At 44.0% G+C, this 144,179-nt stretch overlaps 2 protein-coding genes and 1 pseudogene across 20 annotated transcripts in view; all 3 read left to right on the plus strand.

The window, feature by feature from the left end:
* The first annotated feature begins 22,997 nt into the window (after positions 1-22,997).
* Positions 22,998-92,910, plus strand: IL15 (interleukin 15). 14 transcript variants are annotated; one of them, XM_084856141.1, is made up of 10 exons: positions 22,998-23,073; positions 29,292-29,347; positions 29,992-30,100; positions 31,447-31,540; positions 33,570-33,716; positions 62,946-63,051; positions 64,449-64,536; positions 66,219-66,257; positions 75,325-75,471; positions 89,195-92,910. In XM_084856141.1, the coding sequence occupies exons 6-10, from the start codon at positions 62,981-62,983 to the stop codon at positions 89,312-89,314; spliced, it is 465 nt and encodes a 154-aa protein (XP_084712267.1). In that variant the 5' UTR covers positions 22,998-23,073; positions 29,292-29,347; positions 29,992-30,100; positions 31,447-31,540; positions 33,570-33,716; positions 62,946-62,980; the 3' UTR covers positions 89,315-92,910. The 14 variants fall into 14 exon arrangements, 13 of the variants coding, with proteins under 13 accessions (XP_084712267.1, XP_084712268.1, XP_084712272.1 ...); XM_084856142.1 differs by lacking the exon at positions 29,992-30,100 and adding an exon at positions 35,350-35,461; XM_084856146.1 differs by lacking the exons at positions 31,447-31,540; positions 33,570-33,716.
* On the plus strand, positions 66,268-73,274 carry LOC146343920 (uncharacterized; annotated as a pseudogene). Its single transcript, XR_014792087.1, has one exon. The product of XR_014792087.1 is annotated as an uncharacterized LOC146343920 (transcript).
* A 50,827-nt stretch (positions 92,911-143,737) lies between the features above and the next one.
* The window catches only part of LOC146343921 (uncharacterized), an 8,081-nt gene continuing 7,639 nt past the window's right edge, over positions 143,738-144,179 (plus strand). For 3 of the 5 annotated variants that reach the window (XM_084856156.1, XM_084856155.1, XM_084856157.1), the window contains exon 1: positions 143,762-144,179. This exon is cut by the window's right edge and continues 149 nt beyond it. The gene's annotated coding sequence lies outside the window, so the exon portion shown is untranslated. The other 2 variants (XM_084856154.1, XM_084856158.1) reach the window with 2 other exon arrangements.

The raw sequence follows: 144,179 nt of genomic DNA on the forward strand, positions 1-144,179 counted from the left end.
TCACATCATGTGGAATAAAGGGGATTCAATTCTTCCCTCTCCATCTGCAACACCCCGAAACTCAGGACCCTCTGTATAGCAGGTGGGGATAGACATTAACCTCCCATTGCTGCCAGTGGGAGGTGTGTGTGTGTTTTCACTATCCCTAACTGCTGCATTGTGTGTGCATGGGTTCTTACCTTTGAGTAACAAAAAAACACAGAAATACCTACATGTGTCATATTAAAAGTAACGTGTAGTTAGTCCTAAGACATCCAGCACTCCTGATTTAGGAGGTGAGCAGACAACAGTTACAGGTTCAGAATATTCTTCAACTGCAGCCTCATTTAGATCTGTAAATTAAACTGCATCAGTAACTTAGCACTCATCTTTATAAATATAATCTGAATTTGAATTTAGAATTCAAATTCATACACCTGCATGAAACAACTGAGTTTCCAATATGGTTTCAACTATAAGTGTAATATATAATTAGTAAAATTAGGGTACCCCCATTGAAATCAATGGAACTTCAGCTAGTCATTACTAACTTATGGCCCACTGATATCAATCGGTCTATTCTAAATAAGAGTAACAACTAAGGCTATTTCTACATGAGGCATTTATCGTGTGCTCATGATTAGACAATCATGGAGGTTTTCAGGTCCTATACATGACATCGTCATCCTCCAGGGCACCTCCTGCTCTTTGCAAACTTTATTTCGTTTTTTTCATGATGATGAAAATCTGTCATTTCCTCTCCTCCAGCTATTTAGCCTGGTGTAGAAATGCTCTAAGACTGGATCCAATCCCACATGTTTTGTCCTACAATATCAGATTCCGAGAGAATCTAATGCTTCCATGTACTTCTGTCATTATTTTAGTTGAGTTTTGCTCCTGATTTGCTGGACATATGTCATTCCTTTAGTCCTGTGTAATATTTTCCCACTATTTTTCTTTTTTTCAGGATCTACTTGACATAGTAAACATGTATAAGCAAGGGGTTGGTCCTCTGTAAGAGTTCTGAGTTTAGTTCTGGTGACCACTTTTCAAATGCTCTTGTACACATTCTAACATGGATTCAGTCAGTTCATATAAGATGAAAAGTCCTAGGTATACCGTATATTAAACCAGTAAGACATAGAGAAAAATGGTTAAGGCACCCACCCATGCATAGAGTCTGAAATGTGGGGGAAAGAGTTCCAAAAATCCACTCAGTGTTTGAAGTGAGGACTGCAGTGCATGGAAAATTAGGCTGTGAGCATGTATGGTGAGTCTGGGTTCGAAAGGGGTAGGGCTGTGGTTCTAAAAAGTTGCAAGGGTTGGATCTAGGCAGCTTGGGAGCCCTAAAGCTATGTGGGAGAAAAAAAGAAAAAAGATCTGGGCATAGGATTTTTGCAAGTTTTTTGGGGGGGGGGGAGTTTCCAGAGGTTTCTCTCTGCCCTCAGGCAACACATCAAGGCAAATCTTTGTGCACTGTCCCCATGGCAAGAGAAAAGGGTAGGAATGATTGGGTAGCTATTTTAAAATGCAGTCACACAAATTTCCAGGCACCTTGTGTGCAACCCACTTCCTCCAGCTTCCACTGTTACACTGAATTTCTACACACTCACACAAACATACAATAGAAAAAGGGTACAGAAGTGGAGACTGTGGTCATCTCTGTTGTTGTTCAGTCGTTCAGTCGTGTCCGACTCTTCGTGACCCCATGGACCATAACACGCCAGGCCTTCCTGTCCTGCGCTCTCTCCCGGAGCGTGCTCAAGTTCATATTCATTGCATCCATGATGCTATCTAGCCATCTCATCCTCTGCCGTCCCCTTCTCCTTTTGCCTTCAGTCTTTCCCAGCATCAGGGTCTTTTCCAGGGAGTTTTCTCTTCGCATTAGGTGGCCAAAATATTGGAGCTTCAGCTTCATTATCTATCCTTCCAATGAGCACTCAGGGTTGATTTCCTTTAGGATGGACTGATTTGAACTCCTTGCAGTCCAGGGCACTCGTAAGAGTCTTCTCCAGCACCACAGTTCGAAAGCATCAATTCTTCGTCACTCAGCCTTCCTTATAGTCCAGCTCTCACAGCCATACATTACTACTGGGAAAACCATAGCTTTGATTAGACGGACCTTTGTCGGCAAGGTGATGTCTCTGCTTCTTACTATGCTGTCTAGGTTGGCCATAGCTTTCCTCCCAAGGAGCAAGCGTCTTTTAATTTCATGGATACAGTCACCGTCTGCGGTGATCTTGGAGCCCAAGAAAGTAAAATCTGTCACTGCTTCCATTTCTTCCCCTTCTATATGCCAGGAAGTGATGGGGCCAGATGCCATGATCTTCGTTTTTTTAATGTTGAGTTTCAAACCAGCTTTTGCACTCTCCACTTTCACCCTCAACAAGAGGCTCTTTAGATCCTCTTCGCTTTCTGCCATTAGGGTGGTATCGTCTGCATATCGGAGGTTGTTGATAATTCTCCCAGCAATCTTAATTCCGACCTCTGATTCATCCAACCCGGCATTTCTCATGATGTACTCTGCATATAAGTTAAATAAGCAGGGTGACAATATGCAGCCTTGTCGTACTCCTTTCCCAATTTTGAACCAATCGGTTGTTCCATGTCTGGTTCTTACTGTTGCTTCTTGACCCTCGTACAGGTTTCTCAGGAGACAGGTAAGGTGGTCTGGTACTCCCATCACTTTAAGAATTTGCCACAGTTTGTTGTGATCCACACAATCAAAGGCTTTAGCGTAGTCAATGAAGCAGAAATAGACGTTTTTCTGGAATTCTCTTGCTTTCTCCATGATGCAGCGAATGTTGACGATTTGATCTCTAGTTCCTCTGCCTCTTCGAAACCCAGCTTGTACTTCCGGTAGTTCTCGGTTCGCATACTGCTGAAGCCTAGCTTGTAGGATTTTGAGCATCACCTTGCTGGCATGTGAAATGAGTGCAATTGTGTGGTAGTTTGAACACTCTTTGGCGTTGCCCTTCTTTGGAATTGGAATGTAAACTGACCTTTTCCAGTCTTGTGGCCACTGTTGAGTGTTCCAGATTTGTTGGCATATTGAATGCAGCACTTTAACAGCATCATCTTTTAGGATTTTAAATAGCTCGGCTGGAATACTGTCATCTCCGCTAGCTTTGTTGTTACTAATGCTTCCTAAGGCCCACTTGACTTCACTCTCTAGGATGTCCAGCTGAAGTTCAGTGACCGCACTATCATGGCTATCAGGGACATTCAGATCTTTCCTGTATAGTTCTTCTGTGTATTCTTGCCACCTCTTCTTAATCTCCTCTGCTTCTGTTAGGTCCCTGCCTTCTTTGTCCTTTATCATGCCTGTCTTTGCACAAAACGTTCCCTTGAGATCTCCAATTTTCTTGAAGAGATCTCTAGTCTTTCCCATTCTGCTGTTTTCCTCGATTTCTTTGCATTGTTCATTTAAGAAGGCCTTCTTGTCTCTCCTTGCTATTCTCTGGAACTCTGCATTCAGTTGGGTATATCTTCCCCTTTCTCCCTTGCTTTTCGCTTCCCTTCTTTCGTGAGCTACTTGTAAAGCCTCATCAGACAGCCACTTGGCTTTCTTGCATTTCTTTTTCTTTGGGATGGATTGAGTTGCTGCCTCCTGAACAATGTTACGGACCTCCGTCCATAGTTCCTCAGGCACTCTGTCTATCAGGTCTAATCCCTGAAATCTATTCCTCACCTCCACTGTATATTCATCAGGGATATGATTTAGGTCATACCTGAACGGTTTAGTGGTTTTCCCGACGTTCTTCAATTTAAGCCGAAATTTTGCAAGAAGCAGCTCATGATCTGAGCCACAGTCAGCTCCAGGTCTTGTTTTTACTGACTGTATGGAGCTTCTCCATCTTTGGCTGCAAAGGACATAATCAATCTGATTTCGATATTGACCATCTGGTGATGTCCATGTGTAGAGTCGCCTCTTGTGCTGTTGGAAAAGAGTGTTTGCTATGAGCAGCATGTTCTCTTGGCAAAACTCTATTAGCTTTTGTCCTGCTTCATTTTGTACACCAAGGCCATGCCTGCCTGTTATCCCGGTGATTTCTTGACTTCCTACTTTAGCATTCCAATCCCCTATGATGAAGAGGACATCTTTTTTTGGTGTTAGTTCTAGAAGGTGTTGTAGGTCTTCATAGAACCGATCAACCTCAGCTTCTTCGGCCTCAGTGGTTGGGGCATAGACTTGAATTACTGTGATGTTGAATGGTTTGCCTTGGATTCGTACTGAGATCATTCTATCATTTTTAAGATTGTACCCCAGTACTGCTTTTCCCACCCTTTTGTTGACTATGAGTGCTACTCCATTTCTTCTAAGGGATTCTTGCCCACAATAGTAGATATGATAGTCACCTGAATTAAATTCGCCCATGCCTGTCCATTTTAGTTCACTGATTCCCAAGATGTCGATGTTCAGTCTTGCCATCTCATGTTTGACCACCTCCAGCTTACCTTGATTCATTGATCTGACATTCCAGGTTCCTAAACAATATTGTTCTTTACAGCATCGGATTTTCTTTTCACCACCAGACACATCCACAGCTGAGTGTCCTTTCAGGTTTGGCCCAGCCGCTTCACTCTTTCTGGCGCTACTTGGAAATACCCTCTGCTCTTCCCCAGTAGCATATTGGACACCTTCCGACCTGAGGGGCTCATCTTCCGGCGTCATCTCTTTTAGCCTTGTGATACATTCCATGGGGTTTTCTTGGCAAGAATACTGGAGTGGGTTGCCATTTCCTTCTCCAGTGGACCACCTTTTGTCAGAACTCTCTGCCATGACCTGTCCGTCTTGGGTGGCCCTGCACGGCATAGCTTATGGCTTCACTGAGTTACGCAAGCCCCTTCGCCACAACAAGGCAGTGATCCATGAAGGGGAGGTCATCTCTACACCAGCCTAAAATCCCGCATTTAAAATGGGGCTTTCTGCTTCTGTTTTAAATGCAGGATCATGACAGACTCCCTTTACATGTGCTTCCTTTCCCCCCTTCTGAGTCTTCCATATGTTTCATTGGTCATATGAATGACTAGCTCCCCTTATTGCGAGTTTTCCTCTTTTCACAAGGGAACTCAAGTGGAACTCAAGCTCTGTAATTTGATAGCTCATTATCTCCGATCTTTTAAAAAGTGGAATAAAGATCATTTAGTTCAGGAGGTGCCTTGGAAGTTGACGATGTCATCTAAAGGACTGGCAAACTATGAGTAACCAATCTCAATAGCAGGATAAAAGCCCCGTGTGAAGAAGCCCTGTTGAAGAGCCATCTCTTAACCCAAGCCTTCCCTAAATGATTGTGCTGTCTTGTTAATTTTCTTAGTAATTGTGATTTCAGCTATGGTTTTAAATATTTTAAACATTTTAACTGGCAATTTATTTAATCTATTCCTGTAAACTGCTTAGAGATATCTTTTGATATGTTATGTGGTATATACATTGAGATAGATGATAGATAGATAGATAGATAGATAGATAGATAGATAGATAGATAATTTTGATATCAGGCATCCGGGTGAACTTCTTAAAGCAACAGTGTCAAGTCATACCAAATCCTGGGGTAAAATGGCTCCTCTCCTCTGTGCCCAGCAGCTTACCAGCTACCGACATTAGAAAGGAAGCCTAGCTTCTTTCTCCAACTGAAGACCCATACCAAAAGAAGACATGTTTATAGGACCTTTCCTGCAAAACTGATGCAGTGGCATGATTTGCTTTAGCAGCGTGCTATGGAATTCACTACCACAAGATGTAGCGATGGCCACTGTCAAGCAGGGTTAATAGTAGGCTGACCATACGTACTGTTTTAAATGGGACAGTACCGTTTTTTTCCATATTTCCCAACCGTCCCGTCATTTTAATATAAATGTCAATTTTGTCCCGTTTTTAATTTTTTGTAAAAAACTGAGCACATGTATCATAAGGCTGTATGCTAATCAATGCGTGCAGTAAAACTACTAGTGTGACGAAGGAGGAAGTTCTGTTTACTTTATCCATTCAGGGCCAGGCTTCTTGAGCTAGTGACGATCAGACGCCGCCCCCTTGCTTGTCTGCAGTGGCGGGGAATTCAAGAGGCGGTCGCTAAGCCCCATTCAGCATGTGGGAGCCAGGAAGGTGAGTCTTACTGTTATTTCTACCATCATTCTGCTCACAGAGATTCTTTCTGCCCTACATTCAGTTTGATTTGGACTTTTCAGACTCATATTTTGGTTCAACAGGCTGTTAGCTATTTTTTTATTACAGCGGAATATTACATAACCCCGTCCCGTTTTTGTCATCCCAATATCCCGTTTTTGTCTCAAGGAAATATGGTCAGCCTAGTTAATAGGGTAGGAGCCATGAGGGCCGCTGGGGCAGCCATGTATGAGGCCACCTGGAGGTTGTTTGTTTTTTGGCCATTTCTCAGCCCAGCAGCTCAAGGCCATGGTTTGCTCTGGCTAATTGGGAAAATTGTAACAGCCGTGCCTGGTGGAAAGATGCAACCTCTTTGGAGGGTGGAGTGGGGTTTCCTGGGACTGGGCTTGGATTGGGTGTTTCAAATTGGCCTTGGGTTGGTAGGGCTGGGCAATAAAAGGAGGGCTAAAGAAGGGTGGGTGTCTCTTCTTGGCCCTGACGGTACTAGGGTGTGCTGCTGGTCCATGGCTATCCTGGGAGGCCCATACATTGGTATGTATGGGATAGACTAGCTAGCTTTATTGTTTTGCTCTTGGGAGTGTGTGCCTTGGTGTTTGGCGTTTCTGCTTTTGTTTAGTTTTGAACCTTGCTTGTAATTTCCTGTACAACCTACCACCTCTCCCCTGTTCCTTCCTCTTTGCCCTTTAATAAACTTTTATCCAACCTTCAGTTGGTGTGGTCTTCCTGAATAACTTCAGTGCTAAATGCAGTGCCTGTTGGCCTGGAAGAGAGCTACTGAGTTAGTTCTGGGGAAATCTGTGGCCAAGTTGGGCCTGGCCTACCTTGCAGGGTTGTTGGGGTGAAACCAGCAATCCTTCAAAGCCACCAACTTGGATGGCTTTTTAACCGGGGATTAGACAAACTCATGGAGGCTACCAATGGTTACTAATCAAGACAGCTATATATTCATCCAGTATCAGAGGCAGTATGCCTTGTATACCAGTGGCTGGGAACATGAACAGGAGAATGCTGTTGCATTCATTTCCTGCTTGTGGGCTTCCCAAGGGCATCTGGTTGGTTACTGTGGGAAAAGAATGTTGTACTACATAGGCCTTTGGTCTGATACAGCAAGGGCTCTTATGTTCTTATGACATCCTGTTAAAATTGTATCAGGTTCTGCATCTATAGTAGTCTAGTTCTTGGATAATTAATCACAGTGGGATTCTAGGTATTGCTTATATAAGGGAAGAATATTTATCTTTTGCAAAAACTCAAAAAGCTATAATGTATGATTCATTACTACCATAATTCTTTCAGCTATGAAAAATCAGCAATGAACCTGGCTCATAGCTGGCTCCTCTGATCTAGTTCTCAGCTATAAATAGGGGAAACACTCAACACCCACTTGAATTCAATTCACCATTAACATTCTGAGCTGAAACACTCCTGTGTATTACTACATTCTCCTAATGCACTGACATACTTCTGTTTGTCCAATTCAGTCACAGTGAGTTAGCCTAGTTTACATTTTCATTTGAATTTTATCCTCTTCACAATAACTTGAAAGAAGGAAACTTAGTGGAAAGGACATAGGGGTTAAAAAAATAGCCCAATATACAGCAATGCACATCAGAAGGAAAATGAGTAAGATTATGCATTGTACTACAATAGACTCTGAGCTCTGGATATCAGAATGCCTTAGAGATATTCACTGAATAAAGCAATTCTTTCAACTCATGCAATTTTAGCGTGAAATATAGGAATACATATTTTCTTTTTGGAAGTCAACCCTGGATCTCATAAAGGCAGTTAAGCCCAAACATAATTGCTCACAAATATACATGACTTCAGATATGAATTAGGTGGCAATCCTAAATGCATTTACTGGGGCATAAACTCCACTGAACACAGTATGATATATGTATTCTATGTAAACATGCATAGGATTGTGCTGTTAATCATGTGAGTCTTTTGAAATTACAGATGTCTAGAACCTGCAAGAAGAAATATCAGCTATGTAACTGGGGTATATTTTTCAGGTTTGTAACTGAAGGAAATTGAGGTTCACAATTCACATTTATAAGACGTGTACAAAAGTGAGTGTGGTCTGAATAGTTGAAGGTCCCTATATTTTTCCTCCAGTGAGAAGTTTTGGGTGAGGTGGGGGCAATTTAGTTTAGGGAACCTGCACGGGGGAAATGGTTTAACATCCCTGCCATAACATTGCTTCTCCAATCAAGTTAGCAAGCTTCTAAGGCTCCTTTGAAGAATTATAGAAAAAGAAGTTGAGAGAGGCATGTGTCATGTCTATTCTGGCCCTATGTTATCAGAAACTGAAAACACTGACAATATGAAGAATAAGCAACCTATGAAATAGAAATATATGGGGAAATATTAAGCAGGTGAAAAATATTTAGAAAGGCTTTACAGGTGCAGCACGCTAACCAAGGTCTTATAAGCTAAGGCTTTGTTGCTTGCAACACAAGCAGTACCAGACCTGTAAAACCATGCAGCATTTGAAAGTGTTGATGACACAATGCATTCCTAAGCAGTGTGGAATCTTTGGCTTTAACCGTAAATGGAGCAGCTTAACTTCTCCAAGAGCCAAAGCACATTTTGCCTCTTTAGTCCAGAGTGCCTACAGCTTTCAGCATTGCACAACTTCACAGCAGCATATCAAAGACTCCCTGTACTATGGGTTCATATCATATCATATCATCCTTTTGTTGAGCATAATCCTCTGATAGTTTTACCTAGATTGGAACTGTTAACTTGTCTTCTAACAATGAACCCTTCTACATTTTCTCAGAGAACACACACAGCCTGAAAGGCTGTATTCTCCATGTTCACTATTTTTAACGTACGTTGCCTATATAGCTACTGCATTTTCCAAATGAATATGGAGGTTTGAAGTACTGCTGATCCCTATCCTTACCTTAAATCCAGCCTTAGGCTGGTGCACACAACTGCACCAGTTTCCCGCTGCTAAATGCTTGGACCCTAGGCACTGATCAGGCGAATAGCTGTTGAGCTTCAACACCATAGCAGCATCATGTCATTCCCTGATCTTGAATTAGCTAAGGAACACATTACTTTAAAGAAGTAGCTAGCATGCTACTAAAGAAGTCTTTACTCTAGAACAAGCACAGGGTATCAATCCAGAATGAGATCCTAGCAAGGGAAATGTGGTGTGTGTGTGTACTGATTTGGACTGGAACCACAACAGGGCAAAAAAGACTAAAGGCCTTCTTACCCTCCACCTCTTCAAGGTACAAATCTAGATTGGGGTCCTGCACTTACTCTACAGTAAAAAAGAAAAACAACATAGCTGCTTGCTAGGTCTTTAAAGTAACATGTGCTTTGGGTGATGTTTCAATAGCTAAGAAGAGCCAAGTTCATTATAAGCATTCTGTAGCAAGTGCAGGAACTTTTCAGTGTCCTCAACATGGGCCCATGCCAAATGGTATGATTAAAAGAAGAGTCATGATATCTCTGCATCTGCCCTTTTCTTCAGTCATTTCAACATCATCTGCATTTTTTCAGTCATGTTGGCATTTTTTCCCTTCAGTCTGTATACATATTTGCATATATTAGTTTTGACCTTTCATAGGAGTTTTGTCTTTCCATAAAATTATATGAATTAAGTGAGATCTCCTACCTTTTGAGGTAACTGGATTAATTGGGATATTTTCAATGCCTACTTCAAGACAGTACAAATGGTCTGACATCAAATGGGGTTAAAAAGTCCCCTATAAACTACAACTGCTGTTATGAAATTTAATTAAGATAGAACAGCAGGCAGTTTAAATGGGAAAGCATGGTGCAAAAAAGATAGCAGCATGGAAAAATAGCTCTGATGTTATCATTAAAGCTAATTGGAAGTAGGGGGATTTAAATGAAGATGTAATTAACAGGCCAATGAATAGCATAGTAAGATTGTTATGAACAATGAAATTTGAAATATACATATAGAACTAGTTAAGGTTATCTTATCATTACAGCCATTACAAAGTACAATTCTTCACATTATGCAGCATTATTCTTCACATTATTTTATCAGCTGATAATCCAAGACAAGAACTGAGCAGGAGTAATCTTCTGCTCTTTCGCCCTTTCACTTAGAGCAAATTACATGATAATTGCCATATATTAGTTGTGTGCTCAGGTAAACTGCCCATTCTAATATTTTAGGACAGCCTGCCTAAGAAGTATTATATAGAAGTAACATTAGAATTGGAAGGAAGGAAGAATCACACGATTACATTTCCATGCTACAAACATAGGCCCTGGGCGATTTTCAAATGTTACAGTGTAGGTCCATGCTATAGGGAATTGCCAATTGGCTGTGATTCCTGTAGCATATATCTATATAAGATATTGCTTGTTTTCCCTCATATAACACCTAGTGGTTCTAATAAGCTGCTCAGCTAATGATTTTTGTAGCACATAGGCTCTGGTAACAACTACTGCTAAACAAATGTTCCATATGGTTGAGCAGGAAATATCTTTACTGAAAGAAATTCAACCTACTTAGATGCAAACCCCCCCATTAAAAAAAATTCAGACAGAAATTACCCAGTCCCAAGTGGTAGGTTGGAGGCTGATTATTTTTCTAGGGCCTCCTACTAGGTAACAGATGGAGCTCCATTGGCTCTAATTTTTGAGGAAATAAATCTTTGTCTGGCAGTTTGCCATTGTTCTAGCACCTAGAATAAGCTTTTGAGATGGTGAAAGATGGCTGAAATTTCAAAAAGGAAAATTCCTACATGCATGGACATGCATTTCCTAAGTAGATACTTATTTATTAGATTACTTTAAAAACACCTAATGATGGATCACAGATCTGATGTGTCACAATGATTCAGATAATTACAGAGCAGTGTTTGCAAACAGAGTTTCAATAATTCTTGGATCTACAACTACTTGAAATATTCTGGCACTAACTATGACTATATAGTGGGGCGGTTTCTTCCATTATTCTATTACTAAGTCAACTGCATCTTTATGCAGCCATCTTCATGGATTAATGGTTACAAACATTTGAACTAGTACTGAATGTTCTCTTTATGCAGGAAATAACAGTCATAGAAAGGGAGCAGCTTACCTTTTCACCTGCTAGGAATGCAAGTCAATATCCAAGTCAAAAATCTACTTCATATACTCTTAATATTATTCCCTTGACAATTTGTTCAAGTCTAGTAAAGAGGTTCAGCTATTAATCAGTTACAGCATATAGGAGCATTTATTGTGTGCTTGTGATTCCTCACTGATGGCAGTTTGCGGGTTCTTTACTTCTCCATTCTTTGCAACCATTATAGCGTGTGTGTTTTTCCTAACAAGGAAAGTCTGGTATTCCTGTGACTTAATTGTCCAATTCTGCTATGCCACAGTGCCACCTAGTAGTGGTGTAATGTAACATATAGAAAGGCAGAGAAAGACACCCTCCCCCCACCATGTATAAAGGAGGTGATCTTAATCCCACAAAGAATCCAGAAGCCTCTTTAAAGTGGCAGGTTAAAAGCCTCATGTAGAAAAACCCCTGCTTGAAGTTAAATACATTACCCTTAAAATACTAAATCACAGCACTTCTTATAAAACACATCCTTCCCCTGAATTTGAAACAATTCTCTTCTATTCCTTTTCATGTCTTTGTTTGGCCCTTTTGTAACTTCGCAATAACGCTCAGACCTTTTTCCAGGAATGCCACATGATTTCATTTGGGTTCGTGTCAAAAGTCCAATAAAAACCAATTAGTAGTGACTTTTGAATGCAGATCTGAACTTCGAGGCTATCCAGTGCAGGGCAGACAGAGCTCACAGGGGATCCTCTCCTCCGCACTCCAGCTATCCTGCATTTGTGATTAGACAGCCAATTTGGCTGTCTAGCTGGGGGTCTTGAAGTGGTAGGGGGGGAGGAATCTTGGCTCTGAGCTCAGTTCCCAAAACCCGAAAAATCCTATGGCCGTCTAGACACTGTCTAGACGGCCATAGGATTGCTCTCCCCATATTTAAAGATATAACCTGCACATCTACTAACTTGCCCAGATAATACAGATGGGGGTAATCTGCTCATAATGCTCCCTGATGCCCCTTTCAGGATACATGAGTCCCCACCCCGATAACATCATCTTTGAAAGCTCAAGCTAAAAGCCTTACACATTTATTTTTTTCTCATCTTAATGGTCTCATTTTAAAAATGCTTTCATCTTCCTACACTGCAATGACAGCAATTGCTGGACAATGATACACATGCCATTTACAGTTTCAGAAGGGTTAGACATCCTTCTGAACAAAACTGAGGAATGGGGTAAAAAGATGGGTACCCACATATCAACTAGAAAAGAATCTCCATTGAAACTACAGAACAAGTTAATCACAATAAACTTAAGTACCATTGCTTTCAATGGAGATGAGTAATTATTTAATATAGCTAGATAAGGACATTTGAATAAATGGGATACAAACGTAATAACATTAAGCTAAGCTACAATAGAATGGAGAATGGTGCACTATATGTATAGTTCATATTCACTTGCTATTGATATCAGTATAGATAGAAGTCCCCATCTCTCCCAATTACCGTAAAGTCAAGAATTGGTTCCATATCCTTTCATTTCTTACCATCTGTTAGGCTGCAATCCTCACATACACTTATCTGGGAGTAAGTTCCATTGAACTCAATGGGACTTACATCTGATTAGACATGCATAGGATTGACTGCTAGAGTCTTATCTGCTTATTAAAAGATTTCTCCACACAGCCTCTGCTCAGCTGTTGAGTGGTTCCACATCATTCTCCATATTATGGAGTGGTTCCACATCATTCTTCTAGAAAACCATCAGCAGAAATGCTGATTCACTCTTCTTTCTTTCATTTGCACTGATTTCTTTTAAATCACCAAGTGTTTTCCATTTCTTATTTTATATTTTCTCTGTCAAATCTGATGCATACCTTAACATATTCATACTGAACTGTTTCAGTAACTGCTTTTATATATCTTTCTATCACTTTCTTTGCAATAATTATTTTTCATAGAATAGTTTCATCAACTGATGCCTTTTACATTCTTTGTTTCTAAATACCTCTCCCTATAATTTGCTCCATGAAAAAGCCAAAGCCAACTAATGGGAATAGGATAGGACACCACTGATGGAAAAGGGAAAACTTGCTCATTTTGCCTGGACCATAGTCCCTCTGTCCTGGCACTTTTCTCCCAACCGTGTCTCCAGTCTGGAGTGACCCTCACACTGGCTGAGAGAAAAAGGCTTTTGAATAGGGTTATGGAGAGGCAAATCTGAATTGTGTTTCGCTGGGTTCAGAAGAGAGCCAGCGTTACAGTTGTGCCTAAAACTGTGGGAGCCCCTTCTGAGGGAGGCCTGCCTTGCTGCTGCCTCGTAAATACTTTTCTTTTTTAGCAGATATTTGCCTTGGCATACTATTTAAAACTATGTTTTAAACTACCTGGCTTTGGGTTTTTATCTACTATCTCCTGAGCCCTTTTAAAAATCTTTCATCTTGTTGTTTATGTTGTTTCTTATTTCAGTTGTTGTTGCTCATCATTGTGGGCATCTTAATATTAAGGCATGGTATAAATGTTTCAAATAAATCAGTCAGTCCTAGGCTGAGGGAGGTTTCATGTCCTCTGACTCTCACTCTCCATTGGCTTTCAAAACCAGACCCGACATCCATTTCTTTCTAGTTATGACTGGGACAGTGCCACCATCATATTGTGCACCATATAAATACCCAAACCCTTGAATCAGTTTCAGAGGTTCTACTCTTGGTCCCACTTCTACTGGTTATACAATTGGCAGGTACCAGATGCAGGGCCTTTTAGTGGTGGCAATCCACTTGTGGAATTCCCTCCCTGGGGTGATCCAGCAGACACTCTCTTTGCCTAACTTTAGGTGGGGTTGTTAAGGCAATTTTATTTAAACAGGCATGGAGAACTTAAAATTTGTCTTCCCTTATTGTTCTATTTTAGATTTTTTTAAATCAATCAACTTTTAAAAATCATCTTATCCATTTTAATTGTACTCTTCTTTGAATGTACATCTGTAGAATTGTATGTCTTCTTGATGTAAGCCTCTGTGAGCAGAAGAGTGGGGTATAAAAATGTGAAATAACTCCAATGTTGGCCCTTAGTCACAATTAACTTTAGCTGGATCATGGTCAAAGATTGTAGAGCATGGGAATATTATCTAGATTTTTAGCAACCCTAATATTTCATATATGACTTCATGCCAATGTGAATTATATACTAAATATAAACTTGTATATAACACATTATATGTTTAATGTGTCTGTTTGATTTCATATAAAGGCATAGCTGGCCTGTCATTGCTTTGCTCTCTATCGTATGTAATTCATTGACAAAGAGGGCAGAGGCCTGCTTTCAGCACACACACTATGGGCTGTGGTGCTGCATATGTTGGGTTTGGATGGGAACGTTAGGGCTTGTAGCCTACAAGTGCTGGCAAGATAACAGTATAGGAAGCCAAGTGCTGGTTTCAACAAAGCAAGCAGGGAGGGTCACGGCAGGAAGCAGCCAAACCAGGAGGTAGGAAGCAGATCATTTAGGCTGAAAACAACTTGGTCTACTCCAGAGAAGCAAGTTGCTCAGACTGAGGAGCAGCCAGAAACTCAGAGTTTATCCAAGTAAACCACATTGTCCAAATTTACCCAAGGCGTTGAGCCGACAACCACTTGGGACTCGACAAGTTTCCATTGTTATTGTGCCACTAGTTTTTAGTTTATCAGCTGCAGTTTTGCTACTGTGCCTGTGAATGAGGAGAAAGGTGTGTCTGTTTTTGTTGTTGCCCAAGTGCTGTTCTAACTCAATTGACTGATAAAACTTGATATTGACTGTGGTAGAAATGCAAGCACTCCCTTGGGATACACATAACAAATAATCAGTTTCTTAATGTGTATCCACTTTGCAAGTTAACTGAAATAGCCTTAAATAGTTGCAAACTGGGTGACATTGCCTTAATGTTCTATTTTAATATAATATGACCACATTGTATTTAACAATTGTGTTGGTAAATTCAGGTTAGTGTTAAATTCAGGTTAGTGTTTGTCTATTGTAAACTATTCACTTTGTTTGTCATTGCACTTAATTCAGTTGCTCATTAGTGATGGTAATTGTCCATATCTTGCCAAATAGCCTGCACCTACTAGAAATGAGACCTGCATATATTAGAAAGGGCTATTTTGTGGATGGCGAGTGCATCGGAATAATGTATGCTATAAATAAGCACCTTGCTATGGTCAGTAGTGTTTTGATGGCTATTAAGTGTCCCTTGGGTAATTAGGAAGCACATTTTTGTGTCATTAAGAAAATGAATGTGAATGTAATGTAGAGGGATTGCAGGCGGTACTGCAGGCATGCCTTAGCATAATATTGTCTGACATCTGCATTACTTTTGGATTCTTCAAGCAGCTGTGTATGCATGATCTTGTTCTATAATTAAAGAGCAAGTGTATTTTAACCTCTTAAGTGCTAACCTCAGAAGGAAGTTTGTTTTCCTACCAATAACTTTCAGTCAGCGACACCCGAGTCATTTCTATTTCTTCTGGCTCTTTACAACATTGAGTTTTGTCAATTGATTTTTCAGTTCTCAGTCTTCTGTTTTGTCTTCTCATCCTTTCGCCGTTGTGACATATCTCTGTGCAGTCAAATATCTCACTCATGATAAATGCCGGGTCACACACATTTGCACAACCTTTTCAATATAGTACATTGCAGACTGGTGGGTATGAAACAAAGACACTTGGCATGGACTACAGTGTGTGTGTATGAAAGCTAATATTGAATTAATGGCCTTGACAAGATTATTTTTCACCCAAAATTTGATGACATTGATATTCTTATACAGACTATAAGTTGTATCCAACACTGGCTATCCACCAGTGTAACAGAAACTGGTGGATAGCAGAAGACATTTCCCTTCCCCCTTGCAGCTCCCTGTTCACCCCCAGGGCTGGGGAACTCTCTGGAGCAGATCTGGGGTGCATGTGTTGGGCTGCGGGGTGGGGGGAGAGGAGGAAAGAAGAGAGCATGAGGAAGTCCCATTGTGTGAGCAGATGTCTGTTCATGTGACATTGGATTTAACCCCACAAAACTATATAAAACCAGAGTGAGGCACAGTCAGTTACTAGAGGAGCTTCATTTTTTTTCTCCTTTAAGTCACAATGTAGAATTTTGACTGGGTGGGAGGGACTTTTATAAGTCAACATATTAATCATAATAATGTGTTGTTTAGCAGTTTCCCAGAATGAGGATAAAAATAAAACATTTTCAGTATATCACAAAACATTGTAAAAGTTTAAGTTGTCAACATGCTGGTTTTGAACAATTTACTCAGCCTTGTCAAACTGGCAGGATATACTAGCTTTCACACAACATATGTGGCTGTGTGCCCTTGTGTGTTTGCTTTTATGGGTGTCTATGTGTGTGTGTGTGATCTTTTCATTTTGCCTCCTGTGGCCCATTTGGCCTTGATTCCCCCCCTTTACTGGCTGTTTTGAGGCAGAGATGAGAAGCAGCACTACCAGTCACATGCTTGCTTACTTTATACCTTCTACATATACCCAAAAATTCTATGTACCTTTTGCAACTCCCCCTCCCTCATGTGAAATAGACAAAAAACCAATAAAACAACCAATTAAATCAAGCAACGCAAAAGCATCTTAGTTGCAGTAGGGGAACAACAATTAATAGCATTTAATGGGGTAAACAAGACATTGAAAAACTTCTTACTTAGAAACTTTGGAATATAAAATCTTTTTCTTTAAAAATCACAGGCTAATACTAGTATCCTTAGGCAATGACTTCAAGAGTCACAGTTGCAAAACATCTGTCCTGGATCCCCATCAATTTTACTTCTCTGAATGAAAGGATCCTAAACAAGGCCCCTCTGCAGGTCTTAATGTTCGTATAGGTAGAGCAGGGATGGGGGAATCTTTCTCAGTCTAAGAGTTGACTGAAAGTAAGCCTTTGGTGTCTGTATGCCACAGATGGGCATGGCTAAAGACAAAAGTTGGTGTGGTCAAAGCTGACATCCAACCAAAGGAACATTATCTCCCCTTCTCTTTCCTCCTCCTCTTGTTCTCTCTCTCCTTCTTTCTCCGTTTATCTCTGTCTAACCCTTCTCTCTTTCTCTCACTCTGGCTTCCCTTCTTCTCTCTCTTTCTATCCCCTCGCCTCTCAGTGCAATTTCTCCTTGTGCAATGAGAAAGGGGCGGCCCTTTCTTAAAGCACAGAGGATTGATCTCCTCCTGCATCACCAGATCACTGCCTAAAAGGGACAAGTGAAGGAGCATGGCTGGGAAGAGGCTTGAGACAATAATGGGATGCATGGGGAGGCCTAGAAGGTCAGATCCAGCCCACAGGCCAGAGGTTCCCCACTGTTGGGGTAGAAGTACCCTTTGAGAAACACCAGACCCAAGAAGAATAGGAATTTATAGGTTAGAACCATCACCTTGAAATGGGCTTGGAAACCAAGCAGCTTTTCTCTGTGCTGCTTAGGCGTTCAGCGGCTTAATTTTGTACCAACTGTAGCTTCTATGCTATCTTCAGTGGCAGTCCAACTGTGCATTGCCATAAATGAACTGAGATGTTACAAAAGCATGGGTAATAAGTGCTAGATCTCTCTGAGCCAGAAAAGGATGCTGACTAAGAAATTGATACTCAGGGCCACTGCTGCGATCTGTGTCTCCAGCAGAAAGACCGAGTCCAGAAACAACCACAGGAGGACCATTGGTAGAGTAAGCCAATGGGTGCAGCACCTCACTTGGAGCACTGATATCCCCCACCTAAAAAAGTATTCTTAAATCTTAATTTGTGACATTTCTTGTGACACATGAAAGTTTCTTTTCAGAACCAGATGGAGTCAATGGCTGCTAGTATCCCCCAAAAGTGGTTGTGCTTCAAACTTCATGCATGTGACACACCCAGCTCTATCCAACCAAGATGCTACTGATAGATTTTTCAAGATTATTATCATCCTTATAGTTAAGTGATCTTGAAAATAAATTACCATTTAGCCACTATATTTGTGAGCATGACAGGGTACTTAATGGGTGTAAGGGGTAACTAAAGAAAGTTATTATTCATTTAAACAGAAAAGAAATTAGTTCTGGTTTTCTTCATATTATGTATGTTTGTTTTAAAATAAAATAAATTTAAAATAGTTATTTAAAGAAGGGGTTCATTATATGCAGGCAAAAGCTTATGAACTTAAAAACAACTGTTCTTATTCAATTTATGCTTGACCCTAAAAATTCGTAGACAGTGAAACACACACAAACATTTGGCTTGGAAAGATGAGAAACCCAATGATTTTTTTCATTCATTTCTTGGAAGCCCCAATTTGTGGGTAAATGCTGTGGCCCTGGTTTCCAGCCTGAGTTTTGCTGTCAAGAGAAGGAAATGCTTAGTGATCAAGGGGAGGCAGTGGCCGCTCCTACCTGGAAGTAGAGGGTGGGAAGGGGAGGGACCCCTGAGAAGAAGTTCCCTGGAAACTTCCCTGTAATACCTCCCTCCTTTGATTTCTGCTATTTCTGGAAAGGAGTGCAGGGAAACATGCAAGCAAGAAAAGGCAGTGCCTGCTCCTATCTCCTCTTTCTTGCTCACCTTACCTAGGCACTCCAGTGGGGAGGATCTTTGTGCTACCTAGAGAGAATATGGAAGCAGCCAGTTCTGCCCATTTCCTAGCCCCCTCTCTCTGGGTGGTGCAGCGTAACTTATACTCTTTCTTTCTGGGTGGCATGAGGGTGGGGACAGGAGTCAATGAGCCTCATCCTCTCCATCACCAAACCACCCACTGAAAGAAGGTGAAAGGAAGAGTTCACTTGGCAGCAAGCACGCTGGGCAAGAGATGTTTGCTGCTGCCCCTCATTGTCCTATCCCCACCTTACTCTTTCGGGGATGTAGTAGGAAGGAAAGATTGGGCTTTGTGGAGCCATCCAGAGGGGTGAGCAAGCAAGCAAGCAAAAGGAAGACGTGGCTGCTGCTTTGAGGAGCAGCCACCATCTCTGCTTGCTCAAACACCTTTTCTCACTGGGTAGTATGGCGGTAGGGATGGGCAAACTCACCCGTCCATGCTGCACGCCGGATCTCCACCAGCTGCTCAACTCTGCTCACCCCATGCAGCAAGCTGCTGGCAGTCTGCGGGTGCACGATGAGCAGTGTCCTGCGCCTTCTCTGACCCACCATTCTGCACAAAATGGCAGCTTGGCCTTTTCTGTAAAGGCCGATTTTGCATAAATGGCAGCCATAAAGAGCACCATTAACACAACTTTACAGGTGCAAATGGTCTAAAGAGACCATTCATGCCTGTAATGTTGTGTAAACGGGCCTCTTTACAGCCACCATTTATGTAAAATCAGTTTTTATGGAAAAGGCTGGGCTGCCATTTTGCACAGAATGGTGGCTTGGCAGAGCCCGCCATGCTTGCCCAACTCAGCATGCACTGAGTAATCCGCCGAGCTCAAGCCTCCAACGGGATTCTGTCGCCATTCCTATGTGCTGGGGACCGGGCACAATCCTCCACATAACAGTGCCACCCAGAGGGTGAGCACAAGTGAACAAATGAGAGGTGACTGTTCCTTCCATTACCACCCTCTGTGCTGCACCACCTAGAGAGAGATGGCAAGAGAGTGGACAGAGGTGGCAGCTTGAGGTTTTCTCTCTATGTAGCATCATGGAGCCAATCCTCCCTGCCTAGAGAGGGTGAGCAAGGGTGCTTCCAGATGGGACAGCTCCTAGCTCTACCAGTCAAAAGGCATTATGCAGCTATTCTGTCTTTCCCTCTTTAATGGATTTTCTTGGTACTTCCAGATTAGGCCTTTATTCATAATTGCCCTGCCTCAAACACAGAATTTAACCGGGGAAGTTCAGGTGTTGTTATCTTCCATTTGTAACTCTCCTGTATTTTCCCACTGCTTCTTCTGACTTTGTTCTCACCAGAAATAATTAGTTATGGAGGAAAAGAAACATGTCCACTAGGGCTTGCCCAAGATATTTTGCTGCCTGAGGCAGAGCTGCAAATACCGCCCCCTTCCCCTGGTCAAGATGCATAGTTATTTTGCCACCTGAAGCAGAAAATCACACAAGTACCCCTTTCCCTACCTGGTGGTAAAAAGTACGATAATAAATTAAATAACCAACAATTGCTGTTCTTCCATAATATTCCATATCATATGCCTGAGGCAGCCACATCACTTTGCCTAATGGTAGGGCTGGCTCTGAGGTGCACACATCTCTTCGACTGGTAGTGCAGTGCTAGGAACCCTCCGTCTGGAAGCACTGCTCTGGTAAGAAAATAGAGGTGGGAAAACATGGGAGGGTTACAAATGGAAGACAATGATGTCTGAACCCTGCCTCATTGAATTCCAGGAATGCTAGGGCACTTGCACAATAAAAACTTTGTCTGCAATTATCCCAAGTGAGAGAAGCTAGGAGCAGCTGCTCTCTCCTCTTGCTTGCAGTTTTCCCTGCTCTCCCCATAAACAACAAAACTCAGTGGAGAAGGCATGAAGAAAGAATGTTTAGTGGGCTGGGCTTCCTGGCTGGGGCATCCTGTTCTGCTGCTCTTTTTCAGCTTCTGCTACAGGGGAAGGGAGGAGATAGATTGCTATTTATTTTATTGCTTAATGTTTTATTGCTTCTCCTTACCAGCAACAGCTGCTGGTGGTGGTGTTAAGCATGCTTTTCAAAAGCACACTTAACATCACCTGTCATTAGGCCCTAACAATTTTATTGTGGCATAAGCTTAAAAAATGCCTCCCCTCCCTTGACTTTCTGAACTGGTGCTCTTTGGGGCCACCACATTCCCACACAAGAAAAGTGTGGTCTGTCACATCATTCTGTGTCATAATATCGCTTCTAGTGCAGCCTTTCCTAACCTGCTGCTCACAGGTAGTGCTGCTGGTAGTGTTGGACTACCACCATGGCCAATAATTCAGCATGGCCAACCAGTTGTTGAACTACAACTACTATCACTCCCAACCAGCATGGCCAATGACCATACTGGCTGGGAAAGATGGGGGTTGTAGTGCAACACATCTCGCAAGCACTAGGTTGGGGAAGGCTGTTCTATGAATCTTTAAACCAGTGTGGTGTAGTGGTTAGAGTGTTTGGCTTGGACTTGGGAGATCCGAGTTCTAGTCCCCAGTTAGTCATGAAGTTCACTGGGTGAGTTTGGGCCAGTCACTGACTCTCAGCCTAATCTACCTCACAGAGTTGCTGTGAGGATAAAATGGAGAGGAAGAAGACCATGAAAGCTGTCTTGAGTTCCTTGCAAGGGGGGGGAAAGGCAGGATATAAATGTAATAATAAATAGCCCTCTTAAGTGTTGCCCCTATACCTGTGTAGAAGAGGTTTCTGACAGAGCATCACTTTCAAAACTGCCTCCACTGCTGGTGACAGAAAACCCACCAAAACATGTCATAAGAACATAAGAAGAGCCCTGCTGGATCAGACCAAGGGTCCATCTAGTCCAGCATTCTGTTCACACAGAAACCCACAAGCAGGACATGAGTGCAACAGCGCCCCACCACCCATGTTCCCCAGCAACTAGTGTACATACTTCATACATAGACATACTGTCTCTGATATTGGAGACAGCAAATAACCATCAGGACTAGTAGCCATTCATTGCCTTGTCCTCCATGAATTTGTCCAATCCCCCTTTAAAGCCGTCCAAGTCAGTGGCCACCATGACAACTTGTGGTAGCGAATTCCATAGCTTAGCTATGTGCTGTGTGAAGTAGTCCTTCCTTTTATCTGTCCCGAACCTCCCACCAATGAACTTAATGTGATTACCCCTTTGGGTTGTATTATGAGAAAGGGAGAAACATGTCTCTGTCCACTTTTTCCACACCATGCATAATTTTGTACGCCTCTGCCATTTCCCCCCTCACTCGCCCTTCTCTAAGCCAGGGGTGTTGCTAGGGCCTTAAAAGATCCAGGGCACAGGCCCATAACACAAAATTGCGCATATATATACACACACACACACACACACAAGTCTAAGCGCACATCTAATATATGTGTGTGTGGTGTGTGCATACAGTGTGCGTGCGTGTGTGTATAGCTTACATACATACATAAGAAGTATGCACTGACTCCCCCACCCCACTTCAACTCAGACCCCTCTATGGGGGCTGGCAGGTCCCCAAATTCCATGCAGATATGTGGAAGAACCAAAAAATATATAGCTCTTTGCTATGACAGATTTTCTTGAAAATAGCAAATTTTACCTGTGGCTATCACAAAAGCCACTGGACCTAACTGCCTGAAATTTAGCAGATCCCATCAGTTCCATGGGGGCTACCAAGCCTCCACATGTCATGTATTTATCATTCAAACTAAAAAAGCTATGTCCGTTTTTGTTTTCCAATGCAAGTCAATGGGAAAATGTTAACGAAAGGGCAATTCGGACTGCTCAAAGACCCGGGGGCCCTGCCCAGGTGGGCCCGCAGCGAACGACGCCCCTGCTGTAAGCCAAACGGTCCCAGCTGTTGTAACCTTTCCTCAGGGGCAGCTGCTCCCGTCCGTGGATGCCTTGAGGTGCCCTTTTCTCCCCTTTCCAAGTCAGCCATCTCCGCTTTTTAGGTGCGGACCCGGAACCGTCCGCGGCGTTGCCAGCGCGGCCGCCAGGCGCCCGGCCTCGGCCCGACGCCTCCGCGCCCCGCGCCCTCGTTCTTCGCTCGCTCGCCTTCGTCGCCTTCGCTCGCCGCAGCCGCCCCTCTCCCCGCCGCGCCCCGAGAGGGACCCCCGCCGGCTACCTGCGGCGCGGCTCCGCTCAGCCCCGTCGCTGGCTCCGCAGCCAGGGCGGGCGCGAGGAGGGGGCCGGCCGCTTCTCGCCGCCCCCCCCCGCCCGTCCTCCCCTTCCCGTTTCTGTATCGCCTCATCCGCAAGCGCCTCGGGACAGGACGCGTTTCGCGGGACTCCCAGCCAGAGGCTGCGGCGGCTGCTTCGAGGTACCCGCTTGGCTTCTCCCCGCCCCCCTGTCCCCCCCCGGCTGAGCCCCCCCCCGGCTGCGGTCTTGCGGGTCGCCCTGTCTCCCCCTCGCGACGCAGTTGCTGGACTTTGGATACAAACGAAAGTAAAAGCGGGCGGCGGGCAGGTGGGGCAGGAGGCGACCGGGAGGGCGTCGCTTGCCGCGTCGGGGGAACGAGCGGACGAGCGAGCGAACTCCGCACGGGGCGGCTTTCGGCGGCGCCTGCGCGCCCTCCTAGCGCAGCCCTCTGGAATCTGCTTGACGCGGCGCCCGCTCCGGGGCTGCCTTTGTTTGCTCTGCGATGACAGGCAAACAATCTTCCGCTGGCTTCTGAAGGAGGCTGAAGCGCCTCTATGACTTTTTTCTTTCGGGACTACTTGATTTCACAGCGGACCTGGTTGTTACTGGTTTAGAAGCGGGAACTGCAACAAAACGTTGCGGGGTGTCTGGCACTATGCCAGCCAGCCAGCCGTCCCGTACTCCAGGCCCCTCCATTCCAGCTTGGTGGATCTGCACTAATGCTTTTTATCGGTATTGAAGTGCACCGATAACTGTTGGGGCGCATTACGCCGTTCATATGCCGCTTTTCTAGCATGATTCCCAGCGTTTTATTCCGCATTAGCCAAAATATTGCATCAGATATCATTGTGTGTGAGGTATAAATATGCAGTAGAGACATTACCTCACCATGATGGGATCTCTCAGCATCTGCCCTGAGGGGGGCTGTCTGCCACTACCTGCGGTTTGACACAGTTGAGCCCTGTCCCTCCGCAGCCAGAGAGAAGAGACTGGCCGGGGGATGCTGGGAGCTGTAGTTTGGAAAGCACCTGGTGGGCGAAGCCTGCTCCATTCCATGCCCTCTGCCACCTATTTTTTTTCTGCCTCAACACAGGCAGCTTTCCTGAGCATGCGCAGGCCACATTAGGTTGGTTTTGGGGTTCTCTCCCCCTTAGGATTTTGTTTCCAATTTTTTTTGTACTTCTAAAAGCCTTGGGGATTCTCCCATGCCTGCTGATCCCTCTCTTGTGTGCATCAGAGATCCCTCTCTTGACTGCATCAGCAACTACGCTCATGTCTGAGCAGTGGAAATAAGAGGAAATGGTTACATTTGTATCTCATCCTTCCTCTAAGACAGCCTTCCCTACTCTGGTGCCCTCCAGATGTTTTGGATTACAACTCCCATCTGGCCCAGCCAGCATGGCCAATTATCAGGAATGCCAAGTGTTGTATTCCAAAACATCTGGAGGGACTTGGATAGGGAAGCCTGCTCTAAGAGGCTCAGAGTGACATAAATGGTTATCGATCCCCCCCTTTGTAATTCTCACAACAACGCTGTGAAGTAGATTAGGTTAAAAGAGAGTGACTGGCCCAGGATCACCAGTGAGCTTCATGCTTGATTGTAGATTTGAATTTGGGTCTTCAAAACCCAACATTCTAACTCCAATACCACAGTGGTTTTCAATTTGTTATATAATGCTGCAGCTCACACACACTCAGGGACATTGGAGTTTTGCTCCTTAATAAATATGTGAAGCGTGGTGCTTGAGTTGCAACTGTTGTGTGATGAAGACAACCAGATCTGTTGTACATAGGATTTTATTTTATTAATTATAAATTTATATGCTGCATTTCCATCAAAATGATCCACAAGGTGGATTACATCAATTAAAAAGTAAGAGCACATGCAAATAAGAAAAATAAAATTTGAGGCCTCAGTTTCCATAGACATGGGGGAGAATATTGAAATGTATATGAAGGCATCTCCAGACATTTGAAAACTAGCAGTTTCGTGAGGTCCAGTCCACATGTCCAGGCCATGACATGGGTGGATTTTATTTAGCCTTTTCCTCCTACTATTGTCCCAATTTCTCCTACTCTTGCCCCACACTATATACATGCAAATGATATGCAGATCATAGCTGGGGTGGCAGCAGCATTTTCATTGGAAAAATGACACAAGGGAAAATGTTAGCTTCCTTCCTCCTGTGCAGTGGTCCTAATACAAATCACCTCCTTCCTCCCTGTGCTGCTATTTACAAAAGTTTAAAATGGGTAGGCAAAACGTCAGGCTTGCAAGACTTGCTTTGTTTTTTTACAAGAGCCCTGATATCCACCAAACAGAGCCTAGTGAAAAAGATTTGTGCTTAGTATTGAAACATGCTGAGTCCAGGAATTTGTTGTGAGTATCAGAACTAATTGCAACTCACAGCACTTCCACACAAAACCCATTCCTGGTTATCCCAAAGTTTCTTCATTTCAGAAGTATAATTGAGGGCAGTGGGGTGGGGTAGGGGAGTCATTTTGTTGCTGCTATTGTTAAACAGCTGGGAGCCAGAAATCCTTGCGCATCTACTGCAAATCACCCAGCAATCTACCAGTAGATCCAGATCTACCTTCTGCCCATCCCTGGTTTAAAGAGACTGGAGATTATTTGTGCATTTCCATTGTCATGTCTAAAAATTTGTGTCATGGCTTGCTGGGAATGATGGTTGTTGTGGACTTTTTTCTGTCTAAACATCCATAGGATTGTGCCCTAAAATACTAATAGTATTCTGGGGGAATGGGGTGGGATGGGGGAATAATGAAAGATTTGGGGTTTGGGGATCAAATGTCAAGATCTATTTGCATACTTCATTACAATTTCCCAGTTCCGTCAATAGGGCAATTCAAGTAGAAGTTCAGTCTCATTTAAATGGCAACATCACTCTTTCTGCCTTAAGAGTCTCAAAGTAAGGCCAGAGAGTAATCCAGAACCAGTTCACAGCCAGTACTTTATCATTTTGACTTTGGGTATGTGTGTGTGTGTGTTTGGTATTTTAAATTGTAAACTGACTTGAAAGAGGCAGTATACTGTATAAATACAGTAAAGAATACTTCTACATGTAATGAAACGAACAATCCCAAATTATATTCAGGAATAGTTATCTGAAGTAGCATCAGATATTTATCTATACCAGTAGATTCTACAGCAGGGGCGAGCAACCTTTTTTCTGTCAAGGGTGGCATTCCCTCGTGGGTCAGGGGCCACACATCAATGGTGGGCAGGACCAAAGCCAGTAATGGGCAGAGCCAGGACCAAAAATGGGTGGGTCACCCTTTTTCTCTTTCTGCCACCTCCTTTTCTCTCTCACTCTCCCTTTTCTTCCTGCCCAGAGAGCTGGCAGAAAAGGGACAAATTTGTCTTGCTAGAGGTCTGAATTGCAATTAGGCCAAGGGTCTCAGGTTGCCCACCCCTATTTTACAGGATCCTTTGATCCTTTGATGAGCAGGCTCACATGATGTTTCTCCATGTAAGCATGGGCACATGTATGGCTCAGGAAGGGTTGGAATTGCTCACATGTATGCAGAAACAAAGCACTGTGTGAACCTAGGGTATGCCCTGAATGGTATAACCCTGGGTATAACTCTAGGGTATAACCCTGCCCCATACCACAGTAAATGTGCCATTGTCTTGGTGTCAGTGAATACTATTACGTTTCTTTCTATCTTTGTGTAATCACAACAATTTATTTTGATCATCAGCCAATGTAAACGTCTCATTTTTTGTAGCTGCATTCCAGACTAGTGAAATCAACACAGATTCACACCTTTCTAATGCTCCCAGTTATACCGACTTAATTTTTTTTAACTCTTAATTTTAACAGCTTCTCTACACCAGCCTAAAATCCCACATTTAAAATGGGGCTTTCTGATTCTGTTTTAAATGCAGGATCATGTCAGACTCCCTTGACATGCACATTCTTCCCCTCCCTTTCCCCCTTATCTGAGTCTTGCACATGTTTCATTATACAGCCGCTACGTGGCGCTGTGGTCTTGCTGCTTTTCCTTTTTCACGTATGAAACTCAAGCGCTGTAATTTGATAGCTCATTATCTCCGAACTTTAAAAAAAATGGAATAAAGGTCATTTAGTGTGGGAAACACCCTGGACGTTAATCATCTAAAGGACCTGCAAACATCCGTGAGTAACCAATCTCAGTAGCAGGATAAAACCTCCATGTGAAGAAGCCCTAATGCTGTGAGATTGGCCTGGAAACTGCAGCTACTGCAAAATTCTAGGCTGCTGTGCCTCCTGGGAACATATTACACCAGTTCTGAAGGAGTTGCATTGCCTGCCAATAAGCTATCAAGCCAAGTTCAGGATGCTTGTGCTAACCTACACAGTTTAGGACCTGGATACCTGATGGAGTGGATTTTCCCTCATGTGCCTGCCTGAATTTTACGATCTATGGGGATGCCTTCTTAATGGTGCTGTATTTGCCTGGGGTTTGATATGTGGCAACCTGAGAGAGAGAACATTCTTGATAAAGGCACCAGATTGTGGAACTCTCTCCTCACCTCCTCGTATAGGGTTGGTTCTGAATTGTACAAGCTTTCAGTGTTAACTAAAGACCTTAATTGTTCACCCACACTTTTGGTTGAATTAGTGTTGCTGGATCTTGTAAACTGTTAGTATTTATCCGTGTTAGTGTTATTATTTCCTGTTTTACTGTTGTGTTGGTCAATGCTTGTGTGATTTTACTGTTTTATTGGTTTTGTACCCCATTTTGGGATTATTTTGTCATGAAAAGTGGCTAATAAATTGCATAAATAAATACAATAAATAAAAAAAAGAGTTGTATGGTGCCTTAAAAACTAATCTGGCTACCCCTCTGGAAAATACACATTTTAGTTTCATACAGCACTTCAGCCATGAGTTGAATTTAGGCATAATCTTACTGTTAGGATCCCCACTGGTCATTCATTAGGAATTTGGCTTGGGCATGCTGGGAATTGTAGGACTGTTTTCTGTGTAAACATGCATAGGTTTGCACCTAAGCATGGCATGCTCTTTACAGAGTGCAGAAGATCTTTTGGAGTAGAGGCCCATTCATGCTTGTATTTATGGTGTGGTCACTTCTTTATTCAATAATAGATTGGGTCTAGTGAACTCACTTGGATAAATGGCTTACGACTATCCTTTGATAAAATCGGGTGTGTATTTGTATTTATATATGTGGCTATACAGAACTAGAGAAGAAACACTCTTAAGTATAAACTACTTCTTCTATTGTTCCTTAGAGTTTTCTTACAGTTCAGCTTGTTAACACTTATTCCTCATCAGTGGAAAAAAGCTAGTCATTTTCATTGCTAGTCATTTTCCAGCATAGGCACTGTAGATAATTGTTAAAACTATTAAACTGTAGGTTGTGATTTATAATGTCCATAATGGCAACAATCTCTAAGTGATCACTCTATGCTGTCATTAGAAATGTACCCTAATCTCTTGCAGCATAAAATACAGTACAATGGTTTGTAATGGCACACATATCTTATTACCTGCTGATAATAAGCTATCAACAAGGATGACAGTTTAATTATATAGTACATCTCCTGCTGGCAAATGACTGACTCCCAAATATTTCTGCTGCTCTTCACCAATTTCTTAAGAGAACGTAACCACAAAACTCTTGGTGCCCTAAACTGAATTTCTACTTTATTTAATTTGCTGAAGATGGGCAACACCAGCTTCCAAGCATTTCACTGGTGTATTTTACAAAAGTGTTCATATAACAGAGGCAGCAGTTTTCCCATTTATCTTTTGTCTACAGAACATAAAGTAATAGGTTTAAATTACAGGAAGGGTTTTGTTTAGTGATGGAAGAAAGTCTCATGGATGTCTAAAAATGTGGGGATTTTCATGAAAAGGCTAAGATTTTGCCCTTGTTCCTTTCCCCTACTGGGAATGAGGACCTTGGAGGGGATGGAAAGACTGTGTCACTGACAGAAGCACAATCCCCTTCTTCTGATCCAAAGTGTCCCTTAAAGCATCTGGTCAGTTGGCACCTGCTGGACAACTGAATAGTTTTATCTAGCTTTCTTTGTACTCCAAAATGCAAACAAAACCGTAATCTCTTTTCTAGAATGGCTGACTGGTTCCAGCCACCTTGGGGTTTTGGAGATATAAAGTACAGTTGTTAAGAAGGTGGGTCCAAACACTAGGTAATTTTCTGATTTGCCAGCTAGACCACTGACATCAGAAATGGAGGCTATCACATTACTGGACAGATCAACCATCAGTCTCTGCAGAGGGGCTGGGTTTTACTGAGTGGATATCCCCATAAAAAGATTCCCTCAGTCCTTTTAGTGTTTTCCTGCATACCATGTAACTGGAAGCCAGATGTGACCTCTCTCTCTCTCTCTCTCTCTCTCTCTCTCAGAACATCCTCTCTGCAATAAACTCAGCATATACTCTAAGACCCAAGACTGTACTCAAGTAGGTAATGTGACTAGATACGTTAGACTGACTTTTTCATTTTTATTCGGAATTCTGTGTATGTGTGTGATTGTCACCTTCCCTAGTTCCTCCTCCCCCCATTTGTCTTTCCTCCCCTAAATAATCTTTTTATACTGGACATTTGGCTGTGTTGTTTTAAAAGGGATTTCTCATTGAACTCTTCGTCACATAAAAGACTGTATGTTTACAAAGCTACCACTTGCATTTTCGGATTTTTAGAAGGGTTTTGGAAAGTTCTGTTTCTAGGCTATGGGAAGGAAAGTCCAAAGTCCCTATTGTTTTTCTTTTTCCCTAGAGCTGGGCTGGAAAAAGGGGACCTTGGCAACAGGACTCAAAAACTCCCCAAGCAACTGGACAGACTAGGGTGCGTTAGGAACTTCATCCTGATTGGTGGCAGCCTATCAGAGATTCTTTTCCTGGGGAACCCATGTAAAGAAGGGGTTCACCAGGAGGAAAAGTTATCCCCCCTCCCAGTCTTGTAACAGATGCAAATGATATATTTGGCTAATGTACCATTTAATCTTAATTATATTGCTTATGAATGCTCATGCATTACAGGAGTGAAGCCTTTTAAAAATAAAATGTCCACTGTAGCCAATGTAGGTTTTTCTTTCTAATTCTAGATACATGAAATTCTGCCCCCCCCCCCCCCCCCGGAATACCCATCAGGATCAAATTAAGTATCACTGGTGAATATGGCCTATGTTGGAAGAGGAGGTCTCTTGTGATGAAGTAAATACGCATATTGCAATAATTCAAAACTTGAAATTACTGATTAACAATTGAATCAGGATATACATGATCAAAAATATACATGTTTATTCAGAAATAAGCCTAATTATGGTTAGTAGATGGGGTTCAGGCCCACTTAAGTGTGCACACAATTACAGCCATGGAGGAAGTACCGTTGAATTTAGTTGGGCTTAGAACTAAGGGAGGGGGACATCCTCCATCCACAAGAAGACCAAGGAGCAGTCGTAAGTGGGTCTCTTTACAAGGCACACTTTTATTGGCTCCCTTAGTTATGTCAATAGGAGTAGCTCTTTAAACAGACACACCTCCTATGATCATCCTCACAGCTGCTCCCTGGTTGCCCCACCCAAGCAGACTGTCTCCCCCTCTGAGGGAATGGCCTCTGAGCACTCTTTTGCCACTGAGAGTATCTAGCCTGCCTTTTCAATTCATAAATGTGCTACAGCGCTGTTTGTGCCACTCACAATCGCACAGTTGTTGCTCCCCCACACACACATTCACTCTTGGGCCACTGGGAGTACCTAACCTGCCTTTTCAATTCATAAATGTGCTACAGTGCTGTGGGTGCCATTCACAATTGCGCAGTTGTTGCACCCTCCCCCCCATTCACTTTTTCTCTACGGGGAGTACCTAGCCGGCCTTTTCAGTTCATACATTTTTAATTTAATTTGCCCCAGATTATTTTTTTCCCGAGGGCACTGGGCTTGGAATAGGGATGTATGAAAGTCACTTACCTTTCGCAGATTATGTTGATGGCGGTGGTGGGGAGGCGCTCTGTTCCTCCCCCCCAGAATCCTCCACGGCCGGTTGTGCTCCGCGGCAGCTCCGCGGAGCAGCTGGCCAGGCCCAGCCAGGCCAGAGCCGTCCGCAGCCGGATTTCTGGCCGTGGAGGGCTCTGGGGAAAAAACAAAAATAAACCCGCGTATGCAAATGGCGGCGGCTATGGCCGCCGCCATTTTCGTTCCTTATTTTTGCCGTCTTAATCTACGTAAATATTTACGTAGACTAAGACTGCGAAAATAAGGTGAACGCAAATAGCGTAGCGGACGCTATTTGCATTCCCCGTATTTTCGCCGTCTTAGTCTACGTAAATATTTACGTAGTCTAAGACGGCCCAAAATGAGGAACGCAAATGGCGGCGGCCGTAGCCGCTGCCATTTGCATGCACGGTTTTGTTTTTGTTTTTTAAACCCACCCAGCCATGATAGGCTACATAAAGATTTACATAGCCTATCACGTCGTGTTTTTTTTTTTTTTAAACCCAGCCATGACAGGCTACGTAAATCTTTATGTAGCCTATCACGTCTTTTTTTTTTTTTAACAAGACTGGAAGTGGCGGCGGCGGCCAGTCAGAGGACCAACTGACGCCACCGCCGCAGTCGCTGCCGGAGCCGCCGCCACCCAGAAGATCCTCCCCAGGTAAGTCTCGTCCCGGGGGGGATCTGCAGGGGGGCGGGGGGGTGGCAGGCCCTTCCGCCATGGAGTTCGGGGGGCTGAATGCACTGGCATTCGGCCTCACCGAGATCTGTGGCGTAATTCTCTACCATCCCTAGTTTGGAATCGAATTTGCTAGAAGGGTGCTGTGGGTGCCACACTGGGGAAGTAACTGGTTGTCTCCTTTTGTATATTACCGAGCATGGAAAGGGAGGCTGTGGAGGGAAGCGAGCCTCTTGTTCTCAATGGGCCTGCGTTTGTCATTCATGAAAGTACTACAGTGTTGCTTTGGGGCTTCAGAATTGCATATTTGTTGCTTTTACCTGTCAGAGTATCTAGCCTTTATCTTCCCATTCATAAAAGTGTGGGCAGGAGGGGGAGGCTTAGTTTGTGGTTGGGAAGGAGAGGCAGCAACAGCAGCAGCCCTTCTGCTGATTCCAGAGCGTTTAGGGAAAATGACCACATTATTCTTCCATGAAACTTCCCTGAGCAGAGGAGCAGGAAGAGGGGCAGGGAGCAAGCCTCTCTCATTGGCTGAGCAGCATCTTTGGGGTTGATGATGTTCAATTGTACTAGTGGGACTCTGCCCACCCATCCCAAAGTAAGGCGATTTCAACTGCAGTTTGATCTTTGAAAAGCAGGTTTTTAGGTACTGTTTACTCACCTTTTCTTGCTTCGTGTGCCGCTGATGGACCAAAGCCAATTTCATGAAAATCCGGATAATACCCCAACACGCTTCTCATTCTGTTTTTGTGTAGATCTCTCCCCCCCACTCGCCCCAGTTCTAAATGCAGAGACTAAGGGGCAATATGGCAATACAATGCCCAGCTGGGGCAGAATAACCTGGGCAAGATTTATCTAATTGTCAATTGCAGCTGCTGCAGTTGGGTTACCCCTGGAGAGGTTTTCCATGGTGACTTCATAGGTGACTAAGCTGACCTATATACGGGTAGTTCCTTTAAGGAATAAAATGGGAGAGTAAACATTTAATAGCCTGAATACAAGTTCATGAGGTTTGAATTTTAGAGCTTCCATAACTGGCCCAAAACAGTTCTGTTGGTGTGGCGCCACAGCTGTACCCTCAGAGCCACGTCCAGATTTGAGGATGCCCTCAGCAAAGTAAATGCATGGGAGGGGGGTTATACATATGTTTGTGTCATTGGTTGGGTGTGGCTGCTTCCTTTCCCACATAGCAGCCTTCTCTGCTTCCAGTACAGCAGATCTCTGAACGGACATTGCATTTACTGAGTTAGGACATTCGTCTTTTTGAACAGATAAGATTAAACTATCCAGTCAAGCTAATAATAACCACCTGTTTTCTTGTAAGTAGGAAATATAAATATTAACAAAATATGGCAATCGTGAAATATTAACTGACAGCCGTTTTAAAGAATTACCTTGATTTTATTGATAAGCTTAGATTTAATTTGCTTGTTTTTAAATTGTGGAGTACTAATGATTAATGATCCTTAAGCAAAAAGAACCAGAAGATAAATCAGTTCCTTGTGTGGGAGCTTGAATCTATTGGAGCATTTTTTTTATTCTGCCAAGGTCCATTTGCTGGCAAAGCAAAATGCCATACTATGATTTATGCACAGCTTATTTTGTGAACTTTTTTTGCCTTGGGAATCTTGTGGTTTTTAATAACAACTTTATTTGAAACCATGTAGATTGAACAAAATCAGAGAATTGTAATTACTGGTTTGGATGCAGCTTTAGACGCATGTAACTGGGCTGGGAGAAGTGGACTTCTCTGCTCCCTTTTCATGAGGCTCCTCCAGCCCCACCCATCCAAATGCTATCAAGGTCAGGGGATTCTGCTGAATGGAATAGTCTGTGGGATGGGGGAAAAGGTGGACCCCTGAAAATCAGTTGGAGGCACCTTCTGTTTAACACATCTTACCAGGCTGGAGAAGTCTAATGGGGCAGGGGTGGGGAGGGGAAAACAAGTGTATATAGAGAAATATTGAGGCAGAAAATCACAGCTTTGTCTTTATCTGTTCTGATACTAAAGAACAGTGAACACTAAAAAGCTTTGGGCTGAGAAGAAAATGTCTCTTTAGATGGCGATCTTAACCTCACTGATGTGGAGGTTTGTCTGCCTTCTACAGTGAAGAATGGAGCATACCCTGAAATTTCGGAGGTCTCCAGAATTACTGCAGTGAGTTCCATCACATTAATTGGTTAAGGCTTGCTGTGAACTGATTTCATTGTTGAATCTTCAAAGTTGTACCATAATTGTGAGCATAGGAATCAGATTTCTAGTTTGGCCGAGAATCAAAAATTGAAATCCCTAGGTGCGTAGAGCACATTATATTCTTCCACGCATTAAGTAAAATTATTTAAGAGGTTACCCTGTGATTTCAGATGACTTCTCAGATTTTCCCTCCTTTCTCTTTCTCTTCCCTACTGTGTCAGCTGTCTTTTTAGAATGTACGTTTTCCAACAGTCTTTTTAGAATGAAAACTGACTGTTGACATTTTTGTTGTTGTGTTCGCTTCATTTTAGGAGCTTTATAAGAAAAATATAATCTTGTTTGAGCTCCAAGCAAACAAGACTCTAGACTGCGTTAATTAGTAAATTTCAGAGCAATCAATCCTAAACCCCAGACCCACTGGGTGGATGGGGTGGAGAGGAACTCTGCTGGTAGGGACCATGTGTGCACCAGAGGCCCTAATTACTCACATAGAAAGCTTGGTGGGTGTGTTTGGGGCAGTGGGCCCCAAAATCTGGTTTTGTGGGTTGGGTGTACATCAGAGGAGCCTTAGATCCGAAGTCCCTTTGTTTCTTTGATACTTTAGGATCAGGCCCTTCAACTATGCCAGCCTTGGGCAGGCATACTTATCCCCCCCACGAAACCAATGGGGAGGGATTTTTTAAAAAGGAAGCACTGGGAGGGAAAAAAAGAAAGAAATACACACACACATGAGTCAGGATAGCTCGTGTGTGTGTGTATTTTCTGCACAATGTCAAGGATTGTACAAGGCTGTTTTCTGTACAATGTCAAGGATAAGATGGAACTTTTCTGCAATATAGAATCTTTTCATTTTCTGGATATTTAGAATGATTAGTGCAAGAATTGGGTATTTAGAATTCTGGGTATGTAGAATGATTAGAGATGCATGGGCAGTATCCAGTACTTCTGCTGTGCCTCCTCTGGTTATGTTGTGCTCATGGGGCCCACCGTGAGTGCAACAGGAGCTAGTGCTTCCCTGCAAACACTTGTTTCCGGAACAAGACAGTTAAGTGGTGCTCCCTTCTGCAAGCTCTGCTGACCTGCACTGTTATGGAAACTAGCATTTCTGTTCATTTCCCATTGCTTCGGAACTACCAAGTTCCCATTGTTCTAGTAGTAGGTGCAGCTAGTGTGTGGGCAGGACTGGATACTACCCATGATATATACATTGGATTCCTGCATTGAGCAGGGGGTTGGACTCGATGGCCTTGTAGGCCCCTTCCAACCCTACTATTCTATGATTCTATGATTAGTATGTATATATAATTTCAAAAGGCGATTTATTCATTCCCCTTTGATGTACAGTGTTTAATTTAAATTTGGGATATTCGGTTTATGGAAAATTGACCCACCAAAGGTTAGTAAATTTAGGCAAGCAAGTGTAAGTGAGAGGCATTCACAGGAATTTGTTTACAGATCTTACTCATGTGGATAAACCAGTCCAAATTCTCATGTTATGGAGCATCCAAATATCGTTTGTTTTTATTGATCACTGAAATTTTTATAATTGTTGTTGTTATTAGGCTGACTACATCTCTTTCAATTATCTTCTATGCAGAAAATGTTGATGTTGGATTCCTCAGTTTGGTAAAACTCAGGAGTTACAGTGCAATTCTATATATATTTGCTTGGAAGTAAATCCCATTGAATTGACTAGGACTTATTCCAAGGTAAGTGGGTATAGGACTGCACTGTAAATTGCTTTCTTTCTTTTAAAATTATTATTGTTTTATTATGTTGGGTAAAATTGTATTGTGGATTTTATTCTGGATTTTGAATTTTTTGCTTTATTTTGGTTGTTTTTATGTATTCCCTGCTAAAACTATAATGATTAAAGTGTGTGTGGAGAATAAACAAATTCATGGGTGATAGATCCATCAACAGCTATTAGCTGTAAATGGAGCCTCCTTGTTCAGAGGCAGTATCCTTTTGAATACCACCTATGGGCGGAGGGAGCCCACAGTAGGAGTTGGGTTTCCCAGAAACATCTGGGTAGTCCCTATGGAAAAAAGGATGCTGTAGCAGGGATCATCCCTTGTTCTTATATTCCCATCAACTCCACCCACCCAGCGGGCTCAAGGGACCAACCCTCTGGAGAAGATTTTCAGTGGGCTGCAGGGCAAAAGAGGAATATATAGTATTATTATATAATGTATTGTATTTTATTCAGTATTTAAGAATTACCTTGAAAAATTGTCGATTGACTTAAAATTTTTCAGATATCTTATAAGTAGTCAAATATTGAATTAAATATACACACATCTATTCAAGATTTTCGCTTCCTTGAATCTGCTGGATGGGTGGCTTTGTTGGGAATATAAGAACAAAAGAAGATCTATTTCTCCAGTGACTAGTAGCCAGATGTATTTGGGAAGCCCAAAAGCAGGGCATGAACTTAATCCTACCAGCTCCCTCTCCCAGTAGCTGGTATTCAAAGGCATGCTGCCTTTGGACATGGAGCTCCCCCAGCCTCCGCCCCCACCATCCTCACTCCCCGCTATCTGCGGGTGGATATCCATAGCTAATTAAAGCAAAAGAGCTGTAAGCAAGGAAGGAGGATCCAAAATAAAAAGACCCCCCCCCCAAGTCCTGGAGAAAGAAAAAGAGCAGAGGAGTGGAAAGTAACTAGATTCAAAAGAAAATGAACGCATTTTGACGCATTGAAAAAATAAAACAGCACTGACTAAACAACCAAAAATGCAGGAGCAGAGAGAAGAAGGAAAGTTACCAAAAGTCCCAACTGCCTTCAGAGCTCCAAACCTCTGGACAAATGTTGGGATAGAAATACAAAAAATAAACTAATGAAGGGAACCATGTTAGAGCAGCCTGTAAAATATGGAACAGTTTTACATGTTAGAGCTGGTTAGTAAAAGAAACTGATTTCTTATTGTTAATCTTGCCTGCCTGCCGTTAAGAATGAGACCTCTGTCTCCAAGGTTTTCATGATAGAAATAAGTACTCATATTGCCTGAATAATAAATCACCTGTTAATCAACCCTTCCCTTTTGGCATTTACTTCAGTTGACTTTATAAACATTGATGATAAAGAAATCATTACGTTTCTTTTTTAAGAATAGTTTTAAAGTAGTTTTACCTCATTTTTGCACATTTCATTTTGATTTGTTTCTTTTCTTTTAGCCTTATTTACAGAGCAGTAAAAGTAAATCACAAACTTTTTTCCCTATTTATCTGATCCACCTTAAAGAAAAGTTGCGTATTTATTCTATCTTGCACAGTGTGACTTTTCACTCCACCCCATTTATGTCAACATTTCTAACAGAAGAAAGGAAGAAGTTGGCAGAAGCAAGGAAATGAAGCAAACCTTTGGTCTCCCAGTACAAGGAAACAAATTGCTTCTTCACTGAAAAGTGTGAAGCCAAAGTAACTGATCATTGCAATCCTCTTAATTTGTTCCTGATGGCTGCATCTAGTGCGGTTTGAGCTGGGGATGGCGTTTGAGCTGGGGATGGCATACAAATGCAGGCAGAAAACTGGCATGTGTTTGGCTGGTTTGTCTTTTGAGATGTTCGTACTTGTTAATCTAAAGTAGAAACCAAATGTTGAGCAATCTTGCTATGAATTTTTAATGTATTATGCAGTGAAATGCATGTTTACTCAGAAGTAACTCTGACTGTGTTCTGTGGGGCTTATTCCCAGATAAGTATAGGCTTGCACTGTTAATTACTTATATGAGTTTAAACAGATTTGAACAGAATTGAACAAACACACAAACATAACCAACCTCCTCCAACCCCCCACCCCCAAAACACACACACACAGGAATTTGCATACTTTGCAAACTGAAAACCAGCATTTTCAGAGTGTTTGCTCAGGAGATAAGTTAGCTCAGTAGATATTTCAAACTCATCGAACTCTTGCTTGGAAGAGTGCTTTTGCGTTCAAGCCCTGCTTGTGGGTTTCTGGTCGACAGCTGGTTGGCCACTGTGTGAACAGAATGTTGGACTAGATGGACTCTTGGTCTGACCCAGCAGGGCTCTTCTTATGTTCTTACTCTTCCCCCAATGCTCCCATTTAGGAAATCTCAACTAATTTTTTTGTGTTTGCAAGCAATTAGCTAAACAAAATATGGTCACCCAGCAGCCACAATAATATAAAAAAACTAATAATCAGTAATAAATATGACTTATTCCACAATTAAGTATATTAGTCACTCTTTCCCCATAGAGACAAACAGGTTTTCAACCACTTTTTGTCAGGATCAGTATACTGTTTCTCTGAACAGGCAGCAGCCTGAGGGTGTGTGTGCATGCATGCACGCATTTATATATTAGCCTTCCCCAACCTGGTCCCCTCCAGAAGTGTTGAACTACAACTCCCATCATCCGTAGCCAAAAAGGCCATTGACTGGGGATGATCGGAGTTGCAACCTGACTCATCCAGAGGGCAGCAGTTTGGGGAAAGCTGGTCTATATGTATATGTGTGTGTGTTTGTGCATGTGCGTGCACACGTGTGCGTATAGAGCAGGCTCCTGTTCTAAATTTTAAGCCTTCATGTTTAATAAAGCAACTCCATAACCCTTTTACATATAGAGTGACAAAGGAAGAAGTACAGGCAGCAAAAAAAATTGCTACTGGATCATGCTGTTTGTTGGCCAGTTACCATTGAGAGAACTGACAAACACTTGGACACTTTTGTTTTAATGTGATAAAAATTAATAACTCACAAATTTAAATTTAATATTGATACATTGGACTACTCATATTTAAATTAATCCTTTTTTGCACTGTCTTAGGATGTCCGCAAGGGCAGTGCTAGGGGACAGGCACATAGGACAAAAAAACTGCACAAATTTGGATCTGCTAATTTACATATGCAAATATATGTGTGTAATTAGAAATAATTACTATAATTTAAATTTTATAGAAGGCAAGATAATTAACCTCTTTCTTGCTTTCAGGACAGAACTGTGCAATGTCCCCAATTGTGCTTGCTTACCCTCTATATACCCACACTTTTCCTTGGTCTTTCAGGCCCAAATCCAGATGGGGAGGATGGAGTGCCTGGGACCAGCAAAGAACTGTATGGCACCTACCGATTAATTGCAAACTTAATATGGTGCACTGGCAAGAGAGAGTGTGGGAATGTATTGTAGACTATAATAACCCATGCTCTTAGGCTGCAAACATACACAGTTACTAGGGAGTAACCCCATTAAACATAGTGAGATTTACTTTGGAATAAATCCTCACTCGCTCTTCCCCCTCCCCTATCACAGACAAGGACACCTGACTCAGATGTCACAGAGAAATAGAACAGAGTGTCACCAGCACACCAATGACATCGTGCTCCCAATCTAATGACCTCTTCCAATGGCTTCATTAAAAAGTATTGGGGACAAGATAGTACTCTGCGGCGCTACACAGTGCAAATGCCAGAGGGTTGGCATACAGTCACCCAATGCAATTTGCTGACAGCGGGCCTGCAGGAAGGAATGCTGACTTGCAGAGCTGGTCCAGGAGGATACCATGGTCAATGATATCAAAAGCTGCTGAGAGATCAAAGAGAATTGATAGGGTTGTACTCCCCCTGGCTCTTTTCCGATAAAGGACATACATCAGGGTGACCAGAGCTGCTTCTGTCATCAGACCAGGCCTGAAATCGGATTGGAATGGGTCCAGATAATCTGTGTCCTCCAAGAGTGCCTGGAGCTGAGCTGCCACCAACCCTTGAGCATCTTACCATACTTTCTTACCCAGAAAGGAGGTGTTTGTCACCAGCTGGTAGTTATTACCCTCCTGGCCTTTTCAGGAGCGGATGCACAACTACCTCTTTAAGGGAGGCAGGCACAAATCCCTCATGCAAAGAAGCATTTACCACTCCCTGAATCCACTCAGTCAAGCCCCCTGTCCCCAGCTTGTGACAAAATAAAACTTACTTTAACAAAGGTGAATTTGTGCTGTTGACATGGGTTAGTGCATGGAGGGCAGAGGGTTAAACTAGATATTCTCTAAGTTTAATTAGGCTTGTTCCCAAATAAGTGTGCATAGGCTTGCAATCTTAGCTAAATAGGGCTGGCCCAAGGGCCTGTTTCCATGGGCGATTTACTCCGAACTGGCTGCGTGTGGCAGTTGTTAGGGATACATGACATCGTGGCCATCCAGCAGCCACTCTGGAGCTTATCATGGAAAAAGCAGATTTCCTGAGACTGCTTAAAGTCCAATTCTTTTCCTCCAGTTGGGATCTCCCTGGTATAGTTGCTGTGTGCCCAACTCCCGCACTGACCTTGGGTATGCTAGCCCTGCCCAGGGGTGTGCCTTTTACCGTGACCCAGGTCAAGGGGTATTTCCTGTGTGGTTCCTGTCCCTGCATAAATTCATTAGTGTTTACTAAGAGGTAATTCCCACTGTGGTCAATGACGCTTGCCCTCTGACTGTCCACACCACTACTTACAGAGATCTCCCTCAATTGAAATGGCACAGTTTAAAGCCCAGTTCCCTAAGTGCAGTTAAGTGTGATCTTGAGGCTGCTATTCTCCGTTGTTTGCTTTATTGCCTTAGGAGGCAGCTAATTCACAGCTTTGTTATAGAGATCCTGCACAGTATCAGTTTGGTTAGAAAGGGGGCTGGTTTCACAGAATAATAGAATAGTAGAGTTGGAAGGGGCCTATAAGACCATCGAGTCCAACCACCTGCTCAATGCAGGAATCCAAGTCAAAGCATCCCTGAGAAGTGGCTGTATAGCTTCATCTTGAATGCCTCCAGTGTGGGAGAACCCACTACCTCCCTAAGTAATTGGTTCCATTGTCCTATTCCCAGTGAGGAAGTTTTTCCTGATGTTCAGCTGGAATCTGGCTTCCTGTTTCCCATCCCTGTGTTCTCCCCCACCCTCTTTCCCATCACAAGCATATGTGTGTCTACTCAGAAGTAACACCCATTATGTTCAATGTGCACAAGGGGAAGTAACTACTTTGCACCTTCTTTACAAAGCCTGGAGGGGGGGGAAGCCTCTCTTATTGGTTGAGCAGCCCCTGCCACTCAGATGACATTCACTCCACCACCCCTACCCAGAAGTAAGGTGTGTGAAGCCACTTAGAATGGTGCAATGTACACCTTCGTGGAGCCCTGCCCGGACCAAAAACAGCTTCTACAAAAATGTGGGTAAGCCGCTCCTTTCTCCTTCTGTTGTCATGGAAATAGGGCCCAAGACATTTTGCTGCCTCAAGCAGAGAAGCAAATGCCAACTCTGCACCAAATTCTGTATATTATCCAAGGCCAGCCAAATCATTATGGTAGCCGAGGCAGAAAATCCCAGAAGTACTGTATCCATGGCAGTAAAAAAATACAACAATAATAAATGGAATAACCAAGAATTTGCTGCCCTTTCATGACAATCAAAATCAGCTCCTGAGACAGCTGCCTCACTCTGCCCAGTGGTACTTTAGTAGCTGATTCCTCATATATGGATGCATGAATCCTAACATAAAAGAGGCTTGTTTGTATTAATAATGTATCCTTGAGAAATGAGTGTCTGAATTGTTGGATAAACTTTGGATACCAGAACTGAAACTAATATCCCTTTTCAGTTTGCCAGAAGGTTTCTATTGACAAATACTGAAATATGAACTTTGCCATTTCATTTCTGTGGAATCTCTGATAGCTATACCACCACATGCTACATCAGTAACAAAATAGCTAAGAAATATACATATTTTATAATGGGAAAGGGACATCTTGAACATACATACAGAGTGAAGTGGTATCGTCTTCCATCTGTGACTGTTCTGTATTTTCCCATTGCTTTTCCCATCTTTTTTTCTGATCACAAATGAACCTGTTAAGGAGGGGAAGACGGAATAGCTGCACAATGCCTTTGGATTGGTAGTGCTAGGAGCCATCTGTCTGGAAGCATGCAATCTGTCTTTCCTGATTACCCTGCTGTCATTTGTAGACTTCTTGTTTAGTCCCTTCATCCATTTGCCAGACCATTGTTAATTTTGTTGAAGAGAAAACTAAATGCCTAAAAAGGCCCCCAAATGCTTTGAATTCCCTGTTCAGCCAAGTGCTGCCTTCCATGGCAGATAAATGCTTACTGCCTATTACAAGTTAACGTATTGTGTGTTTGGATGCTTGCATGATTAAACCACAAGTACAATTGACATCAATGACTTTTAACAATATACTGAGAGTTCCTGTAATGGTCTTATTCATTCATTTTCAGTTTGTACATGACTGACATTATAAGAAGTGGCACATAATCTTGGTGCTTAAAAATGATTGTTGCCAGCATTTATTATTAATTAAACAGTGGCACCTGAATGGAACATAGATTTATGGTTGTGCAGTGCTGATGACTCATGCATATAAGCGATTCCCACCCACCCCTTCATTTTTCATGTATCTGCTTCTTATAACACTTATTTTTTTGGACAGAACGATTGGTTTTTCTGCTCATTCTGAAATGGTGTGGAGGACTGGAATGAGGGAAGGCATGCAACCCACTGACATTTTGCTCACAAACATTGGAAAATGGTTTTCAAGATGCATGAGGTTTTATGGATGTCCTTAGAAAATGATGCATCATTTATCTGACACATAAATATTGTAATTCCTTCATTTCAATGCCCCTATAACTTAGATCATAGTGAGGGCAAACTTTTAGTGTTCAAACTGTACTTTTAAGTACCAGGGATATCCATTCCCATCAATATTTCACAGGTGAGAATTGGAATGCTCGTGTTCATAAATGGGTGGGGCAAGGTTTGAGCGGGCCAGGTGCCCTTTGTGCCTCCCTTAGCTGTATTCATTTTTTCTTTCCCAGTGCTCCACTGAATGCTAGGAATGTGTGTGTGTGTGTATATATACACACACATACACACGCACGCACGCACGCACACACACACACACACACACACAGAGTGGCCCCAAAGTAGGTATACAGTTGTTTAGAATGTTGATGGGAGGGGGAGCGAATGTGTGAGTAAAAGATGTGTGGGTGGAGTCAGAATGACAGTTGGGAAGAGTGAGTGACAGTTAAATCAGTTAAGTGTAGAGAGTGAAGGGAGTGAGGCCCTTAAGTAGGTATACAGTTGTTTAGTTTGTTTGTTTTTTTTTACTGATAATTGTGAATGATGGCAGCAAACTTGAGTCAAGAACAAAGAAAGTGGATTTTAAAGCAGTACTGGAAGACTGAAAATTCTCTCCCCCTCCCATCACCATTCTGAACAACTGTATACCTACTTTTAGGCCACCCTGTGTGTGTGTGTGTGTGTGTGTGTGTGTGTATATATATGTATGTATGTCAGGGACCAGCCAGGGAGCGTAGAGTAGCAACAGGTCTACTCTGTTCCTGGCTGTCAGTCACTGTTGCTATTTTGTCTTTGCTGCTGCCCAGAGACACGCAGGTGGTATATGTCACAGGTGGAGCCTGGAGGCATTTTCAAGAAGACAGAGGATGGTGGTTTGGCCGCAATGCCTGTAACTGCCTTGCACAGAGCTTGTGTCCAACTCTGGACGATTAAAAAAAACACCGGTGTCACGAACCTGGTGTCAGTGTTGGTGTGTGCCTCAGCATTTGCCGGGCCTGGCTAGGCATAGAGTCTAGCAACCCAGTAGCATGACCTGGCAAACAATGATGGGGCCAGCTCAATCCATACTCGAATGTGCCACAAGCTTAAAGCAAGAACTAAACGTGCATGCAAACAGATGCTTCAGAGAACAAAACAGTGAAGCAAGCCACAGACTACAAGGCAAGTCAGATATGTATAATGTGTGTTATACCATTTAGAGGGTATTGGTCCAAATTTACAGAAAAGGAATGCTGAATGAATCAATGGCTGAGAATTCTTAAGCTGAGATAACAGTTAAGTGGTTATATGCACAGTGGTTTTCCTTCACCACTGAGTAACTGCAACCTCATATACTTTGAAGCAGGCTTCCAGAAAACTGCGTATCTTCCACACACATTGAAGTCCCAGCACTTCTCTCTTTAAAAATTAAGCACTGACCCCATCTTTCTTGCCAGCAAGGTAGAGCCATATGAATTCTGCCCCCCTCCATACAATTCAGCCATCAGGGTTTTGTTTTCTTTTTCTTTTTTTAGAATAACCCTGCCTCCCTTTCTTCCTATAGGTCAGCTTTTCATTTTCTTTCCTACCCCCGAATTAATTTGTGTGAAAACTCACTAGGGCTCAGCCCAGGGGTCTGTTTCCAAGGAATCTGAGTCCTGGAATATGGAAAGTACATCTGAGCATGTGGAGAGTGCCTTTCCCTTACTATTCAACAAGTGCATTCTCCCACCTCCCCAAACACATATAATCTAAGCAGGTTCCTGTGAGCACACGCTTAGTCTAAGGCAGCTTTCCCCAACCTGGTGCCCTCCAATGTTTTTGACTTCCAACTCCCATCAGCCCCAGTAAGCATGACCAGTAGTTAGGAAAGTTGGGATAGTTTTCAGCATAAGGGCTGGATCTATAGTCCTTTCCCTCCATTAAAAAAAAAATCTGTCCTCTCTTCCCACCCCATTTTTCCTTCATCTCAATGATTCAATTCACAAATTAAAAATACCTCATTACTAGCACAGTGAAAGCAGATACTGTTTATATTTTAATGTTCATATTGATATAATTTAACAATAAAAGTGGGGGTGGCCAAGTTCCTCATGCCTTCTACCACTTTCTCCCATAACCTTCAGCTGCTGTTGCTGCTGGTTTTTCTCCAGTCTTGGTGATATGGGAGAAGCAGAGAAAACTAGTCAATAGTAAAAGCATCTAATTTGCATGTAACACTGAGTCTTTTGGAAGGAAGGTTCAGAAAATAAGCAACAGGATTTAAAATATGTCTGTTTATTTGCTTGCCTCACACAATCAACTATAATAATATTTGGCATCACCATAATGTAAAAATAATATTAAGATGGCATTTTCTCAGGTAAGTTTGGTAGGCATGTTCTTTGTGATGCCTGAGAAATAGGTACTTCTTTAAAATTGGGATGATTGAAGAGTGGGGCTTTCTGTGGGATAGGGCCCTGAAAGTGGACAGTTGGAGGGCAAATAATATCACATATACTTAGAAATATGTTAGCACTATGCTTAAAAGGGAATGTCAGCTATGTGATATGCTATGTTGGCATTCCATTTGCCCTACATTCCCAGAACATGCTCTGCCTTTCATAGAATACTGTGTGCATAACAACACACTGAGGAAGCAAGGGTGCATTAATGTTTTTTAATTTTTAATTAATTTTTAATTCTGGCTACGTAATATTATGTAGGTCAAACAAACAAAATATTTGTTCAATATCTGACCTTTCAATTTCTACTTTGTACTTAAATATTAGTTAATCAATTACTTTTATGCTCCATAATTCCTTGCCCACAGTTCTTAATTCCTAGGTCACCACTGACACATCAAGTTTCCTTTCCGACATGTTGAGAGGGGAGCCGTGTTCCCTTAGGTCTACACTCTCTAGAGCACTGTGTAAGCTGAAAGAAGTGTATGACCATGTTCTACTGAGTTTACAAATTCAATAATTTTTGCCCATACCCCTTCAAACTTATCTGACTTTAATTGCCCTTGGGCTATTAAGGGTGCATTAATGAAGAAACAGAATACAGAGAACTATGGTAAATGAATCTGAGCTCCGGTGAGTTTGCTGAATCTGACATTAGTTTGCCTCTACCAGCTTGTTGTGAAGAAATGGCATGCTGAAATTCAGAGGTGGCATCTAAGCGGCAAGGGACAGGCTTGAAAGGGCAGCAAAAGTCCATTGAGAGAGTAAAGCAAGGGGAGCAAGGGGAGAGCAAACTATTGTAAAGGGAGGCATGGCTTCTTTGATCAGACATTACCCCGTATCCTACCATAAGGAGGAGGACTCTGACTCATCTCCTGTCTTTATTTGGAATTATATTAGCTGACTCATCTCTCTTCTTTCTACATAAGGAGATACACACACATGACTATGCCTGTTGGCCTTCACCCTAAATATTTCTTTCCTATATGTATGTTAGGCACCTGCATTTATTTATAGCAGGGTTAGTCAACCTGGTGCCCTCTAGATGTTTTGAACTACAACTTCCATGAGCCCCAGCCAGCATGGCCAAAGATCAGAGATTATGGGAGCTGTAGTCCAAACACAAGGTCACCTACTCCTGATTTATAGAGTGCATTCCTAATCCCTATCATCCTTCTTTTGCTAGTCTAAATAGACCGAGCCTAGTCTGTGCATGACTTTCTTTATCCAGCCACGCTCTCTTTAAGCATCTATCTCTACACCAGCTTAAAATCCTGCATTTAAAATGGGGCTTTCTGCTTCCATTTTAAATGCAGGATCACAAAGCATTCCCTTTACACATAGGTCCTTTCCCCCCTCCCCCTTATCTGAGTCCTCCATATGTTTCATTGATCTCGCTCCTCTTATTGCGGCTTTTCCTTTTTCACGGTGGGAACTCAAGCTGAACACAAGTGGGGTAATTTGATTGTCATTATCTCTGATCTATTTAAAAACAGAATAAAGGTCATTTAGTGCAGGAGATGCCCTGGAGGTTCACAACATCATCTAAAGGGCCTGCAAACTTCCGTGAGTGAGCAATCTCAATAGCGGGATAAAAGCTCCGTGTGAAGAAGCCCTTTGATATCCTCCTCCTGAAACGCCGATGATTTACAGTGATTGAAAGTATTCATGATATACCAAAATGAACCAAGTCTTCTTTGTATTTTCAGGCAGGAAGACCTTGCCTTCATTGCTTCTGAATTTTCAAACTCTTTGTGGTGTTCTTTCCAACAGTATTTTTAAAAAGCCCTCCCCCATGCATGAAAATACTGTGAATCAGCAAACGCCTAAACCAGAAAAACTCATGGATGATTTCAAACTGGAATCTTATCATCTACCTACCTATCCACCTACCTGTCATTGCTGCATGCAATTTATTATTGCTAAATTTGTTTTCCTTTTACTGCCATACGGTATTGTGCTTAACTATTTGCTCTTTTCCCCAAACTGTTTCTATACATTTAGCTCAGTTTAACCTCTTCGTTCCCAATTTTCCAGGTCACTATTGTTCTCTAATGGCTATAGTAACCATGCTGAATGGTGTATAGGACTTAACTGTGAATGAAGACATAGCCAGTGGTGACCCCAAGAGCTCACTAGTTATTTTAGGCAGGCAGTAACATGGAGGCACATAATTTCCTAAATAACACAGCAGTGTGAGCTAGAGGCTCAAAGCAGTACAAACCTTATTGATTTTCTTTACAGTGCCTTTACAGGTATATTACAGGAAAGATTGAAAGGTTAAAAATCCAAGTCCATGCTGAGTAAGGATGAGAATGGAAGGAGCTATGCTTCGGTGCAGCTGAGAGAGAGGTTATTACTGACTGTGGTCTGAATGTTAGATGAAAGAAACATGATAAAAGAAAGACACCGAAGAAATGCCCAGGACAAATTATTAAATAGCTGAGGCAATAAGACATTTTCCAGAAATTATCTGCTTTCCCTTCCAGTTTTCTCCTACCTGTTATATTTCTCCCAACAAATCTCATAAAGCCTAGCAATAAAGGAAATGTGTCTAGTTCTTAAGTAGGATATTCGTTTATTCCAACCCTTAAGCCAAGTGATGCTTTCATGTTCTATTAACACTTGGTTTCAAATTATCACAGTCTGAAATTACTAATACCAGACTCCAGCATCTCCCAGACTTTATGGAAGTTTGTAAACTGCCTCCAAAAAAACTACCAAAAATTCCTATAAAGATTTATCTGCCTACAGATAAAAAAAGTTGTCAAAGCTGAGTGTCTATATGTACACGGGGAAACATTAAAGGTGCACAAGTGGTAAAGAGAGAGAGAAAGAGAGAGATATTTCAAACTTAAGAAGAGGATGGGCTGTGTTCAGTTCTGCTTTGTCTAAAAATTTGCCCATTTAGGCTGCAAACACTTTTCTGAGAGTAAGCCCCACTAAACTCAGTGGGGTTTATTTCTGAGAAGACATGTACTGTTAGGACTACATTGTTAAGATCCTAAAAGCTGCAGTCCTAAACACACTTACTAGGAAGTAAACCCCATTGAATTCCGTGGAATTTACGTCTGAACAAGTGTGCATGGGATTCTGCTGAAAGTAATGTTATGAGTTTAGCCAGCGTTATTGGAAATATTGAATAGGTTTTTGTATGTTTTTCTCTTTAACAAATAAATCAATAAATAGCTGATTTCCCCCACGACTTGAAACAAGAGACAGAAGGAAACTTCTCATATTACTATATATATAGTGACTTGTGCAGATGAGGAAAAAAATAGTTCCTGTAATTGTTTGTAGTATTGCAGCACATATTTGCAATTTTTGTGAATCTGGGCATCTTCTGCAGACCACACATACTTTTCTGTGTTACTTGGGAACCCTTAATGTATGGATCAGATATAAGCATAAATCAAGCCCAAATAATTCTCTAAGGCTGCAGTCCTATTCACACTTACTTAGGAGTACATTTCATTTAACTCAGTGGGGCTTACTTCAGAGTAGTCATGTATGGGATTGAACTACACATTAATTAAGTATAAAATACAACTAAATGTGAATTGAATATGAACCTTGGAATTAGGAATATTTTATGTGATTAAGGCTGAAGGGCATTTTTTCTCTTTCACTGCTAGGATAGCAGGGATTCAGTTTTATCTAGTGAATTTAGAGCAGTTTTAAAACCAATTTTCTTTCCTGTACAAATCCTCTCTTCATACATATAAATAATTTCCTAAGCTCATCTGAGGTTCAGGGCACATAACAAATCATTAGGTAGTTTCAGTATAACATCTTTAATGTATTTATTACTCTTATCTTGTTTTCACATTGGTTTTTATATTATATTTTATGTATTTTCCTGTGAACCACATAGAAATCTCAGGATATCAAGTGGTATACAAGTAGTTTAAATAACTAAATAAGTAACGCAATATCCAGTATTGGAGACAGTATGCCTCTATATTTCAGTTGCTATGAATATGAGCAAGAAGGTGCTGTTGCACTCATGTCCTTCTTGCAGGCTTCCCATGGGCATCTGGTTGGCCACTGTGTGAACAGAATGCTGAATTAAATATGCCTTTGGTCTCATCCAGCATGGCTTTTCTTATGTTCTTATGATTGCCCTCCATGGATGGATGGGTTGGATCCAGATTTACACTGGATCAACTGTGCTTATGTAAGTGAATCCCTCCTTCCCATGGCAGCCCCTCCAGCCACCTGAAAATGACACCCAGATATCAGCAGACCCTGCTGAATGGCGTAAGCTGTGGTGTAGGGGGAGGGGATCCCTAAAAATTGGATGGAAGGACCATCAGCGAGCAAAGCCCGTCCTCTTGCAGAAGCTTCCTTCCTCTTACAGAAAGCACATTATGGGGACTTTTTATCCTACCACTCCCACGACTTATAGGGAAACTGCTCCTTCACTGGGCAATACCACCTGTGGGGTTTTTAATTTATAGCAAATACTTATATTTCAGGGCCTAAGGAACTCTCTGGCACTATAACTCAGGGTTGTACAAGCTGACCTTTCTTTGCTGCCACCAATTATGTTAGAATACTTTAAAACCTCTTAGTAGCTTTTATAAGAGGCTTAGATGTGAGATGGGCACCAACGCTAGCCCATCTCACATCTAAGCCTCTTATAAAAGCAATCAATAGACAAGATGAACTATTAAACAAATAATTTATTAAAGGGTTATTTTGTACATAAGAGATCACTCATTCTTTGGGGTTTTCAAAAGACTGCTTAGTGACAATTCTTAAGGATTCATGAGAGACTGTTGTTGCTACAAGCTGCTGAATGACTTCTTTAACTTCAGGCCAAATTCCCTAACAGTGCCCTCGATAACTGGAAGCCCCCGAACTCGGAGGCTTCTGATCATTCAATGCAGAGCAGGAGGAACAGCAGAGGCAATCTTCACCGCCCCTGCTCTCCTGCTCTGTATTTTTTGCCATATGGGCTTTTTTGCACTTCGGAGAGGAAGAGAAGGGACTGGAGAGGCCTCAGGATAGGTTTCCTCCATTCTCTGCCCACCAAAACACCTCCTTTTTCCCATCTCCAAGGTTGCTTTTCCAACCTTGGAGGGCAGCCTGTGTGGTTCTTAATGCGTCGGCTGCAAGGGGGTGGGCGGGTCAGATCTCTGACTCCCCTTCTGAGGTCAGAGTTCTGTCTCCTACCTCGGAGGGGAGAATCCCCAGTATCCTATGGCCTCTCAGACAATGTCTAGGTGCGATAGGATTGCTACCTAAACCTCCGCCCCAGCCAAATACACTATACTTCTGGGCACAGTCTTCCTCTGACACCAAAGTTCCTCCTGTTGTATTTTTGGCTGCTTGGACAGTTTATCTGGGTTTTTACTGCCTGCTTGTATAATCATCTTCTGGCAAGATCTTATGGCAGCCCTCTGGCATAACACAGCCACCTGCTCCCTATTCCTAATCTTCACCAGCCCCATATGGTTATCCTCCAGAGAAGGAATAGTTTAATATCTAGGTCTTAGTTCTTCACTTTCTCCTCAGCTTTCTCCTACTCCTTCTAAAACACGACACACCAATCACCAGACCTCCTCCCTCACCACAGATTGACTAACTCCCCCAATTGTCAACTGTCTCCTTAACTGTCATTTCCCAGGCACTTTTTTCCATGTAGCTCGAATCCCCAGCCAAACAGAATTGAATTTATCTGATCCAGGCCCCATCTAACAATTTGTTGTTCAGTCGTTCAGTCATGTCCGACTCTTCGTGACTCCATGGACCATAGCACGCCAGGCCTTCCTGTCCTGCGCTCTCTCCTGGAGCGTGCTCAAGTCCATATTCATTGCATCGGTGATGCTATCTAGCCATCTCATCCTCTGCTGTCCCCTTCTCCTTTTGCCTTCAGTCTTTCCCAGCATCAGGGTCTTTTCCAGAGAGTTTTCTCTTCACATTAGGTGGCCAAAATATTTGAGCTTCAGCTTCAGTATCTGTCCTTCCAATGAGCACTCAGGGTTGATTTCCTTTAGTATGGACTGGTTTGACCCCCTTGCAGTCCAGGGGACTCGTAAGAGTCTTCTCCAGCACCACAATTCAAAAGCATCAATTCTTCGGTGCTCAGCCTTCCTTATAGTCCAGCTCTCACAGCCATACGTTACTACTGGGAAAACCATAGCTTTGATTATGTGGACTTTTGTCGGCAAGGTGATGTCTCTGCTTCTTACTATGCTGTCTAGGTTTGCCATAGCTTTCCTCCCAAGGAGCAAGTGTCTTTTAATTTCATGGCTACAGTCACCGTCTGCAGTGATCTTGGAGCCCAAGAAAATAAAATCTGTCACTGCTTCCATTTCTTCCCCTTCCATATGCCAGGAAGTGATAGGGCCAGATGCCATGATCTTTGTTTTTTTTAATGTTGAGTTTTAAACCAGCTTTTGTACTCTCCACTTTCACCCTCAACAAGAGGCTCTTTAGATCCTCTTCGCTTTCTGCCATTAGGGTGGTATCGTCTGCATATCGAAGGTTGTTGATAATTCCCCTGGCAATCTTAATTCCGACCTGTGATTCATCCAACCCAGCGTTTCTCATGATGTACTCTGCATATAAGTTAAATAAGCAGGGCGACAATATGCAGCCTTGTCGTACTCCTTTCCCAAATTTGAACCAATCGGTTGTTCCATGTCTGGTTCTTACTGTTGCTTCTTGACCCTCGTACAGGTTTCTCAGGAGACAGGTAAGGTGGTCTGGTACCCCCATCCCTTTCAGAATTTGCCACAGTTTGTTGTGATCCACACAATCAAAGGCTTTAGGGTAGTCAATGAAGAAGAAATAGACGTTTTTCTGGAATTCTCTTGCTTTCTCCATGATCCAGCGAATGTTGGCGATTTGATCTCTAGTTCCTCTGCCTCTTCGAAACCCAGCTTGTACTTCTGGTAGTTCTTGGTTCGCATACTGCTGAAGCCCAGCTTGTAGGATTTTGAGCATAACCTTGCGGGCATGTGAAATGAGCGCAATTGTACGGTAGTTTGAACACTCTTTGGCATTGCCCTTCTTTGGGATTGGAATGTAAACTGACCTTTTCCAGTCTTGTGGCCACTGTTGAGTGTTCCAAATGTGTTGGCATATTGAGTGCAGCACTTTCACAGCATCATCTTTTAGGATTTTAAATAACTCAGCTGGAAGACTGTAATCTGCGCTGGCTTTGTTGTTACTAATGCTTCCTAAGGCCCACTTGACTTCACTCTCTAGGATGTCCGGCTCAAGTTCAGTGACCACACTATCATGGCTATCAGGGACATTCAGATCTTTCCTGTATAGTTCTTCTTTGTACTCTTTCCACCTCTTCTTAATCTCATCTGCTTCTGTTAGGTCCCTGCCTTCTTTGTCCTTTATCATGCCCGTCTTTGCACAAAACGTTCCCTTGAGATCTCCGATTTTCTTGAAAAGATCTCTTGTCTTTCCCATTCTGTTGTTTTCCTCGATTTCTTTGCATTGTTCATTTAAGAAGGCCTTCTTGTCTCTCCTTGCTATTCTCTGGAACTCTGCATTCAGTTGGCTATATCTTCCCCTTTCTCCCTTGCTTTTCGCTTCCCTTCTTTCCTCAGCTACTTGTAAAGCCTCATCAGACAGCCACTTTGCTTTCTTGCATTTCTTTTTCTTTGGGATGGATTGAGTTGCTGCCTCCTGAACAATGTTACGGACTTCCGTCCATAGTTCCTCAGGCACTCTGTCTATCAGGTCTATTCCCTTAAATCTATTCCTCACTTCCACTGTATATTCATAAGGGATATAATTTAGGTCATACCTGAATGATTTAGTGGTTTTCCCTACGTTCACCACTGATGCTGAAGAAGCTGAGGTTGATCGGTTCTATGAAGACCTACAACACCTTCTAGAACTAACACCAAAAAAAGATGTCCTCTTCATCATACGGGATTGGAATGCTAAAGTAGGAAGTCAAGAAATCACCGGGATAACAGGCAAGCATGGCCTTGGTGTACAAAATGAAGCAGGACAAAGGCTAATAGAGTTTTGCCAAGAGAACACGCTGATCATAGCAAACACTCTTTTCCAACAGCACAAGAGGCGACTCTACACATGGACATCACCAGATGGTCAATATTGAAATCAGATTGATTATGTCCTTTGCAGCCAAAGATGGAGAAGCTCTATACAGTCGGTAAAAACAAGACCTGGAGCTGACTGTGGCTCAGATCATGAGCTGCTTCTTGGCTATTATCTGTCTCTCTCTCTCTCTCTCCACTCAGATCATCACTAAGCAACTACTACACAGGCCTTTGACAGTAATAAAACAAGGCCTGAAACCTACTCAGATACATTGTAGCCTCACATTGGCCACACAAAGCAAACATTACTTAACAACAACAGTTATATACAGAGCAACTTCACACAGATCCTGGATCCAACCTATTGGAAGCAAATTTCAATAACCATATGTTGTCCAATCCAACACTCCCACAAAGATTAAAGTAACATTCTAATTTCTGTTAGTACGTAGTCAGCATTAAATATTTGGGCCATATATTGAAGGGATTAGGATGACCTCATTTCTCCTTGCCATGCTTTGGAGCATAAAGTGCCAACAACTTAAATTAGTCAGATGTCATTTCTTGAGATTCTGGGCCAAGCACTTGAACTGCCATCTCCGTGCTTCATTAAATAGAGAAAGAATGCCATGTGATAGGGCTGTTCACAGACCACCTGCTTTACTTCCGATGCCATTTCGGACCTTCCCAATCAGCCCCACTTCGACTTGGACCGATTTGGACCCCCTGCACTTGAACTTGGTTCTGGATCTGAAGTGAAATTCGGATATCCAGACCACTCAGTTTGGATGTTTTCCCATTGATTTGCATGGGAAAACACAAATGGCCATAACTTTTTCAGTTGTCATGATAAATACATGAAACTTGGGGGCCTTTCTGCTAACATGGAGGGGATCCCACCTGCCAAATGTCAGACAGTTTGGCCCAGTACTCTTTGTGCTAGCTGAACTTTGAGTTTTCCCACAAAAATTCTCAAAGCAAAAAGCTGTACCTCTCAGTCCTGTGCTGCCACCCCCCACCTGCTCAGCTGTTTATGGCTGTGTTTCCACGACAATGGAAGGAGAAGCTAATGGAGCAGTACTGGATTTTAATTTAAAAGGAATCAGATTTGCTGCAGTGTGGTGCATGTAGGGCTCCATGAGCAGGTTCTCCACACCAGTAAAAATCGCTTCACAGAACATGCTTCCTGGTGGGGGTTGGACTGAACGTCATCTGACTGGCAGGAGCGGCTCAGCCAATAAGAGAGGCTTCTCGCCCTCTCCCTGCTTTCTCCTTTCTCCTGGAAGTCCCGATGCATCTGCATTTCAGGAGCAAGACTCTTTGCCTACAATGGGAGTTACTTCTGAGTGGACAGACATATGATTGTGCTGGGAAAGAGAGCAGTAAACACAAATGGGTAAATTGAGGATCCATAAAATCAAAAAGGGATCCTCCTGATTTCATATGATTTTTAAAGGGGAGACTGACAAAACCACCATCCAATCACAAAGCACATCTGCCTCCATGGATTGAAGCAGAAAAATCATGGATCCGCCACTCCTACGTGCAGCTGTGGTGGAAAAATTGGATTCAAGGCAGGGATCCTTAGGGATCCTCATGATTTTTACAAGAAAGATACCCCCAAACACCATCACATCACGGAGCACATCTTTGCCCATGGATTGAGTGACAAAAAAAATAGATTTGGGGGCTTCATAGCACCACTGTGGTATAAAGCCATGGATAAGACACCCAATTCAATATGGATCCTCTGAATTTTTACATTGGGTCCCCCCTGCCCAACCCCAACCCCCATCAAAGCACAGAACTCATCTTTGTCCAAGTATGCACACTAAAAATCCCAGATCTGCTACTTCCCAGCAGATCCCAGATCTTCTGCTTCACCTCAAATGGTGTGAAAATTTTTGTATGAAATCAAGAGGATCCGTGCCTCGGATCCCTGTTTTTGTGACATGGCTGTGCCCACAAGTGGCAGATCTGTGATTTCTGCTTCAGTCCATTGAATTTCAGTCCATCATTTCAGTCCATGCTCTGTGATTGGATGGTGGTTTGGAGAGTCTCCCCTTTAAAAATCATATGAAATCACGAGGATCCCTTTTTGATTTCATGGATCTTTGGTTTACTTTCTTCCAACACAAAGATGGAAACTAGCCCCCATTTTAACCCTCAGGAACTCTATAACAAAGGGGCACTGTGCCTTGTCAATTGAGGGGGTAAATTGCTGGTGGAAACACCCCCAAGGACTGCTAGCCATCTCCTGCTCACGAGGAGAAGACAGCTAGCAAGCAGCAGGGATGTGTGCCTCACCACCTCTTCCTGCCTGGGCAATTCACAGTGCTTTTTGCATATAAGTCTGTGTGCACATAGACTTCCAATCGCCATTTTTTTTTAAGAAAATGGCAATTGAGGTGGAGGTGGAGGAACTGGGAAGTGCAGCAGGGGCTGGTGTGGCTTTCTCACTTCTCATATCCCTAAGTAACACCACCAGAATGATCTGTGTCTCTGAAATGCACCTGTTTTTCTCCAGTTATTCAGTCTTTCCCCCTCCTCCACCACTGTCTCTGATTGGAGATTGCTTGGTTACGTTCAGCCCTGATTTGGCAACTAGGGTTTCCATTCACCAAAGCGCCCTCCCTCCTCCTCCTCCTCCACCACCACCACCACTACCACCTTTTGCTGAACTTTCTGAAATTGTAGGGATGTACAAAACTCCCCTTACCTGGCTCCGCTGGGTTCTGCTGGGGGGGAGGCGCTCCGCACCTCCCCACCGGAATCCTGGCTGGCCGGCTCCGCTCCGGGGGATTCCGCAGCAGGACATCTGGCCGCTGGCTAGCAGGGATGTAAATGGCGGCGGCCATAGCCACCGCCATTTGCATCCCTGTAGTCAGACGTGATAGGCTACGTAAAGACTTACATAGCCTATCACGTCTGGCGTAAAAAAAACCCGCGTACGCAAATTTGCGTTCCTTATTTTTGGTCGTCTTAGTCTACGTAAATATTTACATAGACTAAGACAGTGAAAATAAGGGGGAACGCAAATAGCGTCCGCTACGCTATTTGCGTTCCCCATATTTTCGCCATCTTAGTCTACGTAAATATTTACGTAGACTAAGATGGCCAAAAATAAGGAACACAAATGGCGGCGGCCATAGCAGCCACCATTTGCGTACGCAGTTTTTTTTTTTTTTAAGCCAGACGTGATAGGCTACGTAAGTCGTTACGTAGCCTATCACGTCTTGTAAAAAAAAAAAAAAAACCCGACAAGACTGCAAATGGTGGTGGTGGCAGCCGGTCGGAAGACCAGCCGCCGCCGCCGCCGGAGCCACTGCCGCCCGGAAGATCCACCCCAGGTAAGTCTCGTCCCGGGGAGGATCCACGGGGGGGCGGGGGGGGAGGCCGTTCCGCCACAGATTTTGGGGGGCCGAATGCACTGGCATTCGGCCTCTCTGAGATCCGTGGCAGAATTCTCTGCCATCCCTATGAAATTGATACTTTTGTCACTAGGCTGTCTGGGTTGCTCAGAATGAATCACTGAGTCAGACGAGGTGCTTTGTATACAAGCTGCTTCACTCCAGGGTGCTTTGTTGCTATTCTGCTCTGTCTTGTACCACACAGAGGCACCTCTGAAACAGCCCACTTTGACTCGTTCGGGCTTCGGACCGAAGCAGTGCACAGCCCTAGAACTTAACATGTAGCAAAAGAATTCAGTCCTTCTCATCTCATATATCACTTAAGTAGGAGCAGAATGAATTAGAAATTAAATTGACTAGAAAAGAACCATGTTCAAAACCCAGGTAATACTGTATTTAAAATGAGGCTAACAGGAAAAATGCATTCTTAGGTCTATCAGATTTGTTTTTATTGGAAAAAAGCTCTGTGATAGCATTTGCCTCCAGGATGCTTTAGTCCAACTCTGCAAGCAGATCCCTTTCACACATTAGATGGTGGCAAACCTGGGTGATTCCTGACGGATGCTCCTATCATTCTTCTTCTGCTTTAAGTTGTGAATAGAATTTCATTGGCTTTCCACATGGTTGGGGGATATTGTGCTTTTTCTGTGTGTTTATCATACTATGTTTCAGCTTTAGAAGACCCCTCAGACAAATATCTGATCAACTCTAGGCACTCTTGGATGAATGATTTTCTACATCCATTTCAAATTCAGCTCCAGGCCTGGATTTGGAACAGAAACTGCCTTGGTAGCCCTGTGGGGTGACCTGTTCCAGGGGGAGATGTTCACAACAACGGAATGAGAAGCACGTTGGAGTATTACCTGGATTTTCATGGAGTCAGCTTTGGTCCGTCAGGGACACACAAAGCAAGATAAGCCAATTGTAGCATACCTTTGAAATCTGGTTTTCGGTGCTTGAAAGGAACATACTTCTGGGTGGGGTAAGGGGGGTAGAACTGAACATTATCATACTGTCAAGGGCTGCTCAACCAATGAGAGAGGCTTGTTTCCCGTCCTTGTCCAGGCTCCCCACTGTTACTACATTATGAATGGAGAGCAACTAATTTTCCCCATGTGTGAAGATTTCCCTGAAGAAACCATAATCCCCGGTTCTCCAGTGCGGCATCTGAAGGCTCCTGAGAACTCCACCCCATGCCAATTTTGACACATCTCAGCAATCTTCAGCGGAGTTATTTCTCTCACCCCATTTTTCCCCCATGTGTGCACTTTTGCCTATTGCTTCCAACCCCCCTTCCACCCCCTTTCTCCTTCTCCCTGCTTGCAATGAGAAGCTCCCATAAATCCGAAATATCGATAAAATGATAAAGCAGAGAAAGGACTTTACATAACAACAGAGAAACTACAGAACATCAAATTAGCACAACATCGCAATAGCGAGAGCATCAGAGAAGTGAAAGAGTGCTTTAGGGCAAGTTACTAAAGTTAGCCTTTAACCCTTTCACTGCAGGGGAGTGAGATTTTTTTTTTTTACTTCTGAGTAAGCATGCACAGAAGGGGGGGGATATGCTAAAGATTAAAAGCAGGTTAGCTAAGGTAAATGAGTGTCCCCACTACTGAGGTAATGTGAGGGTCACTGCTGTGCTCCTGGGGATTTTCTCAATGGGAAAAACTACTTCCATTGGGGAAGCAAGAGGGAATAGGGCATCCCACCCCCTTCACCATGTCACTGCCAGGTCACAGAGGCATGCCCAGGATTTAATGCATGGGGGACATGGCACACTGTGGTGTGAAAATCCACCAGGGAGCCGCTTTCAGTAAAAAAAGTTGGAGTAAAAGGAGTTTAAGAAAATGCAGCTTTTCAAGAGGAAAGCAGCTGGTTGGCAGTGGATTGGTGATGACATCATTTTCATGAAGGAATTCAGACTGCTCTAACTTTGCAGTAAATTGCTCATGAAGATAGCCCACAGGACAGGGTCAGAGGGACCCTGTTGGTTCTTTTGGACCTCTGAGCAGCTTTTGAAACCATCCATGGTGCTCTTCTGGATAGGCTGTCTGGGATGTAGGCACACTGTATTGCAGTGATTCCACTCATGTTTTGATGGATGATTTCAGAAAGTGATGCTTGAGATTATTGCCCTGTCCTGTGGCATTTGTGCTATGGGGATCCTCAGATTTCCACTTCATCCCCTCGTGCTTTTCAACGTCTACATGAAACCACTAAGGGGTGTTATCTGGAGTCGTGGTTTCACCAATATGTGGACGACACCCAACTCTACATGCGAGGAGTGGGAGCGCTCCAGCCCTGCCTTTCTTCTTCATCACCTCCATCGCCCTTTACTCATGGAGAGTGACTCTCTGAAGAGAAGAGTCTCCTCTATCCATGGAGGCTGTCCACACGAGCCAGGATCATTTCAATGTTTGCCACTTGAACTGCTTATACTTAAAAAAACATTTCTCTTTTAATAATTAAATAGAAAAGCAAGAAAATAGCAGAAAAGAACTTTGCTTACTCTAGATTTGGGTTGCCTCTTATAAAAAAAGCTCTTTTTCTCAATGGTATCTCAATAATGTTATTACAGTCTAAGTGCATCCCTACTATTTATTTTAATTCCTGACCTGTGGTCCATGAAAATTTTTAAAGGTGCAATATGGAAAAGAATATACCTACTTCAGGAGAAGTATCGCACTCATTCAGTCCTTCATCCATTTCAGTTATAGTCATTAGATCATAAAGTCCTTCACTGAAAATCACCTTTTCCTTGGCAGGAAAGACAGAAAAGTGAAAAAAGAAATCCCCAAACCTGAGGTCTCCTCTAGTGCGCCTGTTGGGAATGTATGGCATATGAACAAATTGAACTCTCCTTTTCGTATAGCTTGTAAGGCTATTTCTCTGTGAGGCTGGCAATGTACAAAAGCTGTGACCAGCTAGCGCAAGCTCTCCTGCCATCTGAGATGGGAGAGTACATGCATTGCCACTGCCTGCCATTTTCGCCACCCCCCTCCCCTGTGTCTGTCTCCCTTCCCCATGCAACCACCATGTCTATCTCCCTCCCCCCTGCCCACCGAATCTGTCTCCCTACTCCTCTCACCCACACACCACATGCTTCCCTCCTCTCTTCTCCTCTCCCCACCCGCCCCATCTCTCTTTCTGTCTGTCCCCTCCTCCCCCTCCCCATTGTCTCCCCTCCCCTCTCCCTCCCCCATTGTCATTGTCACCTGCTCTGCATGGTGGCCGAGCTCTCTGAAGAGCTGCATCAGCCAGAGAAGCAGCTGGCACAATTCTTTAGAGAGCCTTCCTTACCGTGGGTGATCTCCATGGAAACCCCTTTGCCCACAATGCCTAGCTCTAGGGGCTAAATTTTAATTTTAATATTTTAATAAATTTTAAAGCAGCTAATGCTTCTTTTAAACAAAATATATGCTTAAAAGAAGCATTTGCTGCGTTACACCTTTAACAATTAGCCAACTTAGACAAACCCTTATTAAAGAGACATTGCAGCATCCAATAGACAGGAAACAAAAGTTTTTGCTGAATAGGACATAACCTGAGATCCATAGACACATCAGATACAGATGCCAAGGTGGTGATCCATTTGGTGGGTGGACAGGTGCTGGCAGGTCCTTCTTTTTGTGGAGAGCGCATAATTTGCTGCTCTACCGCCTGAGATGGGGGACTCATCCCGCCTCCTGAGTGGACCGGCCCTCGCTGTGATCACTCAGTCATAAGCAGTGTCATGCTGGAGCAGACCAAGGTCCATCTAGTCCAGCATTCTGTTTATCCAGTGGCCAACCAGCTGTCTGTGGGAAACCCACAAGCAGGACATGAGTGCAAGAGCACCCTCCCACCCATGTTCCCCAGCAACTGGTGTACATAGGCATACCGCCTCTGATACTGAGGTAATATATAACCATCATGACTAGTAACCATTGACAGACAGCCTTATCCTCCATGAATTGGTCTAATCCCCTTTCAAAGCCATTCAAGTTGATGGCCCTCTTATATAATATCATATAATAATTCTGGACCACCATTACCAGCTGTCAGGTTCACAAGTATGCACTGCAACATGACATACAGGGTCCATTTGGGTTTACTTCCTCCTGTACACACATGCATGCACAACTGTACATGTGGTGAGATTGGAGAAGGTAACTTGAACCAAGGGATGACACATTTATTTGAATGCATAGTCTTCCTATGGCTGCAAAAGAAAAAAAACACTAATAGTGTATTGTTTAGCTAAGATCCTCATGTTTGAGTAGGTTTTTTACTGACTTGCAAATTGATTAATGTTCTCCAGAGCCATAAAAAATTGTCGTTTGGCTTGAAAAATATTGGCCTACTGTGTGTGTGTGTGCATGTGTGTGTGTGTATGTGCGCGCGCACACACACACAAACAAACACACATATAATATTGTTACAGATGGGGCAAACACAAACTTGCATTTGGAAAACTGGGACATGACAGATATATTTTTGGCTAGGCAATTTATAGCCATGTGTTTTTGCCAGAAAATTACAGATTATTTATAAATAGTTCCAATTCCCATGCACTGCAGAGGACAGTATGCCCTGCTATTTATTTAACTGACTGCATTTGCTATTGTTAATAGTGTGTGTTTACCAGTTTAATAGAAAATGTGAGGATATAATTTATATTGGTTTTGCCTTACTACAGATGACTTTGTAAATGTTCACACACTCATATGGCTGGAATTCATTGTGAAGCGCTTACTTTTTTGGCAAGAATAAGCAACTGTCATGATCTTCCTGTAACAAATCAACTGCTCTCATCTTATGATAATGAAGTTATACCACAGCTGCTTGGCTTATTGGGCTATTAGGGACTAAAGATGGAGATATGTAGGAAATCTGTGATTAAAAAGAGAGGGGAAGGGTGGTGGCACTTGGAGTTTTCCTTGGCATACTCATGTAACAAGAGTATATGAAGGTAGCAGCCTACTTCATGATGTGCCAGAAATGGACCAACCAATGAGTGGTGGGTATGCATATGTTCAAACTGCAGAGATGGTCAACATTCAGGTGGGAACGTTGGCAATCTTGCTTTTCTCTTGTGAGTGTACAAACTTTGAGAGAGAAACCAGAAGTTGTATGTCTGAAAATGGGGAATGGCCAGGATCCAAAGTACTTTGTGTGGTGTCTCCGCATAGGTTGGGGGGGGGGACTCTGGACCAATACCACATGTTTGGCTGCATCTGTAACGTAAAAAAAATCAGCCAGCCCCCAACCGCATGTGCATGCAGGCCTCTTTGTCTCTTTTTGGCCATTGACAAGATAGGCCTGAGAGTGTATGTGTTTGACACGATTGCTGACAGTCATCGTATTTCTGATAATTATGGTGACCTACATTAAAGGGTTGACATACACTGAAAGGAAACTGGGGACTGGTTTGTACTGCTACATTCCTGCTGTTGGGAGGTCGCCCCTGCTGCCTTCTGAAATCCTCAGGTAGCCAGAATCAACACGCAGACAATAGGGCTCTTTTCCAAGGCTTTATTCTCATTCAACCTAATGATGCTTGCCTTACAGATGCTAATTGCTTGATCCTACCAGTGAGACTTAAGCTGCCTACTCGGCGGTTCTAACCTTAGGAATCTGTTGATCTCCGTTTGGAGGGGAAGGCAGGAAACCTCTGTACTTATGGGCTAGGAGGAGAGAGTCCACCCTTTTTCTGTGGGGCATCAGGGTGCCGCTTTGCCGTCGCGCCAAGCAGGCTGAGCGCCTCCTCTCAGTGCCCGCCATCTTCTGCTTGACGCTGCACCGGCGCCTAGTGTCCAGAAACTGCTGTTGCATCTCCCTCTCCCTGCCAGAGTCACTATCACTCTCAGGAATGTGAACTAGGAGGGGCTCTCCCCCTGGCTACTCCTCTGAACAGCGTACAGGTTCTTCTCCCACGGTTTCTATCTCTTCCTCAGAATCAGAACTGCTTTGGGGCTCTCTGGGCTCCAATCCAACCCTGACACCTTCATGCAAACCTGTTTGTAGGTACATTTCTGCTATTTTGCTTTGGATAAGATTAGGCCCATCCCTACCACTAGGCAGAGAGAAGAAGCAACCTTAGGTGGCAGATACAGAGGGGCAGGGAATGGACAGAGCTGTGTGTGGCACACAGTCTGCTTGGTGCCCCCTAAGTAAGACTGCTGCCCTCCAGTGCAGTGGAGGATATTATCCCATTGCCAGTGTTGAAGTAAAATTCAACAACCAGTCAGGTTGGCTCTTGTTCATGGAATGCAAGGAAGCATTATTTTGTCTGCCTCAGGCAGCAAAATGTCTTGGGCTGGCCCTGAAGAGGTGTACTCCAGATGTGATCATAGAGATATTGCTGGCATAATATGTGGTAGAGCTGGTTCACACATACTGTTTTGCATAAACCTTCACAGTCACGTACATGATGTCATGAAAGAATTTAGCAATGTGAACTCAGGTTAAATAGAACTAAACATAATGGAAGTGTATAAAACATCTTTGTTGGGGCCCGATAAGTAAATTCAGTATTTGCATTTCCATATATTGTATTTCTAGTGACATTTTTGGTGAGTATATCACATAAGAATAACAAATTTCTTAGCACACAACGTCATCATATGGCCTTTATTACATTGTCTTAATTGAATGAGTTTCCTAATGGTTAAGAGAAATATGTGCAAAAGAAAGGAAATATTGTACTGTATAATGTATTTCTGGACCAATCACTTTTTTAAATTATGTTTTTCAGAAAACACACTTGAGAATGTTTGCCTTCAGTAGCAAATGTATGTCACTATGAACTACTTCCGGAGTTCTTTAATTAATGAGACTGCAGTTACCATCTTCATTCTTTGGTAATTATAGTTGGAAATAGTAATAATGTTCCTGTAATTTACTTGTACATTACCAGAGAGATTTAAAACACTTAACTTTGCAGGATAAATTACCATCTCCTGTTAAAACGAGTGAGGCAAATAAACATTATGGGTCTTCCATACTATCAGCCAAACCCCAACCCCAACACCATTTTAGTTTTTATGTGATGTTGCTTTTCAGTGATAATAGAGCACTCTTTTGCCTTCATCACTGAGTGGGTAGGGAGGCAAAGTCTTGCTGTAGCCATGCTGATGTTTATCTTACTTAAAAAGAAAACAAACAAACAAACAACAATGGCTATTTGTATGGTCCAGTGCAGGAACATTGTTGAAGAAAGTGAATTAGAGTTGCTTTCTTGGTGTTTACCACTTTAAACAACAATTGACTAGATGAGTGCTACTGTACTGGTGTTGTACAGCAAGGGATGGAGTGCATAGCTTAATAATAATAATAATAATAATAATAATAATAATATCCAAAACGATACACACATATGAGCCAAGAATTTTGTCCTTCATCATTAGTCAAACTTCATCTAGTAGTGGGGCAAGATCTTACCACTGGCATACTATGCACAACCACATTCCAGAGAGAAATCCTAAAAACACTGAATGTGCTACCTGAAGATACATTTTTTTCAGGTAAAACATATTTGAGTACAGCATGGCTGGCTTGGAAATGCTAGGAGATGTAGGACCTTTTTCTGTCTAAACATGCATAGGATTATGCCCTTAGTGGGGTTCAATGCATGGCTGGATCATATATGGCTACTTCTAGGGAGGGATGAGTCTGTCTGTTCGCTTTCTATAACATTCACATTTTTTCAAGCACAAGTTTGTTCTGACAAATCATCAGTTTGTTAATGGTGTTTTATTTTTTTAAGTCAGCACAAAAAAATTGGTGTACATTTTCATACACATGGAAATTCGTAAGCATTTTTGTATGTTATTTCCCCTAATGTATGCATTTTTCTATTTTATTTATTTATTATTACATCTATGCATTTTTTGATGGAGGAATGCATTTCAAATCTGAAATCTGTAGAATTATTGCTTTCCAGTTCACATATTAGTTCAGAAAGTGTGAATTCGGTTGTTTTGTATTAAATGTGAATCAGATAAATTTCTATCCCATCCCTAGCTACCACACCTTAAAAGAAAATACTATTTACTGACTGAAAATATTTATAGTCAATCAAATACGTCCTATGAATGACATGTTTTTATATTTATCATGTAGTTTCACAATATATCAGAGATGGTGTATATAATGTGTGCTTATTTGTTTATAACTGATTTTAGCATTATTTCTTGCATTTAGCATTATGATAACACTGAAGTCTTCTAATAGTTTTGGTTGTTTTGTTTAAACCAAGCTCATATATACTACAAATACAGACCAGCAGTGACTTTGATTGGTATTCAGTGATAATGGATTTGGGAGAGATTGAAAAGTATTCTGAGGTAAGCTTGTAAAACAGAAGTGAACTAACACCATGCTCAACACAAAAATATAGTGTGGTTACCAGGAAGGGGAAGTGGGAATTCTGTTCATTATATTATGGCCTCTGTAATTTGGAAAGCACACAGCACAAAAGGAGAGATGAAATTCTGTAGTGGTGCCCAGAGCAACACTTTGCTTAATTTTTATAGGAATGTTTCAAGTCTCAAGACATCCTTTATTTAATAGCATATGCTATATTTAACTGACAAGATACAGCAGTAATACCGTTCTCAGTGCTTCTTTGTAACAATTCTCTGTGTTTTACCCCAACAGGGGTCATTCTCATGTACACATGCACCACCCTAAATGCACTGTCCCTCTCCTGCTGAATTAAAGAGATCAAAGCCATGATTAAGAATGGATGGGTATGCAATTGTTTGCTAGTAGGAAAAAAGAACTAAGGACAATACATGTTGCTTCTTTTTCAATATGATCGTCAAACTCATGCACATAATGGCCAATCAGTGAAAAAGACAGCAGATCACCACTCTAGCTTTGAAATCTGTATTTAAATTTCTTCCAAAACAGGATATACCTGACACTGTTTTGAAGGATATGAATAATGCTTCCAAAAAGAAAAGCAACAACAACTGGAGTTTGGAAACAGTTTATTAAGTTGAATGAACAAAGACAGGAAACCATTGGGAACTACAAGTATTGTAGTCAAAAGGATTTAAATCAGTATTTCAAAGATGTTTCTACCTGCTTTTGATACTGTTATTAGGATGTTACAATTGTTAAAGTGCATAGAATTGCATTACTCATTAAGGCTATGGGTTCACAACAAACACTTTAGAAATTAAAAGCATTGTATGAATTAGTTGTACCCTGTATTAATTGTTGTGGTTACACCTTAATTACAAGTGTCTGGTAAACCTTTGTGAGCTCATATCTCTGAAAAGCGAGCTATAGCAGGTGATATCCAGCTCTGCACTACCGCTAACATAAATGGTGTTGCACTAGCGTGAACTATCTCTAGTGCAATTTCAATAGTGCTTGCTAGCATGATAAGTTTTCCAGGGAAACTCATTGTCCCAGCAAGTGCTGTTGGCATTGCGCTAGAAAGAGTTTACACTAGCATGACGTCATTTATCCTAGTGATAGTGCAGTGTTGGATACTGACCAATGTATTAAATAAATAAAATAACAGAAACAAGTCTTGGGAAATTTTCCCATCATATATTTTCCAGAAATTCCACATCTCAGAGTGAACCCTGCATGATTATTTCCAGCATTTCCATTTTCTCTTCCACAAATGTCCTTTCTCTGAGGACATTTGAATCTTTAAAGCTGTTTTAATATGTATTTTAAATGTGTCTTGCTAGTGAAGTGAAGCAGCAAAGAACTACTTTCCTAAAAGCATGATTCAGCTATGATTCAGTTAGCACTGCAGGGCATGTATGCTGAAAGGCTGCCCACCTTGAACTTTCTCCAGCGCTCATTAGAGAAGCTGCAGATTTTACTATTAATTTCAGTGGCTGCCAAATCATACCCAACAGGTGGTAGACTTTCTGAAAATGTTTTACAATGATTTCCAATTTGTCCTTTTGAGCAATAAGCTAGCTGGGAAAGAAATCTCAGTAATTTATTAACCCTCAGTTCTGAAACTGTTGCTTACATAGCCAATTCTTTTCTTTTTTAGATTGATGCCTTGTTATATACTGCAGACTTAAACTATCCAGTAAGTACATTTGTAAATGTGAACAAATCTAACAAAAATAGGTTATATACAAAAAACATGTCGTATACAATTTACAACCTGTAATTCATAATTTGCTCTGTCTTTTAAACAAATATGCAGGTCAAGCTATGGTGCAACATGCCCTAGTTACATCATGCCTGGACTAGTGCAATGTGCACTATGTGGGGTTTCTCTTGAAAACTGCCTAAAAACTTCAATTCTTCTTTGTGGTCTCTGTGCATCACACATATGGGCTCTGTGCCTGTGCAGAGCCTCAATTCAAGAATCTTCTATAGCTGAGGAATTTGGGGTGGGAACTCTTCCCCCACCATCCCACTGCACATATTCCAGCGGGTTCCCACTCAAACTCTCAGTTCTTTGTCGACTGCCATTGTGGTAGTACTTGACTGAAGGGACTTCTTGGTCTTTGGACTGTGCTGAGAGAGATTTCAGTATTTGTTTCTTTCTTTCTTTTCTTTTTTTCTCCTAGTTCCTCTGTCTATACAGTTATCCATTTTGATTTATTCTTATTTGTTCAGTATAGGCGATCGATTGATTGCTCATCGCCTTTAGGCATACGGCTGTTAAGGACCCTTTTCGAAAGTGAGTTTGTTGTGGTGGTAAACTAGGGATGTACGAAAATCACTTACCTTTCGGGGATTATGCTGATGGTTGGGGGGGAGGCGTTCCGTCCCTCCCCCCGGAATCCTCGCCGGGGGGGGAGGCACTCTGTTCCTTCCCCCCCGGAATCCTAGCCGGCCGGCTGTGCTCCGCAGCAATTCTGCGGAGCCGCCGGCTGGCTCCGCCAGCAGCCGGACATCCGGCTGCTGGCTAGCAGGGACACAAATGGCGGTGGCCGTAGCCGCCGCCGTTTGCGTCCCTGCAGTCAGCCGTGATAGGCTACGTAAATGTTTACGTAGCCTATCACGGCTGAGTAAAACAAAAACAAAAAAACACGCGTATGCAAATGGCGGCGCCCATGGGCGCCGCCATTTGCGTTCCTTATTTTGGCACATCTTAGTCTACGTAAACATTTACGTAGACTAAGACGGCGAAAATAAGGGGAACGCAAATAGCGTAGACGGCTGAGTAAAACAAAAACAAAAAAACACGCGTATGCAAATGGCGGCGCCCATGGGCGCCGCCATTTTCATACGCGCGTTTTTTGTTTTACTCAGCCGTGATAGGCTACGTAAACGTTTACATAGCCTATCACATTTTTTTTTAAAAAAACCTAGCCGTGATAGGCTACATAAATCTTTATGTAGCCTATCACTTTTATTTTTTTTTTTAACTGGAAATGGCGGTGGCAGCAGCCGGTCGGAAGACCAGCCACTGCCGCTGAACCGCTGCCGGAGCCGCTGCCGCTGCCAGGAAGATCCGCCCCAGGTAAGTCCCGTCGTGGGGGTGGGGCAGGCTGTTCCGCCACCAATTTCGGGGGGCCGAATCCGCTGGCATTCGGCCTCCCCGAGATCCGTGGTGGAACTTTCGTACATCCCTATGGTAAACTGCCTCCCACAGATGGTCACTTGCTGTGCCTACTTGGTCTAGGTGAAGGACATATTGTGGAGGCCTGTCACTGTTGCATGTCATTTAGTAAGCAAGCTAGAAAAAAAAATGCTGACAGGCTCAAGGCGATTCTTTGGGAGAAGGCTTTAAAAGCAGCGAACCCCTAGGAAACCTATGGCATTGGGAACAGATCGGTCAATAAGCAGACTAAGACCACCAGTAAGCCTCCTCAAGAGATCTATCCTTACATTGACAACTGGCATCTAGTTGCTCAATCAAGGACCCATTTGCAGAAGACTGTCCTGCTTATGATGGAGTTGTTGGAAAATCTCGGTTTGCACACACAAACCGAGCCAGTGTGGCGTAGTGGTTCAAGTGTTGGACTGGGAGCTGGGAGATCCAGGTTCTAGTCCCCACTGGGCCATGGCAGCTCACTGAGTGACTTTGGGCCAGTCACAAACTCTCAGGCCAACCTACCTCACATGGTTGTTGTTAGGATAAAATGGAGAGGAGGAGGATTATGTACACCACCTTGGGTTACTTGGAGGAAAAAGGCAGGATATAAATGCAATAAATGAATGAATGAATGAACGCAGAGAAATCATGTTTTGTGCCTTCCAAAGTTGTCCAGTTTATCAGGCCATCCATAGACTCCCTGAAAGGTTGGGTGTTTCTTCCTTGAGATTGAGCACCAGTGTTACTGCAGCTTGCGTCAGATGTTCTAGCCTGCCGTACTACACAAGCCTACACGATACAGAAACTATTTGGGCTGATAGCAGCTACAACTGTGGTGGTCCCGTATGCCCACCTTCGCATGAGGACATTGCAGAATTGGTTCATCAGGGCATTTGACTTGTGGAAAAACTCCTGCAGTGTCACACTACAGCTCCCTTCTGCAGTCAGGGCTTTGCTTCATTGGTGGACGGTGTTGTCGAACCTCTTATGAAGCCTGCTTTTCCAGCTTCCCACCCCACCGATGACAGTCATGATGGATGCCTCGATGCTAGGTTGGGGCGCTCATTGCAAGGTGCAAGGGCTATGGTCAAAGGTGGAGGCCAACAGTCACGTCAATGGCCTAGAACTACTTGCTGTCAACAAAGCCTTGAAGGCCTTCAACATGGTCCTTCATGGTTGTCGCATCCAAATCATTTCTGACAACACAACGGTGGTATTCCACCTCAACAAACAAGGGGGGACTCATTCGATGTCATTAATACAGCTGACAATACAAATCTTCAAGTGGTGCATCGCATGGGGCATCACCTTTATGGCAATTCATATTGCGGGCGAGGACAACATCTTGGCTGACCATCTGAGTCGATCCTTCCCAGTGTCTAATGGGAGCTCAGTCTGAGTGTCTGCAACCACCTGTTTCGTTGCTGGAGTCACCCATCCTTGGACCTTTTTGCAGCAGAGAAGAATGCAGCATGCTGCAGTTTCTGCAGCTGAGTGGGCAGAGGTGCGAGGTCTCTCAGAGATGTCTTTGCCAGGAGTGTTTGGAAGGGGTGTTTCCTCTACATCTTTCCGCCATTTCCTCTTCTAACCCGAGTGATCACGAAGATAGAGAAGGATGAAGTGCAGGGCATCCTGATTGCACCGTGGTGGCCCAGGCAGCCATGGTTTGCCAAACTCCTGTGTCGGTCCAGAAGGGATTATCTTCAACTCCCATTGACACCGGCACTGCTGTCCAGGTACAGAGGCAAAGTGAGACATCTGGATTTACTTACCTTACATCTCATGGTGTGGAGGATCCAGCGGTAGACTGGATAAAGTTACCTGCTTCGCTCCAGTCTGTTCTTGAGGCAGCTAGGAAACCTGCTACCAGAAAATCCTATGCAAGTAAGTGGACACGTTTTACTCTTTTTGCTCAAGACAATGGCTTCAGTCCTGTCCATTGTATGGTATAGGATAGTCTGAAGTTTTTATTCCCGCTTCATGAGCAAGGACTTAGAAGTATTTCTCTGAGAGTTTACATAGCAGCTATTTCGGCTTCCTGTCTTGCTAACAATGTGTCCTCAGTTTCTTCGCATCCTCTGATCCACCAGTTTTTGAGGGGAGTTAGAAATCTTTCTCCTCTTGTGAATCATGGAGCTTGTCTGTAGTGCTGCATGCACTTACCAAAAAACCATTTGAGCCATTCGTTACAATGGATTTTTGTCTTCTCTCACTAAAAATAGTGGTTTTAGTAGCCATCACGTCAGCATGATGCTCTGGAGAGTTATGTGCCCTTCAAGTGGACAATCCATACTTAGGATTTCATAGGGACAAAGTTGTGCTTTGTCCTGACATTGCTTTCCTGCCTAAGGTGATTTTGAGTTTTCATTTGGGTCAGGATATTGTTCTTCTTGCCTTCTTCGCTTCGCCCTCAACAGTGATTGAAAAGACGCTGCGCACCTTGGATGTTCGCAAGGCTTTGGCATTCTACAAAGCTAGGATGGAGGCATTTCGTCGTTCCCAGCATTTGATTATGTGTTATGGCAGTTCTAAGAAGGGACTCCCCATATCCTCCCAGGACCTAATGCCTTGGGTAGTCCAAGCTATTAAACTGTCTTATGAACTACAGGGCTTGGAGTTGTCTGGTTCGGTAAAGGAGCACTCAACCAGAGTGACAGCGACATCAGTGGTGTTTGAAAGAGGAGTTTCAATACCAGATGTTTGTTGGGCTGCAACTTGGTTGACCCCTTCCACCTTCATCAAGCATTACCGTCTTGATGTTCAAGCCAGGAGATACTACTCATTTGGCTGTACGGTGTTGTCGAAGGTTCTTGGATGATGACACCGACCCACCTCCTGGTACGTAAGCTTGTTATTCACCCATATGTGTGATGCACAGATACTATGAAGAAGAAAGTCAGGTTGCTTATCTGTATCTCGAGTCCTTCGAGTGGTCATCTGTGCATTCACACAACCCACCCACCATCCCCGCTTTGGTGTCAATGTCACGTTTGGTGTTGGTACCGGGTTTCCTGGGTTGTAGGAGACCACAATTGGCGGTCTCCTTGGAACTGAGGGTTTGAGCGGAAACCCGCTGGAATATGCACAGCAGGATGGTGGGAGAAGGGTTCCCGCCAGAAATTCCTCATCTATAGAAGTTTCCCGAATCGTGGCTCCATGCAGGCACAGAGCCCATATGTGTGAATGCACAGATGACCACTCAAAGAACTCCAGTTGCAGGTAAGCAACCTGACTTTGCTCCAGAATGTGGCAGCTAGATTGCTAACTGGAGCTGCCTGTTGGGAGCATGTTACTCCCTGGCTGAAACAACTGCACTAGTTTCTTATTTGTTTCTGACCCCAATTTAACATGCTGGTGATAACCTTTTAAAGCCTTTCATGGTTTGGGAGCAGGATATCTCAAGGAACTCGTGTTCCCTTACAAGCCTTGCCACTTCTTAAGCTCGTCTACAGAGGCCCTCCTGCGTGTCCCAACAGCCCCTGAAATGCCTCTGGTTGGAACCAGGGTGAGGGCATTTTCAGTAACTGTGCCCAAGCTTTGGAACTCCCTTCTAAGGAAGACCCGCCTGGCTACCTTAAAGCACTATCCTATGGACTGTACCCTCACTGCTTGGAAGCTCCTGAACGTGGAGGTATCTGAGGTTCCTATGCCCTACTGGGCTGAAGCCAGCAGGCCAGGAAGAGCAGCAGAGGTGATCTTTGCTTCCCCATCCTCCAGTCTCCTTTATTTTCACTAGACAGGCTTTCCAAATGGTCTAATAACATTTTCACAGGGGAGGGAAGGAGGCTGGAGGAAGCTAAGGATAAATCGTACCCTGACCTCTCTGTTCTCCCCACCCTGCTCCGCCCACTGGAACACCCCCTCTTCCCCTCTCTTTGAGGCTGATTTTCCAACCTAGGAGAGGCAGCCAACAGAGTTCTCTCCACACCAACTGCAAGGGGTCAGGGTCAGGAGTTGGACCTCTGACTCCCCTTGCCAAGGGGAGGTCTCCAACCTCAGAAGGCATTTTCTGAGCCATCCTATGGTCCCTTGGATGCTCGTCCAGAGACCATAGGATGCCTCTCTTAAGAAAATGAATGGGTATTTTATCATGACCAGCAAATAGAGTGTAATCAATCAGCAATTAATTAATTAATTATGGAATTTTATACTTGATTTCCACCTTCCAGATATAACCATACAGTGCAGATCCAGAGAAATAAACAGACCCTAACAGTGCAAATGTATACATGTCTATTCAGAAATAAGCCCATAGAGTTCAGTGGGATTTACTCACAGGTAATGGTGTAACAAAATCCAAAATAAGTTGGCAAGTCTGAAGTTTCAGGATTTACAATTGACAGCAGATGAGCCTGTAGAGATAAGAAATTTAGAGTTACCACATTGTCTGGAGATAGAACCTCCAGACTCACATTTAATGTTTTATGGAATGAGCTACTTTAGGGGCCCCACATGGGGCTGGAAAGCAGAATATTCATATTTCTAGAAATAAATAAATAAATTTGAATCTGCATCCTATGGTCATGCATGAAGGATGGAAATATATATAGTATAAAATCCCATGATTAATAGTTGATTGATTAAAAAGGTAAAGGTGTCCCCAACCAGTCGTGTCCGACTCTAGGGTGCAGTGCTCACCCCCTTTCTAAGCCGAAGAGCCAGCGCTGTCTGAAGACGCTTCTGTGGTCATGTGGCTGGCATGACTGAACACCGAGGTGCACCGAACGCTGTTACCTTTCCCGCCGAGGCGGTACCTATTTATCTACTTGCAATTTCTTGCTTTCGAACTGCTAGGTTGGCAGAAGCTGGGACTGAAGACGGGAGCTCACTCCATCACGCAGCACTCTGGTCTCAAACTGCTGACCTGCCAACCTTCCAGTCTGCAGTTCAGCGTCTTAACCACTAAGCCACCGCGGCCCAGTTGACTGATTAGTTGCTGATTAATTACAGTCTGACAGTCCTGATACATGTCCATTGGTTCCCTTAATGCTGAAATCATGGGATTCATCAACATATTAACTCTTCAGTGTGCTAATTTCATGAGATATGGAACTTCGGAGATGGCACTATATAATCCCCCTTGTGACTTTGACTCATTGTGGGAATATTTTGGGAAGCCTATTCAATAAGGACAACTTACCTGTCAAAGATCATCTATCAATAGGCACTTTCACATAAAACCATTATTTATTATACTAACAGTGAGTAGTTGGCTGACTAATGGAGAAACTACACAATTTTTTTTCCCTTTTGATTCTTGTACTGACACATATTTGTCAGGCTTGGTGGTCTGAGGGTTTATTCTGCACTATGATGTTCCACACCCAACCTCAAAATGATACTTTAGTCATTATTGATTTATTACATTTTAATGACATTCTTCCTCTAAGGAGGCGGCTAATAAGGGTGGCTAACATGTTTAGGGTGACTAACAAAGTTCTCCCCCCCACCCCCGAGGCAGGTTCAGCTGAAAGAGCGTGATTGACCCTAGGTCCAGTGGAGGCTGGTGGCTCTGATGTCAGTGGGGTGGTGAATTTGCTCCGGGTTTCCATCAGAACCAGTCATAACTCTAAAGGAGCTATCCAAGGTGCACCATGGATAGCTTCTTTAGAGTTATGACTGATTCTGACAGAAACTTGGAGCAGATTCACCACTCCACTGACATCAGAGCCACCAGCCTCCACTGCCTAGGTCACCTAGTGAACTTCACAGCTGGGAGGAGTTTTGACTCTGTATCTTCCCAGTCCGTCATTATACATGATTTATTTAGTACATCTGTATCCCACCTCTTCTTCCAAGGAGCCCAAGGTGGTGTACGTGATCCTCCTCCTTTCCATTTTATCCTTGCAACAACCTTGTGAGGCAGTTTAGGCTGAGAGACAGTGACTGCCCCAAGGTCACTCAGGGAGCTTCATAGCCAAGTGGGGACTTGAACCCAGGTCTCCCCAGTCCCAGTTGAACACTTCAGCCACTACACCACTCTGCCTCTATATATTCATCTCTTGTTTTATTGTAACTGATAACTTTCAAAATAGTCATTTTAAGCAGAGTAAAATTATTACTTAATAATTTTAAACGGTTTGGGACCAAGTTACCCGAAGGACCTGTCAGGGTGGATACTAAGCCCATAGAGCCCCAGAGTAGTTCTGATTCTGACGAGGACCAACCACCCGTAGGAGAGGAGCTCGCTCATCTCTCACAGGCACAGCAGCAGGGAGAGATTCCTCCTGCCTGCATTTCTGAGAGAGATAGTGACCCTAGCGGTGACAGAGCAGGGGATGGGATCTTGCTGGACACTCGGCGAAGACAGAGGGAGCGGCGCCTGATGGCAGGCGCCGAGAGGCGGCACTCTGCCCGCTTGGCACTAAAACAACGGTCGCGTCCCGAGGATCCCCGGATAAGAGGGAGGACCTCTCCATAGCCCATAAGTTCAGAGTTTTCCTGCTCTTCCCCTTCAAACGGGGACCAACTGCCTTACCCGGAGCTTAGGCTACTCTGCTAACTACCCCAGTGCGTTTCCTTGCTTAGTCGCTGGTGATTAGCATCTGAAAGAGTCATTAAGTTGTAAAGGAATAAAGCCTTGGAAAGAATCCCTTTCATCTGTGTCTTGAGTTGGCTATTGGAGGGGACTGTAAGAGGCAGCTAGGGCGCTCCTGACAGCACCGCCTTCACACATATCAGCCTGCCTGCACTTTAAGATCAGAAAGAGAGGCTGTTCTCATCTGCCCACCCATGAGAGCAGTTAGGTGGGTAACCACATGTGAGAGGGCCTTCTCTGTGGCCCCCACACCTTTGGAGCAAGTTGCCATCAGAGGTCCGCCATGCTCCGTCACTGCAGGCTTTTAAGAAGGCCTTGAAAACATATTACTTTACTGTGGCCTTCTCTTGAATCAGAACTACGCTGGGGCTTTATGGGCTCAGTATCCACCCTGACAGGTCCTTCGGGTAACTTGGCCCCAAACCGTTTAAAATTATTAAGTAATAATTTCACTCTGCTTAAAATGACTATTTTGAAAGTTATCAGTTACAATTAAACAAGAGATGAATATATAGAGGCAGAGAGGTGCAGTGGCTGAAGTGTTCAACTGGGACTGGGGAGACCTGCTGTTGTGGTTATTCCTGCTGTTGTTGTTGTTGCTGCTGGTTTTATTGCTGGCTTGTTTTTATTGTTTTTATGTTTTTATCACATTTAATATTTGAACTGTTTTTATGTATTTTATTGCTGTAACCTGCCTTGGGAGTCCAAAATATAGTATAAGCCTCAAAGTCTATGGTCCAGTCCAGATACTTTTCTTTTACACACAAGCCTTACCTATCCCTGTGTTTACATGTACAAATGCAATGTGTTGACAAGGTGATCATAATTATTGTCGGGCAGCAACCTCTGGAATAGTGGGGTTGACTTTTTCTAGCTTCTATATCACAGAAGTTGCTGATGACCAATAGCTTTAATTGTACGGCTTCATATAGTACGTTTATACAAGCAAGATTATACTTTTGAATCAGGCAGGGCGGGTAGCTTGGATGAATGGAAAACGTCACGTCTGAACGAGATTGTAAAACTTTCATGTTGTAAACCCACTGAATTTTTCTTTCTTTCTAGATTGCTTGCAATATATCAGTTGTGAAGTGTTTTGTCCTTGAGTTGAAAGTACTTTTGCATGAATCTCAAATTGGAGGTGATGAAAAGTTTCATGACGAGGTGCATCGTGTGTTCAGATCTGTCAATAAGTTTTTATCAGACCAGCGGGTAAGCGTAACCTAGGGGCAAACTCCAACTTGCTCTGTGCATGCAAGGAACTCACAATAGCCCCTCCTCCCTTGCAAAGCACTTCAAGAAAAGGTAACTTGTATCATAAAATGGAGAAAAGGGAAGAAAATGCTGACTTCCCCTACCAGTTGGTTTTCCCATGAATCCCCACCCCTAACCCAGCTGCTTTTATCCCCGCAGGCCCATGTTTGCAAGAATATGGCCCCAGGACATAAGCCCAATATTTCCTCTAGTGCTTGCACTTGCTATAGGTTATCCTGATATTTAAATTTCTGCAAGGGATGTAATTTACTTCTAGCAAAGTTTCTCAAATTGTATTAACTTGTAGCCTCACTAGATCTTCTTGTTCCCCACAATCTAAAAGCCTCATTGGATAAAACTGCTTAAGTCTTATGACTTGTGGGGATCCTCAGTCTTCAGCTTCTTGGCTTTTGAATCTCCTTTGTACTGCTTTAAGAAAGGGACTGTTTCTGCTGCTTGGTTCCTACGTACAAGCTTCACCCATACCGCCCTGTTTCTTTTCCAGTCTGCGGTGACTGGGCCCCTACAGCAGCCAGGGGCACAAGCTCTCACACCTTTCTTCCAGCAATCTGAGTAGGCGCATGATTGTAGAAAACCCCGAGCATTACGTATTTCTAGGCGTTGTGGTAAAATGGAATTGGTTTTTTTTCCTTCTAGTTGTTGTTCATGACTTTTTGGGTTGCACTTTGTGTATGTTCTGGCACAAGTTAACACAACATCAGCCTCCAACCTGGAATGAGGTGACTCAGTCTCCATCAGGAGCATAGATGGGATGATGGTTCATATGTTAAGGTCTTGGCTTTGTCATGTTCAGGTCCACCCCAGACCATATATAAGATGTATAACCATATATAAGGTCTGGCTGGCCCCAGTGTAGAATCCTTTGTGGGAGAGATTCTCCTACATCTAATGTTAAAAAGGTGAAGTCAAGATAAGAGAGATATAGGGGGGAGATATCCTTTGTAGGAATTTTGTGTGGAATTGGATATGGGAATGCATAACAATGAGATCCCTTGTTCTATTCCTCATATGGAGATGCAGCTCGAGTAGGGCCCATATCATATATTGCTGCAAGCAGACGAGAGCCCGGGCCTAGTTGACCTGCATCTTGAGTAGCTGCAGCTACTGCCTCTGCCTCCCCATCTTCCTTCCCCCTCAAGGGTCCGCCCAAAGGCAGGTGAAGAGGGAGGCTGCATCTGTGGACACTCCCACCATGGCTTTCCCTCCTCTGAGGGCACTGGGACCCCCAAGGACCAGTGTCCGCACCTTGTTAGGAAAGCAATCTGTGTGCTGTTCCCAGTGAGGCTGGGGACCTATTCCCTCAGCATCACTTTCCTTCCAAGTAGTGGATGCTAGGACTTGGAGTCCAGTGCCTGCTGAGAAGAAGGAGCGATGCTGTGCGCACCATTCCTGCTGAGGGAAAAGGCTCACGGAGCCCTCTCCTTCAGCAGGAAAAGCACATGGAGGCTATCTTCCTGCTGAGGACTCCCAAGCCCCAGCATCCCTAATGGGTAAAGATACGCCATGCACGATTGCCGCCAAGAGAGAAAGCCCCACCTGGTGGCCTTTACCCTTGACAGAAACGGCACGCTCAGCATCAGCCTTTCCTTCAGGCAGAGGCTATAGAGTTTTGGAGCCCCAGTGCCATCCTCAAGGGAAAGTGACATTGGGAGCACCTGTGGCAACCTCTGCCTCCATCTATTCCTGCCCAGGTAAGTGTAGTGAGTCCTCGGTGCTTGGGGGGTTGGGAGGACATGGTACAGAAAGAGAGGCAACTCAGGCACTGTCCAGATACCTTCAAGGGATTTGCATGTGTTTGCTTGAAGCATATGGAAATTGCTCAAGGCTTTGTGTGCATTCGCATGGAATGCGTGCAAAGCCTGGCACCCTTTGGAGGCAAATAAAAGGATGCTCAAGTATCCTTGATCCTTTGTTAGGAGAACTCTAGGAATTGCAGAGATTCCAGAGAGGAGAGGCAGACTGTGTTGAAATGCAGACATGGGGATGGTAGTGGCTGGCTAGGTATCCCAGACTTCAAACCATGCCATAATTATATGTAAACTAAGACTTAAAAAAGCATGTACTTGATAACTTTTATTCTTTTTAAAAAGATGAATGCAACCTGTGTGCAGGTTTTTTGTTTGTTTGTTTCTGCTACTGGAACAAGCCTATTATGCTACACATGCATGCACACACGCACGCATGATATTCACACATTCAGCTTCTTTGGCTTCTGTGATGTATGCTGAGGAAGGAGCTGCCTTTTTGTCACGGTGCAGCATAGAAGCACAGCAAACTGCCCTTGGAAGGAGAGAGTGATCTCTTCCTCCATGGACAGCTTGCCAGCTCTCCCTTTTCCCCAAACAGCTGAGCAGCATGGGCCGGGGGAGATCATGGGGGAGGTTTAACCTTCCTTAGTATTGAGAGAATAGACCAGGGACAAGTGAAAAATCTTTCTCACTGAGACTTAGAGTGCAATCCTATGGAGAGAATCGTCAGCCTCTGAACTTGAAGGGTGACGACTATCTAATGCAGGGTGGCTGGAGCACGGAGGTGATCCTTGCCTCCATAGTCCAGCTGCCCTGCATTTTTGGCTAGACAGGCATTTCACCTGTCTAGCTGGGGAGCTTCAGAGCGGAAGAATGGGAGGCCATGTGGTGCACAGGAAGCTGTGTAACACAGCTTCCACAGTCCCCTCTGCTCCCCCAGGACCACCCCCTTTCCCCTGTCTCTGCACTCCATTTCCAAGCACGGAGACATAGCTGGAGTGAAGAGAACTGTGCCAGTTACAAGGGGCCGGGGGAATGGGCGAGGAGCCCAGAAACCGAGAAGTCCTATGTCTTCCAGATGCTGTTGAGGGGACATAGGATTGCTACCTCCATGACTTAGGATTTGACCCTGTCTGGAATTTCCTTCACCAGATAAAACTGGCTGTGTACAGCCCATTTTATAACAGACCTACTGTTCCTTTCTACCAAAAAATGGCACTCAAGGCAGCTTACAAAAACAATGTAAAATTGATTAAAGCAGTAAAATACAATGAAATACAGTAAAAATGTAGCAATTACAGAATCAAAACAGCACCCAACCCACAGACCCACTTACAGGCCAAACGTCTTCTTGAATAAAATGGTCTTTGCCTGCAGGATAGCAGAGAGGGAGTGAACCTAGCTTCCCTTGGGAGGCAGTTCCACAGCCTGGGAGTGGCCACCAAAAACACCCTCTCTCACGTCACCACCAAATGTGCCTCCGAAGGTGGCCGTCTTGAAAGAAGGGCCTTTCCAAAAGATCTTAATGACTGGGCAGGCTCATATGGGAGAAGCTTTCAGGTAGCCTGGTTCCAAGCCATATAGGCTTCATAGGTCATAATCAGCACTTTGAATTCTGCCTGGAAACAGACTGGTAGCCAGTGAAGCTGATGTAACAAGGGAGCTGCACGCTGCCTGTAACCAGCCCTGGCCAACAGTCTGGCTGTAGCATTCTGGCCCAGCTGAAGTTTCTGCAGTTTTCAAAGGCAACCCCAGTCCAAATGGGATGCAACTGAGGCGTGCGTGGCCGTGGCCAGATCAGCTGTCTCTAGGAGTGGGCACAGTTCATGCACTAGCCTCAGCTGTGCAAACACACACCTGGCCACCGCTGAGACATAGAATCATAGAATAGTAGGGTTGGAAGGGGCCTACAAGGCCATCGAGTCCAACCCCCTGCTCAATGCAGGAATCCAAGTCAGAGCATCCCTGACAAATGCCTGTCCAGCCTCGTCTTGAAGGCCTCCAGTGTGGGAGAGCCCACCACCTCCCCAGGTAATTGGTTCCATTGTCGTATTGCTCTTACAGTCAGGAAATTTTTCATGATGTTCAGCCAGAATCTGGCTTCCTGTAACTTGAGCCCATTATTCCGTGTCCTGCACTCTGGGATGATCAAGAAGAGATCCTGGCCTTCTCTGTGACAACCTTTCAAGTACTTGAAGAAGTACTTGAAGAGTGCTATCTTATCTCCCCTCAGTCTTCTCTTCTCAAGGCTAAACATGCCCAGTTCTTTCAGTCTCTTCATAGGGCTTTGTTTCCAGTCCCCTGATCATCTTTGTTGCCCTCCTCTGAACCCTCTCCAGTTTGTCTGCATCCTTCTTAAAGTGTGGTGCCCAGAACTGGACACAGTACTCCAGATGAGGCCTAACCAGTGCTGAGTAGAGGGGAACTAGTACTTCCCGGGATTTGGAAGCTATGCTTCTATTAATGCAGCCCCAAATAGCATTGGCCTTTTTTACAGCCACATCACATTGTTGGCTCATATTCAGCTTGTGATCGACAACAATTCCAAGATCCTTCTTGCTTGTAGTGTGGTTGAGCCACGTATTCCCCATCTTGTAACTGTGCATTTGGTTTCTTTTTCCTAGGTGCAGAACTTGGCATTTATCCCTATTAAATGTAATTCTGTTGTTTTCTGCCCAGCGCTCCAGTCTATCCAGATCACTTTGAATTTTGTTTCTGTCTTCCAAAGTATTAGCTATCCTGCCCAATTTCGTGTCATCTGCAAATCTGATCAGTATTCCCTGCACCTCCTCCTCCAAGTCATTAATAAAAATGTTGAAGAGCACTGGGCCCAGGACTGAGCCCTGCGGTACCTCACTCATGACCTCTCCCCAGTTTGAGAAGGTCCCATTGATAAGCACTCTTTTAGTCTGATTCTGTAGCCAACTGTGGATCCACCGGATCGTTGTTTTATCTAGCCCACTTTGAGCTAGTTTGCTCATCAGGATATCATGGGGCACTTTGTCGAAAGCTTTGCTGAAGTCGAGGTATATGATGTCTACAGCATTCCCACGGTCTACAAGGGAGGTGACTTGATCAAAAAATGAGATCAGATTTGTCTGGCAGGACTTGTTTTTGACAAATCCATGTTGGCTTCGAGTAATCATGGCATTGTTGTCAAGGTGCTTACAGATGGATTCCTTTATCATCTGCTCCAGAATTTTCCCAGGGATTGATGTCAGACTGACTGGTCTGTAGTTCTCAGGTTCCTCCTTTTTACCCTTTTTGAAGATAGGGACAACGTTAGCCCTCCTCCAGTCATCTGGCACTTCCCCCATCCTCCATGATTTCTCAAAGAGAATAGACAGCGGTTCTGGGAGTTCTTCTGCCAGTTCCTTTATTACTCTAGGATGCAGTTCATCTGGCCCTGGAGATTTGAACTCATTCAAAGTAATTAGGTGTTCCTTGACCATATGCCTATCGATCTCAAGCTGCAATCCTGCCCCTTCAGCCTGTAGTTCGCCTTTGCCAGGGGGGTCATAGACCCTCTTTTGGGAGAAGACTGAGCCAAAGTAGGAATTGAGCACCTCTGCCTTTTCTTTGTCATCTGTTATCGTTTTGCCATCCTTATTTAATAGCTGAACCACCATTTCTTTCCTCTGCCTTTTACTATGCACGTAGCTGAAGAAAGCCTTTTTGTTGTTTTTAGCATCCCTCGCTAACGTCAGCTCATTCTCAGCTTTAGCCTTCCTGACGCCATCCCTGCAATTCTGTGCTCTCTGCCTGTACTCTTCCTTTGTTACTTGGCCTTCTTTCCACTTCCTATATGTGTCCTTTTTTGTTTTCAGGTCATCCCTAAGCTTTTTGTGAAGCCACATTGGCTTCTTCTGTTGTCTTCCACCTTTTCTTCTTGTTGGAATGGTTTGTGATTGTGCCTTGAGAATTTCCTTTTTTAAAAGCTCCCACCCATCTTGGACTCCTTTTCTTGTTAGCGTCGCTTGCCATGGGACCTTACTGATCATTGTTCTGAGTTTATGAAAATCAGCTTTCCTAAAATCCAGGGTACGCATTTGACTACACTCAGCTTTGTCTTCCCTTAGAACCAAGAACTCAAGTACAACATGGTCGCTTTCCCCCAGAGTTCCTGTAACTGCTACTTTATCCACTAAGTCATCTGTGTTGGTTAGGATCAAGTCAAGGATAGCCGATCCTCTAGTTCCTTCTTCTACTTTCTGTAGGAGGAAGTTATCCGCCACACAAGTCAGGAATTTCCTGGAGGGGCCATGTTTTGCAGAATTTGTCTCCCAACAAATATCGGGGAAATTGAAGTCCCCCATTACTACTACATCATGCTTCCTTAAAACATTGGCTATTTGCTTTTCAAAAGTTTCATCCTTGTCTTCTCCTTGATTGGGTGGCCGGTAGTAGACTCCGACCACCAGGTTCCTTTTATTCTTTGCTCCATTTATTTCAACCCAGATGCTCTCGATGGGGCTACCAAGCTCCTCCTCCTGTATTTCTGTGCAGAGATATGTATTTTTCACATACAGTGCAACCCCACCTCCCTTTCTGTTCCTCCTGTTCTTTTTGAACAAGTTATATCCTTCAATTGCTGTATTCCAGTCATGAGAGTCATCCCACCAAGTCTCAGTTATACCTATCAGGTCATAATTTCCCTCTTGTATTAAGCGTTCAAGTTCGTTCTGTTTGTTTCCCATACTCCGGGCATTAGTATATAGACATCAAAGATCATGTGCTTCATAGTCTGGCTTTCTTCCTACATGTGTCTGAAGACTATTATTGGGCCCTATCAGAGCTGTTCTCTCCATTGCAGTGCATGTGCCTTCATCCATTGTTACCCCCAACATTACATCTCCCTTCCCCGTAGAATTCAGTTTAAAGCCCTCCCGATGAAGTTTGGCCAAACACATTCTTCCCATCCTTTGTGAGGTGCAACCCGTCCCTAGCCAACAGCCCATCTTCCAGGAAGTATAGCCCGTGGTCCCAGAATCCAAATCTCTCTCATTGGCACCACCTTCGTAGCCAGTCATTCACCCGGAGTATTTTTCGTTCCCTTTCTATCCCTCTTCTAACTACTGGAAGGATGGATGAGAAAACTATCTGGGCCCCAAAGTTCTTGAGTTTCCTTCCCAAAGCTTCAAAGTCTGACGTGATCTCTTCATAGCTCTGCTTGGCGGTATCATTTGTTCCCACATGGATGAGAAGAAAGGGATACCTGTCAGTGGGCTTTATGAGTGCAGGCAACCTTTCAGTCACGTCTCTAATCTGTCCTCCCGGGAGACAACATACCTGGCAAGTCCACGGGTCTTCGCAACATACCTGGGTCTCGATCCCACGCAGCAAGGAGTCTCCCACTACTACCACTCTTCTCTTCTTCTTCTTGTAGGCCTGGGTTTCATTGCCTCTGTTTGACTGACCTTCAGCCTCTTGCTCACTCTCATGCAGGTTCCCCTGTGATTCTTCCTCTGCAGGCTGTCCTCCAGTCTCATCCGCAAGTACCTGGAATCGGTTTCACAGCTCCACTGCTTCCACTGGTGCAGAGTGGTGTCTAGTTCTTCTTCTCCTAACTGTCACCCTTTTCCAAGGAGTATCCTCTACTCCATTTTTCTTCACCTCAGCATTTCCCAGTGCCTCATCTTGCTGTTGCTCTTCAAGCTTCTGGTCTTCCCTTTGCTGCTGTAGTTCCCCCATTCTGTCCAAGAACTCTTCGTGTTCTCTTATTCCCCGGAGGGTCGACAGTCGCCGCTCCAGTCCACTTACTTTTTCTTCCAGCAGCGTGATCAACTTGCACTTGTTGCAGGTGTAGGCCATGTTGTTCTCAGGCAAGAAAATAAACATTGCACACACCTTGCAGGTCACCACCACTGGAGAGTCTTGTCCTTCCATAGCCTCCTTTCCCTTTTTGTGTCTAGCTTTGTGATTGTTCTAGACTAGCCTGTGCCTGCTCCTCTACTCAGCAGAGGTTAAAAGCAGAGTCCCACTGGTGTGAAAGTGTGTGTTACAAGACAAATAAATGGAAAAAAGTTAGTTAAAAAAATAAATAATAATAAAAAAATGTTAGGGGCCTCCCCCTTGACCTCCCCTGCTGAACTCCCCTGGCCAACTCCTGTTTGCTCCACCTGTCCGCTCACTCTGTTCGCTTGCTCTCTGGGAGCTTGCCTGCTTCTGTAGTCCCTGGACCAGCTGGAGCAGCTTGCTCTGCTCTGCTCTGCTCTGCTCTGCTCTGCTGTGCTCTGCTCAGCTGGGAGGTGGGAAACAGACTGAAGCTTCCCGCCCAGTCAGCTGCTGGGAGTACTCAGGCCACACCCCTCCAATTCAGTTGGAGCTCTCAGAAGCACCTGGTGAGCTCACAGCCAATCAGAAGGATAAAGGGCAGCTCACTGGGCTTCCTGCAGCCCACTTACCTCTTAGCCTCTGTCTCCTTTGTCTCTTCAACCACTGCAACTCCCCTGGCCAACTCCTATTTGCTCCCCCTGTTTGCTCGCTCTCTTCGCTCACTCTCTGGGAGCTTGCCTGCTTCTGTAGTCCCTGGAACAGCTGGAGCAGCTTGCTCTGCTCTGCTCTGCTCAGCTGGGAGGTGGGAAACATGAGCATCCAGGTTCAGAGTCGAGTCCAAGAGTACACGCAAACTGTGAGTCCGATTCTTCAGGACGAGTGTAACCCCATCTAGCACAAGCTGAATCCCTATTTCCTGATCTGCTGGTAATGGATTAGGATAACCGTCAGTCCATTACCAACATCAGGCACTGAATTAGAACCAGAACAGCTTCCTTGGATTTAGATGGAAAGAAGAGATAGAGTTGGGTGTCATCAGCATACTGGTGGCACCGAACCTTCAAATTCCAGACAATATATCCTAGCAGTTTCATGTATATGTTAAATAGCATGGGGGAGAAGATGGAACCCTGAGGGACACCACAGGCCAATGGCGTTGTACAGGAGCCCCCCAGCACTACCTTCTGAGGTCACCCCTCCAAGAAGGAATGGAGCCACGGTATAACAGTGCCTCCCAATCCCATCTCAGACAGACAGATGGTATCAAACGCCACTGAAAGGTCCAGCAGAAGTAACAGGGACACATTCCCCCTGTCCAGTTCCCAGTGTAGATCATCCACCAAAGCGACCAAAGCAGTCTCTGTCTCATAACCAGGCCTGAAGCCAGATTGAAATAGATCTAGATAATCTGTCTCATCCAGAAATCCCTGGAGCTGAGAAGCCACCACACACTCCAACACCTTGCCCAAGAATGGAATATTAAAGACTGGCCAGAAATAATCCAATATAGAGGGGTTCAGGGAGGGTTTAAAAACAAACAAAAACAAACAAAGGTCTTACCACCACCTCCTTTAGGCAAGATGGAATCACACCTTGCTGTAAAGAGGCTTTCACCTTACTTACACAGCCAGTTCCCCTCTCCTCACACTGGCTGCTTTTATAAACCAGGAAGGAAAAGAGTCCAGCACACAAGTGGTAGGCCTCAGTTCTTCAAGGATCCTGTCCACATCCTTGGGCTGTACAATTTGAAAAGTATCTATGATGGCATTTAAGTCGGCATGAATACGATATATTTTAACTGCAAGGTGTGGTACAATAGCCCTCTTGATCACAGAGGGCTATTGAGTGGTCCACCTCTTGAGGGCCAGAGAGTAACAGGCCTCTAACCACCTGAAAGAGCTCCAGTGGGCAACTCTGAGCAGACACAATGGTAGCTGAGAAGTACGATTCTTTGTTGCCCTCATTGCCACAGAGTTGGCTTTCAAATGAGCTCTAGCCTGTGTGATTGGATTCACCACAGGTACTTAAGGCGGGGCTGCCAGAGGCAGCACCTCAGCGTGTGCCTCGGCGTCGCGCCAAGCGCGACGCTAAGTGCGCACTTAGCGTCGCACTTGGAGTCGCGTAGGATCTGAAGACCTACCCACCTGCCTCTCCAGAGACACCAGCAGCCACAGTACCAGCAGCAAATAGCAGCAGCAGAGGGCAGCAGCTTAAAGACAAGGGGAAAGGGGCAAACGTGGACTTTATCTGCTCCTTCTTAGCTGCTGTTCTCTTTTATCTCTTTTATATTCTTTTAAACTGTTGTGCATTTTATATCCTAACATTTTAATATGTGCCTGGGAGGACTATTGGGCAACTCAGGGGGTGGGGGAGGTGCCACCATAACTGTGGTCACGGGCAGGGGGAGGTATGGCGTTGGGGGATTAACAGGCCAGCTGAGGGGAAGAGGGGCTAGACACCTTACAGCTGTCCCCTCTTCTGGTTCTTCCCCCAACCTGATGGTTCCTGGCAGCCTTACCAGTCTGCCCTCGGGTCTGGTGGTGCTGCTGCTGAATGCCAAGTTGGCCCAAAATAAGACCTCCCTCATCCATGATTTGATTGTGGATGAGGGGGCTGACCTGGCATGTATTACTGAGACCTGGGTGGGGGAACTGGGAGGGGTCACTCTCTCCCAGCTGTGCCCTCCTGGGTACTCGGTGCAGCACCAACACCGACTTGAGGGTCGGGGAGGGGGGGTTGCCGTGGTCTATAGGAATTCAATCTCCCTCTCCAGGCTTCCTGCTCATTTGAGTGCAGATCTTGAGTGTTTGTACCTTGTGTTGGGTACCTGGGACAGATTAGGGATTCTGTTGGTGTACCGCCCACCCCACTGCCCATCAGACTCCCTGCCTGAGCTGATGGAGGTGGTCTCGGACTTGGTGTTGAGGACCCCCAGGATGATGGTCCTGGGGGATCTCAACTTCCATGCTGAGGCCACTGTATCCGGGGCAGCTCAGGACTTCATGGCCACCATGACAACCATGGGGCTGTCCCAACATGTCATCAGCCCAACGCATATAAAAGGACACACGCTTGATCTGGTTTTCTCGACTGGACAGGTGGATGGTGATCTGAAAGTGGAGGAATTAACATCTGTCCCTTTGTCGTGGTCAGATCACTTCCTGCTGAGGTTTAGACTTCTGGTGGCCTTTCCCCTCTGCAAGGGTGGGGGACCTATTAAAATGGTCCGCCCCTGGAGATTAATGGATTCCGATGGATTCCAGAGGGCTCTGGGGGATTTTTCTGCTGGTATGGCTGGTGCTCCTGTCGAAGCCCAGGTCGCTCTGTGGAATGCAGAGATGACTCGGGCGGTTGACACGATCACGCCCAAGCGCCCTCTCCCTCTGAGCGGAGCCCGGCCAGCTCCTTGGTATACACCTGAGCTGAGGGCAATGAAGCAAGAGGGGAGACGGCTAGAACGCAGGTGGAGGAAAACTTGTGCTGAGTCTGACCGAACACAGGTAAGAGCCCACTATCGAGCCTACTCTGTGGCGGTGAGGGTGGCAAAGAGGCAGTTCTTTTCCACCAGCATTGCATCTTCTCAGTGTCGTCCAGCGGAGCTTTTCCGAGTGGTTTGCGGCCTGTTACATTCTGGGCCAGGGAGAGAGATGGTGGAACCCTCGGTAGCACGCTGTGACAAGTTTGCGCGGCACTTTGAGGATAAAGTCGCTCAGATTCGTCATGAATTGGACACCACCATTAATGCACTTCCATTGGTAGAGGCGTTCAGAGCACCGTCTGGTCCAGTTTTATTGGATGAGTTTTAGTTACTGAGGCCTGAGGATGCGGACAAGGTGCTTGGCCAAGTCCGATCGACCACTTGTGTGCTTGACCCTTGCCCTTCATGGCTTATTAAATCAAACAAGGAGGGGTTGTCTGGCTGGGTCCAGGAGGTTGTAAATTCCTCCTTGAGAGAGGGAGTGGTGCCTGCCGCTTTAAAAGAGGCAGTAATTAGACCACTCCTGAAAAAGCCTAACCTGGACCCAGAGGATGTTAACAATTATAGGCCAGTGGCCAACATCCCCTTCCTGGGCAAGGTGCTTGAGTGGATGGTTGTAGGACAGCTCCAGGCACTCTTGAATGAAACGGATTATCTAGATTCATTTCAATCGGGCTTCAGGCCTGGTTTTGGAACGGAAATTGCCTTGGTCGCCCTGTGGGATGACCTCTGCTGGGAGAGGGACAGGGGGAGTGCGACCCTGTTGATTCTCCTGGACCTCTCAGCGGCTTTCGATACCATCGACCATGGTATCCTTCTGGATAGGTTGTCTGGGTTGGGAGTTGGAGGCACTGCACTACAGTGGTTCCGCTCCTACTTGGATGGCCGATTCCAGAAGGTAGTGCTGGGGGATTATTGCTGTGTGCCATGGCAATTGTGCCATGGGGTTCCACAGGGCTCTATTTTATCCCCCATGCTGTTTAACATCTACATGAAACCGCTGGGGGAGGTTATCTGGAGGTGTGGGCCGAGGTGCCATCAATATGCGGATGACACCCAGCTCTACCTCTCTTTCTCATCAAACCCAGGTGAGGCAGTGGCTGTTCTGAACCAGTGCCTGGGCACGGTAATGGACTGGATGAGGGCTAATAAACTGAAACTCAATCCAGACAAGACGGAGGTACTGTTAGTGGGTGGTTCGTCTGCCCGGCTAGGTGATATTCAACCTGTTCTGGAGGGGGTTGCACTCCCCCTAAAGGATCAGGTTCGTAGTTTGGGGGTGCTCTTGGATCCAGAACTGTCACTTGAGGCACAGGTGAACTCAGTGGCACAGAGCGCTTTTTATCAGCTTAGGCTGGTATACCAACTACGCCCTTATTTGGACAGAGATAGCCTAGCTATGGTTATCCATGCTCTGATAACTTCTCGTCTGGATTACTGCAATGCATTATACGTGGGGCTGCCTTTGAAAACGGTCCAGAAACTTCAGCTGGTCCAAAATAGGGCAGCAAGATTGTTAACAGGGACTGGCCTGCGAGCTCATATTACGCCAGTACTTTTCCAGCTGCACTGGCTGCCAGTCCGTTTCCGGGCCCGATTCAAAGTGCTGGTGTTAACATTTAAAGCCCTTAACAGCTTGGGGCCAGGTTACCTGAAGGATTGCCTCCTCCCATATGTGCCTGCCTGGACCTTAAGATCATCATCAGCGGCCCTTCTCCGTGAGCCCCTGCCAAAGGAAGTGAGGCGGGTGGCTACTAGGAGGAGGGCTTTTTCTGTTGTGGCACCCCGGCTCTGGAATGAGCTCCCTAGTGAGGTTCGCCTGGCGCCTACATTGTACTCCTTTCGGCGCCAGCTGAAGACCTTTCTATTTTCCCAGGCATTTTAGCATTTTAGCTTTCTAAATTTTTATCTTTGCTGTTTTAAAACTGTATTTTAAACTCCTGTACCGCTGCTAGGTTTTATTGTGGTTGTATTGTTATATTGTGGTTTTAATGTTCTATATATTTTAAATAGTTTTATTGTGTGTTGTTTGGTTTTAATTTTTGTGAACCGCCCAGAGAGCTTCGGCTATTGGGTGGTATAGAAATAAATAAATAAATAAATTCCAAAATTTCCACCAATATTGCTCTAGACAACATCCCTCTTGTTTCATTGTCTGTAGCACCTGGAAAACCAGGGGGGTTGTTGGGCTCCACTCCATGGAAGATGATGCTCAGGAGCCATCATGTCAACCGCCTGGGCCATTTCTCTGTTCCAGAGATCAACCAGGGCTCTTACAGAATCACCTGCCGAGGAACCAACTGGAAACCAATAACTTAATGTGTTTCATACTAAGACTTATGAGTACAGTCTTATCAATTTATTGATGCTCATTAGAACCAGCACAGAGAAATCCCACTGACGTTATGGAACATCAGTGCATCATGAGTTGTTTTCTTGAACTTGGACAAGAATACTGGCAGGATTTTAAAGTGTTCTGCAAGTCACATTTCAGAATTAACAAATTATAATAAAATATTCTCAGCCTAACTACAGAAGAGATCTTATTATTATTAGGAATGATTCTTGTCAATCATGGGCATGTGTCTTCCTATCTCTTTCAACGTTTTCTTTATTTGACTAGTACAATGCTAACTTCTTTAACCTTTCCTTTTTGCAGAACAGTGAAACATCCAAGTGTCAAAAATGTGAAACATTTGAAGAAAAAACATATACAGAATTTATGGAAAACTTCAAGGCTGTTGCACAACAATTCTATTCAGACCAACAAAGTGTGTAATGACATATTCCACTGTAGCAGGACAAAATAATTTTCTGCCCTCTAGAAAAAAAGAACTTGAACAATATAACAAGATCAAAATGAAAACGAAGCCTTTGCGAACTCTGCAAAAACCAGCAGTTCTGTCAGTCTACAGCAGGGATGTTGAACCTCTTTCCGCCCAAGGGCTGAATTCAGTTCTGGAGAATCTCTCGGGGGCTGCATTGGAGTGGTGGGCAGGGCTGAAAGCAAAATGAAGTAGGGCCCAAGGCAAAGGGGATGGAGCCAAAATACCAAAAAGATTAATTTATTTTATTTTAGTTTCAGGCTGTTACTGCCAGTAACTAAGCCTTAGAAGAGGTATTCCAATCTTTTAGAATGGGTAACAAAACATGCAAAGGTCAGGAAACCACCAAACATTCAGTGGTTAGGGGTAGAACCAGGGGAAGGACTCATGCCTATCTGGGGAATCCTGAAGGCTGGATTCAGCCTGGGGCCTGAGGTCCTGCACTCCTGCTCTACAGGAAGCCTTTAAAAGAGTACCAGTTTACAAAATATGGCCGAGCCTAGTATGATGACATACACATCGTTATGTATATATGAGTTTTTTTGGGAAAATGACTCATCCAAGCAAGCTAAATGGTAAGAGAGGTGGCCATTACTGATTGGGGTATAGTCAGTAATGACTGGAGAAAGTTATCTTTCTGTTCATGACTAACTTTATTGATTGCACTGAGCCTCTTAAGAGTTTGGTTTTTACAATGGTGCATAACAAGCCATACTAACTGAAAATTCCTTGGAAACCTGATAGGACTACATGGTGCGAATCCAACATAAAGAGAGTGGGTTGGATCCAAATGTCATCATGCATAGAGCAGACCCATTGTAATCAATAGAATAAGCAAGTCATGACTAGCTTAGGTACCATTGATTTCAATAGGTCTATGCTAAGGATGACTATATCTGTATCCAATGCAGTTTGAACTATGAAAAACAGCCTGTGAGATAAAAAATATTATTCTAAATTTTTGAAATCAGACTCTGGTTCACTGTGCATGTAATGACTCCAATTGATTAAGAGGACAATGGTGAGATACTCAAACTTTCCCTATAATAAAATACAATCACAGTACATTACTATGGAAATCATTCAAACTGTATGAGTAGAAAACATTCAGTGGTAGAAGAAGAAAAAAGAAATAGTTTGCATTTGCCATCCTGTACGGGGTAAAAGTCAAAATGCTGAGTATCAGCATTTTATTTGAAACAGCACTATGGGAGGGTGATTTAGGCTGCAATCCTATATACACTTACCTGGGAGTAAACTCCATTGCACTCAATCGGACTTACTTCTAAATAGACACACACAGGTTTGTTCTTCTTCCAGTTTAAAATGATCCCTGGAAGCAGTTGTATCTAGTCTTCAGCTTGGTTCTTGTCTTTTCAACCCAGCCTTCTGTGTTGCACCCATCATCCTAAGTGTCACCAGTTTTATTTACACTTGGGATTCATTTAATTATTTTAATTACACCCCCCCCCCACAGGTATGCACATTGGAATGCTTAAATTAAGAATGTTTAAATTAAGAAACTTAAATCAAAATAAAACAAACTAGTCTGTTTACATTTAATTGCTGATCGCCATTCCTGAGATCTTTTTTGAAATTTTGTTTTACTTTTAGAATTTTCATGTATTCCTAGGTAGATAGATCCCTAAACAGCAAAAACAATTATTTACTAATGGGATCCCTAGTCTTTGTGAGACTCTTAATTTCTTACCTGGAGGAAAATTTAAACATAGAAGGCCTGATTTCTTGAAATTAACCCTATGATCCAATGTTTCCTTAAATTTATCTAATTATACTTCTAGAGCCTGAATTGCATATGATGGATTACTCAATGTCAATAACATGTCGTCGGCATACAAACTAATCAAATGTTCTGTATTACCCACGGTAATTCCACTTATTTATGCAATCAAAGGCCAAAATTGCCATTGGAGATTTATGCGCCTTACAAAAGTGTATCAAACTAAATAACCTCCAAACAGGGTCTGCTATAAATCCTCATGGAAGAAAGCCATACTGGTCCACATGAACAAGATTTCCCCAAATTAAGAATGTTTAAATTAAGAAAACTAAAAGAAAACAAACTAGTCTGTTTACATTTAATTGCTTATAGCCATTCCTGGGATCTTTTTTGAAATTTTGTTTTACTTTTTAAACATCTCTTGCCACATTTTCTGAAAGAATCATAGATTCTAATATTGGCAAGTCCTACCTGGTTAAACATATCTAGTTAGGCAGAACTTCAAAATCCAGGAAGAATCTGGCAGAGAACAGTTCTATAACACCCCTGCTTCTAGAGCTGTAATTGTATGCACACCTATTCTTGGCTAAAACAGATACGTTATCTAGTATCTAGCAGCTGCATCATTTTTTTTCATTTTTACTCTAGAGTAGGAGCAGGGGGCGCAGTCTGAATTGGGACCCTAATCAGGAGGTGGGGGACTTTTAAAATCTGGATTGGGCCCCCTGCACCTCCTCTACAGTAAAAATGAAAAAAGACCCCCCAAAGATGTAGGTGCTAGATACAGTTTCTTCTTTTAGCCATGTGAATGCACTGTAATTCAGGAGTGGGGAACTTGTGGCCTTATAGATGTTGTTGGAATACAACTCCTATCAGTCCTGCCCATTGTCATGCTGGCTGGGGCTGATGGGAGTTGGAGGCCAAGAACATCTGGAGGACCAGAGGTTCTCCACCCCTACTCTAAGGACCGCAATAATACTGACTTCTGAGTGAACAAGTAAAGGACTGGGCTTTATGAGTCCAAGCTCAGTGGACATATCAGTCACTGTACACACAGAGACTCTAGCAATATGGGCTTATAATTCACTACACCATTGAGCTATCTCTCTATGTACACTGGAGATGGATATTTGTGCAGAACTGTCCCGGACACTGCAGTAAATGGGGAAGGCTTGCTCATGGAAGAGCCATATGTACACACTGGAGCTCTTGCATATGCAAGAGGACTCTTGATACAGGTATAATTATGTGAGTTAATATGTGATTTGGGGACGGAGTGTTCTCTCTGTTGCTCTTTCCCATGACATGGCACCAGCAGTGCTGGGTATAATACTGGCATTGCAATCACATATGCTGAGCATGATGCATATGTACCAAAACCTAAGAGAATTTTTCTTGATACCTTCTACCAAATAAGGCTGAAAACAAAGCACGAAATATTATTCAGGAGTGAAATCTACAAAACCACAGCGTGTGTCCATATGAGGTGTGGGGGATATCAAGATTTGATTATTTTTATTGCACTTCGTACACTTTGGCCAAATGGTAAATGTATAATTCCATTTGCCTTGCCTGGATTCATTGTGCCTTAACCGTAAGCAAAATTTTATGTCATAAATAAAGAAAAATCTCATACTATAGACTATCATAAGAGTTGCTGTTAATATATTGAAAGTCTTGTTTCTAAGCCACTTATTTTGAAAGAAAGAATTGATTGCATACTTATTGCAGAGCAAAAATGAAAAGGAACACATTAAACAATGTTTTTAAATACACAACTGGAAAATATATTAAAGAATGTACTTACTGTGTCTGTGTCATTTTTTTAAAAATTAAGATTTGCCATGCTCCCAGATTCTCCAACATGATTCTTCACTTTTGCTGCAAACAATCATGATGGACTTCCTGAAGCCCTGAGGGCCAAAAACCCCATTACTTTAAATGTGTGCTTAGCAGCTGTGTCTTCATTTTTACTCTAGATTAGGTGCAGGAGACCCTCTTAAAAATACTCCAACATCCACACTAGGGTCCCAGTCGGCTATGTGCCTACTTTAGAGTAAAATAAATAAATAAGACTAAGCTGGTAGACAACACATTTAAAGTAATGTCTGTTTTGGCCCTGAAGCGTAGTAAACCTGTGCTTACTTCAGTGTGGATATGAAGGCAGGAGAAGCTGAAATAAAAGACCTTGTAGCAAAATGGGCTAGATCATACAAGTGCCAACATTTCATTGTAATGCGATTTTTTCAATACATTGCTTTACTTTCAAAGATGAAATATACCACTACTAAGTTCATCAAGTTGGATCCAGACTAAGTTGAACTTTGGCCCAATTGAACTCAATGGGACACATGAGTGATGCGTTAAGTTCCATTGATTTCATGGAAACTAAGTCCAGCTAACGTAGTCCCTAAAATATAAGTCTGATTAATGGAACAGTAATGAAAAAATGAAGGGTTTCCATCTTTCATCTCAAAAAAGATGGTTTCCATTTTTGATTATAAAGATAATAGTGGTCAGGTGGAATGATCCTTTAGGGGGAGTGCAACCCCTCCAGAACAGGTTGAACATCACCTAGGCAGGCAGACAAACCACCCACTAACAGTACTTCTGTCTTGTCTGGATTGAGTTTCAGTTTATTGGCCCTCATCCAGTCCATTACCATGCCCAGGCACTGATTCAGAACAGCCACTGCCTCACTTGGGTTTGATGAGAAAGAGGTAGAGCTTGGTGTCATTCATGTGATGGCACCTCAGCCCACACCTCCAGATAACCTCCCCCAGTGGCTTCATGTAGATGTTAACAGCATGGGGGATAAAATAGAGCCCTGTGGAACCCCGTGGCATAATTGCCATGGCGCAGAGCAATAATCCCCCAGCACCACCTTCTGGAATCGGCCATCCAAGTAGGAGTGGAACCACTGGTGTGCAGTACCTCCAACTCCCAACACAGACAACCTATCCAGAAGGATACCACGGTTGATGGTATCAAAAGCTGCTGAAAGGTCCAGGAGAATCAACAGGGTCGCACTCCCCCGTCCCTCTCCTGGCAGAGGTCATCCCACAGGGTAACCAAGGCAGTTTCTGTTCCAAAACCAGGCCTGAAGCCCAATTGAAATTGATCTAGATAATCCATTTCATTTAACAGTGCCTGGAGTTGTCCAGCAGCCACCCACTCAAGCATCTTGCCCAGGAAGGGGATGTTGGCCACTGGCCTACATCCTTCAGGTCCAGGTTAGGCTTTTTCAGGAGGGGCCTGATTACCGCCTAAGGAGAAGCACAGCTTTAAATGTGAAACATAGGAAAATTATACTACTTTTTGGATGTTTTCTGAATATATTCACAACTTACAAACAGAGAGGGAGATAGAGGTTGGTGTAAAGCTGCACAAAAGCAAAACAAGGAGGCCCTGGATCCACTGTGGATGCAATCAGTCTAAATGTAAAATATATAAGAAAGATAGAAAGACTTAACAACAGAGTATTTGAAAATATATTTAAGCTAATGTTTTGGCTTCCGCCATCGTCAGTAGCTGTGCTACACACACATACACACATACACACACACACACACACTGTGTATGGGCTGCCAAACTTGTCATACTTTGCCAATTCATGTGGCATGGGTAAAGGTTAGACTCAGTTGTGATGTATGGGGTAATAAAGCATTGAGCTGCATCAGGTAATGTACATGCAGGTGTGAATCAGCCCTAAAGCTAACAATCAAACACAGAGTTAAGCACATTTAGGCCTACTAATTTCAATGGATTGTGTTGGAGGATGGCTTGAGAGTGTAAGGAGGCCTAACAATAAATATTGGCAATGTCAGTGTAAATAAAGTACTGAAAAATACAAAAGATGTTGAAAAAATACAAGGTAGTAGCAACAAACGTAGCTGCAGAAAATATCTGTCGTACCTTTCCAGTGCTTTATTTACACATATGTTGCCAACTTCCATCTCCCAACAATTAACAAGTTATAAACGGCTGTAAGCGGAAATGTGGGGAAAGGTAGCTTTTTCACCCTGTTGAGTAACTTCAAGGACATAATAACCTTTGCAGCTGTTGGGGAGAAGCTCTGAAGGTGGAGCACTAGAACTATGTACACATGGATTGATTTACTGTACCTTTCCAGCACAGTATGATTACACAATTCTGAACACTGCCAAATAATTTTGGCTTGGTACATTCTCAGGAATTATGATCAAGATAACCAAACAAAACAAAACCATTCTAGAAGACTTAGGGAGCAATTGTATGGGCGCTAGACAGCAGCTAGACGGCCATAGGCTATTTCTTTTTCTGGGAAGCGACCTCCCTCCACTTCCGTGCTGCCTCAGAGGCAGTGCAGAACAGCCCCGTCCTCCGCGCTCACAAGAGGAGTGCGAAGGGGCCGGAAAGGGGCATGGCTGGGGGTGTTCTGGGGTAGGGAGAGTGTAGCTGCCTGTACGACACATCCGATGTGTCATACAGCAGCCTCCTTCCCCACTTCATGCTCCCACGGCTAGACAGCAGCAATCGGCTGTCTAGCCGAAAAAGCAGGGCAGGAGAAGTGTGGAGGGAACGATCACCATGCTTCTCCTGCCCTGCTTTGGATAGGCAGTTGCCTCTGAGTTCGGAGGTGGCTGCCTATCTCAATAGGATTGAGCCCTTAGAGTTAGATTTGTCCCTTGTGTATCTTCATTGACCCCACAGATAATCTGGCACACAAGTTACTGTCCTGTACAGATGTGGGTTCACATTTTACAGACAGAATAATTATTTGTCTTAGAAACAAAAACAAATATTCTTAAACTATTCTTAGAAAAATGAATGCTGTCTTGACTCCCAATTGAGACTGTACCACCTAACGGGAAGCCCCATCCAGACATTACACATTCAGAATTATCTGCCTCTGCATTCCAAAGTCATTCCCATTTTAAATACCCATTAGGGGCTTATTTATTTATTATCCTGCCTTTCCACCACAAATGGTGAGCAAGACAGACAACAACAATAAAATAGAGTTTAAAGACATTTTAATTAAGATATAACTTAGAAACAAAGCAATTAAAAAACAATCATAAAAGAAACAGATGGCACCAAACCAGTTAAAAACCCCTTTAGCAGCAGACTAGCTTATTTATCTATTGTTTATTTATTTAAAACATTTCTATACCACCTTTCTGGAACCAATGAAGGCAGACATCCCAATGCCCTACCTGAATAAAAACATCTTTGCCTGCCAGTGGGAGGACAAGAAAGAGGAGGCCAACCTAGCATCCCTTGGTGAGGAGTAACCACCGAGAAGGCCCTCTCTCGCAGCCCCAACAAACATGCCTCTGATAGTGGCAGAACCAAGAGGGGGGCCTCCACCAAAGATCTTAAACCCTGGTCAGGTTTGTATGGGAGAAGACAGTCTTTCAGATAGGCAAGTCCCAAGTCATATAGGGCTTTTATGGTCATAACCAACATTGTGAGTTGTGCCTGGAAACAGACAGGTAGCCAGTGAAGTTGTTGTAACAAAGGAGTCACATGTTCTCTGTAACCAGCCCCGGTCAATAGTCTGGCCAGAGCATTCTGGATCAGCTGAAGTTTCTCAACACTTTATTATTTACATTTCTATGCAAAGCTCTCTGGGCAGTTCATAGAAATTAAAACCTGATCAAACATAATATAATAATCTCAAAAGTTTAAAATTGCAATATAAAACCAAAGTAAAATCCAGCAGCACTGCAGAGATTTAAAAATAGAATCATACATTTAAAACATCCAAAAACTGAAGGACTAAATTGAAGGACTACAGTGGCCGGAGAACAGGACTTCGTGACTGTAGTCAGATCAGACATCTACAGGAATGGGTGCAGCTGGTGCACTAGTCTCAGCAGTTCAGATTACGTCTTTTCCCTCCTCCACTTGGCTCTTTCTGCTGAAATATCAGTGGCCACTGAGAATAAGCCTCTCACTGAGGGTTCTTGGAGCTTCAGTTTACCACAACCAGACACCCAGTTTCCCCCTGCTCCATTACCAAAAATGTCATTGTACATTTGGAAGAAAATGTCTGCCTGGCTCCCTCTGAAACCTGATGCATAACATGAGTAGCAACCAAAACTGAGCCTAATTTTCATGAGTTTTTATTTTAATGTCAAAATGTTTTTGTGAATAGCTAACCAAATTATGCTAAACTGACAGGGTATCTATGTTTTTTCTCCAGATCTAGGCCTACTTTAAGATGGGTGGTCCCTAGTGCTCATTACTCTTCCTCTGTAAGCTTTGAGCAGAATTGCAATTTACTTTTCCACAGTATCGGAGATATGGCTACAACAATAGAATAAATAACAATGGGTTGGATCCAGATGTAGGCATCTGCAACTGGGCTGGTGGAAGAGGACTTCCCCACTCACTACTCTCCATGGCAGCCCCTCCAGCCCTCTGAAAATGCCAGACGGTTGAGGGATCCTACTTAATGGGGTGGGCTGTGGTGTGTGGTGTGAAGGAGGGATCCCAAAAATCAGGCAGAGGCACCTTCCATGGGTAGGGAGTCATACTGTCCAGTTATCAATGCACCTCAATACCACTATAAAGCAGTAGTGTAGATCTAGCCTTCATCTTGACATTCCCCTTTCATTTCCCTTTGCAGAGAACCAACAGAGCAGGGCTGTTGAACCTCTTTCAGCCCCAAATTCCATTTTGGGGAAGCTCTGGGGAACAACATTCCAGAGGTGGGTGGGGCTGGAGGGAAAAGGGGTGGGGCCAAAATACCAGCCTATCCCAGCTGAAAGCTCTTGTTGTTGTTGTTGTTGTTCAGTCGTTCAGTCGTGTCCGACTCTTCGTGACCCCATGGACCATAGCACACCAGGCCTTCCTGTCCTGCGCTCTCTCCCGGAGCGTGCTCAAGTTCATATTCATTGCATCCGTGATGCTATCTAGCCATCTCATCCTCTGCCGTCCCCTTCTCCTTTGGCCTTCAGTCTTTCCCAGCATCAGGGTCTTTTCCAGGGGGTTTTCTCTTCGCATTAGGTGGCCAAAATATTGGAGCTTCAGCTTCATTATCTGTCCTTCCAATGAGCACTCAGGGTTGATTTCCTTTAGGATGGACTGATTTGACCTCCTTGCAGTCCAGGGGACTCGTAAGAGTCTTCTCCAGCACCACAGTTCGAAAGCATCAATTCTTCGGCGCTCAGCCTTCCTTATAGTCCAGCTCTCACAGCCATACATTACTACTGGGAAAACCATAGCTTTGATTAGACGGACCTTTGTCGGCAAGGTGATGTCTCTGCTTCTTACTATGCTATCTAGGTTGGCCATAGCTTTCATCCCAAGGAGCAAGCATCTTTTAATTTCATGGCTACAGTCACCGTCTGCGGTGATGTTGGAGCCCAAGAAAGTAAAATCTGTCACTGCTTCCATTTCTTCCCCTTCTATATGCCAGGAAGTGATGGGGCCAGATGCCATGATCTGATAAGACATATGAGAGGCACTCCAACCTTTTAGAATGGGGGAAGGACTGCACAAAAGACATGAAACTACCAAACAATTGGTGGCTGGGGGAAAGGGGATCAGGCCAGGGGAAGAAGGCAACTGGGGAACACTAGTGGGCTGCATTTGGTCCCCAGAGTTCAGCTTCTGCACCTCTGCCATACAAAATTCAAGAGAATATTTGGAGAGTGGGGGAAGGAATGTAGGAATTTGGGACTATCAAAATCTTAGAATATAGGAAGATAGATAGATAGATAGATAGATAGATAGATAGATAGATAGATAATGATTCAAAGTTTTTCTTCCTGCTTCTTCCTTTGCTTCCTCTTTATTAACTTTCAGTGCTGACTTAGCAGTCCCATTTCAATGCTGTATTACTCAACTCTGCTTGTGACAGCCACTGTACATTTCCCTGCAATAGCCCCCCCACCCCCCGCCCCATTTTGCAGTACTTGCTTGCCTTTTCCTGGGCTCTTAGCCTCCTGTACTTCAACCTCTTTCTGCGTATTTATTAGCTCCATTCTCAGCTTGTATTCCATGGTGAGAATCACTCACTCAAAGTGTGGTGCTGTCTTCTCCCCCCCCCCATTTCTTAATTTAATAACAAGTTGGTTGACCTTTACTTTCTCCTGCCATTCTTCTTAATTATGTTCTGCCAAGATGTGCAATGTGGACATAAGTAAAGCTGGACTCTTTGTGAGGGATTAGAGGAGATGATTTAGTACTGAAATCCACCAATGTACTTTTCTTGGGTAGTTTGATATGGAAGTCAAGCTTCTTATCAAAAAGGATTTATGGGTCTGTCTCCTATTTAATTCCAAATTTCCTGCACATTATAGTCTTACATTCTATGACTGGAATGTTGTTTGTACTAGTAGAAATATGCTAGCCAGGGCTTCATATCAGACCGCTATCTGACTCTCCGGTACAGGCATATCAAACTATGACTGCTGTTCGTTTGTTTTTAACCCACATTTCTCAGTACCACCTCTGCATCATATCATTCTCCATTTCAGGCAGAGGTAATAAATACAATAGGGTGTTCTTGAGCCATTCTCACAGGAAAACAAAAGTTGTTGTTGTTCAGTCGTTCAGTCGTGTCCGACTCTTCGTGACCCCATGGACCATAGCACGCCAGGCCTTCCTGTCCTGCGCTCTCTCCCGGAGCGTGCTCAAGTCCATATTCATTGTATCGGTGATGCTATCTAGCCATCTCATCCTCTGCCGTCCCCTTCTCCTTTTGCCTTCAGTCTTTCCCAGAATCATGGTCTTTTCCAGAGAGTTTTCTCTTTGCATTAGGTGGCCAAAATATTTGAGCTTCAGCTTCAGTACCTGTCCTTCCAATGAGCACTCAGGGTTGATTTCAAGGTTGATTTTAAACAAAAGTTACTCTATATCAATTCCCTTATACCTGGAACAGTATCAGCTTCTCCAGTCTAGGCATTGCAAAATATGATAGCTGCTTTCCAAAATCAGAGACCCTCTTCTCAAGAACATTCTCCCCATAATGCATCCCAGTATCTACTTCAGTGGAAGCAACACAATGAACATCAAGCACACAGATTCCTCTTGTGCAGATATCCAGATAATGTCATATCTGTGTCAGTACCTCTCACCTTGAATATGGTCTGCTTTTCCAGTCCACTTATAACAAACAATTATAGCCGGTTTTCAAAGTGGTCTTCTTCTCAGGATTTGCAGCCCATTCGTCATCTCATTATACACTTTAATGTTATCAGAATGATAAAAGAAAGACATAAATTGATAATGTCAAGAACTTATAGGTAGAACAGTTTCTGCCTCAAGGAAAAGCAAAATATGGGGAACTCCGCCTGGGCCTTTAAATGGACCCTAATAATTCTCTCTCTCTCTCTCTTTTTTTTTTTTTACCTAGTCATGCTCTTTTTTGTTTGCAATACAACAGTAACAACAGAAAAACATGCAAGTAAAAGAGGGAAATTCATATCATGAAACATATCACTATACAGTAATCATTATCATCTCTCTTGATATAGGGAAAAGAAAAAAAAGGAAAAAGAAACAGAAGAGTGAGGGGGAAGGATTAACATTTCCATTTCAAATATATATGTTAATATAAGCAGTCCATATATCTAAATAAGCATCCATACAACTTCTACAGTTGTAGGAGATACATTCAAATGTAGCAAGATCAGTAAGATCTTCAGTCCCTTGAGTGATAAGCAGTGGGTATTTTTCCTTCCAAGCCTGGAGTCTAAGTCTCTTTGCAACTGTAAAGGCCCTCAGTATCCACTTTTGCTGTCCGTCTGTTAATCCCCACATCACAGAGATGTAATTCAAAAGGGCATGGACATCTGCTATCATCACACATTTTTCAAGAACAAAATTTATACAAGCAATGACTTCCAACAAAAAACAAGCCATTATAGGATGTGCCCATATTATATGCCTCCGTGAGGCATCATCCTCGTTACATTGCCAGCATCTAGCAGAGCCAGCCAACTTCTTCTCATCAAGCCTTTGTAGAGACCAATACATACAAAACATCAGTTTTTGTTAAGTCAGTCTCAATTTTAAATCTACAGAAAGAGTATATATGGAAGCTAAGGCAACTTTCCATTGATTCAACTGTATAGAGCATCCCAACTCCTTATTCCGTTCATCTCTGACCTTCTAAACATCTACTTTGCTACATTCCAGAAGACTTTTATAAACAGTTATTGTAGGCTTAGCTTTCTGTAAGGAACCAATTAATTCCTCCAACAATGCAGGAGAAGCTGAAGCACTCATTGCCAATGGTCAAGCCTTTCAACCTATTGCTGGTTCCTTAAATACTTGTTTACCTGATGCAGTCTTTTTTTTAAATGGCATTGGGTTGGATTCAGCATCTGTCTTCTGTGGACACCTTGGTGGGTGCCAAGAAAGGTGTCCTTGGTCACATTGGTGTTTGTGGGCACCACGTTGACTACTCCTGCTGTGGGCACTATATTACTAGAAGCCTCCATGCACTTGTAGAAACCAGTTCAGACAGCCACTACAGATGTTTGCTGCTAAAGCACTTCCTTCCAGCCCTACCTTTTTCTGTGCTCCTCACAAAGAGAGGATCACCATAACTGCTGCCTGTTCATTCACATTTCAGCAGTCTTGCTTTTACCTGGTAGTGGAAAGCAGGAGTCACTACCCAGCTGGTTATTTGGCTTGTTCTTTCTGGCTTTTGCTGACTTTCCTGCTCTTCTCCCTTACCGGTGAAGTCAAGTGCAGTGGTGGCTTTTTTAAAGGAAGTGTGAAGCATGGGACTGTGCTTACCTGAACCAGCGGCTCTCTGGTTCATGGCGGCATCATTACATATGTTGTCTCATTAAGAGGCTACCATGTAGACCAGCTCTAAAAAAAAGAACAAAAAGGAGTGTTCCTAAGTAACTTTACAAGAAAATAAATCTCATTGAACTTGGTGGTACCCCTAAATAAACACATTTTAGAGTAGGCTGCTGCTTTAAGCTCTGCTGCTCAAAATATAGGATTGGGCTCGGGAAAAGTTGAGCTTTGTCTCCTTACAAAGGCAGTGGGAGGTTGTCCCCCCCATACATTTAAACCAGAGCTTCAAGGGGAAAGCTCTTATGCAGTTCAGAAGAACCCAGTGGACGCTGGTGACTCCAATGTCAGTGGAGTAGTGAATCTGCTCTGGGGTTCAGTCAGAACCAATCAGAGCTCTAAAGGAACTATCCAAGGTACAGAAGCTCCTTGGACAGCTCCTTTAGAGTTCTGACTGGTACTGACTGAAACCCAGAGTGGATCCATTGCCCCACTGACATTGGAGCCACCAGCCTCCACTGGAAGAGCCACACTGTAGATCAGGGGTGGGTAGCTTGTGGCCAGATGTTTTGGCCTACAACTCCCATCATCTCTCACCATTGGCTATGCTGACTAGGGCTGATGGGAGTTCTGAAGGGCCACAAGCTGCCCACCCCTGTAGCTGCAGATCACTTAACAGAGGGTAGGGAGTGGGAGGGTGGGGCTCCTGTTAGCAGCCTCTTGTGGCTTCTCCTAAGGTTCAGAACTCCTAACCCAGGCACAGCCTTGAATTATACCTGGTTTAAATGCAATGCCAGGTGAACAGGAATAACCTAGCTCTGTGGTGTTGCATACACCTGGCTTCTAACTGAAACTGGGTTAAGTTGACTGCACAAGCACTGTTAGCATGCCAGGAGACTGCAGCCAGGCGAGGTGCTGTGCTGGGATGCTACGATAACAGACAGAGTGGTCAGTTTAAATAAGATGCCCAAGTGCTTGTTGCAACACGGCACAGGTATGTTCTTGCCCACCCGGCGTTACATTTAAATCAAGCCTCATCTAGGAGCTATATTGAGGGGAGTTCCTTTTGCTTTTCAGACAAGAGCTGTCCTCATAATATGGGGTGCTCCAGCTCCTGTCCAGATGCAAGCCCGGTTCTGCAACACTTTAAACATTTGTTCCTTTCACAGTGTCTATTGGAATACTGAACATGCCAAAAGGACAGGAACAAAAAAATCCTGATGTTGCAAGATTCCCTCAGTGCAATAAATGTTGCCATGCACCAAACAGCAGAATGGACAACAATGTTAACATTTTTCATATCACCTAAGTGGAGCATACATAGCAATAACAGTAACGTAGTATCAATAACAGTAACTATGATCAACATAGTTAATCAAGGGGTAATACGCTTTTTGGGGGAGATAGCCATTATGCCGCTCCCAGAAAACTTCCTAATATACCCATGTTACTTCCTATGAACTAAAAAAAGCATTGCAGGGATAACAGAGAATAGCTATGCTCCATTATCAAGAGTTAGCATATATTTTGGTAAGAGAGAGATTCCCATATGCGGCACATTATCTTCCCTGCTCTGGAAATTCATTATTTGATAGTAGAAGTTACCAATAGATGGTGCTCTAGTATGGTTCAGAACAGAACTTTCATAGTGCAACCTTATACATGTCTTGTTGTTGTTCAGTCGTTCAGTCGTGTCCGACTCTTCGTGACCCCATGGACCATAGCACGCCAGGCCTTCCTGTCCTGCGCTCTCTCCCGGAGCGTGCTCAAGTTCATATTCATTGCATCCGTGATGCTATCTAGCCATCTCATCCTCTGCCGTCCCCTTCTCCTTTTGCCTTCAGTCTTTCCCAGCATCAGGGTCTTTTCCAGGGAGTTTTCTCTTCGCATTAGGTGGCCAAAATATTGGAGCTTCAGCTTCATTATCTGTCCTTCCAATGAGCACTCAGGGTTGATTTCCTTTAGGATGGACTGATTTGACCTCCTTGCAGTCCAGGGGACTCGTAAGAGTCTTCTCCAGCACCACAGTTCGAAAGCATCAATTCTTCGGCGCTCAGCCTTCCTTATAGTCCAGCTCTCACAGCCATACATTACTACTGGGAAAACCATAGCTTTGATTAGACTGACCTTTGTCGGCAAGGTGATGTCTCTGCTTCTTACTATGCTGTCTAGGTTTGCCATAGCTTTCCTCCCAAGGAGCAAGCGTCTTTTAATTTCATGGCTACAGTCACCGTCTGCGGTGATCTTGGGGCCCAAGAAAGTAAAATCTGTCACTGCTTCCATTTCTTCCCCTTCTATATGCCAGGAAGTGATAGGGCCAGATGACATGATCTTCGTTTTTTTAATGTTGAGTTTCAAACCAGCTTTTGCACTCTCCTCTTTCACCCTCAACAAGAGGCTCTTGAGATCCTCTTCGCTTTCTGCCATTAGGGTGGTATCGTCTGCATATCTGAGGTTGTTGATAATTCTCCCGGCAATCTTAATTCCGACCTCTGATTCATCCAACCCGGCATTTCTCATGATGTACTCTGCATATAAGTTAAATAAGCAGGGTGACAATATGCAGCCTTGTCGTACTCCTTTCCCAATTTGGAACCAATTGGTTGTTCCATGTCTGGTTCTTACTGTTGCTTCTTGACCCTCGTACAGGTTTCTCAGGAGACAGGTAAGGTGGTCTGGTACTCCCATCACTTTAAGAATTTGCCACAGTTTGTTGTGATCCACACAATCAAAGGCTTTAGCGTAGTCAATGAAGCAGAAATAGACGTTTTTCTGGAATTCTCTTGCTTTCTCCATGATGCAGCGAATGTTGGCGATTTGATGTCTAGTTCCTCTGCCTCTTCTAAACCCAGCTTGTACTTCCGGTAGTTCTCGGTTCGCATACTGCTGAAGCCTAGCTTGTAGGATTTTGAGCATCACCTTGCTGGCATGTGAAATGAGCGCAATTGTGCGGTAGTTTGAACACTCTTTGGCGTTGCCCTTCTTTGGAATTGGAATGTAAACTGACCTTTTCCAGTCTTGTGGCCACTGTTGAGTGTTCCAGATTTGTTGGCATATTGAATGCAGCACTTTAACAGCATCATCTTTTAGGATTTTAAATAGCTCGGCTGGAATACTGTCATCTCCGCTAGCTTTGTTGTTACTAATGCTTCCTAAGGCCCACTTGACTTCACTCTCGAGGATGTCCGGCTCAAGTTCAGTGACCGCACTATCATGGCTATCAGGGACATTCAGATCTTTCCTGTATAGTTCTTCTGTGTATTCTTGCCACCTCTTCTTAATCTCATCTGCTTCTGTTAGGTCCCTGCCTTCTTTGTCCTTTATCATGCCCGTCTTTGCACAAAACGTTCCCTTGAGATCTCCAATTTTCTTGAAGAAATCTCTAGTCTTTCCCATTCTGTTGTTTTCTTCGATTTCTTTGCATTGTTCATTTAAGAAGGCCTTCTTGTCTCTCCTTGCTATTCTCTGGAACTCTGCATTCAGTTGGGTATATCTTCCCCTTTCTCCTTTGCTTTTCGCTTCCCTTCTTTCGTGAGCTACTTGTAAAGGCTCATCAGACAGCCACTTGGCTTTCTTGCATTTCTTTTTCTTTGGGACGGATTTCGTTGCTGCCTCCTGAACAATGTTACGGACCTCCGTCCATAGTTCCTCAGGCACTCTGTCTATCAGGTCTAATCCCTGAAATCTATTCCTCACCTCCACTGTATATTCATCAGGGATATGATTTAGGTCATACCTGAAAGGTTTAGTGGTTTTCCCTACGTTCTTCAATTTAAGCCGAAATTTTGCAAGAAGCAGCTCATGATCTGAGCCACAGTCAGCTCCAGGTCTTGTTTTTACTGACTGTATGGAGCTTCTCCATCTTTGGCTGCAAAGGACATAATCAATCTGATTTCGATATTGACCATCTGGTGACGTCCATGTGTAGAGTCGCCTCTTTTGCTGTTGGAAAAGAGTGTTTGCTATGATCAGTCTGTTCTCTTGGCAAAACTCTATTAGCTTTTGTCCTTCTTCATTTTGTACACCAAGGCCATGCCTGCCTGTTATCCCGGTGATTTCTTGACTTCCTACTTTAGCATTCCAATCCCCTATGATGAAGAGGACATCTTTTTTTGGTGTTAGTTCTAGAAGGTGTTGTAGGTCTTCATAGAACCGATCAACCTCAGCTTCTTCGGCCTCAGTGGTTGGGGCATAGACTTGAATTATTGTGATGTTGAATGGTTTGCCTTGGATTCGTACTGAGATCATTCAGAAGTAAATCCCATTGAGCTCAATGGGACCTACTCCCCAGGTAAGTATATATAGGATTACAGCCTTACACTTTGTAAATCACTGGAAAAAGGAAAGACGTGAGTATGTGTGGTTAAAAATGGAGTACTTCCATCAACTCTTCCCCCTTCCCCCAACAAGCCCCTGTCTCATTAGGTGTCTGAATTATTTCCCTTTTCCTGACAAACTTTATGTGAAGGTGATTGCCATGGTGGTGGACACTTAAAATAGTGAGTGCTGTCAAACTGAAGGAATGGTTTTAAAGGAATTGTAATTACTTCATAAAGAGCCTCTCCTGCATTTTAAGCAACCGGGACATCTGTTTGATAGTTAATAATCTCTGATAAAGAGTTATGCATTTTTATGGGCACACCTGGATTAATAGTTTGGGAAAATATTACTTCCTTGTAAATGGTATGGTAAGTGAGACATTCATTCTGTAATATTCTCCTCGAATGCAGGCATGGGTCTTGTTGAGCTGTGAATGGTCTCTTGTTGGTACTTAGCTACCAACGTGGTCAATTAAACAAACTTGGCCACTGCGGAGAAGCACGTTGTTTGCCCATTAAGCCAGAGGCCGAGGCACTGAGGAATAGGAACGAAGGACAAACATTCTGCACATTCTTAACTCCTCCAAACTCTACCACCTAAGAATCAATGTTTCGATTTCTGATAATATAATGAGTTTGTAGACTTGGCAAATTTTCTTTCTCCTGTATTTAGCACTCACAAGTGTCCTTGAGCACCATATTTGTTGCACCCCCCAAACATGCCTCAACCTTACAATGATCTAGGAAGCACATTTATTCCAGCCTTCAAGACTGCACAAGGTGCTGTGGCAAAGATTTGTGCTTTCCCCTTGTGCAGACATGCCCCAGCTCCTTACCTGGGCCTCCTCCCCTGTTGCCGCCACAGCTGCCACCTTTGCTGTTGCCCACTGCTGCTATCTTCACAGCCACTACCATCTCCTAAGGCCTGGACACACAGAAACTCATCTTCTTGCAGGGAGTCGCCATTTGTAAAATGGCAACCTCCTGGAAGTTCCAGGAAGTTGCCATTTTAAAAATGGCAACTCCCTGGAAGACGACGAGTCGCCACGCATCCAGGTCTCAGAAACTGGTGGCAGCAGTGGTGAAGATAGCAGCAGTGGTGCTGCGGCAATGGTGAAGGCGGCGACAGAGAAGGCGGCAGCGGCAGTGTGGCAGTGGAGAAGGCAGCAGCAGCAGAGAAGGCGGCTCAGGTAAAGACCTGGAGGTGCTGGTGGGGGCTGGGCCAGGGGGGCTGGGCTGGGCCGGGGGCCAAAGCTTGGAAGCATACCAAGTGCTTTGATGAGCCCCGACCTGCTCGGGGGCGCTTCGTGCCCCCTCTGCTTCGCCTCGGAAGGGGCACAAAGTGACCCTAAATGGCCCACCTCGACTCGGGGTTCGGGCCTCAGGCCAAAGTGGTGCACAGCCCTACTTAGAACCAACTGAAATGTCACAAAGTAGTGAGCAAGCTTTTGAATTCACCAGAAGTCTTCAGGCTAGATGTGAAGTAAAACAAAAACAAAACAAAAGGAGAGAGAAAGGGTGTTAGTGGGTGAGATGCATAAGCCCAAGCCTATAGAAAGTAATAGAACCTTTCTACATGAGGCTTTTATTGTGTGCCTGTGATTGCTCACTCATGGTAGTCTGCAGTCTTTCCTCCAAGACTTCTTCTGTGCTTTGCAACCATTGTCATGTGTTTCCCCCCCCCTAACGAGGAAAGTCTGGTATTATTTAGAAACGGCAGAATGAGAGTCTGGTGTATTTGAGCAATTTCACTATAATATAGTGCCATCTAGTGATTGTATAATGAAACATCTGGAAAGGCAGACAAAGAAAAACCCCAGGGAAAATAAACATGCATAAAGGAGCTGACAAAGAATCCAGAAGCAGAAGCTTTGGTAAAGATGCGGGATAAAAGCCTCATGTAGAGATGGCTGCAGTCTCAAGATGGAATGAAAGAAGTGCTTAGCAGACTAGCTGCAATCCTTACATGGGAGTAAGCCCCACAGAACTTAATGGGGCTTGCTTTTGCATAGACATCATAGGATTTCACTGTTAATTAGGTTAGGGCTGGTGCAAAAAGATCTCCAGGGAAAAGGCTATGGGTGTTCTCCCTTTGAAAATATAAAAGCCATCAACGTTTCAGATCTTTGTCTAGCATTGATCAGAAGACGTGGCTCCCCAAGGCAGACAGCAGAAGTAAAAACAAACCAAGAAATCTGTGATAGCCCTTACATTAGCAAAGCTTGTAGGTTAATGTTAAGTGGTATAGCCCCTCCATTCCATCCGAAGACTGTTACCATCGCCTTTATAACATGTATCAGGAGTGGGGAGCATGTAGCTTTCCAGATGGTGTTGGACTGCAACACTCACCATCCCCAGCCATCATGGCCAATGCTGAGGGATGATGGGAACCGTAGTCCAACAACATCTAGAGGGCCACATGTTCCCCACCCCTGACTCATGTAAAAGAGAATGCTTGTTAAAATACAAGACGCCAGCACCCAGTTCCAGGCAAGCAGCTGTTTTGCTACAACCGCAGAGGAGCTGCTCAGGTCTACAAGCAAAGCAGACTCACAGATGTGTCTTGTAGTGCCTGTTTTAACTGTGATACTGCAGCGGTAAACAGGGAGCCATGGGGAACCTATGCCATTCATCCCACTGAGCACCTAAAATGGGAGAATACAGCTCACTAATGCTACTATGTAGTGGCACCTGCCCTTTGGAAAACCCTCCCACATGCAGTTCAGGAGGCAGAAAATGTGGCATCTTTCAAGCACCTCCTAAAAATGCACCCTTTTCACCCAGGCTTTCCCTGGGTTGCAACTGCTGTTGGATTTTACTTTGGGTTTATATGCTACTTTAAATATTTTAAAGTCTTATATTATGTTTTTCATGTTGTATTTTATGCTTTTAATTGTTGTGAACTGCTCGAGAGCCTTGGCTGTTGGGCAGTATATAAATGTAATAAATAAATAAGTTACTAGCATGTTCCTTGTTCTGGTCAGCAAATGCAACTGAAGCATACTCCAACTCATGAGACAGAGAGAGAGACAGAGAGAGATCATTTTGCACTTCGAAATACAGAAGCACTTGGGCTGAGCAAATAACTGAGCGGGGGGAGGGGGGATGTGGCAGGAGTGGAATGGAATCCTAGCCTGCACAGGACTCCTTTGGCAATGTTTCTACAAAATTAATAACAGACAGAAGATACATCCAGGGTTTTGCTCCCATCTTTTAGTATAGCAAAATGACATAATCATATATACTATCATCAAGGCCAGCCCTGCCATCAGGCAGAGTGAGGCAGTCACCGCAGGCAGCACATGCTGGGAGGCGGCAGCAAGGTTTTGGATAACAGAGCAGTGAGCCACATGGCCTGCTCTGTGCCCCCTAAGCTAGCCTGCTGCCTTCTGGTGTGGTGGAGGATGCTGTCTCGTTGTTGGAATTTGTACATGGATTGGGACGGGGCACCATCTTGCCCTTTGCCAATGTCTTAGGAAAGCCCTGATATTAAGAGCACATTAAATTATTGGAATGCCTTACAAGAAGGAGGTATGAGCAGGCTGCGGGGGGGGGGGGGGATCCCAAGATTTGCAGAACTACAAAAAGTATTGGGGGGGGTGAAGAGGGGGAAAAACCCAAGCTAGCCCAGTGAGGCCTGAGTGTGCTCTGCAGCCACAGAAAGTTGGCTAAGGGTGCAATGCTATGCATGTTTAGACAGAGAAAAGGCCTACAACTCCTAGCATTCCCTTTGCTGGCTCGGGAATGCTAGGAGTTGTAGGCTTTTTCTCTGTCTAAACATGCATAGGATTGCACCCTAACTGTTGGAAACAAGCAGGACACCAAGAGGGAGGAGGGCTGGAATGTAGTATCCTAGAGGAGGGTGTGGCTGGCTAGAACCCTCAACAGGAACCTTCCAAACTGCAACACTTTGTTGCAGGTCCCAAAGGTGTGATCCTATTTCATAAGTCAAAAGTTTTCTCCAGGAGTCGTTTCAAGGTTGTTATAATGATCAGTGGTAACAATACCTTCTACTTTCAGGCCGACAGTAATTATGCATTGATTAAGCCATATCTAATGGATACTAAAAAATTAAATGCCACTGTTTCACTGGGTTCTTTGCAGCGCATGAAGGGAAACTGAAGGCGGAAGAGCACGTAAATAAAGCTTTATGATTGCAGCTGTCATGTCAATTTCAAGCCCCCAGGCTAGCTGCTTTCGGACTGGGGCCCTGACGTTTGATGGTCTGGCTGCAAGGTGAAACTGATGAGATGCTTCTGTAGATGTTTTTCTGAGAGTAGTCAGTTCTGGGAGATGAGCATCTCTACACCAGCATAAAATCCCACATTTAAAATGGGGCTTTCTGCTTCCATTTTAAATGCAGGATCACGATGGACTCCCTTTGCACGCGCTTCTGCTTCCTTTCCCCCTGAGTCTGAGTCTTCTATACGTTTCATTGGTCTTTCTCCTCATATTGCAGCTTTTTGTTTTCACGGAGGCAACTGACGCAGAACTCAAGCACTGTAATTTGATAGTTCATTATCTCTAATCTTTAAAAAAATGGAATAGAGGTCATTTTGCACCCTGGAGGTTAACAATGTCATCTAAAGGAGCTGCAAACTTCCGTAAGTAACCAATCTCAATAGCAGGATAAAAGCTCTGTGTGAAGAGGCCCTGTGGCTGCAATCTTATGCCCACTTACTTGGGAGAAAGCTCTGCTGAACACAGTTGCCCACGCACAGGGTTGCATTGTGACAGTTCTTTCTCCCTTGAGATGTAGCCAGGCTTTCTTTAAAAACAGTATCGCTAACAATATCCCACCCCATCCGCCCAGCATGGCAAACTGCATTCTTACCTTTAAACAGGATCTGACAGGACTTGTGTGCAAAGACTAAGTGCAAGAGGGGAAGGAATTTGAGTGCACAACACTGGTGTCATGGAGCCAGGACTTGCAGGGTCTCAGGACTGGCACTTTTTTTATTAGCAGAGATGTTGGCATCATTTGCTACTAGGGACGCTGGAGAAATCCGCTGCGGACTCAAATAAGGCTGGATTCCCAAGCTTCTGACCTGTGGGGTCTGCAGACTGGCTCCCCTTCCATCCGTGCCCACCAGACTCCACGCAGGATGGCTTCCAGGTTTTAAAAAGGCAAGGTCTGTGAATGGCAGCTGCCATTCATGGACCTTGGGGAAATAATGGCCATAAATTGTGTATTTTATGCCTTCTACATAAAAATGGCTGCAATTTATGTAGATGTGAGTGCTTTATGGCTGCAAACGGCATAAAATATGTAATTTACAGCATGGTTTTCCCAAGGTCCACGAATGGCAGCAACCATTTCCAGACCGTGCCTTTTTAAAATGGAAAGGTGCTCTGCAGAACCCGGCAGGCACACCCAGGGCTCTGAGGAAATCCAGTGAGTCCAAGCAGCCCAGATTTCCCCACAGTGGACCCCTCCCCTGGACTGGACTTCAAGGGGTTCGGCCATCCCTATCTGTCACCCCCTCAGACTTCCCTTTTCCCTCTGAGCTTAGCTGCAATCCTCACAGCAGTTGGGGCGAAATGCATTTTCCCAGCCACAATATTATTGTTATTGTTATTTCTATACTGCCCAATAGCCAAAGCTCTCTGGGTAGTTTACAAAGATTAAATATTGTTCCCAGTTGTAATGCAAAGTATTTGGGGGTGACTTGGTCTATACTGGGCAATTAAGACCCATTCGCTTTATAAAAGGTCTGCTCTTGGTGGAGCTGAAAACTCCTAGAGCTGGTTTGTTGATATGGGTCAACAGAGCTGCCAGCATTTTTGAACTCTCCTTGGGGGCGCAGCTATGGGGACTGCCATGATAGGCACCTGCATGGCAAAATGCAGGGGAGAGCTCAAAGTCAAAACATACTTGCTGCTTGGTCGGATGCTTCCATGGATGCCTCCAGCAGCATTCCCAGTCTTGCCTCGCCTCAGGAGCTCATCAGTGTCAGTTATCCCCTGCTTCCCTCAGGCCTGAGTCTGTGGTGGCTACTGCTGTTGCTATTGCCATGGTGCCTCAGAAAGTAAGGTGCCTGTGTTTTGCTGGAGTCTCTGGTTCAGGAGCCCTGGTGTCTTACAGGGAGGCTTTAAAGTGGAAAAAATCCAACGAGTGCCATTTCATGTCTGTGGTGATGGGAGAAAACGTTTCCCAGTTTTTTAAGGCAAGGGCAGTATTTCGCCATGGTGTATATGGTGTTACATGCAAACTGCTTCTCAGAGCAGTAAGATGTTCCAGGGCGCAGCACTTATCCACAGTTGGTTTTCTTTGGAAAGAGGTCACTGGAGGCTTATTGGTGTTTTGTAACATTGGCATTTATTTACAATGATAGAGGTTGACCACAGGTGGAGGCTCAGCTTAAATGGACCAATAGCCCAAATTCCACTGCTCTAAGATGCTTAAAGTTCCCCAGCTAAGCTCTGTATTTCTTCCTCAGTGTCTGACTCAAAAACTGCCATCTTTTCTCACACAGAGACACCGGGATTACCTCATCCTTTGCTGAAAAAGAGGGAAGTTTCACCCCCCTTCTCTGGTTTAGCAAGGGTTCTTCCAGATTAAGCTTTTATTGTGCAATTGCACTGCCTCATACATGGAATTAGACTAGGGGGATCCAGTTGTTGTCATCTTCAACTTGTAGCCCTTCTGTGTTTTCCTACCACTTCTTCCATCTCTTTTCTTACCAGAAAAAATATGTTGAGAAGAAAAGATGGAATAGCTGCACAATGCTTTTGGAGTGTTAGCACTAGGAGCTCTCCATCTGGAAGCAGCCCTATTCAGAACATTCTCAAAAAGATCCTGTATCAAGAAGCAATTGATTAAGTTCCCCTGGCAACATATCACCTGTGCTTTACCAAAAGGATGTGCCCAGCCATCCCTGGCCCGTTAACCCTCTCTTGTCCAACCCTGCATGTTCACAATAAAAGATTCTGTGTGTAGGACAGTGATACAGGCAGTCCTGAAAATTTAACACATGAGCTCTGAGGATCAAACTATACAGTACTTAAATGGCATAGCTAGCAGCTATGGCAATTCCCCCCCCCCCCCACACACACACACATGTAATTGGAGAGGACCTGATATGGATTGGGACCCTAGCATGGTGGGTAGAGGAGCTTTAACAGTTTGACCACCCACCCACCCCGCTGCAGTCCTGATTCGGCTAGTCTCCCTATGCCTGCAATCTACATTGACAAAAAGTAATCCAATAATATTTTGGCAATATAAAATGCAAGTGTGTGTGTGTGTGTGTGTGTGTGTAATCCAGATCAGGACTACAGCAGGGGGAAAGGCTTAAAGCCCTCTTAAACCTCCCCCGTGCCCAATATGTTAGGGTCCCAATCCAGATTGTATCTCCTGCACTTACTTTTAAGAAAAAGGGAAAAAAAAGACATAGCTGCTAGCTACATCTTTAAAGTAATATATAGTTTGACCCTGAAATGCCAGGGGCAGGGCCTAAGTGAGGAGAAACTATCCTCTCTTCCCTACCTATGTGGCATCCCTGCCCTCTCCACATTATGCATCAACACCCCACTTATCTCTCCCCTGCCCCCGCCAACATGCAGTGCAATGCTACACTGTTTGTTCAATGATGCTTCATTTGGTTTCTCTCTGCTGCTCTGCTGCTCTTCTGCTGCTTGCCTATTCCTGGACCATGCCTGGCAGCTTATATGCTCTTCCTGCATTTTGTTTTGATTCTGTCCCAGCCCTTCTCGCCTGTTATGCATGAATGAGAGGAGAGTTTCGGCTGCTGCCTGCGTGCTTTTGGCCAGCTCCAATGGCCCCAGAATCAGGACAGTGCTATTCATGTCGGACTTCTTTCTGGCAAACATTAGGGAGTAAATTTCACCCACTTCTCATGCTCATCTCCAGCTACATTGTATTGTGCAGAGGAGCAATTGTGTGAAGGCCCATATCATGCTTACGGCTTTGCAGATCAGCTGTTTGTGCTAGGAGCCATGCCTGACAATGGCTGATATGCTCCAACTGGATAGCTTGGCTGTTATACAACCACATCTATTCATAGCATCCAGGGTTAGAAGTTGGCAAATTCAGCGGATATTCAAAGGAGTTGCGTAGTGCATTGGGGATCAGTTGTGAAAATGAGTCCTCCTAGGTAGGGATGGGTGAGAATTTGGTTTCAGTTTGATTTTGATAAGTATTTACCAGAATGTGCAAGGCTCTCCATATTCAGGATAGAAAGAACTTTAGATTTAAAATAAATTGAATGTGGGAGAAACCAAAATGGACGATTTATCCATCCAGGCCCAGTGCTTTGAGTTTGTTGCTCTTAAAATATTGTGTTTAGCACAAACATTAAGGATGTAAGAACATAAGAAGAGCTATGCTGGATCATGGGTGAGTGTGAATAATCACGTTTTAATGCGAGAGCATTTAACCCGATGGGACACCGAATTCATTGCGATGGCGGGCGCAGTGTAGATCAGCCCTTAGTCTTAAACTCCCCATCTTTAACATCAGTAAGAAAACTGCCATACGCTTATGAACCAGCAGAGCCACAATGTAATCCAATATAACCTTTTAAAAATAGGAGGCAGGTAGCCCCAATCATATAGCCCCAAAGACTAAAACAATTCAGATGTGAATATGGAGCAGAAAAATAACACCCAGCAATTATTCTTTGACCATAGTGTGATGATAGATAATAACACTATAATTAATCCCACATACAAATTAGCCAGGTAAGAATCTTTTCTGGTTGTGTAAAATAGCTGGTGGAGAACTTAAGTACTACCAAGACAATCTCACAGATTTTTCTAGATTTGCTGAAACCTTCCAGCCTTCTAGGCTGCTAAGAGACTATAATATATCTTTCTCAGATTCTTTTCTAAATCCTTCAGCAGAAATTATGGGTAAAGACACACAAAGCTCATGATGTTGCTTTTAATGATACTGAAGACTTATTCTCTAAGTCTAGCAATCTGGTATGGTCAGATTACAGTGATGTATCATTACACTGTAGATAACCTTAGATCTTGCTTCTTTCAAATTTTGTTCTTCATTATCTCTGCCTTGCGCACCGTAAGACACTTCTGAAGTTCAGCAATGCAACCCTCCTATTTTAAAGGGCATTCCTAAGAGAAGTTAATAGATTCAGTAAAAGTGCAGGACTAGAGATGAATGTAGGGGGAAATTACAGCTTTTTCTGATGTGCTCATACTACAGCAGTTCCTATCCACTCAAATCTACTCACATGCATTTTATTTATTATCTATGTATATCGCACCATTCCTCTAAAGTAGAGCTTTCCAAACTTTTCATGTTGGTGACACACTTTTTAGATATGCATCATTTCGTGACACAGTAATTCAATTTTACTAGCAAACCGGACATTAAACTAACCAGTTATAAGAGATATGGTGGACACATACATAAATTGTAATAACGAAATGTATGGGGACACAACATATCTCATGAAAACCTTTCCTTTATATTTTTAAAAATATATGATTTGTAAGATAATAACATATATTGTTGTCATTTATGAGTAACAGTATGTAAATATGTGCAAGAATTAAAAAAAGCTAAGTAACACTAATAACTACTCACCATTTTAATGGGATGTATGAGGTTGATGGGATGAACACAATATTTGGTGGAATATTAGATAAAGACACTTGCATTTCGTCATCACGCATTTTTTTCCACGTTTCAGTGTCTTTAAGTTTGCCATTGTTGAAAAGGATACTTCACAAATGTATGTAGTAGAAAACTGCAGAAGAATTTTTAATGCTTTTTAAGCTATGTTTGGATGCATTTTTGAAATGCGAATCCAAAAGCTTGTCTAAGTCACTAGGTTTTAGCATTAACTAAATATGAAAATAACAGGGCTGTTTTTAGCGCTTATCTTTCTCTGTTTTTTCTTATGAAAATAACAGCACCTGCGCTCCACTCCCACAGTGATAAAGTGAGATAAAGATAGGAATCAGGACCAGGAGAAAATGTGAAAAATAAACAAAATTAACTAAAGTATTTACAATACATATTAGGACACATAGGTCCAGATAGGAGCTCAGCTGCAAAAACACATGAAGTAGAGAAGCAAAAGTCCAACAAAAATGGTGTAAATATATATGTCTCACTACAAGGCTATACTGCTGTAAATATTTGCAATGCCTACGTCCAGAGTCCAGTTCCAGCACTCTCTGGTGGTACACTGCTGGTGGGTGGTTAATCCATGATTACAGCAGAGTAAAAATAAAAATAAATGGCAGAAATCAAATCATAAGTGCCACGTGGTGGGTGGCTTGCTGTTTGCCACAGTCGGTTTGGGAGGGTGGCCTCCTTTCAGCCAGCAGCAGATGGGTTGACTGGGTGACAGCCTGCAGCTGCGCTCGCCCGGGTGATTGGGAGCACGCTGATTGGCCTCCACTGAGCTCCGTTCCGATTGGCCAAGATGGCGGATGGCCCACTCGGTGCTGTCCCAGTCCAGGACCTCCGGGGGACTCCTCTGCTCAGCACAGCCGAAAGTTGGGGGTGGTGTAACTCACAACTAATTGCTCCGTTAAAGGAGTCTCCAATGAGAATTCCGAATTCTCCGCACTCCTCGTGCAGCCAGCGTTACCACAGTCCTTGCCGTACCACTCCGACACCGCCAATCATGTGTGTCCTACGTCAAGATGCCACACGATCCTAAAGCAGCTAATGTTAAAGCAGCTAAGACTTAGCTGCTAAGGCTAAGGTGCTTTAACATTAGCTGCTTTAGGAAGTTCTGGGGGAGGGGCCAAGGGAAGCAAACGCAAGTAAGGGAGCCCCAGGGTGCCTTTCCGCACAATTTTCTGCATTTCGTACAACATGTCTACACACTGCCGCCAACACACTAATGTGGCGCAGCACACAGTTTGAAAAGCTCTGCTCTAAAGTCTCAGCATGGAGTAATCCTCCTTTAACTCTGGGAGGTAGGATGGGCTGAAAGAGACTGAGTGGCCCGGGGTCACCTATGAGCTTCATGGCCTGAACAGGCAGGACTAGTCCAAGACATCTTGCTCCCTGAGCCAAAGGCCAAGATGGTGAGCCTTCCATTCCATGGACAGAAGCTGACTGCACTGGCAGCTGAATCTTACTTCAACACTGGCAACAGGATAGGGTCCTCCATCACACCTGAGGGCAGGATGCGAGGGAGCTGCCACTGCTGCCCCACCTTCTGCTGCCTGAGGTGGTTCCCTCACTGTGCCTAAAGACAGGGCCGGACCTGTGAACAAGGGTTCAAGCACAAGTCTTTCAACACACTCAGCACTACACTACACACCATGCTTCATCTGGAGGCATACACAGATTCTACCCTGACCTGGACCTCTAGGGAAAGAAGGCAATAATTGTGAGCTTTCCTGCACTGTTCTTGGTACACATACCCTGCCCCCAACCAGCCTCTGCTTCTGTTTCATTTTCCACACACAAGGAACCAAAGCTCTTTCTTGGTCTTGGTAAGGATTTTCTGATGTCTGCATTGTGTCCCTTTGGTCTGCTACTCAGGTGGACCTATTGCATTTAGCAAAATCTCATTTTGCATTCTGACATAAACATGAAATTACATCTGCTCCTCACCATTCTTCATGTGGAATGTGGATTTTGATGCACACATTACCCTGTTCGCCTTCACTGAGTTCCAATCAGCCTGGGGTGTCATTTCTGGTGCATTGTCTTTCCAAACCAATATTTATAAGAATTTCAGTAGCTGTACCCCATAGCTCTTTTAACCTGCTTTTATTTACACATTTTCAGAAGATAATCATATTTATTTTTGTTAAAAACTGGTCACTCTACAAAATTTAAAATCTTACAGGCTCATTGTCTAATAATATAGACAGACATTAAGAAAGGGAAGAAGAAAACAAAAGAAAGGAAAGATATCTTGGACTTCAACTCCCATTAGCTCTAGCTAGTGTGGCCAGTGGTCATGCATGCCAGGAGTCGTAGTCCAAACCATCTGGGGAGCACCAGATTGGGGAACGCTGTCTTATGGTCTAATGCTGAATTCTAATATTGCTATCATATACATGATAGTATATCATATACATGTATAGTCAGAAGTAACTCCCACTGAGTTCAATGGTAGTTACTTCCATGTAAGAGGGTATAGGATTCCAGTCTAAGTTATCCTTAGTTGGAGTTCTTGATGTAGGTCTTAGTGAGTTGCCTCACAAAGACTTAGGCCTCAATCCTCCAAACGTGGAGGCTGATGGAGATTCAGGGCAGCTGAAGTACGGAGATGATCCTCACCTCGGTGCTCTGGCTGTCCTGCATTTTTGGCGAGACAGGCAATTTCACCTGTCTAGCCAGGGAGCTTCAGAGCAGGAGAGGGGGGAGGCCATGTGGCACATAGGAAGTTGCGTAAAAACGCTTTTGTGATCTCCTCCCCTCCCCCAGGACTGGCCCCTTTCCCCCATCTCCACACTCCGTTTCTGATCACGGAGATGTAGCCAGCACAGAAAGAATAGCACCGACTATGGGGGGAGGGAGCGGGGAGTGCAGTTTCTGGGCTCTGAGGCCCAGATGCTAGGATTGCTCCCTTAGTCATTTTTTAATCTCTCTTTCTGATTTTCTTCAATGCTCCTTCTGGCCCTTTTGCCTCAGAGGAGAGGGACCTCCCGTCTCTTCTCCCCCCCCCAGCTCCCCCCCCCCACTAGATGCAATTCAGTGGTAGAGCACCTGCTTTGTATGCAAAGGGTCCCAGGTTCGATCCCCAGCATCTCTAGGTAGGGCAGGAAAAACTCCTGCCTGAAATCCTGGAGAGCCGCTACCAGTCAGTGTTGACAACACCTGGCTAGATGGACCCAGGGTCTGACTCCGTATAAGGCAGCTTCCTATCTTTCGAAGTTCTCCAACTCCTGGACACCTTAACTCAGTTCTCCCTCCCTGCTCCCCCCTCCCAATGCAGGCACACACACACACACACATACACACACACACACAGGCTCTGAAATTTCTGGTGGCATTGCCCACTGCTAGGTTGTTCTTCTGAGGGGGCTGGAGTGGACATCACCACAGTCAGATGACACAGTAGCACCCCCATCCCACCCCAGTGTGTCTCCTTTATCTCTCCCTCAGCGCAGCTGTCTTTTCCATATCCTTCCTTCCCATTCTTTTTTCTCCTTCCCCCGTCCATTGTCTGTTTCCTCTGTTTCCTTTCTTTCTTTCTTTCCCCCGCCGCCCAACTTTGTATGCTACAACCTTGCTGCCTCACTGACTCCTGCTCCCACACATTCTTATGCACTGCGCATGCCGGGAGCTGCTGCTGCTGCCAGCATTAGTCCAGCCAAAATCTGGAGGGGAAGGTGAGTGAGGACGCACTTGGCAGGATGCAGAGCCCAGCAATGTCCCCCTGGAGATGGCCTGAGCACCACTGGTGCCCCCCAACTCACTGTCTGAGAAACGCCGGGTTAGACCATGCCAAAGTACTAGCAGCAAAGTACCACAAAACAAATCTACGTGAACTCGCTGGCAAGGATGCTTCATCTTCTGAATCCACCATGGCTGTCCTTGTGATTTTAGAGAAATTCTCAGGAATGCTGGCTGATCCCTGCCTGCTGGGTTTGCAATGCAGTTGAGTTTTCTTTTATATCAAACATGCCTGTATTTTCATGAAAAGAAGCCCAGATTTATTTCTAGATGAATAAACAGAGACATTACCAAGGCAGGTTCTGTTTTATATGCCCACAGTGTTCTTTTGTCACATGATGATATACCATTTTTATCTAGATGGATAATTGTCCACTGCCCTAAATTCTGCTTAAAAACTGTATTTCTGCCGGAAAGAGATATTAGCAGGACAAAACCTGTCCTCTTTATTATCCTCTTCTTTAATCTAAAACCTTTATTTCCCCAGTGTAAGCCAAAATGCACAAGCCAAAATTATTTTATTACAAACTTCTTTATAAAGTTTCCTGTTGGTGACTGTGCCATTTCCTGTCCTATTGTTCTTTGTGCAATTTCTTATGAGAGGCATAGAAAATTGAATATGGATCAAAGCAACAGTAATATTCTATTCTACTTACTCTTAAAACCTGTTAAGCTTTAAGAAGACTGATATCTATCATGGAAGCTGCGGTTTCCCTGAATTTTTTCATGTAAAATGCTATGAGCCGCCTATACCTTTTGGAATTAAATATTATAAGCCGACTTGAATATACATCTTGTAGTTTTCTACTTTTCTAGCAACAAATCTTGACTCTTATTCTATTGACAGAAGCTCTAAACAGATTGGAACCATGCTATTTTAAATAGTTTTTTGGTTTTAGTGCCATGATTGCACAGGAATTCAGCTACAACAGAGGTCTGCAGAATTTATGAACAACTCATGGATGGGGCTCTTATACAGTAACATTATGGAGAGGCATAGTAATAACAATCTCATAGCAAAAAGGAAGTGACTTGAGCAGCAGCAGGTCTCATCACCTAACGAGTGCCCCCGCCATAAAGACTTGCAGCCAGCTAGGGGGTCTGTAGACACTACTGCCATCGGGTGAGAAAAAAGACATAGCAAAGTTATATATTGCAATGACTCAGACAGGTCAAGAAAAAAAATACGGCTGCTGCCAAATTCTGCCAATGAAATAAAACTGGGGCTGAAGAGAGAATCATTTACTGATCTTTGGGGTGGGTGATGAGGTGAATCCTTAACCAGAGTCCACTGAGTTCTTTCTGGCCCCCTTTGAACTCCCATACTTCCTCTATGTAGCATTGGGAGGCCCTGGAATGTTTATGCATTCAGGTTTTACCCTGGAGTGCATCATCAGCACTGAAAGAACTATCATATGCAATTGCTACTTGTAGCAATTAGGGGTTTTCTACATGAGGCATTTATTGTCTGCTTGTCGTTCCCTACTCAGGGTTGTTTATGGGTTCTTTAGAGAACAACGTGACCCTCCAGTTTCACTTCTGTGCCTAACCAGCACTTTCAGCAAGTTTTTTAGAGCTCAGAAAATGCAGCATTTAATTGTGAAAGGGAAAGAAAGCACAATTTCCTCTAGTGTATTTGTGCTATTCTATTATACTACAGTGCCACCTAGAGGTTTTGTAGCAGAAAAGCAGGAAAGGAAACGCTCCTCGTGTAGTGCATGGATCTCAATTCTGTGACAAAACTGTAAGTAGATACAGCGGATTAACAGATGATTAACAGCCTCATGTAGAAAAGCTTTTAAGGCCAAAGCAGACATGATGCAAAAGATCCATGATTCGGATCTCCTGGAGTTTTTGTTGTACTAATTAGCATGGCCTCCTGGGGCTGCTTTGAAGACTGGGGAAGGAGCCCTCTGGGACAGGGTGTTTAACCCTTTCCTCCTGTGCCCTTTCCCAAATATAAACTGCTCCTGCTTTGAAAAAACTACTTTTAGGCAAGGCCTGCCTTTTAGGCAGGTGTGTGTGTGTGTGTGTGGTACTTCTGGGTAAGGGCAAGAGAGGAAAGGGGTGACAATTTCATCCCCAGTACTACTTCCCTGATCTTCAAAGCAGCCACTTGGGCTGCCAAGTAGTAAAACAAAAACTGCAGGGAGTCCCTATCACAGATCTCCCCTGTCAAGTCTAGCTGGCCTGTGGGGGAATTTTTGCACATCCTGCTGGAATCCATCAGACCAGGCAGACTTTTTTCAAGAATTCATGGCCCATCAACAAGGAAAAGATTTGATAAAGAAGTACAGTTAGCAAGCCCAGCACAACCAGAGCGAGGCAGTCAATGGGACTACTCTAAGAATGACTAAGTGTGGATCCAACCCAGTAAAGTCAATGTTGTGCTAACATCTGTCCTCATAATCTGAGCTCTCATCAAAATTAAGAGTTCAGTGCTTGTAGCAACTTTATTAAGAGTGTTTAATGTTTACTTTTTATTTCTTCCGGACCCCAAACATTACTTGAGAGTAAGCTTAACAATTGGAATATCTGCTCTTTTCCCTTTCTGTGAAAGGTGTCCCCAGTCATTGCTGTCACAAATTAACAGCCCTTTTGGTCTTTAGAGATAGTGTTATACTCTTGGACAAGGCAATAATCATTTCATTGGATATTGGGGGCTTATGCATGGATATCCATCATGTAACAGGGTTATTGGCACCATGATATTTTCTCATTAGAAAAATCTCCGGAGGCATTGCTTTTTAATTAAATTGTGTTGTTATAACATTGGCCTTAAGGAAAACATCCAGCTATTTCACTTGGAAGCCTATAATTATTATTATTATTATTATTATTATTATTAACAACGAATTAAAGTACAGTAATTGAAACTACTCGTACAAAGAAGTCCTCATTATTGAAATTTGTTGCCTTCCAACCTTAAGGAGATTTCATAAGCATTAGGTGGCTATAAAACATTTTATTAGCTTTTTTATGATATCTGAACTACTTCCCTTTGGAATGTATTTAGCTCCTGAGGTAATGTCTCTTTGCAACCATTTCTGGTTTACTATTCCAGCCGGAATAGTTGCTGACAAATCAGAGGCAGGAGGCAATCACTGAATGTAGCTCACCATCATTACTCATCTGTTCTGAGATCCTGAAAGATGGTGCTTTCTACAAAAAGATGGAGCGCTCTTTGGTCTATGACAAAAAGTCATAGTACTTTACATAGTAGGGGTGGGCACATGTCAGGCTTGTGGCATCTCCTTTGCTTTTTACTAGAAGTCTGAGATCCAGCAGAGGAAGGTGCAAAAGATAGACCCTTAGATATACCATCTAAAGAGAGCAGCCCTGTAAGAATTCTGACTCCAGGAATTTATTTTTAATGCCAGAACTGAACTGAACTGAGCCCACAGTTCTTCCACAGAAAAATCCACTCCTGGTTACTCCAAGCTTTCTTCATTTCAGCAATATAATTTATGGGTATGGGGTGGAGTGGGGAGAGTCATTACGTTGTTATTGTTAAAAAAAAATACAACGAGAGAGCGGCTGGTGGGGCTCTCTGGAGCAGCTGCCCACCCTCTCCCTGCATCATCACGCAGCCAGAAGAAGCAGCCACAGGTCTTATGAGTATTGCGTGACCTCCCATGAAAGCCACTTGAGGTCTTGTGAGAGTTATGCAAAGTCCTGCGAGAGCTGCACAAGGTAATTACGCAAAACTCTCATGAGAGCTGCGACCCCTTCTTCCCCCCATGCAGTGGTGGTGGTGACAAAAACAACAACAAAGTTTAGAGGGTGCTGGATACGATTCAATGGCAGGATATCTCATGCCAAGCCTGGCTGCCTGCAGTGTGGATTACTTCACTTACTTCAAAATCTGGTCAGTGAGTCCTGCTACATTTGGTGTCTGCCCTAAAGTCCTGTCCCGATGGCACCACTAAATAAGCAACCAGGAATTGCATGCAGGTGAGCAATAAGGCTGGTGTTCATCAGCCTTATCACTGTGTTCATCATGGGAGCCAAGCAGGGCAGGCTGCTAGAGGCGAGAAGCCCCCTTTTTGTTGCATAGAAATGCAGCTTTCTGCCCCTCCTCTGCCAGTCCCCAGCAGACAACTTGGGTGTTGTTGTTTTGCAGGCTAGTAACTTTTGTGGGCTTATTTACAAGGTTGCCATATGTACTTTACTGAATGTAAACTATCTATTGTACAGGACCAGGAGGTCATCTGTAATGGCAACACAACATAAACATACATCTATACCCAAACCGACAGGCAGGAAGCCTATAAGACTATTTCTTCCAGTGGGTTTATTTCTTTTATATCCCCTTTGGGTTGGAACCAGATTATGCTGGATCAGCTACACTGACAGACGTGAGTGCCCCTGCCCCTTCCTTCCCAGGGCATCCCCTCCAGGCTTCTGGAAATGCTACACAGAGAGTCAGGAGACCCATCTGAATGGGGTGAGCTGTGGTGTGGACCCTCCCAAAATCAGACAGAGCACAACCCTTCCTCTCACGGATGGTCTTGTGGAAGGCAGATCCACATGGTAATCCACTGGCCATGCTGGGGCTGATGGGAGTTGAAGTCCAAAACATTTGGAAGGCACTAGATTGGGGAAGACTGAACTAGACCAAAGGCCAGATGGGAAAGATTTGTTTTACATCACCAACAAGGAGGGGGAATTGCACAGCTTTGGGGAGATTTAATCACACAGCCCTGGAGCAATTAATGTAAAGGCTCTGCCTCTTGCCATAATCAAGCAACCTTAGGCATGTCTACTCAGCAGTAAGTCCTATTTTGTTTAATCAGACTTACTCTTGGGTAGATATATGAATAGGATTACAGCTGAAGGGTGCAATCCTATGCACGTGTAGGCAGAAAAAAGTCCTACAACTCCCAGCATTCTCCAGCCAGCATGGCAATGCTGGTAGTTTAGGACTTTTTTCTGCCTAAGCATGCATTGGATTGCACCTTTAATGTTGCAGCCAGCCCTATTTATAACACATTCCATAGAACCCTTTCTTCACCGTCCCCAAACACTCAAATTCTGATAAGAAAAAAAGATCTAAAAACCTGGTGAGCACAGTATTTTTTCCTGATTCATTTTTTTCAGTTTGCAATCTGTGCTTTTGACCACACCGGTCTTACATATTATTGAAAGTGATGCCTGATGAAATCTAAATAAAGAGACTGGTATGTAAAGATTATTTTATATACATAGATCCTGATCTGAGAATTTGATCAATGGTGGTTAATATCAACTCAACTGCACAATACAATGAAAAGCATGTTGCATCTTCTGATTTATACAGGTGTAAGGGGGAAATGGTTTAACTAATGCTCTCGTATCCAGTGCTGCCCATGTGCTAGCAGGACCCACTGCTAGTGCAGCAGGAGGCTGGTAAATCCTAGAGCAACCAGACTTTAGCAAAACACTTGTTTCTGTAACAGGGAAGATCAGCGGAGCTTGCAAAGGGAGCTCTGCTGACCTGCCGCATTCTGGAAAGGAGAGGAATTGCTCATTTCCAGTATTACTATCACAAGTGCTAGTTCCTGACTTGTGGCTGGTCCCATGAGTGTAAGAGAAATGGCAGGAGCAGAGTGGCAGTACTGGAATTCTGCTCATGGACCTCACCTGTGAGAGATATTAATGCATGCAATTGATGCCTATTGATGGAGATTCAGGGCATTTCTACACAAGGCTTTTATTGTGCACTCGTGATTGTTCACTCATGTTAGTTTGCGGGTCCTTTAGACAATGACATCATCCTCCAGGGCATCACCCGCTCTATGCAACCATTATTGTGAGTTCTTTCATGAATGAGGAAACTTTGATATTTTCTCTCATCCCGCCATAGAAGCCACATTTAACAGTGCCATTCTGCTATACCACAGTGCCATCTAATGGTTGTCTGATGAAACATATAGAAGGGCAGAGGACCTCCCCCCCCCCCGAAAAAGGCACATGTAAAGGAGCCAATCTTAATTCTGCAAAGAATCTGGAAGCAGAAGCCCCGGTAAGGGTGCGGGATAAAAGCCTCATGTAGAAATGCTCTCAGAGAGCTACACACAAGTACCTGACTATGCTTGCCAGATGGACCTGTGGGATTATTTCGTCTCTGCAATGGACAACTCTGCAGCTTGCACTTTAAGAATGGGACATTTGCCTGTCCAGCAGGAGATGGGGGCTTCTAGATCAGGTGTGGAGGTTCCTCTCTCAGCCAGAGGGCAGAATTCAATTCCAGAGACATTCTCAGGGGCCACATTCCAGTTGTGGACAGGGCCAAAGGCAAAGGAGGTGGGGCCAATAATGTTAAAAATGCCAGCATATTACTGCTATTACTGAGCTATTACTGAGAGGCATTTCGACCTTTTAGAACAAGGACAAAAAAACTGCACAAAAGCCAGAAAACACCAAATGATGGGGGGGGGGCATCTGGAGAACACTGGAGGGCAAAGTTGGTGCCTGGGCAGGATAGATTTTGCCCCTGGGTCTGATGTTCCCCACCCCTCTTTTAGATTATCTGACCACATGTGAAAGAACTCTAGCATATGTGATATGGATTGCACCATTGGCCATCCTATTTAAATATCTCCTTTTGATTACACTCTGAAGCTGCAATCCTATGCATGGACCTTCACCAACCTGGTGCCATCCAGATGTCCTGGACTATCTGGAGGGTGGCAGTTTGGGGAAGGCTGCAATACATACTTACCTGGGAGTAAGCCCCATTGAATTAAATGCAACTAATGTCTGGGTAGATATGTATAAGATTGCACTGTGAAGGCCTTTGTCGCACAATACTGTTTAGTACAGCCTCCCTCAGTCTGGGCCCTCCAGATGTTTTGGACTAGAACTCCCAGCATTCCTGACCATTGGGCATGCTGGCTGGGGAGTTGAAGCCCCAAACACCTGCAAAGCACCAGGTTGGGGAAGGCTGGTTTAATACTTCCCCCCGCAACCATATTTGATTGAATACTTATGGCATGTTAATGTTCTCATCCAGCAGTCCTACTAATTTCTTTTCTCTTTCAAACAAAGAGTCCTATGGAGATTTCCCTCTTTGTTGGCTCAACACATTTTGTGAGCAGAAACATTCAGAAAAAGAAACATTCGCAAAAATAGCTACCAAGAGATTTGACAAGTGATCAGATTATTAATCCATAATAACTAAACTGGAGCAATCCCTTTGCGACTGATATATGATAACATTCACAGAGCAATTAATAGAATTGATTAAAAAAATCAATCAGATAATCCCAATGGTCATGATTAAATCAGCTTTAGGAAAAACACACACACATAAACAAAATGGATAAAGTTTTTTTTTTCCAGTTGGCTTTAATTAAAATAGGCCTGGGGAATAAGTTTGTAAACTGGATTGAAATGCTACTTAGGCACTCTCAATCAATACATGAGGCTGAGGGATTTGTTCTAAACCCCTCACTCTTTTCTTGTTTGTTCTAGCCTAAGGCCATTGCTGCTCAAACAATTACATTTCATCCTGTGATCAAAAGCCTTGTAGAAACATCACACCATACCACTGCGCTTTCCTGAAAGATGATGTGCTGCTGTACACCAGTGGTATTTGCCAATGCTTTGTGTTGGGATTCCTTGCATTATCTCTGCATTCTCCAACCTGGTGCCCTCCAGATGTTTTGGACTACAACTTCCAGGATTTCTGCCCACCAGCCATGCTAGCTGGGGCTGATGAGAGTTGAGGTGCACATCTGGAGGGCACCAGGTAAGGGAAGACTGCATTATCTGATTTGAACACAGCTCTAGAAAACAGGGCTTAAGGGATGGAGTGTCCTTTAAATCGATCCACCTGGCCTGGAGAAAAATTGTGTGGCGCACATGAAGCCTCTCATGATCATCAATTTAAAGTGGCCTCCATAGCACGACTGTAATGTGTGTGTTAGCTCTGTATCTGCCTTTCAAAGACCAATTCTTGGCCTGTAGTTTCAATTGCTACACCTTGCTCCATCAAGCCTATGGCCAGGACCTGAACCCTAAACTCAGCTCCATCATTCCTTCCCTTGCTTTTCCATAGCTTCTAGCTAGTAGCCCAGTTTGAAAATAATCTGAAAGATGTACAGATCATGGCTTGCCATAAACATGAGCCATAGGAATTTTAATGTCCTGCAGGTACTTGGAACTCTTTGTTAGAGACGTATCTAGGGCCATCGCCTATGGTAGGTATGGATGGGCAGCTGCCAAGGACCCACACCCCAGCAGTGAGCCTCCTGGAATCACTCCTCCTCTTCATAACTGTAAGCTGTTTGTTCACACTCCTTTCACTCTGGCCCAGACAACAGTGGTGCAGAGAAGGAGGAGCAGTAGATGCCACTGCCTGCTTGCTCCCTGGCTCTCTGGCTGTCTGGCAACCAAGTGGTAGCAGTGATGACAGAGAGGATGACGATCCACAGCAGTTAGTGGCAATGTTGGTCAGAAGGCAGATTCACTGAGCGAGGAGGCCTATTGAAGGTGTCTTTCCCAAGGGCCCTCAGAAACCCGGAGCTGGCACTGCACTCGACAGAAATGCAGTCCCTGATCCTTGGTGAAGAACTCTGAGAGCTACATAGGTATGAACCTATTTGAAAACTGTAGTGGATACATGCCCTTCTTTTCAGCTATGGGAGCAAGGGGGTGCTGGCTTATGCAGTATTCTACAGTTTGGGGCCCAGAAGCATCAGGGAGGCTGACCCAAAGACTGAATGTCAAATGAAATTAAGAGACATCATGGGTTCTGCCTCAGCTGCCACAAAGTGAGTCTGTGTTTGCTGTTAAGCTATTTATAAGCAATATCTTCTGCAGAATTGCAAAAATATCCTATTTTTGATCTGCAAATATTTTCCCCCTAATGATGGAAATGGCTTCTGTCTGCTCCATGGATGTATCCAATGCCTGGGTCCTCTATGCAACCCTGTACGCGCGGGTGTAGAGAGAAAATACTTAGTTGGCACAAAGGTTTGAACAGGTCCCAAGAAAGGTGATCAGGAGTGTGAATTCTTCTTGCTGCCCAGTCCTAAGCATTTTTTGTTCAGAAGAAGGCTACTTTACCTTCAGCGCAGCTTACTTCCAGCTAAAGCATGCAGAGGTTTAAGCCAATCCATGTAGATTTAGGCAATGATGTTTAAACCCATCCATGTGGCTTTCAGCAGTGTTGTCCAAAATGAGCACATGTGACCCCAGGTAATTCTAGTTATTTCTCAGAAGTTGCTCCAGGATGCTAACGAGCATTGTCTTGATGCTATGGATGTCATGGGTGTCTGAGAGGAGGGTGGAGTCTGGCGGACTCCTCCCTGCTTGGCCTCTTGGACCCCACTCGCCGAGGTGCCACACGCTTACCCAGCTGTTCGCCAAGTGCCGCATGGTCTGTGAGCACCTGGCAGCCACCCATCCCCTCGTTGAGCTGCCATTTTGCAAAAAAAAAAAAAGGCAGCTCAGGATTTTCTGTAAAAGTAATGTTGCATAAATGGTGGCCGTAAAGGGGCCATTTACACAATATGACAGGCCTGTAATGTTCGTATAGGTTATATGCCTAAAGACACTTACTATCTATAGTAAGTAGATAGTATTCCCTATTTAATACAGTTGTGTTTGCTTCTGAGTAGACATGCACAGGGTTGCACTGTTTATTTTTTATTATGAAGGTAAAATGTCACATTCAGCAATAAAATCAGTGGATGACAAATGCAGACATAGGGCTTCTCCACATGGAGCTTTTGTCCTGCTATTGAGATTGGTTACTCACAGAAATTTGCAGGTCCTTTAGATGACGTTGTCAACCTCCAGGGTGTCTCCCACACTAAATGGCCTTTATTCCATTTTTTAAAAGATCAGAGATAATGAGTTATCAACCTGAGTTACCCATGAATCCCCTAGTGAATAGAGGAAAACTCTCAATAAGAGGACCTAGACCATCTTGGGCTGTATAATGAAACATATCAAAGACTCAGATAAGGGGGAGAGGTGGGGGGAAGGAAGCGTGCGTAAAGGGAGTCCGTCGTGATCCTGCATTTTGAATGGAAGCAGAAAGCCCTGTTTTAAATGCTGGGTTTTAGGCTGGTGTAGAGATGCTAGTAGTTTGAGACTAAGGGAGCAATCCTAACTAGATAGGCGGTTGCCTCCAAACTCGGAGGTGACCACTTATCCCAAGCAAGGCAGGAGAGGCACGGGGGGGGGGGATAATTCCCTCTGCACCTCTCCTGCCCTGCTATTTTTCGCTAGACAGCCGTTTTCAGCTGTCTAGCAGCGGGGGAGGGGGCTGACAGGGAGAGGAAGCTGCCATATGACACATTGGATGTGTCGTACGCACAGCTCTGCTCTCCCCACCCCGGAACGCCCCCCAGACCCACTCCTTTTCAATTGCTCTGCGTTCCTCTTGTGAGCATGGAGGACGGGGCTTCTCCACGCTGCCTCTGAGGCAGCGTGGATGAGAGTGGCAGTCAGTTTTCTGGGAACCAACCTTGGAGAGCGGGCTCTGAGGTTGGTTCCCAGAAATGAGCATATCCTATGGCCCGCTAGACACTGGGGATTAAGCAATTAAAGATTGCTCTCTTAATTACAATGCAGCAAAATATAGTTCTCTGCCCCTTCTTTGCCTGATTTCTCAAGATGTTTTGAACTTGGATGGAGAGTGATCTCTGAATAACTGTTATTCAAGAATTAGCAACGACTGTGAGCGTTTTCCCTTCCTTGACATGAGTGAGGTAGGTAACTTACTTTTTCCATCAACAGGCAGACTCCGTGACAGCTGCAAAATCATAGTTTTGGATAATCTAGAAAAATGATTCTGATGGTAAATCCACAAAGAACAAATGATTTTGAAAAGCAAACACCAAAAAGCATCAAAAGTACAGGCACTGGAAAAATAAGTACCTGAAATCTTTCCACGTTTCAACAAAACAGTACAAAAGATAGACTTTCACAGCATGTTTCATCAGCCTGTATACTGAGAGTAGTCTTTCATCTAAACTGTGACAAGCCAGCATATAATAAAAGCAATGAAGCAGGAAGACAGAACAAGAATGTTAAGACTGCCAACAAGAATAGCATTATTATTATATATGCCAGTGTGAAAACTTGGAAAGCATCTAAGGCCATAGATGAAAAGTCCTCTGTGCTACCTCAGCATTACACATTATGTAGGGCTATTTAAGGAAACTCCAAACATTGCTATGTCAAGATGCGTATGTTTTCAGACTTCAAACTAGTTCTCACAAAGAAATCAAAGGATGCTACTTTATTTCTCCAAGAGTCACAGTCAGTGGAGCCAATTCAGCTCACGATGGGGTGAATGTTACTCTTTCCTAAAACACACACACACACACACGGAATGCCAGAGACTGAATCTTTGGGGAAGGGCCATAGCTCAGGGCTTAAATATTTAGGTCATAGCAAGCAGTGGTGCCTTTTGTTCTTTTTTACTCTAGTGTAAGTGCAGGAGCCCCGACCCAGATTGGAACCCCACTGTGGGGGTAAGGGGACTTTAACCCTTTCCCCCTGCTGTAGTCCCAATCTGGATTGGGATCTCCTGTGCCTGCAATTTATAGTGCCAAATAGCACTCACTATTCAGCGCTATAAATTTCAGGCATGGGGAAAGGGCTGATTTGGTTTTGGCCCACTGTGCTTATTACAGCTACATTTCCGTCTATCTAGTAATCAACACAAGATATTGGTGTAGTGGAACAGGGATGGAGTAGGAGCTGACCGTGGGATAAACCTCTTTATGTCACATCATGTCACATCATATCACATGTTTTCAGATGAAATTCAAGGCACTTAACCGTAAACATATACCTTCCAAGGCTGAGATTATTGCCTACAATATAACAGTATTTTCAGTGTAATTGGAAGTGTCATTGCTATGGTATCCAGGAAAAAAACAGTAACATGGTGCTAGGTCAATAGCAGCCTTCCCCAATCTGGCATCCTCCAGTTATGTTGGACTGCAACTGCTATCATCCCCAGCAGCATGATAGGAGGATGATAGCCAGGAAGGTGCGAGGTTGGGGAAGGTTTATCTATAGTATTTTCTTCTGCAGCTCAGAAGAAAAGTTGTTAAACTTTGTTGCAGTGGCAGAGCTATTCCTGGTTAGTCATTTCAAGAGTACAAAAAAGGTGGCCAAGTTTCCATATGCTTTGTACAAACTTGCAGAAAACATCCTTTGGCAGATGATTACTACTGGGTTCCCAAAAATCTTTCACAGTGTAGTTGTGCTACCTGTTTTGAGGAGAAGGATTCCAACAACTATTTTCTGTTGCCTGCATTCCCATTAGCGTCTTCTAAAAAATAAAGCTATGCTTAGATGATGTAACTGCTCTGAGAAAGCCACAAACAGAAGTCATTTTGGACTCCCCTTATCTGGATCCAACAGACGCTTCAGATCAGTAGCCACCTGTCACTTAGCCAGAATGGTAATCAAACTGCTTGAGGGTTTTTAAAGTGGTAAGTCCTCTATATTTGCAAAACTTCTCAGTTTAGCTCTGTGATTTCTGGCTGGACCCTAAGAGCTATTCTTGGCTCTTAGGGAACTATTATGTCTAATAGCCAATAAAATACTAATGAGAGAGAAAAAGGAATAAGTAAATAAATTAACCAGAAAATTATATACTGGAAATGATAACAAAAACACTGTGTATAGGAATAGACTAATAGAAAATCCTACCCTTAAGCAAAAGAACTGCTGATACTGAAAATGTAAGACTGAAGGCAACGTAGCCAAGGAAAACCGTTACTGTGATGAGGCGGCCTGACTCAGCGGCCTGACTGTGTAAAGATAGCAGTTGCTAAGGTGAAGGACTGCCTTATATATTTGACAGTGAACTTTCCAAAGACCACGCTGGCATCTCTGAAGAAGTGCTCTCCCTTCCACACCCCTACGCTAATCTTTTCACTGCCCCAGGCTCTTAATATACCAGTACAGAGAAATCACATGCTAATGCAGGAGACTTGGTAAGGTATGAGAAAGCCTAATACTTAAAACACTGCACAAAACAGAATGTCTGTGGTGGAGATATATATATACACATGCACACACACACACACATATATACATATACACATTCATTCATTCAGGGAAATACATATCCCCCCCCCCCGCTTTTTATTGGCTTTTACAAGAGCCTTCAAGATGTTCTTGTTCCACTTCACATTTGGGTCATTTTTATGGTGCTGCATTTTAATGATTTTTTAAAAATCTGCTGCTGCTGTTGCTAATGGTAATGTTGTTGTGCAATCTTATGCATGTCTACTCAAAAGAAAGCTCCACTGAGTGCGATGGTCCTCACTCCCAGGTAAATGGGGATGGGGTGCAGCGTTACTGTTTTAATAATCTGGGATTTTTACATGTTGTTATTTGTTAGTGTAGGTGGATACCCTAAACGGGGGGCTAAAAAATCTATTAAATAAATCATAGAATCATAGAATAGTAGGGTTGGAAGGGGCCTACAAGGCTGTTGAGTCCAACCCCCTGCTCAATGCAGGAATCTAGGTCAGAGCATCCCTGACAGATGGCTGTCCAGCCGCATCTTGAACACCTCCCGTGTGGGAGAGCCCACCACCTCCATAGGGAATTGGTTCCATTGTCGTGTTGCTCTAACAGTCAGGAAGTTTTTCCTGATGTTCAGCTGGAATCTGGCTTCCTGTAACTTGAGCCCATTATTCCATGTCCTCCACTCTGGGGTGAAATAAATAAATAAATAAATGTAGATGGAGAGAAGTTTGTCTTCTGCTCACCTCTCCAAGTAATAACAGAAAAAGAGGAAAACAATGTGATGCTTCTTCCTTTAAACTACAACATCTTTTTTCAGAGGATACATTTCTTTGAGCACAAGCCTTTGCAGTGGTTGTGGAAAAGACTCACCGTACCTGTGCTCCATGGCCCTGAATGGTGGGAGGCTTGAGGGTGCTGCAGTGCTTACCTGGGTTTGATTTCCTTTGGAAGGGGGGTCCCTGGAGGCTAAAGATGTCTTGTAATATTCGAATGTCTTTACAATTAGGCACATTAAGCATAAAGGGGAGGCAGGTAGCTTTAACACACCCGAGAAAGTAAATCCACTGCCACTTTCACCCACTTCCGAAAAGACATGCCTCTATAGCAGCAGAAGATCGCTTGTAGGCTCCCTGCTGTTCCCTTGGTTTAGGGGGTTGCTGCTGCAAGTGTCGCCATCACAGGTGCTGCTGAATTTGCCATGATGCCAGCAAAAAAGCCCAGCAGTTTTTGAAAGAAATATGGCACATGGGGAGCGCACGCCCTGTTTGCAAATAGAATCGTGATCCTGGAAACTTCCCAGGAGTGTTTTCTGCTTGCTTGCATTCCCCACACACCTTGTTTCCTTACAAAATCACTGCTTTTTTCCTTCTTTTTTGCTACCACTGCTGCAAATTTGGTGGCAATATTGCTGGTGTGTGTGTGTATGTGTGGTGTCTCCCTTCCTGGGTTCCAGGGAAGGGGCAATACAGCTCCCTGACCCTGGAAGTTGCCCAGGCCTGTTCTAGAAGGTCCTTTCCAGAGTTCAAAGCTAGCTTTCTCCTTGCCTCTCCTTGCAGACCAGATTCACGTGTCACGCTAAGCCATGGTGGGTTGTCGTCATGGGTGGTTGCAGGGTAGGGATGTACGAATCCCTTACCTGGCTCTGCGCAGGGGCATCCGCGGTGGGGGGGAGGCGCTCTGTCCCTCCCCCCGGAATTCTCCCTGGCCAGCTCCGTTCTATGGCGGCTCTGCAGAGCCGCTGTCCACAGCTGGAATTCCGGCCGCGGCCGGGCTGCTGTGGCCGCAAATGGCCGTCGTAGCGGCCGCCATTTGCATCCTTGCAAGCAGCCGTGATAGGCTATGTAAGTATTTATGTAGCCTATCACGGCAAAGAGCGGGGGCGCAAATGGCAGCCGCTATGCCATTTGTGCCCCTGCTCTTTGCCGTGATAGGCTACGTAAGTATTTATGTAGCCTATCATGGTAAAGGCAGCCACGCAAATGGCGTAGTGGTCGCCATTTGCGTGGCTGCCTTTACTGTGATAGGCTACATAAATACTTACGTAGCCGATCACGGCTGCAAGGACGCAAATGGCGGCCGCAGCAGCCCGGGCGCAGCTGGCCGGGAGACCAGCCGCCGCTGCTGGAGCTGCCGCCGCCACTGAAGCCGCCGCCACCACCGCTGCATCCACCCCAGGTAAGTTCCGTCGCAGGGGATTTCGCGGGGGGGCGGGGGGCAGGAGGCCATTCCACTACGGATTCCGAGGGGCAGAATTCTCTGACATCCCTATTGCAGGGTGGCTTAGCGTGACGTCTGAACCTGGTGCTGCTTTTCTGTCTTGGGATTTTTGTAAACCAGCCACCCTAAGAACCCATTGGTTGTAGTAGAGTTGTTTAGGGTGGCTTGTTTTCAGGGTGCCTTGCGTGACATCCGAAACCAGCAGAGTTGCTTCAGCATAGGTTGTTTAAAACGGCAGGAGAGCTGCCTGGCAAGAGTGGTGAATAACCCTGCAGGCCACTCCCTGTGATCTCGCTAACACGATGCCCTCTCTATTACATCTTGAAATGACACTAGTCAGTTTACTCCTCCACTTCGTCACCTCCCTAAACAGTGGCGCTCCCCCCACAACTAGCTTTGGGAAGATTTGCACAAATTTAAAGTTAATTGTTTCCACTTTTGGGGAGATTTGTGCAAATTTAACTTTATTTATTTATTTATTTATTTATTTGGTTACTGTGCTAAAGCAGAGTAGTTACTGCGCTTTAGTAGATCTGTGCAAATCGCCAAAAATTTATTTATAAAATTTATTTATGTATAAATAAATAAACAAATAAAGTTAAATTTACACAAATCTCCCCAAAGTTGGGAATAAATGATGTTAAACATGCGCAAATCTTCCTGAATGTGGAAAAAATAACATACAATTTGTGCAAGTCTTCCCTGAAGGTGAAAAAAAATCTACAAAAAAACCTCTACTAAAGAGTGCAAATGCGCTCATTAGCAGAGTAGGGGAGTTGGGTGTTGAGGTTGTGCTGCAAAGACCCACGGAATACATGCCAGGAACAGGTGGGAGGACTAAGCTGTGGGCGGGGGGCGGGAGCCATGGCAAGCTGCAGAATCCTTTATCGTCTGTTGGGAGCAATGTGGGTTAGCGAGTGAACAGCAGGCGTAGCTTATTGTGATGTGCAAACCGGCCCATCTTTTGTTCTCTCTTCCCCCCTAAGGTTACAGCATCTTTAACTTGGACGGGGGGAAAGGTGTGCTCCTTAGGCCCTTCTCTGCTCAGGCTTTTCTATTCAGAACATTCCAGAGTAGTCCTGTATCAAGAAATAATCTTTTAACAATGATCTCTCATTGAGACATCACCTCAGTCCTGAGCTATTAACAATCCTTTGTCAAGTCCAAGACTCTGACCAGGCATTGCCTTAGGCAAACGCACATTGGCAGTCCTATTCACGCAACTCTGATAGCAAAACCTCGGATAACACTCGGATATAAATGTGCCTTCCTGCATTTTTTTCTTTTACAGCACAATCTTGTCCGTCTTTACTCAGAAATAAACTCCGGTGTCATCAATGGGACATACACCCATATTAGTGCGTGCAGGATTGCAGCCAAAGCCCATTTCTCAATAGGGTCCCCAAGGGTTACATCTAGCCAACCCAATGTGGTAAATGAGCAAAGGGCTGGATGCGCTTGATTTCGTCTGATCTCGGAAGCTAAGCCTGATCTCGTCTGATCTCGGAAGACCTAGGGATGTCAGAGAATTTCTCCACGAATCTCCTGAAATTGGTGGAGAAACGGTCCGCCACCCCCCCCCGGAATGGGACTTACCTTTGTCGAATGTCCCTGGTGGCGGCGGCTCCCGGCGGCGGTTCGGTGGTGGTGCGGCGGCGGCGGCCGGTCTTCCGACCGGCTGCCGCCACCGCCATTTCCAAGTAAAAAAAAACACACAACAACAAACGTGATAGGCTACGTAAAGATTTACGTAGCCTATCATGGCTAGATTTTCAAAAAATACTGTGATAGGCTACGTAAATCTTTACGTAGCCTATCATGGCTGACTTTGGGGGGGGGGAAAAAGTGCGTACGCAAATGGCAGCACCCATGGGTGCCGCCATTTGCATTCCTTATTTGGGCACGTGTAGTCTACGTAAACATTTACATAGACTGCGGCGAAAATAAGGGCAACGCCGCCATTTGCGTACATGCTTTTTTCCCCCCCCAAAGTCAGCCGTGATAGGCTATGTAAACATTTATGTAGCCTATCACGGCTGACTGCAGGGACGCAAACGGCGGCGGCTACGGCCACTGCCATTTGCATCCCAGCAGGAGACGAGATTCGCAGCCGGAGGGACGGCGCACCTCCCCCCCGGCCAGAATTTCGGCGGGGAGGGATGGGGCGCCTCCCACCCCGCCCAGAATTTTGGGGGGAGGGACGGAGTGCCTCCCCCCCACCGCGAAGCAAGCTGCAGGACCAGGTAAGGGACTTTCGTCCATCCCTAGTCAGTCCTGGTTAGTACTTGGATAGGAGACTGCCTGGGAATCAGGCTTCCTGCATTGAGCAGGGGGTTGGACTCGATGGTCTTGTAGGCCCCTTCCAACCCTATGATTCTATGATTCTAAGCTGGAGATGTATCAAGTATTTCCAGCACACCTGTATGGGACCTCTATCCAGTGGCTCCAATGTCAGTGGAGTGCTGAATCCATTCCGGGTTTCAGTCAGAACTCTAAAGGAGCTATCTAAGTACATTGGAGCCACCAGCCTCCACTGTCTCTATCCTCTGCAAAGATGGGGGAGGGGAAATTTCTGCAACTTTGGGGGAAGGATGAAAATGGCAGCAGTTTGGAGGCAGCTAGTTGTTCTTTCTTTTTAGTTTCCTTTAAACAAACAAACACCTTAATTACAAAGGCAAGATGCACCTTGGCTGCCATGTATTTTTAAATTACAGCCTCAAAAGTCTCAGGGAACAAGGGTATGGGATGATGACATATCTTTGCCCCCACATCATCGTATGGAGGAAAAAACAAACGGCCATCCTCTAATCGTAAGACCACCAGGGGGCAGCTGCATAGCACCCAAGGTATTAGGGGCTGCAAACCTATGCATAGTTACCTGGGAGAAAGTTCCACTGAACTCAGTGGTGCTTTTCTGACTGCATAGCTTCAACTTATAAAGCACATTGAGAGTTAACAAAAGATCTTCAGCTGGCTGAAATGCAACCTTTATCATTTAATTAGAAATGCAACAATCTTGCAAAGAAGTGTTACTTTTTAAGCTGCTAACATGACGTAGGAACTCCACCAAAGAAAAGGACAGAAGTATCCAGCCTCTTCTTGATTATTTTCCTCATTCTCTGACTTCCTATATGTGAATCTGTCACAAATAATATTAAAACTTGAAAGCCCCGTTATCACCTCATTCACTTGCCAGAGCAAGACAGAGCAATTTTATGGCCACTAGACACTGTCTAGAGGGCCATAGTATTTTTCGGTTTCCTGACTCCAAACTCAAGGACAGCACTCCGAGCCATGAAATCATGGTTCCCTCCCCTCCCCCTTGTAGCCTGCGTGGAGAGAACCATGGCAGCTGCCTCTCCATGCTTGTAAAATGAAGTGCAGAGAGGGTGAAAAGGGGGCGTTCCTGGGGGCTTTCCTGGGGGCAGGGAGGGGAGGAGACTGTGGAATCCCCGTTACACTGCTTCCCATGGGGTTTCCAGGCTCATTCCCGCCCCCTCTCAGAAGCCCCAGTTAGATGCGCAAAATTGCGCATCTAGCCAAGAATGCAGGGAAGGCAGAGCGTGGAGGAAAGGATCCTTTGACTTCAGCGGCTGGTGACTATCTTGATAGCATTGTGCCCACAATCTATTAAATACCTGGCAGATAATGTTACCACCCCTGCTCTGAAAAAGTACAGGAGCTGTGTTCTCCCATGTTTCTCCTCCACTGCACCACTGTTGGCCACTAAAAAGGAAAATCCTTATCAAAATAAGGTATGTGTGAGTCATTCACTCATGTGATTAAAATAATGGTACACATCTATTTGGGCTTGGACTTGCCTTTGTTCAATATAATTTTTTTAGTGCCTGCTCACTAGATGAGATTTTTGCAGCTCTAATGAGGACTTCAGACACTGCTACATAGTCTTTATGATTGCTTGAAGCACAGAAGAAAAATGCCAGGAGAACTGAAGTAATTAGGTCCTTGGTGTAAAATTAGCTGTTATGTTGCAGGCAAGAAAAGGAATGAAAATGAGGATTCTGGGGGAAAGTAATTGTTTCTCATAATCCACTGATCTAGTGTGCAAACCATATATTACTAGGTGACAGAAAAATCTATAGTTAGTGGGAGCAAAAATTATAATTATGATAAGTGCTAATCGCATGAACTATGCTATATGAAAGTAAAGACAAGCCAGCCCCCACCAGAAACAGGGCACATCTCATGATGCAGTCAAGAGGCTTGCAGAGTCTCCAGGCATTCTTGAGCTGTGGTTATGCCAGTTTCCTATTTCTAGAGATCATGTGTATTAGAATGTTCAACCACAGTAGCAAATATCCACTCCCTTTCCATCTTTGCCTCCATGAACAAGCTTCTCTGTTGTCGCAGCAGGCTCTGACAAGTCTTGCAGCCTTATTTCCAGACAATAAAATAACTCCAAAGGCTGCTCTGAAATTTCATTCCCTCCTGACGAGGGCAAACTGTAAATCTTGACTTTCTCGTGGTTTATGGCAAAGAGGGGTAGCCCCCACCGACTGCCATCAGCTGGTCTCTGAAGATTACTGAGCTACGACCCATTGCACTGCATGTATTGATCTGTAAATGAGCTCAAAAAGATGCAGTCAATGCTACCTCTGTAGAAATAGATAGAACCAAGCCTCCCTCTGAGAAAACAAAACCCAAAGGCCAAAATCCCAAAGTATGTTGACCTTGAGAGGAGTCCTCCAGGTCAAATACAGCCTAATCTGACCCTGGGTGGCAACTAAGGATGGACGAAAGTCCCTTACCTGGTCCCGCAGCTGTGTTCGGTGGGGGGGGGAGGTGCTCCGTTTCTCCCCCCAAAATTCTTGGCGGGGGGGAGGCACCCCGCCCTTCCCGGCCGAAATTCAGGCCAGGGGGGAGGCGCCCCATCCCTCGCCGCCGAAATTCAGGCCAGGGGGGAGCGCCCCGTCTCCCTGGCCGCGAAATAAAAAAGTAAATTGGGGGAAAAAAACATGATAGGCTACGTAACGATTTACGTAGCCTATCACGGCTAGATTTTCAAAGTCAGCCATGATAGGCTACATAAAGATTTACATAGCCTATCACGGCTGACTTTGAAAATCTAGCTGTGATAGGCTACGTAAATCGTTACGTAGCCTATCACTTTTTTTTTTTTTAACTTTATGGGGAAATGGCAGCGGCGGCAGCCAGTCGGAAGATCGGCTGCTGCTCCCGCCGCCGCCGAAACGCCGCCAGGACCCGCCACCGAGAGGGACATTCGACAGAGGTAAGTCCCATCCCGGGGGGGGGGGCGGGGAGTGTCGGAGAATTTAACCACCAATTTCGGGGCACCGAATGCGTTGGCATTCGGCCTCCTGGAGATTCGTGGAGAAATTCTACGCCATCCCTAGTGGCAACTATTGTGATTAGGGATGGGCAAATCTCTGTGTGTTGCTTTCTCCTGCATACAGTTTAAAAAAAATAAAAACCTCAAGTTCTTTCTTTCCTCAATATGAAGAATGTTGCAAAGCACTCAAAGTGCTGGGCCTGCATGGACGATTCTGTCATTTTTGGTTTCCACCACCATCAGTTTTCCCCTTCATGGATCGCCGCTTTGTTGTGGCGAAGGGGCTTGCGTAACTCAGTGAAGCCATAAGCGTTATGACGCGAGAAGATGAGCCCCTCAGGTCGGAAGGTGTCCAATATACTACTGGGGAGAGCAGAGGGAATTTCCAAGTAGCGCCAGAAAGAGTGAAGCAGCTGGGACAAAGCCGAAAGGACACTCAGCTGTGGATGTGTCTGGTGGTGAAAAGAAAGTCCAATGCGATAAAGAACAATATTGTTGAGGAACCTGGAATGTAAGGTCAATGAATCAAGGCAAGCTGGAGGTGGTCAAACATGAGATGGCAAGATTGAACATCGACATCTTGGGAATCAGCGAACTAAAATGGACAAGCATGGGTGAATTTAATTCAGGTGACCATCATATCTACTACTGTGGGCAAGAATCCCTTAGAAGAAATGGAGTAGCACTCATAGTCAACAAAAGGGTGGGAAAAGTAGTACTGGGGTACAATCTTAAAAACGATAGAATGATTTCAGTACGAATCCAAGGCAAACCATTCAACATCACAGTAATTCAAGTCTATGCCCCAACCACTGATGCCGAAGAAGCTGAGGTTGATCAGTTCTATGAAGACCTATAACACCTTCTAGAACTAACACCAAAAAAAGACGTCTTCTTCATCATAGGGGATTGGAATGCTAAAGTAGGAAGTCCAGAAATCACCGGGATAACAGGCAAGCATGGCCTTGGTGTACAAAATGAAGCAGGACAAAGGCTAATAGAGTTTTGCCAAGAGAAGACGCTGATCATAGCAAACACTCTTTTCCATCAGCACAAGAGGCGACTCTACACATGGACATCACCAGATAGTAGTAAAGGAGGGGGGTTCGCATCAAACTCTAAACCATGCCCCATTTGCGAAGGTGACAGTTGCGCCGCCCCCCGTTGAGACAGGAAGTCCTGCCTAGCCAGAAGCCCCATGTATGCGATCAGCTGACCCGGCCATATGACCTTAAGGGTCACGTGACGGGGGTCATGTGACCCCTCTACGAACTCGCCATGCTGCCGTGGACCAATAGGAATTGGTTTTAGAGCCCTGGGGGGTACGGGCACGGAAATGGCCTGCGGTGCCATTTCCAAGCCATGCCCGGACTGTCCCGGTAGGGTCATGTGACCCATCTACGAACTCATCAGGCTGCTGTGCACCAATAGGAATTGGTTTTCGAGCCCTAGCAGGTATGATCGGGGAGATGGCCCACGGGGCCTCTTCCAAGCCATGCCCGGATTGGTCCTGCGGGGTCATGTGACCCCTCTACAAACTCGCCAACCCACCGTGGCCCAATAGGAAGAGGTCTTAGAGCCTAGCCCTGTAAGGTCATGCCCCACAACCCCATTGACCAATAGGGACAGCCTTGCCCCTAGAAAAACAGCCTTTTATCATGACCAGACACGTTTTCTGCACAGAGAACACAGTGTGGCCAAGCACCCCTCTGGGGCCATCTGCTACTCCTCCACCGGCTGCAGAATGTGACCCCCGAAAAAAGTATATTAGTACCAGTTCGGATGACTCTGCTTTTCCACCACCTAAACTTCTACGCAAGGAGGAGGCCGAGGTTTCCCAAATGTGGTAGAACATGTTGGAGGCCATTTCACTAGAGAACCTTGTAGGACAGGTAAGATTTCAATGTTTTCTATCTATGTGTATGGATGGATGGTTGGAGGGGATATTTTGTGGTGGTTTCCGAAGTTTGCAAAAAGGTTATAGGCAGGATACAGCTTCATAATAGATTGTTCCATTTACCAGGACCCCGGTGTGAATAATGTTGGTGCAGAAGGCCTTGGAAAAACTGTTGAAATTAAAGCAGAGGGGCCATCGCCGGTGGCATTATGGATGATGGCCTCAATAGGAAACTTTCAAATACAGGTACGTGTGATTATTTGTAGCATCGATATTAAAGACATGCTGTGTGTGTTTAGGAGACACCAAAAGTATTTTCTTAATTTCTTTTTAGGGTTGTGCTGATCTGTCAACGGAGCAGCCAGGCCGTGTCATCCTGAAAAGTATTCTAGGCCTGGAAGCGGATGAAACAAGCTTCAGCTCACCCAGAAAGCACCACAGAGCAATGCAATGCGTTGTCAGAACCACTGTTTTTGGAATTCTGAAGCAGTGCTTAATTGAATATCTACATGAGACATGTATTGGATGTATAATCCAAGCACCAGGACAATCCTCACATGAATGCTTATCTTGGCCAAAGAGTGTCATCTCTAGAAAGCTGAGAATTGTATGTGGGAAAATATGTTTTAAAAGTATACTGTATATTATTACTCTAATCGGATATAGTTTAAACTGTTTCATGCTAACATAAGAGTGTGTCAATAAAGTTTTAATTTTGGTGACTAAAATTGGGCGTTCACACAAGGCCCTGAAACTACTGGATAAAACCCTGAAAAACACCGATCATGTATTTTTAAATCATGTAATGAAAGTGATTAGAAACAGGTCCTATAAATATTTTCTTACATCTGTAAAGCAAAACTCTGAATAAAATGGCTCATTTGAAAACTACTGCATTTTTTGTTTTGTCAGAATTGTTTTTGAAAGAATAATTAAACATAGAAATCACAAGGGCTGCAAGTAAAACCTTCAAGAGTCTTTAAAAAGTAAAACATTCCTTAAGCGCCAGTTAGATTTTTTTAAAAATACCCTAGCAAGCCCCCCCCACAAAAAACTATGATCACCCCTGTAAAGTGACTTTTGAGATGAAGAAGACACAGATCAAGCAAAGAAGTCCGCAGAATATCAGGATCCAACCACAACGTTCCCCTCTGTTGTTAGAAAGTTTTATGTTCTTTCTGCAGAGCACTTGTGTCTTATGTTTAAAACCTTCTGTAAGCTTACCTGCAATTAACCCATCGCCCTAGACACATTTAAAAATGCTGCTAGGTTTCCCAAAAACTATGCTCACCCCTGTAAATGACTTTGTAGCATTAATTCCCATTTTTGAGATGGGTCCTGAAACCCCAATACGTGTTTTGGGTAGGGTGTTGCTAAATTTTAGGAATCCGCTTTTTATCATTAGCTTCCAATACAGGGCAGAGGGCTGGTCCCGAAAAGGCTCATGCCGCATGTCTCCAGATGGGGGTAGATTACATGGGCCCTGAAACCGCATTACGTGTTTTTTGAGTAGGGTGTTTCTAAATTTCAGTGTTGGGAAAACAGCCAGTGTTCTAATCTAATCTTTACACATTTATATATAGGGGAAAACTATTTCCTCCTTTTCTTTTAAAATTATTATTATTATTTTATTTTTGTCAGAATCGTTTTTGAAAGAATCATTAAACTAAGAGAACACAAGGGCTGCAAGTAAAACCTTCAAGAGTCTTTAAAAAAATAAAAATAAAAAATAAAACATTCCTTAAGTGCCACTTAGATTTTATAAAAATCCTACATGGCCTGCCCTTTAGCGGGGGGGGGGGGGGGGGCGGCGGCAATGGTCTAGTCCTCTCACATTTGCTGTTAGCAGCTTGGTAAAAAAAGAAGAAGAAAGCATTAATGTAAACATCTGGTATTGGAGAGGGGGGAAAAAAACTCAATAACTGTCTTTAAAATGATGGATACATAGGTATCCATTTTTTAAAAATAAACATGATGGGGTGGTAGGGGACACCCCCGACTTCATGCATTTATATGTAGGGAAAACTATTCCCTTTTTATTATTATTTTATTTTTGTCAGAATCATTTTTGAAAAAATCAACTTCTATCACTAGTTTCCATTACAGAGTAGAGGGGGTGGGCACCGAAATGTCGCATGCCGCATGTCTCCAGATGGAGGGGATAGATTACAGGGGACCTGAAACCCCATTATGTGTTTTTGAGTAGGATGGTACTAACTTTTAGTGATAGGTTGGAGG

This window comes from Heloderma suspectum, chromosome 5 (assembly GCF_057233095.1).
Source record: "Heloderma suspectum isolate Gila_16-S chromosome 5, 16-S_ref, whole genome shotgun sequence".
Taxonomy (NCBI): Eukaryota; Metazoa; Chordata; class Lepidosauria; order Squamata; family Helodermatidae; genus Heloderma; species Heloderma suspectum.

What these genes read in the sequence shown, in the direction of transcription:
- IL15 (XM_084856145.1), top strand. Translation starts at nt 62,981, where the DNA reads ATGTATGTCACTATGAACTACTTCCGGAGTTCTTTAATTAATGAGACT. An exon ending in GTTACCATCTTCATTCTTTG is followed by an intron (nt 63,052 to 64,448) that starts GTAATTATAGTT and finishes GTTTAAACCAAG; the next exon opens with CTCATATATACTACAAATAC. An exon ending in AGTTTTTATCAGACCAGCGG is followed by an intron (nt 75,472 to 89,194) that starts GTAAGCGTAACC and finishes TCCTTTTTGCAG; the next exon opens with AACAGTGAAACATCCAAGTG.